This window comes from Aulonocara sp. 'chitande type north' Nkhata Bay, linkage group LG14 (genome assembly GCF_057382095.1).
Source record: "Aulonocara sp. 'chitande type north' Nkhata Bay isolate Kocher_YH1m ecotype deep benthic linkage group LG14, A_spYH_male_GT1.1, whole genome shotgun sequence".
NCBI classification, from domain to species: domain Eukaryota; kingdom Metazoa; phylum Chordata; class Actinopteri; order Cichliformes; family Cichlidae; genus Aulonocara; species Aulonocara sp. 'chitande type north' Nkhata Bay.
Genome location: NC_141357.1, coordinates 39,868,245 through 40,012,423, shown reverse-complemented (window position 1 = coordinate 40,012,423; position 144,179 = coordinate 39,868,245). Strand labels below are relative to the sequence as shown.

The window sequence follows — 144,179 nt, the reverse complement described above, 5'->3', positions numbered from 1 at the left end:
CTTGGCTGTTATTTCTTATGACAGATATCTTGCCATCTGCTGTCCTCTGCGATATCACACATGTATGAGTTCTAGTAAGGTATCCGTGCTCATTGCACTAACATGGTTGTTGACTTTTTTTGCAATAAGTGTTTTAATTTCTCTGAGTGCTCCTCTGCAGCTGTGTGGGAACATCATTAACAAAGTGTACTGTGACAACTACTCCATTGTTAAACTGGCCTGTTCTGACACCACAGCCAATAACATCTATGGAATACTCTACACGTTCACTTTAGTTCTTCTGGTAACTTTAATTTTTTACACCTACATGAGGATCCTTAAAGTCTGTTTTTCTGGATCCAAACAGATGCGACACAAAGCCATCAGCACCTGCACGCCTCACCTCGCCTCACTGCTCAATTTTTCATGTGGTGCTTTTTTTGAAATTATACAAAACAGATTTGATATGAGACAGCTCCCAAATATGTTGCGTATTTTTTTATCATTATATTGGCTGACGTGCCAACCACTCTTCAATCCTGTAATCTATGGGCTAAATCTGACCAAAATCCGAGTCTCATGTAAAAATGTAATTTGTAGAATGAAGGTTTTTACACTTTGTCACAAATCAAACTTTAAAATATAATATCCAGTTAAAACTATGTGTTTGTGCTTTATTCAGCAAATATTTGGCAGTTAAATTTCTCCACAGTTAATTCTGGAGAAGATTAAATATGTCTTCATGTCAGAATCAAGATCCATCCATTTTGTCCTTTTTGTTTTCCTGATCCGTCTCTTTTCTGATTTGAATTCAGCCTCAAGCTGACAGGTTTACAAGGACTGTTGCAGTGCCTTATTATAATGAAATCTTATGAGAAATGATATAATAAACTAAACACAGAATTGTCTGAACTGGTATTGTTTTTGGTCTTAATGTCTGAAATCAGAAGTCGTGCCATCACTTAGTTCATTATTTAATATATTTAGAAGTGTTAAGTTAGCCTAAAGGCTACAAGATCATTTTTGGCAGTCAGGTTGGGGCTAATGGTACCGCTGATTTGGTGCACAGATGAAGTTTCAATGCCAGTTTCTTTGCCTTTTAGATTTAATAAATGTAAGTTAGTAAACAGGTTTTTCTCTTTATCCCGATACAGATGTGATTTCTTCCATTTTATAAATGCCTGCTTGTGCCTGAAATTTCTGCAAACCAACAGATTAAAGAGTCATTGACTTTGTTGCAGTAACCAGTGAAAATGGAAGTGAGAAAACATCCATCTACTCTGTTCTGGTTATCCTTATCAGGGTCGCTGGAACCTGTCACAGCTGCCATGGGGTGTGGGGTGCTACTTTGTTGTCAGACCCAAAAGACACAGCATTTATGCTGGATATGAAAAATATGTATGCGTGTGTGTGTGTGTGTGTGTGTGTGTGCGTGTGTGTGTGTGTGTGTGTGTGTGTGTGTGTGTGTGTGTGTGTGTGTGTGTAACCAAATAATAAGTTCAGTGTAGGGCTTTGAGTTATAATTTTCCTCAGTACTGTTTTTTCATTTTCATTCATTTCATTCATTTATTTGTTCATTTCCAGGAACAACAAATACCTATATTGAACATAAAATGCACAAAACAAAAAACAAAAATTGCCTGAAAAAGGAGTGGGACGAAGAAAACTTATTAAATCCCACCCCTATACTCACTCATCAACAAAAAAAACAAACTTCCCGCAGCTACGCCCATCATTGCATACAGACCCATCAACAGCCCCGGGCACATACAAGCATCTAAACTGCAGCTCGCAAACAACAATTAGAGCCTTCATAACTGAATACAGAATATATAAATTATAAATTGCATTACCACAGGTAACAGGCAGTAATAACTACAAGTAACGAACATACATATATATCTACACACACATGTACATATATGTACATACATACGCACACTCTTTTTTTTTTCTTTTTTTTTTTGAATCCATACCAGCAATGGTAAGAGGACAGACATTACAGAGCACACTAAAAGCATCATTGAGTATACTGTGACCAGACCAACTGTTTGTAGAGAAATTTAAATCTATGAATATTTTTGCATTGTTTCAATTGTAAACTCAGACTGTTCCAGATTTTCACACCACATACAGACACACAAAAGCCTTTACGGGTTGTTCGAGTTCTGGGTAATTTGAATTCTCCAAAGCCTCTCACATTATAAACCTTTTCTCGAATTTCAAATCTAGTTTGTAAATTTGCCGGTAAAAGTTTAGTAAAAGCTTTATACAAAATTATGGATGTATTGTAATTAACCAGATCCTGGAATTTAAGTAACTTTGCCTGAAGAAAGAGTTTGTGAGTATGATCTAGATAACCAGCCTTGTGAATAATACGCAGTGCTCGTTTCTGTACTGTGACTAATGGATTAGTTGTATTTTTATATGTATTTCCCCACACTTCCACACAATATGTAAGATATGGAAGAACCAGAGTACAGTACAGAGTACGAAGTGCATCTTTATCAAGGAATTGTTTCACTTTGTTCAAAACTGCGAGGCTTCTGGAAATTTAGGTTTTTATGTGTCTGACGTGGGGTTTCCATGAAATTTTATTATCAATTACGACTCCCAAAAATTTGTTTTCACTCACGTTATCAATTGGTACACCTTCAATGATAATTGGTAATTCTATATTATATTTTAAATTACCAAAAAACATTGCTTTAGTTTTATTTATATTTAATGATAATTTATTTATGTCCATCCATTTTTTTTATTAATTGTAGCTCCCTGTTTACAGTCATTACAAGATCAGTATAATCATCGCTACTGAAAAATATGTTGGTGTCATCTGCGAACAGTATGAGTTTAAGTACTTGAGAAACATCAAAAATATCATTTATGTATACATTGAAAGGTTTTGGTCCCAACACTGACCCTTGGGGAACACCACATGTAATACCAAGTTTCTCTGAATGGTAATGCCCTATGCTAACATATTGTTCCCGACCCGTTAGGTAACTTTTTAACCAGTTACCAGCTTTCCCTCGAATACCATATCTTTCCAATTTATCCAGTAAAATTGAGTGATTGATTGTGTCGAAGGCCTTTTTGCGATCAACAAAAATACCAACTGCATATTTATTTTTATCCAGTGTATCAGTAATTTCTTCTACTGCCTCAATTATCGTCATTGAAGTGGTTCTTTGCGTTCTGAAACCATACTGACCAACATTTATTATTTGATGTTTTTCAAGGAATTTTTCTAATCTTGAATTAAAAAGTTTTTCTAGAATTTTTGAGAATTGAGGCAGTAGAGAAATAGGCCTATAATTGGTAAAACTGTGTTTGTCATTACTTTTATATAGTGGTATTACTTTCGCAATTTTCATTTTTTTTGGAAAACAACCGGACTGAAATGATAAATTACAGATATATGTTAAGGGACTAGCAATATTCAGAATAACCTGTTTAACTACAGACATATTTATGTCATGATAATCCATTGAAGACTTACTTTTACATTCTAATGTGATATTTATTACTTCTTGCTCATTTGTAGCTGAGAGGAACAGTGAAAAGGGATTTGATTTTATATTACTGATATTTTCATTTTTATGACACGGGATGTCCGCTGCTAGTTCAGGGCCAACATTTATGAAGAATTTATTGAACCCATCGACAATATTACTCATGTTGTGATTTTCACCATTTGCATCAGTAAAATATTCAAACGTTTTTTCTATCCATTCATTAAAAGTGTCAATACTTGAACTGGGTGTCCGATATATACAACTTATTATAACATTTCTCTTTTTTTCATTCATAATCTCAATAGTCAAACATTCCAAAATTCCATCAATAGCCATAGACATAGTTGTTACAACATTATATTTTATAGAGTTATGAACATATATAGCAACCCCGCCGCCCGCCTTATTTAATCTATTCATGTATTTTAAATCATATCCATTCAAACAAAAATCTATTTCTTTATCGACATTGAACCAAGTTTCAGTGATGGCTATAACACTAAAGGGGCGAGAAAATTGTTGCAAATAGTCCTTAATGAAATCAAAATTAGAGTACATACTTCTGCTGTTAAAGTGAATTAATGAGAGCTTCCCGTCTAGGTTAATTTCTTTTTCATATTGTTCCTGAGTGAAATAATTACAATTTTTAACAAAAGAAGAGAGAAAGTTACTTTCAGAATCTATTTCTGGATCTATTATATTATGCTCCTTATATTCACAATCTAGATCAATTACTTTCTGTTGAAGAACTAATTTCAACGTGTCCATGTCATTTCCTGGTGTAATTGATACATTGGTGTCAGTTATACTTGTCCAGATCCTCCATGTTCCTCACTATCAGAACTTTTGCCTCTTCTGGTGTCCCGTTTAGCTTAATGAAAATCTTACAGTTTGTTACCCATGTATGTTGTATTTTACCGTTCTTCTTCAGTTGCCTTGCCTTCCTCGCGATGTCTGCGTTTTTTCGTGTCAGATGCTCATTAATGAAAACGTCCGTGCCTTTCAGTTTGCGTCCTTGTTTCAGCAGTGCGACCTTGTTCTTCCGATTGACAAATCTCATAATGACGGCCGGCGGTCTGTCACTCCTCCTGGGCAGTGAGTGACATGCTTCTATGTGCTCCAGGTCCATCTCTATCCCCTTGCTTTGGAGGAAGGACGCCACCTGTTGCTCCACCGAGCGGGTCTCCTCGTCGCTGGGCTCCCCGACGTTCCCGGCCACCGCGCGCGCGTACGAGCGCGGCTTGATTTTAATACCGCTGATGACCACGTCGTTCGTACGGGTGTACTGCTCCAGCTCATCCACCCGCCGCTCGAGATCCATGATCCGTCTGGCCTTCTCGGCATTTTGGAGGCGTAGCTGTTTTACCTCCTCCAGAAGCCCCAGAAGCAGCTCCTGCTGCGCCCTGACTGCGGCCACGTCTCCGCACAGCGCTCCGAGGGAGGTTTTAATGTCCTCAACCTCCTCTGGTGTTGGGCCTTTCTTGGGTGGCATACTGAAGCGAGAGCACGAGGCGGCCACCACGAGGGACCCGGAAGCGGAATTTCTGATGATGGCGCCTGGCTGTGGCCTGCTGGCTGATGGTGGAGCCTGGCTGTGGCCTGCTGGCTGATGGTGGAGCCTGGCTGTGGCCTGCTGGCTGATGGTGGATCCTGGCTGTGGCCTGCTGGCTGATGGTGGAGCCTGGCTGTGGCCTGCTGGCTGATAGTGGAGCCTGGCTGTGGCCTGCTGGCTGATGGTGGATCCTGGCTGTGGCCTGCTGGCTGATGGTGGATCCTGGCGGTGGCCTGCTGGCTGATGGTGGATCCTGGCGGTGGCCTGCTGGCTGATGGTGGAGCCTGGCTGTGGCCTGCTGGCTGATAGTGGAGCCTGGCTGTGGCCTGCTGGCTGATGGTGGAGCCTGGCTGTGGCCTGCTGGCTGATGGTGGAGCCTGGCTGGGCCTGCTGGCTGATGGTGGAGCCTGGCTGGGCCTGCTGGCTGATGGTGGATCCTGGCTGTGGCCTGCTGGCTGATGGTGGATCCTGGCGGTGGCCTGCTGGCTGATGGTGGAGCCTGGCTGGGCCTGCTGGCTGATGGTGGATCCTGGCTGTGGCCTGCTGGCTGATGGTGGAGCCTGGCTGTGGCCTGCTGGCTGGGCCTGCTGGCTGATGGTGGATCCTGGCTGTGGCCTGCTGGCTGATGGTGGATCCTGGCGGTGGCCTGCTGGCTGATGGTGGATCCTGGCTGTGGCCTGCTGGCTGATGGTGGAGCCTGGCTGGGCCTGCTGGCTGATGGAGGAGCCTGGCTGGGCCTGCTGGCTGATGGAGGAGCCTGGCTGGGCCTGCCGGCTGATGGAGGAGCCTGGCTGTGGCTGTGGCCTGCAGAGCTATGGCTGTTGGATGCCTGTTGCCTGTTATCATCCAGATATGATACAAACCACTGCAGTGCAGTACCTGTAATACCTACAGCATGTTCTAATCGCTCTAATAGGATATTATGGTCGACAGTATCGAACGCTGCACTGTGCTTTTCTCTTCAGTTTCGATCATTGCATGTGAAAAATAAAAAAACATTTTTTAAGTTTCAATTTTAATGTTGTTTATATAGAATTAAATCACAAAGACAGGTGCTTCAAGGCATTTCATATAAAGACCATACAAAAATACATATGCAGAGCATATCCTAGCAGCACATATTGTTAATTTACTGAGGAGGTGTCATAACTAAGGAGAGCTGCAGGACTCAAAATGCAGTCTTGGGAGGTTAAGTTCAGTGTGTTTTGTTTATAGTCAGTGTTCAACAATCATCCAAAGTGCCCTTAATAGAAGTCTGATAATTCATTGGCTCCAGTTCAGGCGAATCCAGAGTCTGTTCCCACAGCTAGGTCTCTCTCTAGGCTTAAATATCATGCACCTAGCTCCTACTTTACCTACCAATTGGATCATCTGTGGTGACAGATGAAGTGCAGGCCTGTGGCTGGCACATGATCAGTTATGCAACTGTTTCTGTTTGGTTTTGATGTTTATCTCATGCAACAGTACATGAGTGGAAACAAATTGAAAGCTGTCTGAAGAAAAAGATTATTATATCTATTTCAGTTCAATTCTATTGTATTTATACAGTGCAAAATCACAGTAACAGTCATTTATTGTAAGGAAGAAGGAAGAAACCTCCGGCAGAACCAGGCTCAGGGAGGGGCGGGGCTATCTGCTGCGACCAGTTGGGATGTGAGAAGGAAAACAAAGACATGATGTGGAAGAGAGACAGAGGTTAATAACAAGCATGATTCAATGCAGAGAGGTCTGTTAACACTGGCCTCATAGGCCAGGTGTTCCGTTCACAGGCTGCATGTGCTGCCTGGGCAATGGGTGGCCACAGTCCACTATATTTGGACTATATTTGGGGTACCACATGGTAAGTGGGCAGGTGCACCTGCAGGTGGATAAAACAATGGCTATCACAGCCTGCCCCCATCTTAAGACTAAAACAGGGGTGTGACAGCTCTTGGCGCTTGCTGGTTTTTATCCATGGTTCGTCCTGAACTTAGTGGAGCTGACCAGCCCCTTAACTTATCTCATCCAAAAGGATGTCCCTGATTGGACCAGATCTGGTCAATTGGACAGAACAGTGCCAGGCAGCTTTTGCACAGGTGAAGAAGGTTTTCTGTGGGGAACCCCTGCACCATTTCTAACTTTTCCCTACCTTTCATCCTGCAGACTGATGCAGACTGACGTATGCCTGGGGGCTGTTTTTTCCTAGCAGTTAAGAAAGGTTGTGTACATCAGCAGGAAACCTTTGGAGTGGGAGTCCAGGTACAGCATCGTGGAGACAGAGTGCTTGGCAATCTGGTGGGTGGTCAACTTCCTCCATTATTACCTCCTGGGCCACCCTTTCACCTTCAGTTTGGATAATGCCCCCCTGCACTGGCTCCACTGCATGAAAGATCCCAATGCACGGATCTCACGGTGGGTTCTTGCTCTTCAGCCTTTTAAGTTCAAAGTGGTCCATAGGCTGGAAGCACAAATGGTCGTGGCTGATTTCCTCTCCCACCCAACTGGCAAAGTGTGGTTTGTGGCTCAGCTGCAGGGCAGTGGTGCACCAGCAGGTTCAGGGTGTCAGGGGAGGCTGGTTGTCACGGCCGGTGAGCATTACCTAATCCACCTTCTCTACTTCAGAAGCCACCGGGGCCAAAGGAGGAGGGCAGTAAGTCCGAGCTGCCAAGAAACACCCGAATCTGTGCAGAGTGTGTGATGTGGAACAATGGAGGTAGCTGGAAAGCTGCTCTGATAAGGGCGAAAGAAAACACTGCAAATAAATATTGCTTGACTCGCAACACTGTATGCTTTGGCTCCTTTTTGTCACACATGACTTTCCTCTGATAGCAGTACCAAGTGCTGCACCATTCAGAGCTCTCTGTGTTCAGCAGAGTATCTTGAAAAATGTCCTTCATTTTTGGCAAGCAGCAACAAATACCTCTCTCTACGTCTCAAGGCACATACTGGTACCCTACTGTTGTCACTCGTAATTACATTAGGAAATTAACAGTAAAAAGTATGTGGAAAATGGGAAACCAGTAACTTTAGAATGTTAAGTGTTTAACTGGGAAAACTGGGACAATCTGGGCAAAAAAAACATTGTGTCCATTACACAAAAGCAACCCATGATAGTGTGTAGCTTTTTCCTTATTACTGACCTTGTTGGTCATGGAATCATAATCTAAAATATCTAAAATACGGACACATACAAAAGCAAACATACAAACACATCCCACAAATAAAAAAAACCCTCTTGCGTCTGTGGATTCTTTATTAAAGTGCAAAATATGATTATAGTTGTTTGTGTAGATAGAACAAACTTCCAACGTTACCAAGAGACACTTCCTGTGGGATGTTGGGTAATAGGGTCAGTCTCTTGCCGTGGGCTGAACTGAACTGAAATAGTTAAAAGGGAATGCAGAGTTTCACTCAGTTAGGAGGGGCTGACTGTGACCAGGTAAGGACAGCAGGTAGACACTGGGATTTACACAGTGGTCTAAAACCAAGCTGATGTTGATTTCACATTGAGTAATTTCATCTGACCACAGACAAACTGACCACAGTTTCAGTCTGTTAAAATCACATCATCCAGTGGGCACTGTCAATAAGCTTTATCAACTGAAGTGGTAATCATGACAAACTCTACACAGTTCTCACATTTCAGACTTGCATTCTTGAATATTGGGATTTTCAAGTATTTATTTTTTATGCTTGTCATGTGTTTCTTTGTTTCAGTAGTTTGCACCAATGTTCTGCTGATTGTGGTTATCTGTGTGAACAGAAGCTTACATGAACCTATGTACATGTTTCTGTGCAGCCTGTTTGTGAATGCACTGTATGGTAGCACATCTCTGTTTCCACTGCTCCTGCTTCACATCATCTGTGATATTAATATCATTTCTGCATCTTTATGTTACTTGTAGATTTATTGTATTCACTGCTATGGGAGTGCTGAATATCTTAATCTGGCTGTTATGTCTTATGACAGATATCTCGCTATCTGTTTTCCATTGCAATACAACACATACATGACACCCAAGAGGATTGCTATACTAATTGCTATAACATGGTTATATGCTATTCTTGCATGTGCTCTCATGATTTCATTGAGCTCCACTTTACCACTTTGTGGGAACATTATTGACAAAGTGTACTGTGACAACTACTCTGTCATAAAGCTGGCTTGTTCTGACACTAAAGCACTTAATATATATGGAATTATTATTGTTTTATGCACAGTATGTTGTCCTCTGATATTCATGCTTTACACTTACATAAAAATCCTTAGAGTTTGTTCTTCTGGTTCCAAACAGATGAGGCAGAAAGCTGTCACTACCTGCAGTCCTCATCTTGCCTGTGTGTTAAACTTTTCATGTGGAGCTTGCTTTGAAATATTACAGAGTAGGTTCAATATGAGCGGTGTACCTATTTTGTTACGTATATTTCTCTCATTATATTGGCTAATAAGCCAACCACTATTAAATCCTTTAGTTTATGGCCTGAACATGACTAAGATCCGCATTTTATGTAAAAATCTGCTGACACTTAGACCTTTAAATTGAAGTAAAGTTTTGCACGATGATCCTAGACATACATTTTCTAAGGAGTTTCTTGGCTTTGGCTACACCTTAAGTCAACCTTAAGAAAAAATAGAAATTAAACCTTATTTCCAGGCAGCCATGGGTCATTTAAATGCCTTAGGATGTTTGAATGTTACTATTTTATTCTCGACTTCGAGATTTTGGGTTAGAGTTACATTTTTTGTATTACTATGTATATTTTTTAATTACTATGTCTGCTTGATGGTTGTGTAATTTCTGCTGACTACACAATAAATTGCCTAAAATAAAGAAATACTTGATCCATGAACAGTGTTGGGAAGGTTACTTTTCAAATCAAATCAAATCACTTTTTTTTTTTTTTTTATTGTCACATCACATGTGCAGGCACACTGGCACAGCACATGCGAGTGAAATTCTTGTGTGCGAGCCCCACAAGCAACAGAGATGTGCAAACACAACACAAACGAGCAAAATACAAGAATGGCCAACCTGAAACTAATAAATATATGTACAATATATAATAGTGTATGCATTTCTGGATGTGTATACTAAATATTTTCCTACGTGTGTGTGTGTGTGTGTGTGTGTGTGTGTGTATACACATTTTTACAAATTAAATAGTAAAAAAATAAAATAAAATAATAATAATAATAATAATAATAATAAAATATATAAAATATACAGAGTTGAATATGTGCAAAACAAGTGGCATTTATATACAGTGTGGAGTGCATAATGTTGAAGTTCCAGTAGTGAAGCTGAGGTGTCTATGACGTGTTCAGCAGTCTGATGGCCTGATGGAAAAAGCTGTCTCTCAGTCTGCTGGTATTTTAAAATGTATTCCATTACAGAATACAGAATACATGCCCCAAAATGTATTCTGTAACGTATTCCGTTACGTTACTCAATGAGAGTAAAGTATTCTGAATACTTTGGATTACTTAATATATTATCATGCTTTTTACAACAACGTGAATGTACTATTGCTGTGTGATTTATTACTATTACTGAAGGTCCGCGACTCCGAACTGTAGTAAAGGGACCTCTGACTAATACGGCGGGGTCCCTGTCGGCTCGTAGCCGAAAACTAGCTTTACTTTGTTGTGTGGGTCAACTTTTCTTGCGAGAGACAGAGAGAGGCGTTGAAAAGCTGCTCCAACGGAACTTATTGTTTTCGGAGGAAAACAGGAACACGGTGTACAGTCGAGTCTTAATAGCTTACTTACAACTGGGCTCGTCAGGCTCTCTTCTTGGCTGCAGTGGTTATTATTATATTTACATGCTTCCAGCTCCCGTTTTTCCTCGATGACAACTCGTACCTTTCCACTCCCCTTTTTCTCCCTCCTCGCGCTCACAGACACATAACGTGTATGGCAGTCCATTCTCCCTGCAGCACGGACTACACTGCCCATGATGCTACATTCTTTAGAGCTATGCTTGTAGCATTCTGCCTGTTAGCTTAGCACAACAACGAAAAGGCGCTCTCTCACCCAGGAAACACGCAGTCGCAGAGAGAGAGAGAGCGTCGCCCTGTAACCATGGCAACCGTAACGCTGCCGCCTGGAACAACAGCACGTAGCTGTCAAACAAAACCCAAACAGTCCTGACCCGCGACAAAATGAAACAGGAAAGTACCGCAGTGTAATCCATTTATTTCAACAAAGTAACTGTATTCTGAATACCACCTTTTTAAACGGTAACTGTAACAGAATACAGTTACTCATATTTTGTATTTTAAATACGTAACGGCGGTACATGTATTCCGTTACTCCCCAACGCTGTCCATCAATGAAGTGAAAAACATCATTACTGAAATGTTCCCGTCACTTTAAAGTGCTGTATTTTAAAAATATTTAGCGTGTTTGCAATCAACCCTCTGCACTCTACATCATTTCAACAATATATCTGGACAGTCACACTGAACAAAGCTTTCGACCTTCAAAAGACGGAGTGCCAATTCATATGAGCACACTTGCAGTGTTTATATGAAAATGATTGAAACCAGCTTTCTTTAGTAGGAAAATAAAATATTTTCAACCCTAACAGTGGATTGCTTGAGGGCGCTCCACCTGGGTCGTCATTCTGGGAGACTTCAACACTCATGTGGGCAACTACAGTGAAACTTGGGGGGAAGGGTCTGATTGACCTAAAACTGAGAAGTGTTCTGTTACTGGACTTCTGTGCAAGAGTAACAACCTAGGCCACATCGATGATCAATCTTATAATCGTATCATTGATCTGGGTTTGGTTAACATATTGGACTTTGCAGACAGCCTATACATACCAGCAGTCCAAGCAGAACGTGACTCGGGTCTGGGAGGACTTCAGAGAGGCATTGGAAAAATATTTTTGGACTGCCTTGAAGTTATTCTCTCGGTGGCATCCGTGCCACTGTCCTGGGAAGAACTGAGGAGAGCCCCAGACGAGGGGTCACCCAGTAGCCACAGAGCAGAAGCCAGAGGGGGCTGCACTGGCGTGCCCCCCGGCTCTGCCGGCGGCCAGCTGTGCCGGAGTGAACCGAGCCGCAGGCCCAGAGGCCGGAGGCTCGAGGGCCCCCTACGCACTGGAAGAGGCCTGACCGAGCAACAGGCGCCAGGCCCTGCCAAGTAGCCACCGGGAGTGAGCTGGTACATAACTGAGCACCCAGCCCCGGACACCAAGAACCACCAACACACCGACCCCTGAGGGCATCAGTTACCGGCAGGGAGTGTGATGAGGGGAGATAGGCCTCCATACTTCGGAGGGCCTGGGAGTTCCCAGAGAGGTGGAGTCAAGATCAAGGTCAAGGTAACTTTATTTATACCCATAGGCAAGGTAAATTTGCTTTACAGAAAAAATGCTGTCATTTTTTCTGTAAAGCAAATTCACAGAAATCTAAGACCCAACATAGACACAGACAAACAGGCACACACAGACACAAACATGCATTCCACCCTCATGCACACATATACAAATACTCAGCACTCACCCAGTGTAAGGATAGACATAAATGGACATGTTCACACAATCACACTCCCCAAACATACTCTATACCACGGGTCCAGGTACCCTCGCCCCCAGAGGGGGAAACGGCAGCTAGACCCAGGAGATGTTACTCTTTCCCCCGGGGTGGAGGCAAGCAGACCGCCCCAGGCTCCGCAGCAGCAGGGAGGCCCCGCATCCCAGATCCCAATCGGACGGCCAACACCTCCTCCAAGCCCCCCCGCCCCGATGGTGCTGCTGCCAGAGAGCAGCAGGTGTTAGCACGGCCCCTCCCAAGAACCCTCAATGTCTACATGGATTTAAAATTGAGAGGTGGGCACCAGCGCCAGAGGTGGGGTTGAATAGGCAAGGCAAGGCAAGGCAAATTTATTTGTATAGCACAATTCAACAACAAGGTGATTCAAAGTGCTTTACAGAGACATTAGAAACAAAAGCAAATAAAAAGCATGATTTAAAATTGATTAAAACAAGCAAACAAACAAACTAACTAAACACACACATTTCACACCTGTTCGCGCGATCTGAACCCTTATCGTAAGGGGAGCTACCAGTCCTTCTGTGGACGAGCTACGAATACACAGACCGTCAAGGCCCTATATGTATGTGTTATGTGATTGTGAGTAATGTGGATGTCTAAGTTGTGGAATAAAATTGAGGCACAGGTGGCCAGAAGGGGGCGGGGGGGGGGGGGATGCCTCCCCTGCACCCTGGTGACACACCTGCACCCCAAGGCCCTTGGGGTGGCAGCCGGTGATGGGCAGGAAAAGTAGGCACCCCTGTCCTTCGGCACCCACCAAGGCAAGGGAGCCCAAGCCCATCCAGACCGGGGCCTACGGCAGCAGCACCACCAAGCCCCACAGGACCCGGGGCAGCCTACCCGACCCCATCGCAGAGGAAACTGTACCCACCCAACATTCAATCATCTCCCAGACTACACAACAGTAGACACCCAGGTTAAGTTTATTCTCCACCTCTCCTATGTCTCTCCCTCTCCTGCAGAGTGGACTCCTGCAAGGATGGAACAACCTCCCTGCCAGTTAAAGAGCCCCCCAGTTAGGCCGATGCACCAGAGGCCCCCTGCGCCAGGGCTGAGCCCCCGTGCACCCACCCGCCCACAACCTCGGCGACACACCAACGAGGACCGAAGCCCCCAAGGCCCAGCCAGAGCCCTAGCACGGAGGCGAAGCACCCCCGAACCCCCACGCCTGCTGGATCCACTCAGGGGCAGCCAGGCTACCAGGTCAGTAACCTACGTCCGCCAGCACAGACCCTCCCCCAGCCCTGCTGCACGTGGAGTAGAGGAGAACACCCTCTAAGAGCAACCAGAGCCACTAACCAGGTTATGACCACAACCCCCGGATTAAGCCCTCCAGGGATAACATCCCTAGGGATTCTCCAGATGCCCTAAGCCCGTCCCAACCTCCGCATCAACCACAATAGCTAAGGCAGGACCAAACCACGCCTCCCCACCCCTGCTAGGTGATGTAGCCGATCAAAGGGGCTCAGAGGGATTGATCTAATGTGGTGGGAGAGGCTGTCTCGAGACTAATGTGATCTGTTAGATGGTTTCTATATTGGTTAGAATTAAGATTATTTTTATTTTTCCAGTTCATGAGGACCGTTTTCTTGGCTATGCATAGGGCAGTAAAAACCATGTGGACTGTATTAGTTTCTGTAGTGACATCATCCAATTTGCCCAACAAACACGCTAAAGGGGAGGTTGGAATTTTACATTTCAGACACTTTGATAAGTCTTCACATATCTCGCGCCAAAACTTCTGCACTGGTGGACAGAACCAAAGAGCGTGGATGTAATTGTCTGGTGTATTGCCTTGACAGTGTGAGCAGTTGTTGGAAGATGTAAAGCCCATCTTGAACATCCGATGACCTGTATAGTGCACTCTATGTAGTATTTTGTATTGTATTAATTGCAGACTGGGATTTTTAATCAATTTAAAGGTTTTTAAGCATACCTGATAAATCTGCTTCCCACTTTGCAATAGGAAGTGATATTGATTCATCTAATTTAGAAAGTGTTCTGTATATTTTAGACAATAATTTGGGGGATTTAAGAGTAAGAAAATGTAGCACACTTGGTGGAGTTTGTAATTCAACTTGACTGAGGTTAAATTTCTTTTTTACTATGGATTTAATTTGTTGATATTCTAAAAAAAAAGTCCTATCGGGCTTGGTTAGCCTGTGGGACTCCGGAGGCAGCCGACAGGTATCGACAGGCCAAGCGGAATGCGGCTCGGGCAGTGGCTGAAGCAAAAACTCGGGTGTGGGAGGAGTTCGGAGAGGCCATGGAAAAAGACTTTCGGGCTGCCTCGAAGAGATTCTGGCAAACCGTCAGACGTCTCAGGAGGGGAAAGCGGTGCTCTACCTGCACTGTGTATAGTGCTGGCGGAGTGCTGCTGACGTCGACTGAGAAAATTGTCGGGCGGTGGAAGGAATACTTCGAGGACCTCCTTAATCCCACTGACACGTCTTCCGAGGAGGAAGCAGAGTCTGGGGATGAGGGGAATGACCCGCCAATTTCCGGGGGCGAGGTCACTGAGGCAGTTAAACAACTCCTTGGTGGCAGAGCCCCTGGTGTTGATGAGGTCCGCCCCGAGTTCCTGAAGGCTCTGGACGTTGTAGGGCTGTCCTGGTTGACACGCCTCTGCAATGTTGCGTGGAGATCAGGGGCAGTACCTGTGGACTGGCAGACCGGGGTGGTGGTCCCCATCTTCAAGAAAGGGGACCGGAGGGTGTGTTCCAACTACAGGGGGATCACACTCCTCAGCCTCCCTGGGAAAGTCTATGCCAGGGTGCTGGAAAGGAGAGTTCGTCCGTTAGTCGAACCTCGGATACAGGAGGAACAATGCGGTTTTCGTCCTGGTCGCGGAACACTGGACCAGCTCTTTATCCTCTCCAGGATACTTGAGGGTGCATGGGAGTTTGCCCAACCAGTCTACATGTGTTTTGTGGACTTGGAGAAGGCATTCGACCGTGTCCCTCGGGGTGTCCTGTGGGGGGTGTTGCGGGAATATGGGGTGTCTGGCCCATTGCTACGGGCCATTCGATCCCTATACAACCGTTGCAAGAGCTTGGTTCGCATTGCCGGCAATAAGTCGGACTCGTTCACGGTGGGTGATGGGCTCCGCCAGGGCTGCCCTTTGTCTCCGGTTCTGTTCATAATTTTTATGGACAGGATTTCTAGGCGCAGCCAAGTGGCGGAGGGCTTTCGCTTAGGTGGCCTCAGAATCTCATCTCTGATTTTTGCAGATGATGTGGTTCTGTTGGCTTCATCAGGTGAGGGCCTCCAGCTCGCACTGGAACGGTTCGCAGCCGAGTGTGAAGCAGCGGGAATGAGGATCAGCACCTCCAAATCTGAGGCCATGGTTCTCAGCCGGAAAAGGGTGGAGTGCCCACTCCGGGTCGGGGATGAGTTCCTGCCCCAAGTGGAGGTGTTCAAGTATCTCGGGGTCTTGTTCGCGAGTGATGGGAGAAGGGAGCCGGAGATCGACAGACGGATTGGGGCTGCAGCTGCAGTAATGCGAACGCTGCACCGGTCCGTCGTGGTGAAGAGGGAGCTGAGTGTAAAAGCGAAGCTCTCAATTTACCGGTCGATCTACGTCCCTACCCTCACCTATGGCCACGAGCTGTGGGTAGTGACCGAAAGAACGAGATCGCGGATACAAGCGGCAGAAATGAGCTTCCTCCGAAGGGTGGCTGGCCTCTCCCTTAGAGATAGGGTGAGAAGTTCGGCCATCCGGGAGGGGCTCAGAGTAGAGCAGCTGCTGCTCCACATCGAAAGGAGCCAGCTGAGGTGGTTCGGGCATCTGACAAGGATGCCCCCTGGGCGCCTCCTGGGTGAGGTGTTCCAGGCATGTCCCACCGGGAGGAGGCCCCGGGGCAGACCCAGGACACGCTGGAGAGATTATATCTCTCGGCTGGCCTGGGAACGCCTTGGTATTCCCCCGGATAAGCTGGAGGAGGTGGCTGGGGAGAGGGAGGTCTGTGCCTCTTTGCTTAGGCTGCTGCCCCCGCGACCCGGCCTCGGATAAAGCGGATGAAAATGGATGGATGGATGGATGGATATTCTAAAAATCTTTTCTTGTTGATCCCATATTGTGTAACTAGTCCGTCAAACGATATAAAGTCTGTTCCTTCCAATATATGTTCTAAGTATTTAATTCCTTTACAACTCCAATCTGGAAAATTAATCTAATCTTAATTAACATACATTTTTAACATACATTGGAGATACTGTATTTTGGAAATTCTGTTCCCCATGTAGGTATTTCTAGATTCAGTCGTGTGATGGATTTGATTATATTCAGTAAATTTACTGTTTCTGATTAAATATTTTGATATAAGCTGAAATAAAGTTTCCACAGTATTTTCTACATTTTTTTAAATCGCTTTCTCATGAATGACAAAAATAAATGTAGTATTTTCTTTTCAATGCAAATTTCTGGATTGTTCCAAATGGCTGTTAGTTGACATGGGATAAATGAAGAGGTGAAGTTCTTTTTAAAAATTTCCACCAGACTGTAAGAGGTGTTTATGTGAAGGCTTTGAAAGCAGTCATGATTCTTAATACTGGAGCTGATGAGTGCGAGATTAGAAATTTTTCTAGGTCCAGCCAAGGGACCTAGAAGGTCCATTTTGAAAGATATGACAATCTATTGCATGAGATAAAATGTAGTAATAAAAAGATCACCATTGTGTTTGGGCTTTTGCAGAGTTTTTATATTTATCCGTAACAGTTTATTTTTCCTTAAAACTTCCAAAAGTTTGAATCTAGTGATGTAAACCAAGCACTACAAGGGTTATTTGTGACCAGTTCAAAACTTGTTTATTTTAGGCAAAATCGTCACTTTATTGGCAACTACTCTTCCCATGAGATATATAGGTAAAAGTTTTCCTATATGTGAGATCATCCTCTAACATTTTCAGTAGGGGAATGTAATTCAAGTCTGAGAGCCTGGTGGAAAATGTATACCTAAATGTCTAATATTACCCAACTGTAGTGGATTGGTGGAGGTGTTCTGAAAATTACAATTCAGAGGCAGAATTTGTAAGAGAAGAAAAGTAATACACCATACACATATAGGCTTAAAAATGGTCAATAACTGTTATTTCAGAGGTGTGTGTTTGTTATCAGACTTTTACAGATGTTGCGGATTTTGGTCATTTTCAGGCCGTACATCACAGGATTGAAGAGCGGCTGGCATGTAAGAAAATATAATGATAAAAATATGCGCAGCATGTTTGGCACATTTTTCATATTAAATCTGCTCTGTAAAATTTCAAAGCTGGCTCCAAAGGAAAAGTTCAATATGGAAGCCAGGTGAGGTGTGCAGGTACTGATAGCCTTCTGTCTCGTCTGATCAGAACCAGAAAAACAAACCAGCAGAATCTTCATGTAGGTGTAAAGAATGAAAAGCAAAGCACCAAAGATTGTGCTAAAAGTAGCAAGGAGGCCATACAAGTTGATCACAGTGGTGTCTGAGCATGCCAACTTCACAACAGAGTGTGTGTCACAGTATACTTTATAAATTGTGTTTCCACAGAACTGCAAAGGTGAAGTTAAAGATAGCAAGACAACCATTGCAAAACAAGGATAGAACCACGTTGCAGCTATAAGTATGGCGATTTTTTTTGATGTCATATGTGTGTTGTATTGCAGAGGACAGCAGATAGCAAGGTACCTGTCGTAAGACATGATGGCTAAATTTAAATATTCTACAGCCCCATATGAATGTACACAGAAAACCTGCAGGAAACAGATACTGGTAGAAACAGTGTGAACATCAGAGAGGATCTGAACCAGGAGGGACGGAAACAGCCCTGTACTACCATACAGCTCATTCACAAACAGGCTGCACAGAAACATGTACATAGGTTCATGTAAGCTTCTGTTCACACAGATAACCACAATCAGCAGGACATTGGAACCTACAATGAAAAAATATAAAGCAAGAATAACAAAGAAGCACAAGTTAGTTACATGTCCTGTGTCAAAATAGCCAGTAAGGGTGAAAAAGGAGACCTGTGTGGTGTTTATCATGATTGTTCTTTGGATTTAGAACAATTGACTGGTTCACATCAATAAATAATTTACCTTTTCTTGAAACTGGACTGCACTGACACCACATGCACCTTACACATTAAGCTCACCTGAGGATGAGTGAGTGTTATAATACTAAAGCAATTCATTGTCAGGGAAAGAACATAACAATGTCAATTAAAGGTTTAGTTTAGAAATAACTAACAAAATGTCCCATAGCCCTGTCCCCACTGAGCTGAAACACTGCTTCAGCTTCTTATAAATCTTCCTAGAGAGAGAGAGAGAGAGAGAGAGAGAGAGAGAGATTAGTTCAGAAGTTTTTTTTACTCTAAATTTGGTAAATATTCAACCTCAAATTAATTGTATTTCCTCTATCCCACAGCAGCACAGTTCAGCACTGCCACGTACCTAGAGGAAGACAGAGGGGAGAGATAAATGTAGGCCTACCGGATTGTTCTTTGCTATTTATTTTACTGAGAGTATTAAATTAACCACAAACTTACAACATCAAGGAAATGTATGTAGAAGTAAAATGCTCTATTCACATCCCAACCTATTGTTTCCTTCAGATTAAAGGGGAGAATACCCAGAACTTCACACAGTGGCACTGAAGGTAGTGTTGCTATTCTCATACTTTTGTGAGCCCGGATTTTCTGCTCTAACAGCTGGTGCTAGGCTGTTCTGGAGGATCTGAGGGATAATGGCCCTGTCCTGCTCATGCAGGGATGACCCACCACTGCCAGTTGCCCGTTGGCTCTGGTCCTTTGGGCCTCTTGACCTTTGGCTATGAAGGCTCCACCGTGTGCCTCCCTCTTCCTTCTTTTGGGGATGACACATAGTTATCCTCAGGGCGTGTGGCCTCTGGTGTTCAGTTCTCTTCAGGGTCAGGGGGTTGTGCATGGCCTCGTCATATTCTAACTGTGGTGTTCTTGTGTGCCCAGTTTGTTTTTCCTGGAACAGTACTCAACTCACCTGCAACTTGCTTCACTGTTCATCTGCAATCACTCATCACCTCATGGGCTTACTAACTACTAACTATCAAATAAGGGAGACTTTGGAGACACTCAATGCACACTCAGCTGTGCTGATGGTGGTCAAGGTCAAGGTCAAGTTTATTTCTATAGCACATTTCAAACAGCTGATGCTGCACAAAGTGGTTAACAATATAAAAATGGCATTAAAAAGCAAAAATGTAATACAATACTAACAGTATAAAACAATAATAGGACAATAAAAGAATTAAAACAATAACTAAAACTATTTCAAATGCTTGGGTCATAGTGTGTTAAAAGCCAGGGCATAAAAATGTGTCTTTAGTAATGATTTAAATTGCTCAAGTGTTTGTGCAGATCTAATATTTAAGGGGAGACTATTCCAAAGTCTGGGACCTGCCACAGAGAAGGATCTATCACCACGGGATTTGAGATTAGTCCGTGGGATGGATAGCATTAGTTTGAGCTGGACCTCATGGTTTTTCCTGGAGCATAGGCAGAGAGGAGCTCAGACAGGTAAGGAGGGGCTCGGGCATTAAGTGACTTAAAAACAATAAGTAAAAGTTTAAATTGGATCCTGTAGGCGACAGGAAGCCAGTGTAAAGAAGCTAAAACTGGGGTTATAAGCTCTCTCCGTTTGGTACCAGTTAGCAGGCGAGCAGCTGCATTTTGAACCATCTGAAGACAATGGATGGTGGCCTGATCTAGACCATAATACAATGAATTGCAGTAGTCTAATCTGCAAGTAAGAAAAAGGTGAATAACACATTCAAAGACGTTAGCCGGGAGGGATGGCTTTACCTTGGCTAGCTGTCTTAACTGAAACAAGCAGGACTGAACTACTGCACTCACCTGCTTATTCAATTTAAAAGAACCATCAATGTAGACACCGGGGTTTTTTACATGTGATTTACAACACGAGTAAAGGGGCCCAGAGTGCTGTCGATATGATTAAAGTTGCCAAAAATGACAACCTCAGTTTTATTTTCATTTAGCTTTAAAAAATTAAATGACCACCACTGTTTGACATCGTCAGCGTAATGAGAGCTGTGGATGGTCTGACCCTGCTTTTAAAGATAGATAAATCTGCAAATCATCAGCAAAACAGTGAAATGAAATGCTGCATCGCGAGAAGATGGAGCCCAATGGAGTGCAAATAGAGTGCGAACAGGGCAGGACCCAAAATAGAGCCTTGACGTACACCGTATTTAAGAGGGGCTATTTTGGAGTTATGGGGGCCCATATTGACATGAAAAGACCTTTCTGACAAGTAGGACCGAAACCACTGTAGGGCAGATCCTTTTAGGCCAGCATGAAATTCTAGCCGTGATAACAGGATGTCATGGTCGACCGTGTCAAAAGCTGCTGACAAGTCCAACAACAAAAGGGCAGCAGGGCTGCCAGAGTCCAGAGTTAAAAGAATATAGTATTCAATTTAATCAGTTCCTCATCTAAAACATTATTAAACAATACAGTAAATGATAACAGAAATTACACGGGCATTTCCTTTTAAAAATAAGCAAAAAAGAAAAAATATATACTGTAATAATATACTGTAAATACAGACTTCACTTACCCAGTTTATTATGCTATGCAGACCAAATGACACCTTATTTTTATTAATCACATATTACTCCTCACATCTGGTGTGCGTCTGATACAATTGCAGTCAAGATTGCTGGTCAGAAACTGACAGTGCAGGTAAACGTCAATATACGGGACATTTAAGGTAGCTGTATGTCCCGGCTAAAACAAGACAGTTGGATACCCTATCCACTCAGGCTACACGCTTCGGCCGTGTCTGCCTCACCTGCATCACCTGCCTGCCCGCCGCTTCACTCTGGATCTCTGGAAATAAAGGATGGGATTAACCATCTGTCTCATCCTGCTGCTCAACTAGACACTATTTTTGCCTGCAAAGTAAGACATTGCTCCTAACTCACTGCCTTTGATTTAGGAATTAATTACACTCTCCCTCTCTTTCAGTAATCCCCACATCAGAGACTCCTGCTACATTTTCCACATTTCCAGTTTTGCACACTGGCAGGGTCTCGCATGGCAAATTGGTCCTGGGTGAGGGACCAGACAAAGAGCGATTCATGGGGGCCAACCAGGCACAGTTCGAATAAGGGGACCTGGGCCCATCCTCTTGTAGATCCAACAGCTGCAGGAGGTGCCATAGCAGTTGGGTGCGATGTGTGTTGGGCGGTGGCCAGGAACAGAGGCCCTGGCGGATGGATCCCTGGCTACCAAGACTAGCAATTGCAAAGAAAAGCGTCTGGACTTCTTTAAGTTGCTTGAAGACGTTTCACCTCTCATGCGAGAAGCTTCTTCAGTTCTAAGGTCAAATGGTGGAGAGTCCCAGATTTAAACCTAGTGGGAGTTTCCCCCCACAGAGGGACAAAGGACCCCCTGGTGATCCTCTAATCACCTGAGCCAAGGTGTGAAACTGGGTGTGGGTCCCAATCAGCCAGGGTTTCGGGTGAGCTCATTGTGAAACCTGGCCCCACCTTATCATGCGAATTCCTGAGGTCAGATGGTCCAGGATGTGAGTGGGCGTTAAGGCGTCTGGGGAGGGAACTCAAAACTGGATTATAGATGGCAGACAGTTGGTGTCGTAAACCCCGCCTCTGTTCAAAGATGGTCGCTCACAGTGGACATAGATGCTTCTTTCACTCCAATTTCGAACCATCTGTCCTCTCTGTCCAACATGTGAACATTGGCATCCTCAAAGAGTGACCTTTGACCTTTAGATGCAGATGGACTGCTGAGTCTTGTCCTGTGGAGGTGGCTCTTCTGTGTTGTGCCATGCACTTGTGAAGTGGCTGTTTGGTCTCTCCGATGTAGAGGTCTGGGCATTCCTCGCTGCACTGTACAGCATACACCACATTGTTAAGTTTGTGTTTTGGAGTTTTGTCTTTCGGGTGAACCAGTTTCTGTCTGAGCGTGTTGCTGGGTCTGAAATGCACCAGGATGTCGTGCTTGGAGAAAACTCTCCTGAGTTTCTCTGATACACCGGCTACATAGGGGATGACAATGTTGTTGCGTCTGTCCTTCTTTTCCTCCCTCGCTGGTGTCTGGTCTTCTTTTCTGTGCATCTTTGCTGACTTTATAAATGGCCAATTAGGATAGCCGCATGTTTTAAGTGCTTCCCTACATGTGTGTGTTCCTTCTTTTTTTCCTTCAGGCTTAGAGGGAACATGTTCTGCCCGGTGGTGTAGGGTCCTGATTACTCCAAGTTTGTGTTCCAGAGGGTGATGGGAGTCAAAGAGGAGGTACTGGTCCGTGTGTGTGGGCTTCCGGTAAACTTTGATGTTGAGGTTGCCGTTCTCTTCAATGTGCACAGCGCAGTCCAGGAAAGGCAAACAGTCGTCCTTTGTGTCTTCCCTGGTGAACTTGATGTTTTTATCCACAGCGTTAATGTGCGCAGTGAAGGATTCCACTTCTTGTGTCTTGATTTTGACCCAGGTGTCGTCCACATATCTGTACCAGTGGCTGGGTACTCTTCCTTTGAAAGAGCCAAGAGCCTTCCTTTCCACTTCCTCCATGTAAAGGTTGGCTACAATAGGTGACACGGGGGAGCCCATGGCACAGCCATGTTTTTGTCTGTAAAAGCCTTCGTTATATTTGAAGTATGTTGTGGTGAGGCAGAGGTCTAACAGTGTGCAGATCTGATCGGGTGTGAAGTTGGTCCTGTCCTCCAAGGAGCTGTCTTCTTGTAGTCGTTTTCTGACAGTCTCCACGGCCTCCGTGGTGGGTATGCAAGTGAAGAGAGAGACTACATCAAAGGACACCATGGTTTCATCTGGATCCAGGGGAAGTTTCTGGACCTTGTCGGTGAAGTCAGTGGAGTTCTTGATGTGGTGTGGGGTGTTCCCCACAAGAGGAGCAAGGATGGTAGCAAGGTGTTTTGAAATGTTATAACATTATAACATTGCAAAACACCTTGCTACCATAGATTTAAATCTGGGACTCCCCACCATTTGACCTTAGAACTGAAGAAGCTTCTCGGATGAGAGGTGAAACGTTTTCAAGCAACTTAAAGAAGACGCTTTTCTTTGCAAGCTCCTTTGACTACGATGACCTGGATGACTGAGAACCTTTACAGACAAGACTAGCAATTGGTACATTGAATGCCAACCCTCTGGTGGGGATGGAGTCTGAGTTAGTGCATGAGGTTTACAGGTCGGGGTCCCGTCAACACATCGCTTGGTGTCAGGAACCAATCTCCTGGAGAGGGGCTGGAAGTCATGATCCTGTGTCTTCTGACCCAACGTTTTGAGTTTATGTTTATGTTTAAGTCCTTTAGGTTTTCTAAGTTCATTTCTGTTTTGCCTAGGTTGCCTTGTTGTAGTTTAATCTTTCAGATCACCTTGGGTCTTCAACCCCAGTGTTTAAGTTTCCTTTGCTTTCATGTGCGTCGTGTTAGTGCATCTTATGTTGTCAAGCTCTTGTTGTCATGTCTGCGTCTCATTAAGTTTCCTGTTTTATTTTGAAGAGGTATTGTGCTTCTGCGATCCATGTGTTTAGTTTTACTCTCCTCCTGTGATGTTATGTTCATTCATATCAGCTGTTTCCCCATGTGTTTCCACTTCCCCATATCACCTCATGTGTGCATTTAGTCTGTTTCCAGTCATTCATCATCAGATCGTCTGCTAAGTTCACGTCATGTTTCCAGGTCTTTCTATGTATCCATGCCAGGTCTCCATGTTTAAGGTTTTTCATGTTTTAATTTTAGTCCACCAAGTTTAGGTTATTGTTCAGTTTCACCAATGCCCTTTGTTTGCATTTATTTTGTCAGGCTTAATGAACAGCTTGTTTTCTGTTAAGATTACGTTTTGTTCTTGCGTGTCTGCACTTGGGTCCTCTTCCTCACTCAACAGTCTGCTTTGTAGCCAGACTGTGACACTGGACTCTGTCTCAGTCTGGAATTGCCCTTGGTGAGAGGGGGCGAGCTGTGGTGGGTATCCTAGTGTCCCTTCGGCTTGCAGGGTTTCTCCCTGTGGATGAGAAGGTTTGTTCTCTGTGGGTTGGGGAATGGGTCCTGACTGTTGTCCTCGCATATGCACCAAACAACAGTTCAGAGTACCCAGCCTTCTTGGGGTCCCTGGGGTGCTTGAGGGCACTCCACCTGGGGACTGTTCTCCTACTGGGAGATTTTCAGGGAGAGTGAGACCTGGAGGGGCTCGATTGGGAGGAACAGCATCCTGGATCTGAACCCAAGGGGTTTTTTGTTACTGGACTGTACAAACCACAGTTTGTCCATAACGAACACCATGTTCGCACATACGGGTGTCCATAAGTGCACAGGGCACTGGGACAGTGATGGGTCTGTCTAGCACAGACCCACCGCTGGAACAAGACAATTCTACTACAACAGCAAAAAGCATGGCACACCAAGCAGAGCTCTTTGATTTCATGCACGAGGGAGAGAACTGTGACAAGCGTGTTCCTGTCGCTCACCCCAGTCGCTCTCGTCTGCTCCCTCGTAACACTGCTCTTTATTGTGGTTACATGAATATGCATAAGTTCATTAACATATGATGTCTTACATAGGCATACATGTAAACAAAGAGTACCTTGTCTGTGTGTACGTATAGGCATGCGTGTGTGTGTGTGTGTGTGTGTGAGAGAGAGAGAGAGGGGGGTCAAAATGTGACCCTGTGAAGACTCCCAAAGCTGGTGCCAGGAGTCCAGCGGTCCACCTAAACAACAGGCACTTGAACTTAAGCAGATACAGAGTAGGTGTCCTCCCATACCATAAATCAGTAAGAGAAGGCACGACCTCTCTCATGACCTTAAGATGTGTGTGCATGCCAGAGTGCTCTGGGAGACACACAGAGTCTTTGCAGACTGCTAAGGATCAGACATCCTATCATTATGCAATCGATTATAAAACTCTAAGCATATATGAGTAAATATTTCTAAGCATAAATGACAATCCACAATGTAAACCTGACACACATCCGCATGTCAATGATTGATTTTGTAATCGTATTACCATAAATTCTGGACACTTGGTTGAAGAGAGGGGCTGAGCTGTCAACTGATCACCACCTGGTGGTGAGTTGAATCAGATGCCGGGGGAGGATGGTGGAGAGACCTGGTGTACTTAAATGTATAGTGAGGGTGCACTGGGAACACCTAGCACAGACCCTGGTTCGTGAGCTCTTTAACACACACCTTCAGCAGAGCTTTACGAGCATTCCCAATGAGACAGGGGACACTGAGTCGGAATGGACCATGTTGAGCATCTCCATTGCTGAAGCTGCTACACTGAGCTCTACACCACAAGGCGGTTGGTCTCTGTCATGGTGGTAACGAATGGTGGACACCAGAGATGAAGGGAGCCACCAGGCTGAAGAAGAAATCCAGCCGGGCTTAGCCTGTGGGACTTTAGATGCAGCTGCAGCATGACAGGCCAAGCTGAACATGGCTTGGGCAGTGGCTGAAGCAAAAACTTGGGTGTAGGAGAAGGTCGGAGAGGCCATGGAAAAAGACTTTTGGACTGCCTTGAAGTGATTCTGGCAAAACATCAGGCGACTCAGGACGGGAAAGCTGTGGTCTACCTGTACTGTGTATAGCGCAGGTGGTGAGCTGCAGACTTGAATGGCCGACTGTGGTGGTGGATGTGTTCCAACTATAGGGGTGTTCACACTCCTCACCTCTCTGGGAAAGTCTATGCCAGGGTGCTGGAAAGGAGAGTTTGTTCGGTAGTCAGACCTCGGATACAGGACGAACAATGGCGAGCGGTGGGCGACCAGGACAGAGAGACTGAGTCCAAAACAAAAAATCCACAAGAAACGCAGGAGCTCAGCAACAGTTCACAGATAGTTCAGGGGGTCGACCCAGAGGCCGACAGCATAGGAGCCAAGGGGAAAAGGGGGGCCGGCCGCACGGATGGCAGCGACGACAGAGTTCAGGCCCAAAACAACAATGATGTCCAGCCAACTGCTTGGAAAGTGGCCGGCAGGGTTGACGTGGCGAACATGGATGAGACGGCTATGCAATACGTGCCGTCCGAACAGGACATGTACCTGATGGTGGCGTGGCAGTCGCAGGACCGGGTGAGGCAGGACCAGATGAGGCAGGGCCAGGTGACGGTGTGGAAACCATAGATGGAGGATGTGGTGGCACTGAAGCAGTTCCTCTGACCCTCCAGCAGAAACTGATGACGGCTGAACGGGCCCCTCGGACCCTCCACCGGGAACAGCAGACGGCTGAATGGGCCCCTCAGACCCTCCAGTGGAGGCAGAAGACCGCTGGCTGGGCTCTCCAGAACCCTTGGCGGACACCAGGACACAGGCTGCACTAATGGTTGAGCTGCACACTGAGCAGGTAACTGAAATGCAGACAATGGAGTATGTACCTGAGCTCCAGGTTGGGCAGCTGACTGGGCTAACAGTAGTAGTGGTGGTGGTAGTGAAAGAGGGGTTGGAGCACTGATAGGCAGAGGAGCAGGCTAAAAAATAAAAAAACAGTCCTTGTGAGTTTAGCTCTCTGTTTAGAGTGAGCAGATGCAGATGAACAGCAGTCTTTAACAATCTTAGAGCCAGAGTGAACAGTCTCAACATCCAAAAAAGTCTCTCTTTTACTCACCACAGCCATCTTTTCTGAAATCCTGGGGTCCGGCTATGGAGAGGGCGTCAGCAGTGTGAGCGCCACTTCCTTCCCAAAGGCTGAACTGACAGGCCGGGCAAAACATCCTCCGTCGTACCGGGCAACGAATCCTCCACCGGGCTGGGAAGGCAAGCGGCTGTGTCTGGGTGGAGATGGAACTCGTTGAGGAGGAAATCCTGTACGAGGGGATGAAGTGAGCTCATGGAAGACCAGAAATAAGTCGCTGTAGCCAGGCCTCCACAGTGCGGTGAAGCTCCTTCCCGGACTGGTTCAGCCACAGGTTTACCAACTTCTCAACGAAGTAAATAATGTCCTCACAAAGCTCCTCCAACGGGACGAATTGCAGTGGGTCTGTACCAGAACACTGGGCTGGTCCATATTGTCACGGCTCCAGCGGCACATGTGTGGGGTTGTGATAGAGCACCCAAAATGCAGGCACATCTTGTGATGTAAGTGCTTTATTTAAGGTGAGCAGGATACAGCAGGAGCAGAGAATGGCATACACAGAAACTAAAGGGGAGCTAAATTGAGAAAACGAACAAAACCGACCTGGAATCTGTAAACATACTGCAGAAACACCAGGAGATTCGGGGAGACAACGCAGATGGACCAGCAACAAGCAGAGGAAAACACAGGGCTTATCAGAATCAGAATACTTTATTAATCCCAAAGGAAATTAGGGAGGTATATACATACAGGAGCAATCAGAGAATGGGAGACAGGAGGGAAACACAGCTGGGAGAAATCAGAGCTGACGAGACAAGGGGAAGCAAAGCCAGACACACTACACACGGGACAGGGACTATCAAAGTAAGACAGGAAATACAACAGGTATGCACAGACACGAGCTGACACACAGACATACACAAAACAGACGAAACACGGAACCAAACCGAATTAAAACGTCTAAACCCAAATACATAGACAGAATACAGTAGAACAGCGGTTCCCAACCTTTTTTGTGCCACGGACTGGTTTATGCCCGACAATATTTTCACGGACCGGCCTTTAAGGTGTCGCGGATAAATACAACAAAATAAAACTAGTACCGGAACCGAAAAAAATAAGTTTTTTTCATAACACATGAAAAGACCCAGGAAAACCGTGTTAACGATAAAAACAATAACAAAATGACGCTGAAAACCAATAAAAACCTTGAAAACCAGACATTTCACACCTGAGCCTCAACTCTCGCGGCCCGGTACCAAACGACTCACGGACCGGTACCGGCCCGGGGGTTGGGGACTGCTGTAGTAGAACACAATATCATAATAATAAACACAAAACACCAGGCCAAATGGCCCAGGACCGTGACAGTTACACATTGTGTTTGTAATTTTTATGGACAGACTTTCTAGGCATAGCCAAGTGGTGAAGGACCTCTACTTGGGTCATCTCAGATAATCCCACATCTCTGCTTTTTCCAGCTTCATCAGGTGATGGCCTCAAGCTGGCACTGGAACTGTTCACAGCGCAGTGTGAAGTGGTGGGAATGAGAATCAGCATTGCAATTCTGAGGCCATGGTCCTCAGCCAGAAAATGGTGGAGTGCCCACTGAGGGTCAGGGACAAGTTCTTGCCCCAAGCGGAAGGGTTTAAGTATCTCTGGGTCTTGTTTACGAGTAACAGGAGAAGGGAGCGGGAGATCGACAGATGGATTGGTGCTGCGGCTGCAGTGATGCGGATATGCTGGGTCTCTGCTAGAGTAGTGCAGGAGTCGGACATGGCAGAAACACTTACCCCAGAAGCCACCCAGGAGGCATCCTTATCAGATGTCCGAACCAGTTTAACCAGATCCTTTCAATGTAGAGAAGTAGGGGTTCTACTCTGAGCCCAGCTCAAATGACTGAACTCCTCATCATTTCGCCAATGGAGAGGCCAGCTGCCCTTCAGAGAAAATTCGTTTTCACTTTTTTTGTATCCATGAGCTCAGTCTTTAGGTAATTACCTGTTCTTCCTGTTCTATGATGCACTCTAATTCTCTCTTTAAATTAACCATTCCTTTTAAAATGATCAGTTAACTATTTGACGAATATTATTTCAAGATTATTTTAATTAAAACAAGTTTAGAAATTTGTCTATAATAAGCTAAAGCAGCTAGATCAAGAAAGGGATTCCTAAGTACCCTGGGTTCTGGAAATGTCATGGTTGTGGGTCATTTTGACCCAGCGTTTTGTGTTTCCTTTTGGTTTCACCTTCTGTTTTGTGTTTATTCTGATTTTGGTATTAGTTCTTAGGATTTGGTTCTTGTGTTTAGTGTTTGAGTGTTGTATCAGCCCTACCTGTGTGTGTCCTCTGTGCTCTGTTCGGGTCCCCGAGTTTTGTGTTGTAAAACAGTCTGTGTGTTTCCTGATTTACTTTGTAGGTTTGTGTTTTGTTATGCCCATTAGTTCCAGCTGTGTCCCCTCCTGTGTGCCATTTCCTGATTGCCTGGTGTGTGTATTTATAGTGTGTGTCTGCCTGTGCTCCTGGTCGCGTCATCTGTGTTTCTCTGCGTTAGTTGGTATCTCTCCGTGTCTCTCTCTGTTCCATCTCGTGTTCCAGGTTTATTAGTTTTTCCCAGTTTAGGTTTGTGTCTTCGTGCAGACCTCGCCACCCTCATTTCTGTGTATGTTTCACCCCTTGTAAATAAAACGCTCACCTGCATATAGCCGTTTCTTGCATCTTGGGTCCTCATTTAACTCCACCACACGACTGCTGCCCCAGCTGTGACAGGAAAGGAGAATAGCATAGAATAGGATCAACATTATTGTCATTGCACATGTCACAAATACAAGGCAATGAAATGCAGTTTGCATCCATCCAGAAGTGCTTTAGCCATTATTCTGCCCTCGCACTTAACTAGGCAGACAGACAACCATCATCCCATGTAGAAAAAACCACACCGTTGTTCCTTTCTGGTGGATTTATTTGATTGGATGCATAGCATGGCTTTGTTGAAATACATGAATGGATGAATGGTAAAACTGTAAACAAACACAAAATATCCCGTGTGAGCTGATTTAAGTAAACATTCTTACAATTAGAAGATGCTATGACCTGTTACTATGCAAAGCAAAGCAGAACGAAACAAGCTAACAAGCTAACGTTAGCGGTTAGCTAGCACTAATTAGCGTCTAGGCTAATGACTAATAAAGCACGTCATTGAGTGAATTTATTTTCTCAAAATATCACAAACAACACACGGCAGTTAGTGCTAAACATTCACTGGTAAAACACAACATTACTGCCAACTTACAGACTGTGCTGGCTTAAGAGGCAGCATAGGCAGGCACAGGAGTAGCAAACTGTCCTTCTCCCATTAGACAGGAAGTAATGAGAAGTAGCACTTCACTTTTACATTCCGGTAGAATGTCAAAATAAAATGAACAGTGTGCCAGAAACGAATAAAGATTGCATGAACTTATATAACACTACATAACGTGAGTGGTGACTCTTCAGAATCAGAATCAGAATCAGAATACTTTATTGATCCCTGGGGGAAATTATTTAGGAGCCAGAACACTCCCCACCTGACATCAGTAAGATGTCACACTTGGACCCAAACTAAACTTGTTGCACAGCAGCTGATACAAGAAGAACAACGTCTGTGACTGGCCTAAAGTAAACTTTGGCTTTACCATCTTTCACCACCTTGACTTCTACCTTCCTGACAAGTCCGTCACTACTAGGATGAACCTTTGCGATCACCCCCATGGGCCACTGATTTCTCTTCACAAGACGATCTTTCAGGAGGATCACATCCCCCTGCTGCAGGTTTGGTCTGGTGGAATGCCACTTGCGGTGGCATTGCAGTGTTGATAAGTACTCCTTACGCCAGCGATGCCGGAAAGAGTTGGCCAGACTCTGAACTCTTTTCCACTGTTGCCTGTAAAGGTCCTTCTCCCCGAAGTCACCTGAGGGTGTTGGAGGTGCACCAACTTTTTGCGTGAGGAGTGTGGCAGGAGTAAGGATGCACGGAACATCGGGATCACTTGACACTGGAACCAGCGGCCGTGCGTTGATGATGGCGGCCACCTCTGCCATGAAGGTGGTCAGGACGTCGTGCGTGAGGGGCCTGGAACCAAGTTGAGCGAGCTGGGAGTCTAATATCTTAAGTGCCACTCCTATCATCCGCTCCCAACTGCCCCCCATGTGAGAAGACTAGGGAGGGTTGAAGACCCAACTACATCCATGATCATTTAGGAAGGATTTACCACGTGGGTCAGAAGGAATCCTTTTGTCAAACCCTAGCTCACTGGAGGCTCCTGTGAAGTTAGTTCCACAATCCGATCTCAATTGCTTTGCAGGTCCTCTGACTGAAAAGAACCTGCGGAGAGCGTTAATGAAGCTAGATGTGTCCATCCCCTCTATGATCTCAAGGTGAACTGCCCTTGTGCTCATGCAGGTGAACATCACTGCCCATCGTTTGCTGCTGGCAAGTCCGCCCCGAGTACGACGAGAGGCAACCGACCATGGCCCAAACACATCTATGCCTACGTAAGAGAATGGAGGCTCAGCACTAAGACGTTCTGCAGGAAGATCTGACATTTTTTGGAACTGTGTTACTCCCCTTAGCTTGCGACAAACTACGCATGAGTAAATGAGGCTGCTGATCTGGCGTTTACCTCCTAAGACCCAGTAACCTGCGGATCTTAAAGCACCCTCTGTAAGATGACGCCCCTGGTGCCTGACACTTTCATGGTAATAGCGGACTAACAGGTTAGTTACATGGTGTTTGTGCGGCATAATCAAGGGGTGTTTTTCTGTGGACTCAAGGTCAGAATGAAGAAGGCGTCCGCCAAGCCTCAGGAGGCCTGATTTGTCAAGGTAGGGAGAAAGCTTTAAGAGAGGGCTTTTCTTTGGGATGTCCTTCCCTGACTCTATTTGTTTGAGCTCCTCTGGGAAGCTTTCTTGTTGGACTGCTTTTATAACCGATGCATCACAGAAGACACAGATTTCTCTGTGCTTCGCACCAAGTAAGGCTTGGTGTAAGGCTTTTCGGTTTGAGAGACTCTGAATGTGAAGATGTCGCCTTCAATGTCCCAACAGACTCCTAAGCTTCTCTGCATTGGAGGAAACTCTGTGTTGAAATCTATGTCCTTGAGCCCCCTTGCCAAGTCTACAGTAGAGAATGCTTTCATGACATTTGGGCTGTTTGAAGCTATTTTGTGGAGCCTCAGGTTGGACGCAGCGAGCAGCTCCTGTGCGTCTTTGAGGAGCTTAATTGCCTCTGACTCAGTAGGGAGGGATTTGAGTCCATCATCGACATAGAAATGTCTTTGAACAAACTGTTTGGCCTCAGAATAGTGCTGTGTGTCGAACAGGTGTGCCGCCTTTCTCAGACCGAAAATTGCCACCGCTGGGAAAGGGCTTGTTAAGGTTCACATAATTGAGGAAGGAGAGTACAAACAACCAGTTCCAGAAGATCTTGGTCAAACAATTGATTTTAATGAATACACGCGTGGGAAGACCATTCTGTATGTAGACAGGAATTAATCTTCGACTTAATCAAAGCATACACAGATTTTTATAGCATCAGGGTTTGAATTAACGACGCCCCTTCATACGTCACAGACAGAATATATACATACGTCAAATCAAAACCACAATGACTTTTAACACAGTTTAAAAGAATGTTGTCTTCTATCTTCATGGCCGGTACTTCCTGTCACTGCTGGATGCTCTCTTGTCATCTTGACACCTCAGCAGCAGTTCTGTGACAAACTGCTCTTTTTGCAACCCCAAGCAAAACATGATTAAACTTCCACCTATAAATGATTCTCTCTAACTGAGTGTGTGTGTGTGTGTCGTCCTCAAATGCTGTCTCATCTCACCCGTTGCACTTCTGACCTTTTACCAGACCAGAGGCTCATCCTTATGTGTAATAACCTAACTGAAACTACATGTACTATGTTGAATAAATGTTTTAATCAAGAACCTCTACTAAGGGCTTAGTAAAAGAATATAAAAGTATAACAGACAATTTGAATAACCTAGTAATTCAAATAGCCTCGTCTAACCTGCTCAGAATAACTTAGACTCTGCTTTCACTTCTGCTTTCCCTTCTGCAAACTCTCTGCAACTTCCTGTCAGCCTGCAACTTATTCTTTCTAAAACACAGAACACATGCACTTTCATTCTGTACTCGAAAACTGGCTCTCTTGGGTCATTGTTGCGGTACCAAAGGAACCGGAGGAAGTTCCTGTGGTCTTCTCGCACCTGAAAGCAGTGGAACATTTGTTGTATGTCCGCTGTGACAGCCACCGTTTCTTCTCTGAAACAGATGAGCACCCCAATCAGACTGTTATTCATATTTGGACCTTTGAGCAGCACATCATTTAAGGACACTCCCTGAAACTTAGCACTCGAGTCAAATACCACCTTGATGTTCCTGGGCTTCTGCGGGTGATAAACGCCAAAGAAGGGCAGATACCAGCATTCTTCTCCTTCTTCGAGAGCTGGTGCTGGTTCGGTGTGATCCCTGTTAAACAACCCCTGCATAAAATCCATAAAATGTCTCTCCATCTCAGGGCGTTTATTTAATGTGCGGCGCAACGACTCTAAGCGGCTGAGTGCTTGATTTCTGTTGTTTGGGAGGCGGGCTCTCAGTGTACAGAAAGGAAGTGGAGCTGTCCAGCTATTTGCATCGTCTTGGTAAAAGTCTCTTTCCATAATTTCCAGAAAGGCTTGGTCCTCAAAGGAAGGGGCTAGCTCTTCGTCCTTTTCACTTTGCTGGAATATGTGTTTCCCTATTTGACATGAATTGTGAGTGTCCCAGGATTTGTTGTGTGACTGCTCTTTGACATGAAAGCTGTTTTGACAGGGTGTTAGGAGACTTGGACGCCCGTTCTCTAGAACACTCGTTCTGTATGTGCCTATGATGGCTGGCTTATGGGCTCCTCCTAGGCATACATCACCTACAATAACCCACCCAAGTGCAAGTCTCTGGGCAAATGGAGCATTGACTGGTCCATTCACTCGTTCATACACTTTGTGCACTTGGCCTAACAGCAACATAATCTCGGCCTCAGGGTCTAGGGGCTGCATATGATCTGCTAGGTGTTTGAGGTGTGGATGGGCTAGAGCAATCTCTTGCGTTGGGATTTCATTCTTGTTGTCTGGGAGTGAGTCACACTCGAGCAAAGAAGGCAGAGGAGAGCTGAACTGGCCATCAACGGATTGTATAAAGAGGTTCTCAGCTAAGCGGCCATTTGTGGTGGAAACCCCTGTACATGTCTCAAGTGTGTATGGCGCTAGGTTGCTCATTGGGATGCCAAAGGTGTCGAAAAGATTTGACTTCGCTAATGACCTATTGCTCTGGTCATCTATGATAGCGTAAACCTTGACCTTTTTGTCTGAATGCCCCTTTGGATAAATGTAGGCTTGACATATTTTGGAGCAGGAATGCCCCCCACCTAAGTCCCCACAAACTTGAGTGCATGCTGAGCTAGTCTTCAAGTCTAGGCTACTCTCTCCGCCATGCTCCTGCCTGTCCTGGTATGGGGCAATGTTTTGAGCTTTTGTGTTTTGTGTCCATGGAGCTGGACCTGCATGCAGCGCTGCAACGTAATAAATGGTAAATGGCCTGCATTTGTATAGCGCTTTACTCAGTCCCTAAGGACCCCAAAGTGCTTTACACTACATTCAGTCATTCACCCATTCACACACACATTCACACACTGGCAATGGCAAGCTACATTGTAGCCACAGCTGCCCTGGGGCGCATTAACAGAGGCAACGTGTTTGTTGCAGTTGCACTCTAAGCAAGTAATCTCTTCCTTACAGTCTTTAGCTTGGTGAGCTGAGGAATCGCAGCACCTAAAACAGATGTTGTGTTCTCTGAGGTATGCCTTACGCTCATCTAGTGTCTTTTCTCTGAAACCTCTACACTTCTTTAACGGGTGTGGTTTATTGTGGATGGGACACAGTTTGTTTGTGAACTCACTCATGCTGCCTAAGCTTGGTTTGTGAGTTTTGTTTACCTCTGTTTTGTGGACGGCAACAGGCGGTCTTGACTTGATAAATCTTGTATAGTGGTTGTCGTGAGTTGTGGGATAGGATGTGGGACTTGATACCATAGACCTAAAACTGGGGTCATTTCTCATTTTCGCTTCATCTTGTATGAAGCGACAGAAGAATGAGAATGGAGGGAAATATACATCATGTCTCTGCTTGTATTTAGTCCCCACTGACATCCACCTGTCTTGAAGATTTGTTGGCAACTTATCAAATATCGGGGCAATGCCCCTTGATGTGTCCAAATACACTAACCCAGGTAAAGAGCCGTCTGATTTGGCTGCATCAATGTGGGGGCGATCGTGGCTCAAGAGTTGGGAGTTTGCCTTGTAATCGTAAGGTTGCCGGTTCGAGCCCCGGCTTGGACAGTCTCGGTCGTTGTGTCCTTGGGCAAGACACTTCACCCGTTGCCTACTGGTGGTGGTCAGAGGGCCCGGTGGCGCCAGTGTCCGGCAGCCTCGCCTCTGTCAGTGCGCCCCAGGGTGGCTGTGGCTACATTGTAGCTTGCCATCACCAGTGTGTGAATGGGTGTGTGACTGGATATGTAAAGCGCTTTGGGGTCCTTAGGGACTAGTAAAGCGCTATATAAATACAGGCCATTTACCATTTACCAATTTCAGAAAGCAGGTCGCCAAGTTCTCTGAGATTCTGGGGGTCTTTGTTTGACACTCTAGGAAAGCGTTCAAGTCTGTCAAGGAGCGACTTCTCAATAGCCTCTGGGGTACCATAACATTCTTGTAGCCGTGTCCAAACTCGACGTAGGCCCTCTGCTGGATTGTTGAGATGGACAGAGCGTATACGTTTGGCATGCTTAGACGACTCTTCTCCAAGCCACCGGGTGAGCAAATCTAACTGTTCGCTAGGCTTTAAGGTTAACCCTTCAATAGCGTTACAGAAAGAAGCTCTCCATGCCCAGTAGTCCTCTGCTCTGTCTGTAAACTTTGTCAGGCCATCTGCCACCAATTCTCTTTTTGCCAGAAACTTAGCGAGATTAGCAAAGTCACTGTTCCCGTTGTTGAATTGAGTTGGCTGGAAAGGTGGAGTGTAAGGGGAAAAGCTCATAGGTTGAGGTGTGGTACTTACATACCTTTGGCCACATTTTTCTTGGGTATCAGCAGCTGGTGTCAGATGGCTGCCAATCTCATATTTGATGTCCTGTTGATTTACCTGTGGGACATATTGAGGTGAAGTGGCTGGATCGGGGATTGGACTGATGTCACACTGTTTTATCGGTGTAAAGTGTTAAGTGTCACGGCTGGCGGGGTGAGCCATGTGGTGTTGGAGGAAAAGGAGGACCCAAAATGCAGGCCGCCGACTGATGGTTCAAGGTTCAAGGTTCTTTATTTGTCACATGCATAGTTATACAAGTATAACACACAGTGAAATGTAGCCTGACACGCTCCTCGACATGTGCAAAAATTGGGGGGGGGGGGGGGGGGGGGGTAGAGGAAGAACATTATATATATATATATATAGTATATACATTGGGTGAATGTGCAGTAGTAGCAGCAAGCAGGTGAATTCTGTACATTAATATGAATAGACATCTGACTATTTTACAGGATAGACAATATAAACATATTTAAAATTAAAGGAATTTGAAATGTACATTGTGCCTTGGTTTAGTGTCTGGAAGAGTCCTGACTCAGTCAGTTATAGATGATGTGAGAGGGCGGGTGTGTGTGTTTAGGGCACGGATGGCTTGGGGATAGAAGCTCCTCTTGAGTCTCTCTGTCCTTGCCCGGAAGATGCGGAACCTTCTACCAGATTGCAGAAGTTGGAACAGTTTGTTGCCAGGATGGGACGGGTCCTTCAGTATCTGCTCTAGTCCGGCATCTCCTGGTGTAGGTGTCCTGAAGCGGGGGGAGAGCAATCCTGCAGCAGCGTTCTGCTGTACGGATCACTCTCTGGAGAGCTTTTTGGTCCTTCACACAGCTGTTCCCAAACCACGATGTCATGCTCTGTGTGAGGATGCTCTCCACAGCGCCTGTATAGAAAATCCTGAAGATCTCTGGAGAGACCCTGAACTTCCTCAGTTGTCGTAGGTGGTACAGGCGCTGCCTAGCCTTTTTGGTCTGGACCTGAATGTGGGCAGCCCATGTCAGGTCTGAGGAGATGTGGACACCGAGATACTTGAAGGACTGCACCCTCTCCACTGGAGCTCCATTGATGATAATGGGCTTGTAGTCTCTGTGCTGACTGCTTCTGAAGTCCACCACCAGCTCCTTGGTCTTGCCGACGTTGAGCTGGAGGTGGTTGTCCTGGCACCACGATGCCAGATTCTTCACTTCATCCATGTAGGCCGCCTCATCGTTGTTGGAGATGGCACCCAGCACCACTGTGATGATATGAGTGAGGGTTTATTTACAGGTGACAGTGGCAGAAACAGACAACGAAGCATGAGAAAACAACTGAAGAAACCTAAACTGGGAGAACTAAATGACAAACCTGAGAGCATACAAAAGGTGTGTGGGGCAGAGAGACGCAGAGACAGGAACGAAACACCATAGAACGCAGACGAGCCGACAACGAACACAGACCGACACCCACTAAATATACACACACAAGGTAATCGGGTAATCACACACAGGAGGGAAGAACAGCTGAACCCAATACACATGATGAGCGGAGGAGACAAGCTGAACACAATGACAGACAGACAGAGACCTTCAGAACAAAACAGGAAATCTAGAACCCGAACTGGACACAAGAGGGGAGGACACAGAATAACTAGAACAGAGGAAAATAATCACAAAACACAAAACGCTGGGTCAACGACCCAAGACCATGACAGTACCCCCCCCTCCAAGGGCTGGCTCCAGACAGCCCAAAACAAAAACAGACGACCAACCCAGGGCGGGTGGCGGGGGGTCCAGGACGGAGGGACCAAAACCAAACAAAAAACAAGCTCCAGTGATCCAAAACAATTGTCCAAAACACAACACACACTGGAGTCCCTGAACAGGGTCCCAAAACATAGTTCAGGAGGCCGGCCCGGAGGCTGACAACTCAGGAGCCTAGAACAGTTCATCTACGGGGGCCGACCATGTGGAAGGCAGTGGCGGCGACGGGGAAACAGTTCAGGCGGCTGACCGTGCAGACGGCAACGGCGGCGACGGGGAAACAGTTCAGGCGGCTGACCGTGCGGACGGCAACGGCGGCGATGGAGAAACAGTTCAGACGGCCGACCGTGCGGACGGCAACGGCGGTGATGGGGAAACAGTTCAGGCGGCCGACCGTGCGGATGGCAACGGCGGCGGTGACACAAGTCCGGAGGCCGGCCGCGCGGAAGGTAGCGGCGCAATTCGGGAGGTCGTCCATAGTGGCGATGATGCCCAACAAGCGGCCTGGCAGATGACCGCCGATGTCGAGGCGGCATTTTGGGACCCAAAGGCTGCGTGGCCCCCGCAGCACCAGGCAAGGCAGAGGCTGAAGCGGAGGCTGGACCAGACGTGGCTAAAGCTGGACCAGGCGAAGGTGAAGCTGACTCGGAGGCTGGACCAGGCGAGGATGAAGCCGGAGCTGGACCCGGCGAGTATGAAGCCGGAGCTGGACCCGGCGATGATGAAGCCGGAGCTGGACCCGGCGACGGCGTGGGTGAAGCTGGACCAGGCGACGGCGTGGGTGAAGCTGGACCAGGCGACGGCGAAGCTGAGGCTGAGGCTGCAGCTGGCGAGGATGAAGAGGCTGCAGCTGGCGGCTGGACGGGCTCCTCAGGCCCTCCAGCTGACGAGGCAGGAAGCTGGCTAGGTTCTCCTGAACCTCCAGCTGACGAGTCTTGGGGCTGGACGGGCTCGTCGGGCCCTCCAGCTGACGAGGCAGGAGGCCGGAGCGGTCCCTCGAACCCTCCAGCGGAGACAGTCACTGAACCAGTGGGCACAGGGGCCCCAGGAACACACAGGACAGAACCAGCAGGTGCGGGGACCTCTGGCAGGCACAGGACAGAACCAGCAGGTGCGGGGACCTCTGGCAGGCGCAGGACAGAACCAGCAGGAACACGGGCCTCTGGCAGGAACAGATCGGAACCAGCAGGCACACGGGCCTCTGGCAGGGACAGATCGGAACCAGCAGGAACACGGGCCTCTGGCAGGAACAGATCGGAACCAGCAGGCACACGGGCCTCTGGCAGGGACAGATCGGAACCAGCAGGCACGGTGGCCTCTGGCAAACACAAAGCAGACTGCAGCTGCACCGAGCATTGACTCAGCTCAGGCAGCGACAGCCGGGTGCAGTCCTCAGCTCGCTTCTTAACCTCCAGGGGTCCAGAGTCTGCTGAGGGCTAAAACCCAGCCTCTGGGGAGGCCCTGGAGTGCATCTCAGTCTCAGAACTGGCCAGCTCTTGAGGAATTTTTACAGGATTGTTATTAGGTTTGTCTCTCTGCTTAGAATAAGAAGTTGTTGAACCGTCCTTTATGGATTGAACTGTCATGGCTTGCTGTACCGGAGGAGTTGGTGAAGATGATGGCTGAATAGGTGGCTGAGCTGATAATAAGGCTGATGAGTCTTCTACCAACTGAGCTATTGACTGGGCTATGGATTGTAACATGGTTTGTAGTAAGTCTGGCTGTGGTAATGACTGAGCTATGGGTCGTGAGGCTGAATGTGGTGGAGGTGGCGACAGGGCTACCGACCGGGCGGCTAACTGAGCTTGAGGCCGGGCGGCTAACTGGGCTTCAGGCCGGGCGGCTAACTGGGCTTCAGGCCGGGCGGCTAACTGGGCTTCAGGCCGGGCGGCTACGGTCTCAGGAAACACATTCTTGTAAATGACAGTTGCAGGCGAGCCAGGGAAAACACCATTATCCTCACTTGCTGCACAGAAAACGGCCCCAGAATAAACAGTCCTTAAATTGGAAAGCTCGTGATTATTGTATCTGTTACTCACCACAGCCGGCAACTCAGACGTCTCGGGGTCCGGCTGTGGCGATGGGCGTCGGCGGCGTGATCGCCGTTTCCCTTTTAATGACAGCTCAGATCGGCCGGGCAATTCCACATCCGGCGGGCCGTGCAAAACCTTCACCGCCGGGTTGGGTTGGGAAGCGGTAGCGGCTGGAGGGTGGAGGTGAAGTTCGTTAAGAATGAAGTCTTGTGCGAGTGGGTGAAGAGAGTCCAGTAGCCAGGGGTGAGCAGAGATTAACTGCTGTAGCCTGGCTTCTACAGCGCGGTGTAATTCCTCTCCCTCACGTTCGAGCCACAGATTGACCAATCGTGAGACAGAGTCGATTAATTCCTCCCGAAACACCTGGGAGGGTGCGGATGCTGCTGGGTCCATGTTTAGTCGGCTCATACTGTCACGGCTGGCGGGGTGAGCCGTGTGGTGTTGGAGGAAAAGGAGGACCCAAAATGCAGGCAGCCGACTGATGATATGAGTGAGGGTTTATTTACAGGTGACAGTGGCAGAAACAGACAACGAAGCATGAGAAAACAACTGAAGAAACCTAAACTGGGAGAACTAAATGACAAACCTGAGAGCATACAAAAGGGGTGCGGGGCAGAGAGACGCAGAGAGAGGAACGAAACACCATAGAACGCAGACGAGCCGACAACGAACACAGACCGACACCCACTAAATATACACACACAAGGTAATCGGGTAATCACACACAGGAGGGAAGAACAGCTGAACCCAATACACATGATGAGCGGAGGAGACAAGCTGAACACAATGACCGACAGACAAAGACCTTCAGAATAAAACAGGAAATCTAAAACCCGAACTGGACACAAGAGGGGAGGACACAGAATAACTAGAACAGAGGAAAATAATCACAAAACACAAAACGCTGGGTCAACGACCCAGGACCATGACATTTAGGGTCCGGCAAGTCTTCTCTGCAATGTTCTGGTGAAGAATATCCAAGATAACTGTGTAGTCTGTATGACTGGGTTGAAGCTGGAAGCTGGAGTAGAGCGTGAGAGTTCAGCGCTGGTTGTGAGTTCTCTTGACCCTGTCGTAATTCCCCATATTGTTTTTCTGACACACGAGATGACCACATTTCCCTGCTTACCTTTTCTGCTATTGCTGCTTCAAATACATTGGCTTCAGCGAGCGCAGCTTCTGCTTCCTTTTCTTCTTTTAGTGCTTCTAATGAAGCACTTAACTCTGCTTGCTTCATTTTCACCTCAATCTCCCGTCATGTAAACTCTGCTCTGGCACGTGCTGCTTCGGCCTTTGCCCGTGCTTCGACTGCTGCTTTGGCGAGTGAACTGCGGGATCTGGATGTTGATCCAGAGCAGGTGGACCTCCAGCTGCTCCTCCTCTGCTGACAGCATAGTCGCGTCTGGGTCAGATGTCTGGGAGACTGCCTCCTGAAGTAGCTGTTTCGCCACTCTTTTTAATATTCTGCCCTCGCACTTAACTAGGCAGACAAACAACCACCATCCCATGTAGAAAAAACCACACCGTTGTTCCTTTCTGGTGGATTTATTTGATTGGATGCATAACATGGCTTTGTTGAAATACATGAATGGATGAATGGTAAAACTGTAAACAAACACAAAATATCCCGTGTGAGCTGATATAAGCAAACATTCTTACAATTAGAAGATGCTATGACCTGTTACTATGCAAAGCAAAGCAGAACGAAACAAGCTAACGTTAGCGGTTAGCTAGCGCTAATTAGCGTCTAGGCTAATGACTAATAAAGCACATCATTGAGTGAATTTATTTTCTCAAAATATCACAAACAACACACGGCAGTTAGTGCTGAACATTCACTGGTAAAACACAACATTACTGCCAACTGCCAACTACTGTTAGCATGTGTTAACATGGGTCAGATGACAGGAGGCAGAGTTCAGGAGTCTGACAGCTGTGGGGAAGAAGCTGTTCCAGTACCTGGTGGTCTTAGTCTGGAGGCTCCTGTAGCGCCTCCCAGACGGCAGGGGGTGAAGAGTCCATGTGATGGGTGACTGGGGTCTTTGATGATTTTCCCAGCCCTTTTCAGACACCGCTTGCTGTAGATGTCATTTGTGGCAGGAAGTGGTGCTCCGGCGATGCGCTGGGCAGTTTTCACGACCCTCTGCAACACCTTCCGGTCCGAGGCAGAGCAGTTCCTGTACCAGACTGTTATACAGTTGGTTAGGATGCTCTCGATGGTGCAACGATAGAAGTTCACCAGGATGTCTGAGGACAGGTGGTTCTTCCTCAGAGTCCTCAAGAAGAAGAGGCGCTGGTGAGCCTTCTTGACCAGCTTGGAGCAGTTGGTCGTCCAGATGAGATCCTCGGAGATGTGGACTCCCAGGAACTTGAAGCTGCTCACACGCTCCACAGCCGTCCCCTTAATGTGGATGGGTGGATGTGGGTGCGCATTCCTCCTGTAGTCCACGATGAGCTCCTTGGTCTTCTCGGTGTTAAGCAGCAGGTTGTTTCTGTCGCACCACTCAGCCAGACGATCCACCTCCTCCCTGTAGACGGCCTCATCGTTGTCACTGATGAGGCCAATCACCGTGGTGTCATCTGCAAACTTAATGATGGTGTTGGAACCATCAGCAGGTCTGCAGTCGTGGGTGAAGAGGGAGTAGAGGAAAGGGCTCATCACACAGCCTTGTGGTACACCGGTGTTCATTGTGATTGTAGATGAGCAGCGGTTATCCAGCCGGACATGTTGGGGGCGGTTGGTCAGGAAGTCCAGTAACCATTTGCACATGAGGGAACTGATGCCCAGGTCTGTCAGTTTCCTGATGAGTTGTGAGGGGTGGATTGTATTGAATGCTGAACTGAAGTCTATAAACAGCATTCTGGTGTAGGTGTTGTTGTTGTCCAGGTGTGAGAGGACAGAGTGCAGTGCGATGGAGACTGCATCCTCTGTGCTCCTGTTCTGACGGTATGCGAATTGGTGGGGGTCCAGAGTGGGGGGGAGAAAGGATTTGAAGTGTGCTAGTCGGGCTGCCACAAACGATTATTTTGATAGTCGACTAGTCACCGATTATTTTTGCGATTAGTCGACTAATCAGATCATCATCCATTGGACGTACAACGTACAGCTTATTGCACCAGCAGCATCTGCTCTTATATAACTATCATTAGCTTACAGCTTTAAGTGTTTAAGGTGCTAACTAAAAATAAAGACAAGATGATAGTTTATTAAAGTTTAATGAAGTTTGCAGACTGTTTCGGTGAAGTTTAATAAACTCCTTGCTATCTAAAATATAACAGGACACCGGAGTAAACTCTGGAGCATCTCACACTTCTGATAATCAGCTGTCTGCTTGTGGTTTATTCAGCTGTGTAAAAACGATAACTTTAATCTCAGCCAAACCGATTTACTCAGGAACAAATAAAATACTAAAAAAAAAAAAACAATAACATTGTTAAGTTATCTAAGTGACTCATATATCATGTTTAACCTGAGTAGCGAAAGACGGCGGTGGGTTTGAAAAAGATTTGCCGGGAGTCCGGTGTTCTCACGGCGCTAGTGAGCCTAACCCCCGGCTAGCTATCGAGCTAGTGGGTAACAGACGTCTCAGAAAACGTTGGAGCGCTTTTGAAAATATGCGGTGTCTTGATAAACTGAGCCGATATTTGAGGTTTACACAGCTACATTCTCGCCTGAAAATATGTTAATCGTTTATTTTGTGACCCAGAAAGAATAATAAGAGTAATATTAAAACTAACTAGCTGCCGCCATTGTTGGAAACTGAGCTGGGCTGCGCTATGAATTCTGGGACACAGCTGCTTCTTCTTCTTCTTCTTCTTCTTCTTCTTCGGGGTTTAACGGCAGCTGGCATCCTTGTACATGCAGTGCTGCCATCTTCTGTTCCAGTCCGTTATTACACTCTTAAATCCTGCTACTTATTCCTGCGTCTTTTGGGATCTTACAAAGCTTCAAACGACGCGTCGACTATTAAATCAGTCGTCGACGATTTTGATAGTCGACGTAATCGTGACTAGTCGACTAATCGTGGCAGCCCTATGTGCTAGGACCAGCTGCTCTAAGCACTTAGTGATGATGGGGGTGAGTGCTACTGGGTGGTAGTTGTTGAGGCTTGATGGGTTGGAGTTTTGGGGTATGGGGACGATGGAGGAGGATTTGAAGCAGGCTGGTACCACAGCGTGGTTGAATATGTCTGTCAGCAGTCCTGCAAGCTCGCCAGAACACGCCCCCCCCCCCCCCCCCCCCCCACACACACACACACACACACCCCTCTCTACAGGCAGCTTCTTATAAAGCTGCCTGTAGAGAGGACAGGAGCCAAAGCACAGCAGGCTAATGATCAAAACCACACATCACAAATCTTTTGTGACTTATTTCTGAACTAACCTTTATTTACTTTTTAACTTGCCTGAAAATGAAACTCTTCAGTGTTATTACACTCACTTATCTTCCTTTGTAGTTGATATTTAGGTTGCATGATGGCCCATTTCACTCCAACTTTAAACATATTTAATTTTTCACTTCTATAACAAAAGATAGTTTAATAAGTTTTTTAGATGAACCAGTCAATTGTTCTAAATCCAAAGAACAATCATGATAAACACCACACAGGTCTCCTTTTTCACCCTTACTGGCTATTTTGACACAGGACATGTAACTAACTTGTGCTTCTTTGTTATTCTTGCTTTATATTTTTTCATTGTAGGTTCCAATGTCCTGCTGATTGTGGTTATCTGTGTGAACAGAAGCTTACATGAACCTATGTACATGTTTCTGTGCAGCCTGTTTGTGAATGAGCTGTATGGTAGTACAGGGCTGTTTCCGTCCCTCCTGGTTCAGATCCTCTCTGATGTTCACACTGTTTCTACCGGTATCTGTTTCCTGCAGGTTTTCTGTGTTCATATATATGGGGCTGTAGAATATTTAAATTTAGCCATCATGTCTTACGACAGGTACCTTGCTATCTGCTGTCCTCTGCAATACAACACACATATGACATCAAAAAAAATCGCCATACTTATAGCTGCAACGTGGTTCTATCCTTGTTTTGCAATGGCTCCCTTATTATATTTGACCTCACGTTTGCAGCTGTGTGGAAACACAATTTATAAAGTATACTGTGACACACACTCTGTTGTGAAGTTGGCATGCTCAGACACCACTGTGATCAACTTGTATGGCCTCCTTGCTACTTTTAGCATGATCTTTGGTGCTTTGCTTTTCATTCTTTACACCTACATGAAGATTCTGCTGGTTTGTTTTTCTGGTTCTGATCAGACGAGACAGAAGGCTATCAGTACCTGCACGCCTCACCTGGCTTCCATATTGAACTTTTCCTTTGGAGCCAGCTTTGAAATTTTACAGAGCAGATTTAATATGAAAAATGTGCCAAACATGCTGCGCATATTTTTATCATTATATTTTCTTACATGCCAGCCGCTCTTCAATCCTGTGATGTACGGCCTGAAAATGACCAAGATCCGCAACATCTGTAAAAGCCTGATAACAAACATAAAATAGTTGTGTGTACTTTGTCATCCCAGTTTACCCATTAATGTACATTTAGTGCCTAATGCATGTTCCATGTCTGTACTTTAGTATACGAGACAGCATTGCAATCAGTATTTTACATGTCCTGATCATTTTTAGCACACTGAATGAAGTTAGATCTTCACGGCAATCTTTGAGAAAATGTATCGTACTATGAAAAATCTGATTTCTGAGTAACTTGGACATAGCATTACTCCACAGGATTTAAATGTGCAAAGGTATCTTTGAAGAGTTTGAACTTTAAGCCACAGTCAGTGGAAATTCAAAAAGAGGAAATTCAAGGCTATCATTATCCTCATAGGAGAGACTTAGCAACAAACTCTAAAATACAAACATAAAGTAAATTGCTGTTTGCTCATCATGTTTTGACTGACAATTAGTAGTAAACATGCGAGGCGTTAGTTGCCTAAGTAACCTTATTATTTGTTTATCAACTTTATCATGGCCTAACCAGCAGTATCCTTTACTCCCACTGGTAGCTACTTTAAACACTCAACTCACAGCTGCATTTAACTCAGTCTGTGGTTACATCATTGCTAGTCTCATCCTGAATGTTCACTCCTTAATCTCTCAACATCCACTAGTGTCACTCTTAACTGTCTGCTTAATAGGGAAAGTTTACAAAAGTAGATGATATTACATTTTCAAATGTGAGAAGATTTTTTTATTGGGGTGTTTAAAAAATGGTAATCAAATTCTCAGAAGGGTTTCCAGTCACCTGGTGGATGTAAAGACGAACCTTGAGTAATTCCTAAGAAGATAAGGCCTCCCTCTTGCCCACTGTTCATAGATCCAGCTTTAAGAGAGATCTGAACAGCACTGGTGTCCATGGCAGTGCTGTATGGAGAAAGCAATGTCTCTGGACAAAGAACACTGTCTGCCCTTTGTCCATCTGCAGTGTGCTAAAGATTATGTGCAGGAGTTATTGTGAGAATGTTTAATAGATGGATGAGCTCACTTACAGATAATAATATATATTATATTATTATTATTCTATCATATAATATCACATCATCTTCCCCAATAAATGTCTAAGTGTGCATGCTGTCATTCAGTTCTGTTTTTGTCTATTTCAAGACTGGTGGAAATGTCAGAACTCACTTATGATAGAAAGAACATAGAAAGAGGTGCTTGTGTGAATAGGTGTTCATGACTGAATGAGGCAAGTTGTGTAAAACCCTTTGTGGGCTTAGTTAGAGTACAAAGGGGCTGTATAAGAGGCAGTACATTTACCATTTGAAAATCAAAGAGTATTTTTGGTCATACATGTAAAAAAAATACAGAAAGTCTTACAGGACTCTTTTTTTTTTAAATTGCAGTTAAGCAACTTGCTTTGATATTGCCTAGAGAAAGAAAACTCCTTTGTAAAGCATGATTTTGTCACACACTGTGGAGGAATAAGCTAATTCTTGTAAAAACTCTTTAAAAAAAACTGTGAGTGCAAAGGATTAATGCACAAGAAGATGACTGTAAGGGAAGAGCACCTGAAAGGCTTAATCTGGGACATGTGGACTGTAGGACGAATTTCAGAGACGCAATCAGTTTGAGACTAAACGCTGTAGGACTAAGCACTGATGTTTCATATGAGCCGGAGGGCTAATTTCCTAGAAAATAGATTTAAAGTGATAACTGTTCTGATATCAAAAGTTTTTAAGGTAGACTGTTTTCTTGGATTTGGTAAATGTTTAAATATGCAATTGTAACTCTCTGGTGCCACCTTAAAACCTGTAGTCTGTAATAGGACATGATGTCGTCGGTAAACAGGAAGTAAGTCTGTGAATTAAGGAGAAGGCATGTGCAGCATGGTGGCCTTAGCCAGATAAATCCAGTGGCATCCACATACATCCTATGCCTTTGGTAGCATTGTGGTTTGTTACAGTTTCACCTTTCCCTGTGTCAATAAACCTGTGAACCGGGAATCGTGTCATCAGAGTCTTGATGTGGGGAAGGAGTTTAGCTGACTACCCAACCATAGCAGAGGCAGTACAATAACCTTTGCAGACATCCAGACCTTCTGACACTGTGTGTACCATTCAATTCAATTTCAATTCAATTTTAATTCAATTTTATTTATATAGCGCCAAATCACAACATAAGTCGCCTCAAGGCGCTTCATAGATACAGAGAAAAACCCAACAATCATATGACCAGTGTTGGGAAGGTTACTTTTAAAATGTATTCCATTACAGATTACAGAATACTGTATTCTGTAACGTATTCCGTTACGTTACTCAATGAGAGTAACGTATTCTGAATACTTTGGATTACTTAATATATTATCATGCTTTTTACAACAACGTGAATGTACTATTGCTGTGTGATTTATTACTATTACTGAAGGTCCGCGACTCCGAACTGTAGTAAAGGGACCTCTGACTAATACGGCGGGGTCCCTGTCGGCTCGTAGCCGAAAAATAGCTTTACTTTGTTGTGTGGGTCAACTTTGAGACAGAGAGAGGCGTTGAAAGGCTGCTCCAACGGAACTTATTGTTTTCGGAGGAAAACACGAACACAGTGTACAGTCGAGTCTTAATAGCTTACTTACAACTGGGCTCGTCAGGCACTCTTCTTGGCTGAAGTGGTTATTATTATATTTACATGCTTCCAGCTCCCGTTTTTCCTCGATGACAACTCGTACCTTTCCACTCCCCTTTTTCCTCCCTCCTCGCGCTCACAGACACATAACGTGTATGGCAGTCCATTCTCCCTGCAGCACGGACTACACTGCCCATGATGCTACATTCTTTAGAGCTATGCTTGTAGCATTCTGCCTGTTAGCTTAGCACAACAACAACAACAACGAAAAGGCCTCTCTCACCCAGGAAACACACAGTCGCAGAGAGAGAGAGAGCGTCGCCCTGTAACCATGGCAACCGTAACGCTGCCGCCTGGAACAACAGAACGTAGCTGTCAAACAAACCCAAACAGTCCTGACCCGCGACAATATGAAACAGGAAAGTACCGCAGTGTAATCCATTTATTTCAACAAAGTAACTGTATTCTGAATACCACCTTTTTAAACGGTAACTGTAACGGAATACAGTTACTCATATTTTGTATTCTAAATACGTAACGGCGGTACATGTATTCCGTTACTCCCCAACACTGCATATGACCCCCTATGAGCAGCACTTTGGCAACAGTGGGAAGGAAAAACTCCCTTTTAACAGGAAGAAACCTCCGGCAGAACCAGGCTCAGGGAGGGGCGGGACCATCTGCTGTGATTGGTTGGGGTGAGAGAAGGAAGACAGGATAAAGACATGCTGTGGAAGAGAGACAGAGATTAATAACAGATATGATTCAATGCAGAGAGGTCTGTTAACACATAGTGAGTGAGAAAGGTGACTGGAAAGGAAAAACTCAATGCATCATGGGAATCCCCCGGCAGCCTACGTCTATTGCAGCATAACTAAGGGAGGATTCAGGGTCACCTCAGGGTGTACCATGAGGCCAGGGTCCCTCCGATCTGGCAGGTAATGGTTCTGCTCAGCCGTGCGTTGCCACAGTACCCTGGTGTAGGGCTGTGCGATATGACCAAAATCTCATATCCCGATATAAGAATTCTATCGTCCGATAACGATATAAATCACAAAAATGTAACATTTCCTGTAAATTCTGTGAATCTCGGGCAGCTCAACTTGTGTGAAGTGTTTCCAGCTGCGCGTCGTGTAGCTGGAGTCGAGTGTTTTAACCGATGCATGAAACGATACATTTTTAGACATAAGTTGTAACGGCGCCGTTTTCTTTGTGAGTATTTATTACACGGCGTGCTGCGGGGAAAAGCTGTTCTAACGTTTGCGTCTAAGGTTTATTTTTTAGCACCTGGCGGCTCTTTTTTACTTCTCATCCGTAAATAATCTGCTCTTTCACGTGATTCAGTTTATTTTGAAAAGTCTCAACAGGATCTTAAGCTTTATTGTGAAAGGTTTACGTGGAAAATAAACAACCGGACACGCGGTGGTGCTACCATCGTTGTTGCTAACCACAACGCATAAAAACAGGGGCTTGTGCGTCCGTAGTGGTTATATAAAATATAAGAGAAAGAGAGAACTTTAAGAAATTAATAATAACTACAGTGACCATCAAAACCATGAACAAATATTGCCGTAAACAGCTTATTTTGCGACACCACGAAACAAACGTTAGCGTGAAATGAAACGATAGACATTTTTATATCATCATCCGATTTAAATCGTTATATCGAGCAGCCCTACCCTGGTGCATTCCCATACTCAGTTAATCTTTTGTAGATGATGGATGGAGGGAAAGCCCAGGTCCTGCTCCACAGCTGGAAACATGAAGTCTGGTACTCGAGGGAGGCTTCAAAAAGACATAGTCTACCCTGGGCACGTGTGTTAGAAGGAGGATTATGGGATAGAGCACAGAGCTCAAACGAACCTTAGCGCCCAGCGTGCTACAGAAAGTCCTCCACACTTGAGACCCCAACTGATGGCAACCCATCAACGAGTGCCCAGTGGAGAGAGTGGACAGCTTCAAATACCTCGGAGTTCACATCACGCAGGACCTGTCATGGTCCTGTCACATCAACACCGTGGTGAAAAAGGCCCGTCAGCGTCTCTACCACCTCAGACGCTTGAGAGACTTCCAACTGCCCTCCAAGGTGCTCAGGAACTTTTACTCCTGCACCATAGAGAGCATCCTGGCGGGAAACATCTTAACCTGGTTCGGGAACAGCACCACGCAGGACAGACGAGCTCTACAGAGGGTTGTGCGGTCAGCTGAGCGCACCATCCGCTCCGAGCTCCCTGACCTGCACTCAATGTACAGCAGGCGGTGCTGGACCAAGGCCAGGAAGATCGTGAAGGACCTCAGCCATCCCAACAACAGACTGTTCTCTCTGCTGAGGTCAGGAAAGCGATTCCGCTCCCTGAAGACCAACACAGAGAGACTGAGGAGGAGCTTCTTCCCGCAGGCGATACGGTCTCTCAATCACACCACCACACAGTACTGACCCACACATATAGTTCTTACACACACACTGGACTTTCTGGACTTTGGTTTTGCACAACACTGGTCACTATATTCTTCATTTCCAGTTAATACTTGTACAGCTGCTGTTATTGTGTATATATTTATTTATATTTAGATTTCTTCATACATTCTTATATAGTTCTATATTGTGTATTTTGTTGTACAGTTATTTTATTTTCAACTTTAATTTATATATTTTATCTTATTCTTCCCAGTTAAATTTACCCTTCATTCTAATTTGTGTTGTACAGTTATTTCATTTTTAACCTTAATTTATATTTTATTCCTTCCTAGTTAAATTTACCCTTTTTAATTTTTCATATTTATTTCCTATCTTATTCATAGCCTTTTCCTTTTTTGTTTTCTTTAGGTCACGAGCAGTTGTCCAAGCATTTCACTACATATCGTACTGTGTATGACTGTGTACGTGACAAATAAAATTTGAATTTGAATTTGAAACTGGGGACCACGATCTGACACCATTTTTAAAGGGAGTTCATGGAGCACCAAAACATGTTCCACCATAAGATTAGCTGTCTTTGTGGGAATCTTTTGTAGGGCTAGGAAATCACCGGCCTTGAAAAACATGTCAACTATATCGAGAATTACTATCTTGCCATTTGAAGGAGGTAAACTGGTCACAAAGTCAAGTGTGACGTGAGACCAGGGCCTGCGTGGGACTGTGAGTGGCTGCGGGAGACCACAAGATGGTAGAGCTTGGCGCTTAATTTGGGCACAAGTGGTGCAGGCTGAAACATATTCTCTCACGCTGTCCTGGTCCGTGGGAGTACATGGAGGGGGTTTCCTTCTGTGGCTGCTGAGCCATCCCTTTCAGTGCTTCAACTGAGCCTCGGCTGCGAGCAATCAGTGGGAGACCTACTTCAGCTGACTCAACCGGCTCCTCCTCGCCAGTTTGTTCTACTCTTCTCGGTGGTAAATGACGTTTCCCTTTGTGGTTTTCCTTGTGTGATTTATCTCTTGGAGTAATTCCTGTCTTCCCTTCATTCAGCGGACTTTCAACCCTGGCTTCACCTTACTGGGACAGTCCCTGTCTCCCAGCCTGTTCGCCCGCCTGCTCTCTAACCTCCACGCTTCAGCTTGAGAGCCTCCAGATGCTTTCCACGGACCTCTCTCCCCTCCCCTCAGTGATACTAACCCAGACTGGCACAGTAAAGCGAACTATTCTCCAGTTTCTAGTTATTAAGCTCTAGTTTTCTCTTCCGATTTTAACTACCTCTCCCTCTGTTACAGAATATTCCCTCGGCTCTCTGACCTCTTCCTCGTTCCTGCAACCAGCCTTTTTGGGCCCCCTCGTCACTTTAGACCACCTTTTTTAAATAAATGTCACTGTAAGCATTCCTCGCCCATGTTTGTCTGCACTTTTGGGTCCACTTTCCTGGGCGAACCTGTTGGTTCATGACACACATCTTTATCCACTGAAGGCCACCAGAAATATTTTATTCAATGTCTTTCCTGTGTGGGCGGGGGGTGGGGGGGTTATGAGCTCATGGCTGAACTAGTTAAACATGATTGTGTAGAAAGAGGTTCATCAGGAATGCTCAATTACTGTGCAAAGCTTATACTACTACTATTAAAACTTCATACTAAACTTTTCCTCATTTTTGAACATGTGGCTCAAATGCAGGGCTCTAGACCAACTTTTTGCCAACTTGTTTTTCAACCGCGTCACTTAAAACCGCAGTTTTACATGTGCACTTTTCTAGCGCAAAAAAGACGTAAACACAAAGTGCGGACCCGCCGACACATCAGAATCAGTGAGCTGTCGGCTTTCAGCCCCGACGGTGTGTCCGTGTACGGTCCGTCAGGTGAGAAAGCCGAGAAAGAGAACGCTGATTCTGAGGCGTCGGTCCGCTCTGTGTTTACGTCTTTGTGTGGAACCCGTTTACCTGCTCTTATTTGCTGTTTGGTGGTTGTTGAAATAGTTTTTGAGCTTTATCGCTTCATTCAAGCTACTCACCTCTCTCTATCCACCTGCACTTTCAACTGGACCACAGCCAATCAGAGAGGTCCCGCCCTTGACTATATCTGATTGGTTTAGACCACGATAGGGGCATAATGTGTGTCTGTGGTTGACCACACGGAGACTTTCAGAGTTGCGGAAACTTTTCCTTTTTTTTTTCTTTACTCAAACAGTTGGTCTCACCGGTGCGAACTAGGATGTTTTTTAGTCGCACCATTGAAAAATTGGTCTCACTCTAGAGCCCTGAAATGTCAAGGTTAGCGGGAAGAAAGGACCCAGGCATCGGTCTCTCATTGACTGGACACAGTACATTTTATTTACAGTGCCCCAAAAACAGTTCTAAATGTGAAAAAGTCCCAATGGTGTTCTCTTCCCCAGATGCCAGTGGTAGTGCAGCTTTACTCATGAAAATCCAACGTGCTTCTTCTCCTCTGACTGTCCACTCCCATTCATTCCCATTCATTTCCTATGGCGATCACTTTTGACTGGGAACACCACAGGTGTAACAAAGTTGATTAAAACACTCAAAATTCACTGAAAGAGGTGCTGATCACTTTTATATGTTCAAGTGCATAGTGTGGAGGATGTCATAAGGCCTTGGGGCAATCAGATGTAAAACACAATATTTATGGGTGTTTTAAGTTGTAAATCGAACACGACAGGAAGGATTAAAGGAGAAAACATACATTTTAATATAGGTTTAAAATATATTTTGATGAACTCAGGAGTCATTTTGTAAAAATATATCTTTTAAAAATGTGTCACCAGGACTGTGAAAAAAATGCTTTTAAATTTTGTTGACCCTATAAACAATTTAAAGTTATACACAGAAGTTTCATACAGCTTCACTTTAGTACAATAAATTCTGAGTTTGTATTAGCAAAACTAAATCAGGTTGGAGTTCAGTATGAGTAAATATACTAATAGCACTTATAATAGTATATTATATACTATAATACACTATAAACTTACACAGTTAGATAAAATGGTCCAATAACATAAAGAAAAATCTCAAAATGTATTAGTTCATACTAACAAATTATATGTGTTATAAGATTTTTACATGTTACACGGATTTTGGAGAGATTCAGTCCATACATTAAAGGGTTGAAGAGCGGTGGGCATGTCAGAAAGTAAAGTGATAGAAATATCCTCAACATATTTGGTGAACTGTTCATGTTAAATCTGCTCTGCAGTATTTCAAAGCAGGCTCCAAAGGAGAAGTTGAGCAGAGAAGCGAGGTGAGGCGTGCAGGTGCTGACGGCTTTCTGTCGAGTCTGTTTGGATCCAGAAAAACAGACTTTCAGGATCCTCATGTAGGTGTACAGGATTACAATTAAAGGCCCAAAGACTGACAAGGCACTAACAGTGAGTCCATAGATGTTATTCAGTGTGGTGTCAGAGCAGGCCAGCTTCACGATGGAATGGTTGTCACAGTACACTTTGTTTATAATGTTTCCACACCGTTTTAAAGGAACGATCAAAGGCAGTGTCAGGAAATTCACAAGAAGTGGTGGTGACCATACCGCTACAATGAGTTTAGTAACTTTGTTAGATGTCATCAGTTTGTTGTATTGCAGAGGACAACAGATAGCAAGATACCTGTCATACGACATGACTGCTAAGTTTAAAAACTCTATACTTCCATAAGAGTAGACAGAGAAAACCTGCAGGAAGCAGAGAGGAGCAGAAACAGTGTGAACATCAGAGAGGATCTGAACCAGGAGGGACGGAAACAGCCCTGTGCTACCATACAGCTCATTCACAAACAGGCTGCACAGAAACATGTACATAGGTTCATGTAAGCTTCTGTTCACACAGATAACCACAATCAGCAGGAGATTAGATCCAAATATAAACACATACAGAGACATGACAATAGTGAAATATAAGTACCTGAAAGTCCCACCGTCAAAGTAGGCACCAAGTATGAAATCTGAAAGCTGTGTGGAATTTTTCATGAGCCTTGTTTTCATTCAGTTACTATTGTTCACACGAAAAAACAGTTCTTTGCATTTTGGTGTTGACTTGACTGGAAGCTGTGAGGCAGCTCTTTCAAACTTGTGTTTGTTTCGCATGACGTAGAACTAAAATTTGAAGCCCAATTTGAAACAACAACCAGTCACAACTTACAACTCAAAGCCTGAAACGTTCAGTGAGTCTGAGTCAGCTTCAGCCTGCTGGAGCCGCTGAAACTCTGCTTAGGCTTCTTTAAAACGTTTAGAAGACGCCCACAGCAGTGTGACCTCATTATGAAAGGTCACACTGGTTAATATTCATGTCTTATTATTGGCAGACAAACAAACAAATAAATGCTGAATGTTGCATGGTCGTCGTCCTACATTTTACTGTGCTTTCTTAAAAATATTTTTAGTGGTTCATAGTAGGACTGCAATTATCAATTATTTTAGTAATTGATTAATTTAAAAAAAAAATACAGGTCTTTCAAAATTAACTGCTCATTTGTCAAAAAGAAACAAAACAACCCATTTGGATTCACGTGTCATTATTAGATTCAATTTTTTAAATAAAACATTTTCTTAAATGCAAAAATATATAAATACTTTCAAGTAGGGTCAAATAAGATAAGATAAATGTGCAGCCTAGACTAAGGCACAACAAATGAATCTTTACTCTGTGTTCTTATATGTGTGCATGCTTGTTTAAATGTGTGCCTGAATAAATGAGTTTGAGTCTGTTCGTGTCCTTTAAAGGAGAATGTGATGGCTGCAATGAAGAAAAGCGAGTGTGTCAGCATTGTGAAGTTTGCCCTGTGCTTTGATGCTGAAAACAAATGTTATGATGGTGTATACCTTCATTAATATTAACAATAATTCTGTTTCCAACCTAAAATCCCTCAGGTCAGTGACTCAGAGTTTTACTGGCCCGTGTACATTTTTAATGGCTTTATTAGATTTTGAAAAAAGCTTTAATTTTTATATTTTTAAATATTACCACAATTTAATTTAGATACTATTTAATAGAATTTCACCTTGAAAGAAATATGGTCTAGTACACCGCATGCCCCCCTTTAGGCTCCCCCTTGATGGCTTCCATGTAAAATTGGACAGCGTCCTTCAGGCTTCATTAGGCTGTGTAATTTAAACATGCATCAGACTAAGTTATCAATTCATTCATGTATTTTAATACTATGGAGCCCCGCAGGGGACTTGGGAGAAAAAAAAATTAAGACGGACTTTTGCGAGATCCCGAGTTTGTTTTCCGAGATCTCGCAAAACAAACTCGGGATCTCACAAAACTTTTCCGAGATCTCGCAAAACAAACTCGGGATCTCGCAAAACAAACTCGGGATCTCGCAAAACAAACTCGGGATCTCGCAAAACTTTTGTGAGATCTCGCAAAACAAACTCGGGATCTCGCAAAACTTTTGTGAGATCTCGCAAAACAAACTCGGGATCTCGCAAAACAAACTCGGGATCTCGCAAAACAAACTCAGGATCTCGCAAAACAAACTCGGGATCTCGCAAAACAAACTCGGGATCTCGCAAAACTTTTCCGAGATCTCGCAAAACAAACTCAGGATCTCGCAAAACAAACTCGGGATCTCGCAAAACAAACTCAGGATCTCGCAAAACAAACTCGGGATCTCGCAAAACAAACTCGGGATCTCGCAAAACTTTTCCGAGATCTCGCAAAACAAACTCAGGATCTCGCAAAACAAACTCGGGATCTCGCAAAACAAACTCAGGATCTCGCAAAACAAACTCGGGATCTCGCAAAACAAACTCGGGATCTCGCAAAACTTTTCCGAGATCTCGCAAAACAAACTCAGGATCTCGCAAAACAAACTCGGGATCTCGCAAAACAAACTCAGGATCTCGCAAAACAAACTCGGGATCTCGCAAAACAAACTCGGGATCTCGCAAAACTTTTCCGAGATCTCGCAAAACAAACTCAGGATCTCGCAAAACAAACTCGGGATCTCGCAAAACAAACTCAGGATCTCGCAAAACAAACTCGGGATCTCGCAAAACAAACTCAGGATCTCGCAAAACAAACTCAGGATCTCGCAAAACAAACTCGGGATCTCGCAAAACAAACTCGGGATCTCGCAAAACTTTTGTGAGATCTCGCAAAACAAACTCGGGATCTCGCAAAACTTTTCCGAGATCTTGCAAAACAAACTCGGGATCTCGCAAAAGTTGAATTCCAACAATGGCGGCAGCTACTTAGTTGTAATATTACTCTTTCTGGGTCACAAAATACACTTTTAAGATATTTTGAGGCGTGAATGTAGCTGTGTAAACGTCAGATACCTGCTCGGTTTACAAGACATCACATATTTGCAAAAGTGCTCCGACGTTTTCGGAGATCTGACACCCACTAGCTCGAAGCTAACGGGAGGTCGAGACCTACTACAGCCAGGAGGAACACCGCTCTCGCGGCACATCGTGCCTTGACCTCCCGGTCGGCTTTGAGCTGGCGGCCTCCGAAGAATGCGGCTAAAACTTTTGCGAGATCTCGCAAAAGTCCGTCTTAATTTTTTTTCTCCCATGTCCCCTGCGGGGCTCCCTATAATACAACTTCTGGAGCTTTGCTGCAGATTATTTGTAAAATGAACAGCGGTGGATGGAGCAGCTACAGAGTTCGCTTTTCTTCATGTCAGAGTTTGTTGATCAGGGGCTTTGTTGATGGACTCACACAAGCTTTTACCAAGTAAAGATTTGAATGGTGATCACAGGGACTGTGACTGTTTTCTTTCACTCAACCAGTAACAGCTCCGCCTCTTTACTCGTGATGGTGCATAAACAGACTCCGCCTCAACGTTAAACTGTGCCAGTGTCACCATCACTGCTGTTGTTGTGTAATCAGTCTTCTTGTTAAAAACTGGGGGGTGGGCTCAATATTGTCAGACTTTCTATTCACACACTGCTCCCGAATAAGTTTGTATTGCAGGTCTGTTTTAGTTGCAAATGTGGGTGAAATGCTGGTGTATGAGTCTCCATTTGAGCTGCTGCGTTTCCCCAGTTAGACATGTCTCCATGTCTCATTTGGTACTCTTGTCTCTGTGATTCATGTTCACTCTGTCTTCCCTGTGTGCTGTGTCTCCTTGTTTAGTTGGTTTCTCTGTGCCTATCTTGTATTTCCTGTTTTACTTTGAAGGTCTTGTGTCCTGGGTTTTCAGTTTTGCTTCCTCCTCACTTTGTTACATCAGATTAGTCCTAGCTGTGTTTCTCTCCTGCTTCCTATTCCCTCACTACTGAGTGGTAGTGGTGTGTATATAAGCCCTGTGTTTTCCTCTGTCCGTTGTAATTTTCCCAGTTTCCTAATTTTAGTTCCATGTTTCTAGTTTGGGTTAGCACTTTTATATTTGGCTCTTGCATGTGCAGCAATAAAGCTCTTTGAGTTTACTTTTCTGTTTATGAGCCTGCATTTGGGTCCTACATCATGCCTGCCACAGCACCAAACATGACAAGAGGACTCTCCATTTACATGAACAAATCGGAGTCTATTAGATAGATATGATGCAAACCACTGCCACTTTTCACCCTGCTGATATTCTCTGGGTCTGTCCAGATCCCCTCAGCAGACACGAAGTGACCCAAATACTGAACCTCCTTTCTCACAGGCTGGCACTTAGAAGGCTTTAACTTCACGCCATGCTCCCGAAGCCGATCGAACACCAGCTGCAGTCTTTCCAGATACTCATCAAAGGTTTTGGAGAATATGATGAGGTCATCAAGATAGATTAGAAGGTGGGTGAAGTTCATATCACCAAAGCAGCAGGTCATGAGTCTCTGAAAGGAGGAGGGAGCATTCTGTAATCCAAAGGGCATACGATTTGCTTCAAACAGCCCCATAGGGGTGCTGGCCACACCAACTTAAAGACAGTCCTCCCCAGATTCCACCAACATGTCTCCTGCCACACCAGAGGAGACAAGACTTTAGACCATGTGTATTCCAACCTGGCTGGAGCCTACAAAGCCACACCCCTCCCCCACATTGGACAATCGGACCATCTCTCCCTGTTCCTCACACCTCGGTATTCACCACTCATCCAACTTGTGAAACCTGCTGTGAGGACAATTAAAGTGTGGCCAGAGGGAACAGACGCAGCGCTCCAGGACAGATTTAAAAACACAGACTGGAATATGTTCACCCACACAGACCTGGACCAGTACGCCTCATCTGTACTGGATTACATCTCCAAAACCACAGACAGTGTCACCACCCAGAAACGGATCACCATGTACCCCAACCAGAAGCCTTGGATGAACCGGGATGTTCGTCTCCTCCTGAAGGCCCACAATACCGCCTTTAGGTCAGGAGATGCACACGCCTACAGTACAGCCAGGGCTAATCTAAAGAAGGGCATCAAAAAAGCCAAACACCATTACAAAAAGAAGGTAGAAGAACACTTCTCCAACTCCAACCCCCGACGCATGTGGCAAGGACTCCAGACCATCACAGACTACAGGACCACCAAACCCTCCCCCGCATCCTCTGATGTCTCCTTCCTCAACGAGCTCAACAACTTTTATGCTCATTTTAAGCGAGGGAACCCCACAACCACAACCAAAGCAGACATGACGCCAGACCACCAACCTCTGACTCTCTCCCCCACCAATGTAGGAGCGGTGCTGAACAGGATCAATGTCCACAAGGCTGCAGGTCCTGATGGCATCCCCGGGCGTGTTCTCAGAGCGTGTTCTGGGGAGCTTGCAGGAGTGCTCACAGACATATTCAATCTGTCCTTGGCCCACGCTGTGGTACCGGCCTGCTTCAAATCCACCTTATATCTCACTTATCTTAACTGCACTACTGTATAGCTCTGTGTAAATAATCATTCTGTACATTCGATAATTTTTAATCCTACAACTGTTTACAACTTGCATAGTTCCCATTTCTGTATAGCTGTATATCCCAGATTCTGTAAAGTTATTTATTTCATATTCTGTATAGTTTTTCATATTTATATCCTGTTCATAGCCTGTACATAGCTTGTACTCACTACAGCCTGTACATACTTATAGTTATAGAATGTTCACAACATACTTCATACCGTGTACATTATAACATACCATAATAGACCCATTTCTGTAATATACTCACATATCTATATTATTGCTAATATATATTGTAATATATCTATATCACTAAAGCACTTCTGGATGGATGCAAACTGCATTTCGTTGCCCTGTACCTGTGCATGTGCAATGACAATAAAGTTGAATTCTATTCTATTCTATTCTAAGTATCATCCTCGGTCAATTCAAAATAAATTTGAATGTCATCCGCGTAGCAATGATAAAAGAGTTTGTACTTTTCAATAATACGACCAAGGGGTAACATATATAGAGAAAACAGCATAGGACCCAGCACAGACCTCTGAGGGACACCACAGATAACGGGGGCAATGGAAGAGGAGTAGGTACCCGCATGGCAGGGAAGGACCTCTGCATTAATTACATTAAATCCCTCCTTAATAATGCGAGATGGGAGAATGTCGTGAACAGAATTTGAGTTTTTTAGATAATCAATAATTCCCTTAAGGGTAGGAAGTGACACTGGTTCAAACTGAGCAAGTGTCATAGAGCAGCGTAAAGCGGGGGCTTGGCACATCCCCGAAGCTTTTAAGGCTCTTAAGGTGGAGATTTTATCAGTGAAGTGATTTAAAAACTGCTCACAAAGAGCCGAAGAAGCCAGCCACAATGCTTCAGGATAAGGGTTAACCAAGGAGTTAAAAAATATTGAATAAAACGCATGGATTATGACTATTATTAGTAACGATGGCTGACAGAAAAGCCGCTTTAGCCATCTTAGCAGCTGGGACAAGGGACACCTGGAGCCTATCCTTTTTCCACCGCCTCTCAGCTTGGTGGCAGGTATGGCGTAGGGCACGTGTAGAGTCATTTAATCAAGGTCGGGAACAGCATATAGGACATTTCAGTTTTGAAGGGGCCACAGAGTCCAGTATGGAGGTGCATATAGCAAGTAGGGAGTTGGCAAAGTCATCAAATAAAGACTGTGTGATGCCATCCGTATCAGGGAGAACAGATTCAGAGAAAGACACATTCAGCCACAGTCCCAGGATCACTGAAACGGCCAAGGCGTCGAGGGCCCCCAGGGTTCAGATCAGTTTCGTATAGATCAGCATGAAAAATGACTGGAAAGTGGTCAGAAATCCCAAAGTTGCTAGTGTCCCTGACACCAATGTCCAATCCATGAGAGAAAACCAAATCAAGTGTGTGACCTTTAGAGTGTTTTGGAGCATTTACCCTCGGAGTAAGATTAAAAGAATCAGCTAAAACCAGAAAGTCTTTGGCAAGCCTGTCGTCTTTACAACAGATATGAATGTTAACCAGCAATAAGAAGACGGTCATAATTTAAGCAAATAGATCCTAAAAAGTCAGCAAAATCATTGATAAAAGTCTTGTTGTATTTCAGAGGACGGTAGACCACAACACAAAGAGCCAGTGGGGGGACCAGCAAGTTCCAATAATTGTGCTTCAAAGCTAGCAAACATTGGCGAGGGCAGCTGCCGTATCCGGAATTTATTCCTAAAGACCACCGCAAGTCCTCCACCCCTACCCGAAAGCCTCGGTGAGCTGAAAAAAGCACCGTCTGGGGGAAGGAGCTCAGAAAAGGGAAAGGACTCACCAGGACGAATCCAGGTTTCTGTCAGGAGCAGTAAATCCAGACCCGTAGTGGTAAAAAAGTCATTCATGATAAAAGTCGAGCCGACGAGCAGGTCACTGGAAGGGCTGGGTATGCTTGACTTTCAGCAGGTTAAATCCATCGATGATTGAGCAGTCTAAAAGTAAACAGCGTGAACCAGATCGAGAATCCATCTATGTTGAGATGGTATCACTGACGCTCCAACACGGTTCCGGCCTGTAGGGGTCCGGCCCATAAGTATGGAGTGGGCGAAGACTTAAAAGAGTCAGCCGGTCATAGGAAATCGAAGCAAAGCCACCAGAATAGCATATGAGCAGAAGGACAAAAAACAACAGAAGACAAGGACGTAGACAGAGACGGCAAACCGAACACACTGGCGCCATCTTGGGTGATAGTGGCAAGTCCTTTCTTTACATCAGCAAGAACTCTGGCAACCGGAATGTCTTGGGTGAGCTGCAGGGAGGGGTGACCTTCATTTAGGTCTGTATAAGTCTTTCTTTGCGGTCCGGCTTTTATTTTGCACATTAAATCCATCTCTTTCCCTGCTGGAATGTGTACCTTACGGCCAGTGTAAACAACGGGGCCCACTGTGTCATCCATATCACACTGTTCAGTGCTCCCAATCTCTAGTAGGGAGGTGTACCACTCCGGATGAGTCTCCTTGACCTTGAGAAGGAACTGCTGGCCGTAGGTTGCCTGGAGGTGGCTTCTGGAGGCACGGAGGACATTAGTTCCCACCAGAGATGGGCAGTAACGCGTTACAAGTAACGCGTTACTGTAATCTGATTACTTTTTTCAAGTAACGAGTAAAGTAAGGGATTACTATTGCAAAAACGGTAATTAGATTACCGTTACTTTCCCGTAGTAACGCTGCATTACTGCGTTACTAAAACCGTGATTTTTTGCGAGCGTGTCTCATGACAGTGACGTAAGCGAGTGCGACGTTCGTGACAACAGCTGTGTGCAGATCAACAATGGATCACATATCGAGTGCAGGAGAGAGTATGAGCGTGCAGCGTTTAAAGCGTGGAAGTACTGACCTTACTTTGAGTTTGATTCCATAAAAAGTGACAAAAACATTAGTGTCCGCTGTGCGTGGGAAGAAAACTTCTTTTTACAGCGAAAAAAACCCTAAACTTCCAACAAGCACCGAGTAGCTACGACGTGATGGGAAACTCACAGAGAAACTCGCGGATTCTTCAACTGACCGCGGCACACCTGCACCAGGGTAAACCTCCGCCTACCCCACTCCTGCTTTACAGGTGAAAATAGAGCAACAGGACCGCTGAGTCTTTGACTTTATTTATTTTCTGCTGTGTTTTACTTGCATCTATTTGAAAGAGTGAGTGTAAACACAAAAAATATTTTATTTTATGAGCTGGAATGTGCAGAAAATAGGTTTAAATATTAAACTAATTTATTCAAGTCAGAGAATGTTGCATATAATTAAATTTTGCTTGATGCATAAAGTTAAAAGATTAAAACTAATAAAACAAGTTTTAAAAAGAGACTTTTCCATTTGATTACATTTTGTATGATGGATTATGTAGAAAAAGTAGAATTGGGCTGAAAGATCTATCACTTTATCACCTCTTCAGGTTGTAAATCGTGTTTTTAAAAAGTAACTAAGTAACTAAGTAATTAATTACTTTTGAAAATAAGTAATCAGTAAAGTAACGGGATTACTTTTTTGGGGAAGTAATCAGTAATTAGTTACTGATTACTTTTTTCAAGTAACTTGACCAACACTGGTTCCCACAAGCAGGGGAACAGAGGAGCGGTACTCTGAGTTAGTGACAACAAAAGCAGGCACACCCTTAAACTCTCTCCCCATCAATTTCAGGTTGATGTGTAGCACACCATGGTAGGTGACACTCTGGCCACTTGCATCTTCCATGGGTACTTTTGAGGGCTGTAGCTTTTGTTTATGGAGGGTGGTGTGGCTACGCCAGTACTGATGTGTAATACTGGTTATCTGGGAGCCAGAGTTGATGAGTGCCCTGCACTTCATTCCATTGACTCCCACCTCCCCCTCATTCCTGGGACCCACTAGGGGAGTGCTCTCTCCTTCATCACTTTTGTTCACCTGCAGTATGGTGACTTGCTGCTCGCCCATGGTTGCCCCGGTGACCATGGGCTTTACCTGTTTAAAGGCTGAGCTGAATGAGTGTAAATCAATCAATCAATCAATCAATCAATCAATCAATCAGAACTTTATTTGTCACATGCAAGTTGCCCTGCAGTGAAATGGGACACCCCCCGACCTTACATACACAACAAAGACATCACATGGGGAGACAGGTCGGAGATCAGTAGTATTACGGAAAAACACTGAAATGTACACTACAATGGGAAAGTCCAAGAGTGAAAAAAAGAGACCTCTACTCATGCTGGGCTCCTGGAAGGACAGCATGAGAACAGAAAACAAAAAAACTCCTCTGCACAAAAAGCACATAAATGTCCACAGCACAACATTATGGAGCACGTGACAAGCAACAGGGGTGGGTAGGGGGTGAGGAGTAATCCGAAGCAAACACAGCAGCCATCCTGCCCTGTGCTATTATTCCAGCGCTGGGCCCAGACCCGCCGTGTTCTCCAGGAGGGAATAAGCATCGAAGGCGTTTGGAAAGGGAGGGGGGATGAGTGAATGTGTATCAGTGTATGTGTATGTGTGTTTCCAGAGTTCAGCTGAGACAGTGTCCTTCGCCCTGCCAGGCTAAGTAAACATTCTTCCAGCCAACCCAGCTTGCATAAAATGGGAAGAACAGTCTAACTACAGTTTGTTATCAGGGTGTTTTTGTTCAGCTCCAGCCTTGAGACCGCAGCTGGGGCTGAAGGGGTAGCCGCATCAAGTGATGGCAGTTTTTACTTTAGTGCAAACAGCTCATGAGAATTTCAAAGCTGTTCTAACAGTCCGACACTGGTCTCTCAATCTCCCGTTGGAGAGCCGTGAGCTTCTCCATGATGTAATCAAACTTACACTCCGTGATGTTGTCATTCTTGTGCTCAAAGAGCCGATTCTGAGAACTCACGACCACAGTGAGCTTCTCCAAGATGTATCCAGTTTGCGCTCAGAGGTGTTATTCTGAGTATTCACAGCAGCCGTAAGCTTCTCCAAGATCTTATCCGTGCTGCACTCAATGAGCCCATTTTGAGAACTCACGCCTCGTCCCATCGTTTCAATCCCACCGGGCAGCCTTGTGGGGGTTTTAACAGCCGGTTCCACTTTCTTAATACTTCGATAAGCCAGGGCCAAGCCAGCTCAGAAGAACCAGCAAGAACTCAGCAAGAACCCTGTTATCATGGTTCCGAATAGGTAGATATCTTCAGCATCTTCGATCGACAGTCCCGCCAGGCACGCGACCCTCCAGTTCTGCCACCCGTCCATCGTGTATCCGGCAGGGAAAGTCCCTCCAGGACACTCAGGCTCACCCGAGCCCAGACTTCTCGTTGAGAAAAGGGTGTCACAATTGCATTCAGGGACCAGTTGATCAAATCCATAATTCCTCTTTTAGGTTTTAGAGAACAGACTGTGAGAGAGTGTTCCAGGGAAAAAGTAATTTAAAAAATCACGAGACAAGACAAGCACATAAGAGGCTAAGCAGGGAAGCTAAGGGAAAGGAGAGGAGAAAAGTGTGACCACCTTCGCCGAGAGGATCGTGTGTCCATGTCTGATCAGGCCCTGGGAGCACTGCTCTGCAAACCCAGGCTATATGTTCTTGCTTCCCACACTGGTAGCATGTGACCACTGACATTGGGGTTGTAGCCCCAGGAGGTGGTCGGACTCTCAGCGGGGTGGCAGAGGATGGAGCAGCAATTCTCAATTCAAGGTGGTTCAGCTCGGCCATCTGCTCCTCCTGGCTCAATGCTAATTTCTTTGACTTGTTTTGAGGCTGGAATCTTTTTGTTTCTTTCGCTAGATTTCGGAGCTCAGCCTGTAGCTCACGGAAACTCAACAGCCGGGGCTTCATGGGTGAGATCCTCGCGTACACATCCTCATCATTAAGTCCCCATATGAACTGCCAGGTGAGTTTACTGTCATGGTCAGGGAAAGGCTTGCCTCCTCTTTGGTTTTCTTCCAGTGTTGCCTCCAGTGCTATCGCATATGAACAGGCAGACTCCCCCGACCTCTGAGCACGCTCGTAGAAGTCAAGCAATAGATCTGAGGAGCTCTGTGTGTCACCGTACTCTGCCCTCAGTTCTTTGAATGCCCTTTCAGGTGTTTGGTCATGGAGACGTAGATTCAGGACCAGGTTTTTATGGCTTCACCAGTTAGGTGACGCACCACGGTGGAAAAGCGGAGGTGAATGGGGGCAGATATTTCAAAATGAAACATGTACACATACTCCTCACACTCTCATCAGACAGTACAAGAACCTCTTAATAAACATAATATATGCTTAGCTTAAATGACAATCCGCTATTTTACACAGTGGAACACTTATTTTTAAACAAAACCAAAGCGGTACGCCACTGAAAGTGCTTACTTTTGCAAATCACAGTAAACACTGAACCAAGATGGCACCCGCACGAACGAGAAACCTGAACTACGGTAACCTACAGAGGACAAATGGTCAAAATTACTTAAATCTACAATGTATATGCAGCTCAACAGAAAAACTGGAACGCGGTGGTAGAAGCTTGCCGATGCGTCTTGGGAATGACGGATATGGAAGGTACCTGCTACAAGGATTTGCTGCTGCTTTTGCCATGATAGATCAGAATCAGAATCAGAAAGGGTTTTATTGCCAAATGTTGAGCAGGTTTACAACATTAGGAAATTGCTGCGGTGCTTCAGTGCAAACATACTGTCATAAAAATATAAAAATAAGAATAAGAATTAAAAGTGCTAAGTGGATAGATATATACATGATATATACATGAGTGCAGGTGGTGATCAGTGCCAAACATGGAATGATGCAGTGAACACAGCGTAGGGTCATGTGTTAGTGGTGGGGACAGTCATATGGTTATTGTTCATGTGTCCAACAGCAGAGGGGAAGAAACTGTTCTTATGGCGAGAGGTTCTGGTGCGAATGGACCGGAGCCTCCTGCCTGAGGGGAGCAGGTCAAACAGACTGTGTCCAGGGTGAGAAGGGTCAGCTGAGATCCGAGCTGCACGCCGCAGTGTCCTGGAGGTGTACAGGTCCTGCAGAGATGGGAGTCTGCAGCCAATCACCTTCTCAGCAGAGCGCACAACACGCTGCAGTCTCTGTTTGTCCCTGATAGTGGCTCCAGCGTACCACACGGTGATGGAGGAGGTGAGGATGGACTCGATGATTGCAGTGTAGAATTGCATCATCGTCCGTGTTGGCAGGTTGAATTTCTTCAGCTGCCTCAGGAAGTACATCCTCTGCTGGGCTTTCTTAATGACGGAAGTGATGGTGGGCTCCCACTTCAGGTCCTGGGTGATGGTGGTACCCAGGAAGCGGAATGAGTCCACAGAGGTGATGGGGGTGTCAGTCAGGATGATGGGGGGGAGTGGGGCTGTGTGCTTCCTGAAGTCCACAATAATCTCCACTGTCTTCTGGGCATTCAGCACCAGGTTGTTGTGGCTGCACCAGGACACCAGACGTTCAACCTCCCTCCTGTAGGCAGACTCATCCCCGTCAGAGATGAGCCCAATGACGGTGGTGTCATCTGCGAACTTGATTAGCTTGACAGACTGGTGGGTGGAGGTGCAGCAGTTGGTGTACAGGGAGAAGAGCAGAGGAGAAAGAACACAGCCCTGAGGGGGAGCCGGTGCTGATGGTCCGGGAATCCGAGACATTCTTCCCCAGCCTCACGTGCTGCTTCCTGTCCGTCAGGAAGTCAGTGATCCACCGGCAGATGGGATCAGGCACATTCATCTGGGAAAGCTTGTCTCGGAGATGGTCTGGAAGGATGGTGTTGAAGGCAGAGCTGAAGTCCACAAACAGGATCCTGGTGTAGGTTCCTGGGGAGTCCAGATGCTGCAGGATGAAGTGTAGGGCCATGTTGATGGCGTCGTCTACAGACCTGTTGGCTCTGTATGCAAACTGCAGGGGGTCCAGGAGGGGGGCCGTGAGGGTCTTGAGATGGGAGAGAACTAGGCGCTCAAAAGACTTCATGACCACAGATGTCAGAGCCACGGGTCTGTAGTCATTTAGTCCAGTGATCCTAGGTTTCTTGGGGACAGGGATTATGGTGGAGGACTTGAAGCAGGCAGGCACATGACATGCCTGCAGTGAGGAGTTGAAGATGCCAGAAAACACTGGGGCCAGCTCGTTTGCACAGTGTCTGAGGGTGGCAGGAGACACGCCGTCTGGGCCGGGAGCTTTCCGAGCATTCAGGTTCTTAAACTGCTTCCTCACATCTGCTTCATGAATATGAAGAGTTGTGGTGGGAGGAGGTGGTGTGAAATCCTCTTTTGTGTGGGGTGAGGAGGGGGGTGTTGCAGGTGAAGTGATTGAAGGTGGTGATGGCTCTATGGAGGGGGGAGAGGTGGGGGAATGAGTGTCCAAAGTGCCTCTATTGTTGGGGCCGTTGGAGGTGTGAAGGCTGCCTGATGGCTCATCTAAACGGCAGTAGAAGTCGTTAAGGGTGTTGGCTAAGAGCAAGTCATCAGTGGAGTGGGGGGTTTTAGGCTTGTAGTTGGTGATATTCCTAAAACCTTTCCACACAGAGGCCGAGTCATTCTCTGAGATCTGCTGCTGCATCTTCTCAGAGTGCTGATGTTTAGCAATGTCCACTTCTTTAGTGAACCTGTACTTGGCCTCTCTGTAGCAGTCCCTGTCTCCGCTTCTGAACGCCTTTCTCTTTTCCAGCCACAGCTTTTTGAGTTTAGGAGTAAACCAGGGTTTGTCATTGTTATAACTCACCCTGGTGCGTGATGGCACAATGCTGTCCTCACAGAAGTGGATATAGGAGGTGACAGTGTCCGTAAACTCGTCCAAGCTGTTAGAAGCAGCCTTCATTGTGTCCCAGTCTGTAGACTCCAAACACGTGCGAAGCTCCTCCACAGCCTCGTTGCTCCACAGTTTTTTGGTCCTCACGACAGGTTTGGAGAGCTTCAGCCTCTGTCTGTACGCGGGGATTAGGTGGATCATGACGTGGTCAGAAAGTCCATGCACAGGAACTGGCAACTCAGTGGTAAAAAGCTTGCTGCTGCATTTTGCAAGTGACGGATATTGCAAGAGCCTGGCACCACAGTGCTAGAAGGGTTTGCTGCTGCTTTTGCACCAATAGATGTGGAGAAACTTTCAACTTGTTGGTAGGAAAACTTGATGCTGTGTTTGCAAATGAGTGATAAATGAGAACCTGGCAATCCAATGCCTATTTTGTTTTAGTCTATGCAGAGAAACTGGGAGCCAAGAGCATGCTGGTTTTTGCTATGGAGGGATGGAGGGGAAAGGAACTGGCAACCCAGTGTTTTTTGGTTTTTTTGCCTCCCCCAGTCTATGCAGAGAAACTGGCAGTTTGATGGTAGGAAGTTTGCTGCTGCATTTGTGAGTGACAGAACCTGGCATCCCCATGCCAACTTGCTTGTGCACTTAGTGAAAGGCGGGATGGAAAACATCAAAACTGGCATCCCATGGCTAGCAGAGATAAACAACGATGGAGGAGCAGTAGAGCATGGAACTAGTGTTAGCTTTCCAGCTTGCATTAATTTAACTGTGATTAATATGTTTTGAAGCTGAACTTTAATCTCAGCCAAACGGATTTACTCAGGAACAAATACAACACTGAAATAAACCAAACATTAACATTTAGAAGTTATCTAAGTGACTTATATATCATGTTTAACCTGAGTAGCGATATCTTTCTATTAATAAAAAATAGTATACCTATATGCCTGAATAAAAACACACAGGTGAGATGTTAAAAGGCTTATATTTTTTATTTTAATATTTTAAAATTACAACAGACAGTCACTGGGGTTTGGAAGAGAACTGAACAAATATTTAAAATATAATCTGATCATTTTTGGAGCAGGATTCTGAAACTCTAGGATTTACCTTGCTGTTTTTGTTCCAGGTGAAAATGTTAAAATATTTTTAAGGTTAGATTTAATTCAGAGTCAGCTAATCTCAGCCAAACCAATTCACTCACGAACAAATAAAACACAAAATAAACCAAACATTAACATTTAAAAGTTATCTAAGAGACTTATAGATCATGTTCAACCTGAGTAGTGAAAGACCGTGGGAGGTTTGAAAAAGATGTGCCGGGAGTTCGCTGTTCTCACCGAGCTCTAGTGTCCCTTGACCTCCCGGTCAACTATCAAGCTGGTGGGTAACAGACGTCTTGGAAAACGTCGGGGCACTTTTGCAGATATGTGATGTCTTGATAAACCGAGAAGATATTTGAAGTTTATGGTTGCTGTCGGATACTCGATGGTCGGTTGTGTCGTGTGTCTGGCGACACTCTCGATGGAGGACATTGAACGACATCTACCAATTCTGAACCACGGTAACAGAGTTCTGGCTGATTGGAGCTGGTTCGGACCTGGCTTATCAAAGAACAAGAAGCGTCTACAGCTGTTCAAAATCCCACAAGGTGGCCGACATGATAGACGATGGGCAGGGCTGTGAGTACTCAGACTGTGTTTATTGAACACAATATGGATAAGATCTTGGAGAAGAACAACGGGAATTGAGAGACCTGGTGACCAGTGACAGACATTAGACCAACTGTAAAATTGGAAGCTGTTTGTTCGCACTAACCAAACCAACTACCATATTCATATCATGCGGCCCTGGCGCCAACTGGATGCTCAAGGCAAAAGCTGACGGGAATAACAAAACTCTCCCTTAGATAATAAGACTGTTGTGACTTTCGTCCTCCTCATTCAAGGCCACCCGCGTCGACCTAAGATTGTTGACTTTTGCCTAACTGAGTGAAGGGACACTTTCTCCCGGCTGAACACGGAACAACCACACACTCACGCTTACACGCGCATGTACACTGACACATACCGACACTAACCGCCCCACCCCATCCAAACGCCTTCAAAGCTTATGTCTTCTATGTTGTGAGATGTGATGATTCATGAGCTCAGTCTGGGGGGAGTTCTTTTTTTTTCCTCGTCTTTCCTCATGTTGTGCATTTTCTATGGTTTTGGTTTGGGTCGCTGCTCGTGTGGTCGACTGGCCAGTCAGTGTGGAAAAACTTTTCTAGCAGTCCTTCACAAACAGGGAACAGTCTGTCTATTCTCTCCATCTGTCAGCTGCTGCTGGCTCTTCCTCCTCCTCTTCCTCACACACTGCTGAGTTTGTCCTGGTGGATCATCAGGGCTGCAAAGCCTCACAGATGATGTGCAGCAGTGGGTCCCTCAGTCTGTCCTCACTCTGGACACTTGCAGTCGTCACACATGGAAATCAAATGTGTGATAAGCTGCAGGATTCAAACACAAGTGTAACTTATAAACACATGTTCATACTTTTATTCCACAATCAGAGAGAAAGAAACAGAGAGAGAGTGCAGGACAGACAGACAGGTGACAGTCTCAGGTGTACACACTGCTACACAACAGCACAGAGAAGCAGGATTTAGTGTTTGTGTTATTACGAGTGTAAACAAGAAGAGTTCCAGATGGTGCAGTGGACACATGTGTGACTGCTGTGATTAAAGCATCTTTCTTTCAGCTTAACGAGTGAACCGTCAGCTCGTTCAAACACACGTTAAAGTGCGTTTGGCTCGACACCACCGAACAGAGGCAGCAATATAACATAGCTAACATTAACAGTGCAGTGAATCCTGCTTGTGCCGTGATGTTCAGGACTGCAAACCGAGCAGCATCACTGACTTTCAGCTTGTTGTGTTTGTGGATATATGACTGACTTTAATTATCCATGAAATCATCAGAGTCTCTGTCAGATTAAGGTCGACTATTGAACGGCGCATATTTTAAAGGCTTTAAAACCAAGTTAGTACAAACATCACCAATGTCACATAACTTTGCCGACATGTGACCAACAGTAATGTTTTAATGTTCTTCATTATTAAACATTTGTACATAAATAAGTGACACAATATTCAGTACTTACTTTTGAAAGTTTACTCTTTGGCTGCCCCGCTTCAGCCATCTGCCGTTTTTTTCAAAAAAATTATCCACACCCACCACGCTATGAATTGTAGGATGGGTAGGCGCAGGAAGGATACACCTCCAATCTTTCAAATTTGGGGAAGCACAGATTTTTGGCCACATTTGGAGCAGGCTTCGAATTGGGGCAGTCTTCGTCACGTCACTGTGATGTAATTGGGCTTTAAATGCAGCCTCCGAAGGATGCAGACCCTAAATTGGGACACAGCTATTGAGACAGGCCCTGTTTGTCTGCCTGCCCCTCTGTGTGTATGTTTCCATTACTTCCTGTTTTACTTTGGTAGTCTCCTGTCTGTGTGTACCATATTTTGCTTTGGTTCTCTTATTTTGAAGGTACCTTCGTTCTCTGTCTCACATGTTATGTTTAGCTTTGCGTCCTCTGTCTCATTGTGTGTAATTTACCCAAGCTGAGTTTCCTGTTCAATTCACTTTTATTTATATAGCGCCAAATCACAACATAAGTCGCCTCAAGGCGCTTCATAGATACAGAGAAAAACCCAACAATCATATGACCCCCTATGAGCAGCACTTTGGCGACAGTGGGAAGGAAAAACTCCCTTTTAACAGGAAGAAACATCCGGCAGAACCAGGCTCAGGGAGGGGCGGGGCCATCTGCTGTGATTGGTTGGGGTGAGAGAAGGAAGACGGGATAAAGACATGCTGTGGAAGAGAGACAGAGGTTAATAACAGATATGATTCAATGCAGAGAGGTCTGTTAATACATAGTGAGTGAGAAAGGTGACTGGAAAGGAAAAACTCAATGCATCATGGGAATCCCCGGCAGCCTACGTCTATTGCAGCATAACTAAGGGAGGATCCAGGGTCACCTGGTCCAGCCCTCTCATGTCTCGTTATAGAAATGTTTCATGCCATTCATTTCTTATATTTCTTCTCTGGCAGGTATTTGCTGTTAAGCAGACAAGAAGTTATCTCACTGCATTGGCTGAGTTCATGTCTGCTTAAGGTTTGTCTCTCTTCGAGCTCAGCTCTCTTTTCACTATGATGTTGACAATATTTCATGTTAAGAATTTTCTTGAAAATGTTTTGAATGTTTTGAATGCTGCTGTTTTCAGGTTGTTTTCAAGTAAAACCACGGGGCGATCGTGGCTCAAGAGTTAGGAGTTCGCCTTGTAATCGGAAGGTTGCCGGTTCGAGCCCCGGCTCGGACAGTCTCGGTCGTTGTGTCCTTGGGCAAGACACTTCACCCGTTGCCTACTGGTGGTGGTCAGAGGGCCCGGTGGCGCCAGTGTCCGGCAGCCTCGCCTCTGTCAGTGCGCCCCAGGGTGGCTGTGGCTACAATGTAGCTTGCCATCACCAGTGTGTGAATGTGTGTGTGACTGGATATGTAAAGCGCTTTGGGGTCCTTAGGGACTAGTAAAGCGCTATATAAATACAGGCCATTTACCATTTAAAAGTGAAGTAGGCCTCCGTGCTTCCCCTCGAATATTTCTGTTTTCCCTGTCAGTGGACAAAGCTCAGCAAGAGGAAATGATTCACTGCTACCATGTCTTACACAATGCATGTTACAGAGCAGACAACTGGACCTGGACATCACTTAGCACATGGAGCAACACAACATAACTAATGATTCATCTTAACAGCTTGAAGAGTTTCATACAGGATGTGTGTTGTAGTGTGGAGTATTAATAGATCATCATTGACATCATTTAATATCTCAGTGATGCTGTTTGCTCTTTAATGTTGTCTAAATACACTCAGTTCAGTTTTATTTGTATATCACCAAATGGAGGTTTAATTAAAGGTTAAAGGTTTCTTTCTCTTTGTTTTCAGGCTGGTTGAACGGAAAACCTTTTAGGAAAGAGGGAGCATGGAGAACGTCTCTTTGCACACACATTTTATCCTGGATGGCTTTAGTGAACTCGGAGAGCTGAGGCCGTTCCTCTTCATCCCGTTCTCCTTCATGTTTGTTGTGTCACTGTTTGCTAACTCCCTGCTGGTGTACGTGATCGTTTCACAGAGAAGCCTCCACTCGCCGATGTACATCCTCATTGCCAGCATGGCGTGCATTGACCTCAGCCTCCCTGTATTCTTTGTTCCCCACATGCTGCTGAGCTTCCTGTTTGACTGGAGGGGGATCTCTCTCATCGGCTGCCTTGTTCAGATGCACTTCATCCACTTTTTTGGAACTTTTCAGTCCACTCTGCTGGTATGGATGGCTCTGGATCGCTACTTTGCCATCTGCACACCCCTTTACTACCACAATCACATGATCTTATCGAGATTCATTGCATTTTTAATACCACTTGTTGTCAGAAATGTTCTCATGATCACACTCCTTGTATGTCTGGCTGGAAAATTGCCATTCTGTTTGAGAAATGTGATAAACCACTGTTTCTGTGAGCACATGGCCTTGGTGGAGCTGGCCTGTGGAAGCACCACCATCAATAACCTCGTGGGTTTGATGGCCGTGTTTCTCATTCCTGTTCTTGACTTTGTCTTCATCGCTGCCTCCTATGTGGTGATATTCAGCTCTGTGCTGAAGTCCAGCAGGTCAGGTGTAAAAGCACTTCACACCTGCATCACTCACATCATGGTCATCACAGTCAGCCTCATTCCAATAGTGTAAGTGCCTTTGTCTTAGTGGCATTTTAAGATGGCGGCGCGCACAGACGCAGCGGCCCGGAGCTCCTACACTTTTGCACTTTTGGTGGTACTGTGTATTATTTCACACAGTCTGGGGTTACTTCAATACAACAGAGATGATCTACTACAACTAAGCCGTGGAGATCTTCAACTAACATCCGAGTATCTCATCCCCCCGGAGATCGTTAAGCAACCCCCGGGCTACCCGCAACAGCAAGCCGCAGGAGGAGACGTTGCAAGCGGAGGCAGAAGAGAGGCAAGCGGGGAGGCCTGTGGGCACGGCTAAAGACTAGTCCGTTTAAACCACCACTCCCGATCATATTCCTCTCCAACGCCCGTTCAATCCGTTACAAACTGGATGAAATACGACTGCAGATCGCCACTCGACGGACTTTTAATAACTGTTCGTGCATGATTTTCACTGAAACCTGGCTGGACAGCGCCATTCCCGATGCGGCTATCGATCTAGCAGGCCGCACCGCCTATCGAGCCGACAGGTCTGCGGACTCGGGTAAGAAGACTGGCGGGGGGCTGTACATCTATATTAACAACCTTTGGTGCACGAACGTCACGGTAACAGAAAGACTGTGCAGTACAGAGGTAGAACTGTTGGTGTTAAAGTGCCGTCCATTCTATCTCCCTCGGGAATTTTCTGCCGTTTACATCTGCGCTGTTTACATTCCACCAGATGCTAATGCTAAGCTAGCGTTAGCACAATTGAGCAGCAGCATCAATAACAGCCTGGTAGCACACCCGGACAGTGTCTTTATTGCGGCTGGGGATTTTAACCACGCGGACCTGAAATCTGTACTTCACAATTTCCACCGTAATGTGAAGTGTGCTACCAGAGGAGATAGAACGTTGGACCAGGTGTACACCAACATGGCGAATGCGTACAGAGCCCAGGCTTATCCCCACCTGGGTCTGTCAGACCATCTCTCCCTTCTGCTACACCCAATATACACACAAAAGATCAAGAGCACTGGGATTACAACCAAAACCGTGAGAACATGGCCGCAGGATGCTATTCCGATGCTTCAGGACTGTTTCCACTGCACAGACTGGGATGTATTCAAGGTGCAGGACACTGACAATCGTGTCGCATTGGACAGTTACACCTCCACTGTCTTGGACTACATCTGTTTCTGTGTGGACAATGTAACAACTTGGAAACGATTCCGTGTGTTCCCTAATAATCCACCCTGGATGACACACGGAGTTCAACAACTTATTCGAACAAGGAACAACGCTTTCAAATCCGGGGACCAGGAGGCATACAGTGCTGCCAGGGCCAACCTGAGAAGAGGCATCAAGACTGCCAAGCAGCAGCACAGGAGGCGTATCGAGGCCAGGTTTGAGAACAACACAAACCCAAGGCAGGTCTGGGAGGGCATCAGGGCTATCACGGACTACAAAAGAAGAACACCATCACCCTCAGCCGACAGTTCTACTCTGGCTGAGGATCTAAATCTCTTTTATGCCCGTTTTGATAGGGAGAACACCGACCTTGTCCTGTCCCCTCTCCCCTCAACCGACCCTGCTCCGGTCCTGAGCACTCATGAGCTGAGGCATGTGTTCCGGAGCATTAACACCAGGAAGGCGGCCGGGCCGGATGGAGTGCTGGGCCGGGTGCTAAAAGACTGTGCTGCGGACCTGGCGGACGTCTTCACCTCTATATATAACACCTCGTTGTCCTGTTCACTGGTACCATCCTGTTTCAAAGCAGCAACCATCGTTCCCATCCCAAAACAGTCAAATGTCACATGTCTGAACGATTTCAGACCTGTGGCACTCACCCCCATTCCCGCCAAATGCCTGGAGAGACTGGTCATTAAACACATCAGAGCTGCTTTTCCACCATCCCTGGACTCGCACCAGTTTGCATACAGGGAGAACCGGTCAACCGAGGATGCGATCGCCACAGTGCTGCACACATTACTGAAGCACTTGGAACACAGGAACACCTATGCACGGCTCCTCTTTGTAGACTACAGCTCGGCTTTTAATACCATCCGGCCATACAAACTCCGTCCCAAACTCCACCAACTGGGACTTAACTCCTCTCTGTGCAACTGGATTGTGGACTTCCTCACTAACCGTAGACAGAGTGTCAGAGTGGGTAAGAACACCTCTTCCACCCTTGTGGTCAACACCGGTGCCCCTCAGGGGTGTGTTCTGAGCCCTCTGCTATACACTCTCTTCACCCATGACTGTATTTCCTCCTGCGCGTCCAATCTCATTGTTAAGTTTGCAGATGACACTACAGTGCTCGGACTTATATCCAACAATGATGAGACAAACTATAGGACAGAGGTGCAACAACTAGAGTCATGGTGCCACGACAATAACTTGGTCTTAAACACCAAAAAGACCAAGGAGATCATTGTAGATTTCCGGAGGAAGGGTCATAACAACCATCTGCCTCTCTTCATTGGCAGTGAGGCGGTGGAGAGGGTGTTCCAGGAGTGACCCCCCACAGAGGGACAAAAGGACCCCCTGATGATCCTCTAATCACCTGAGCCAAGGTGTGAAACTGGGCGTGGGTCCCAATCAGCCAGAGTTTCAGGTGTGTTCATTGTGAAACCTGGCCCCACCCTATCATGTGATTTCCTGAGGTCAGATGGTCCAGGATGTGAGTGGGCGTTAAGGCGTCTGGGAAGGATCTCAAAACTGGATTATAGATGGCAGAGAGTTGGTGTCGTAAACCCCCGCCTCTGTTCAAAGATGGTCGCTCACAGTGGACATAGATGCTTCTTTCACTCCTCTTTCAAACCATCTGTCCTCTCTGTCCAACATGTGAACATTGGCATCCTTGAAAGAGTGTCCTTTATCCTTAAGATGCAGATGGATGCTGAGTCTTGTCCTGTGGAGGTGGCTCTTCTGTGTTGTGCCATGCGCTTGTGAAGTGGCTGTTTGGTCTCTCCAATGTAGAGGTCTGGGCATTCCTCGCTGCACTGTACAGCATACACCACGTTGTTAAGTCCTCTTTCGAGGATGCCAATGTGTGATTGGGCTCATCTCTGATGGAGATGAGCCCAATCACACATTGGCATTGGCAAACAGAATGTGCCCGCTCCGACCGACCACAAAGGGTTAAGGCCTCCACCATCATCGCCATCCCCCAAAAGACTGGAATAGACACCCTCAATGGCTACAGACCTATAACCCTCACATGTGTAGTCATGAGGTGTTTTAAGTGGATAGTTTCAGCACATCAGAGACTGTCTACTTTCCTCTCTCGACCCCTATCAGGTTGGTTACAAAGCAAATTGATCCATGAGGATACCATCACCCGTCACAGAGTGCTGAGCCATCTGGAGAACAGGAAGCACCTGGTGATGATGCTCTTTGTGGACTACAGCTCAGCATTCAACACCATAATCCCCAACATCCTCAGGACTAAACTGGACCACCTTCAGACCCCTCCTGGATCAAAGAATTCCTCACCAACGGAAGCTTCACAGGGCTGCGTTCTCAGCCCCCTACTGCACACTCTGTACACCTATGACTGTACACCAAACCACCCAATCACAGTGGTGTCATCATCATGTATGCCAATAACACCACTGTGATTGGGCTCATCTCTGATGGAGATGAGATAGGACACAGGACAGAGGTAGAGAACTTGTCCTGCTGGTGCTCAGAGAATAACCTGAAGCTGAACATCCTAAAACCAAAGAACTCATCATGGACCTCAGGAGACACAGACGGGTCCACTCCCCTCTCATTATAAATGGAGAACAGGTGGAATCTGTCTCCACCTTCAGGGTTCTGGGCATCCACATCTCAGCTGATCTCACCTGGACCCACAACAGCATCGCCCTGGAAAAGAAGACCCAGCGGCAGCTGTACCTCCTCTGTGTCCTGGGCCAGAAGCTGCTCCTGGCCTTCTACTGCTCCTCAGTGGAGAGTGCTCTCCTCAGGGGCCACGACTGAGAGCAGGAAGGCTGCACAGAGGGTCATTAACACTGCCAGAAACATCATTGGCTGCCCTCTGACACCCCTGGAGGTCATCACCTGATCCTCCTGTCTCAGGTAAACCAGGGCCATCACAGGTGACCACGCCCACCACCTGCTGCCCTCTGGTTGGTGCCTCAGGTCAAGCAGATCCCACACGTCCTGTTTTCTATATATTATTTTTGTTGTATATAAACTCCCCTTGTCTTTTATTCATTCCTGCTTTCTACTTTTTATATTTTTATTGCTGCACAGTTGGTGCTGAACACACAAAATTTCACTGTACATGTACAGTGACAATAAAAAGCTATTCTATTGTGTTGCTGGGGGATTGTTGCCGGATGTATGTATGTCTGTACCATGTTCAAACACAGGGATGTGCATAAGCGCACATGGCACCAGGACACCCTAGGTAACAGATCGATGATCAATTTTGTGATCATCAAATCATCAGATCTGTAGTCATGTGTTCTGGACACCCGGGTGAAAGGAATAGAGCTGATCACCAGCTGGTGGTAAGTTGGATCAGGTAGAGGGGGAGGATGCTGGGTACAATTAGAATATCTAAACATAAAGTGAGGGTGTGCTGGGAGGATCTGGCAGAGGGTCCAGTCCACAAGATCTTTAATTCCTGGATCTTGCAAAGCTTCAACAGCATTTTGAGGGAAGCTGAGTGGACCACACCTTCATTGTTGAAGCTGTGTACGGAGCTGTGGCCACATGGCTGAATATAAAGAAATGAAGATCTTTTGCATATCAATGTATTTTGATTCCATAGGATTAGGATAATCATTGATTATAATGAGTTTAACCTGGGAACATACAGTACCGCCTATTTCTGTTTCAGCAGTGCAATATGTAAGAAAACCTTCTCATAACTTACGATATTGTGTCTGTTTTGTCAGCTTTCCTTGTTTTTTGTAACCTACTGGTCACAACAAAGTTGAAACAATGACAAGCTGTTTCATGACCAGCTGTGGCCTATTGCTGAGTCCAGGCATGGAAGTCAGGGTTGCTGACTGTGAACTTTCATTATGCAGCCCAAAGAGGTCACAGTGATGTGAAGGAGGCCATTATAAAAAGCAGAACACTGCTGTCACGCCAGGAACTGCAGGAGTGGACAATGTTTGGATCGTTGGTAACACTTTTATGAACTTTTATACCTATTTACACCGGTGTGGAATATGCATAATAAAACTGCACGTGTGACTCTAAAGTTTTCTGTAATGTGTTTATATTATTCTGTTTCTTAGCATGTGGCTAAAGTGCAACACTAAGTGGATCAGCAGTGAGCTGGTGGATGTTCAGAGTTGGTGTCCACATAAATATGGACAACACATTCTACAACATCAGGAAAAAGCTGGAGCAGTGTTTCAGAAAGTCTGTATGAAGTTTGCAGGGTGTGTCTTCATGGGTGGGTCCTCTGAGGGGGGTCATTACCGTCCTCAGCCCTCTGAGACCAGAGCTGAGGTCCGCTCCGGCTGATTGGTCTCTCTGGTCAAAAGCACTCACAGATAGTTGCATCAGAGGGAGTTGGAGGAAACTGTGGCTAATGAGGAGACACCTCAGGGACAGAAATGTTTACATGCACAGGTGACCTTTAATCTACCTGTTACAGTGATGATGTAACTCTTACAGCATCAGCAGGTTTACTTCAACAGAAAAGTTCTCTCACTTTGTTCAAAGTCTTAAATTCATCTTTTGTGGAAATAACTAAAAGTCAACTCTCGGTCCAAGACGGCACTGATCCCAGCGCCACGTTAGCTTCCTAACACACAGCAGGCCTGAGGGCCACTGAGGGTTTAGAGTCAGGCTGTCACATGATTAACTGCACGCTGAGACAAGAAGAAAACGGCCATAAACTCGTCGCTCGCACTAAAAACAAAACCCTTTAAATATGCATTTTTATTAAAGGCTGCATTTGTGTGGTAGAAACTTCACTCGCTTCAGAGAACACTGGACCGTCATCGCTGCCAAACATGAACCCATGTCTGAACCCGGCCTTCAGTGAACCCTGACCTAAACCTCAAGTGGGTCACTAAAAGTCAGCGAGTGCCTCTTAACTGCTCCCCTGACAAATCAACTGATTTAAGCATTTCTAATGAAGTGCTGCAAAATTCAAAAAGAGAAAGTTGAATCAGAAGGTTTTCCCAGAATGCACTTTGTGAACTTTCCTGCAGTGAATGATCAAAAACAGATCTGCCACCAAGTTCCTGCTGCTCCACATCACAGACATGAAACTGAGGCAGGTTGAGACTGATAGACCATCCCACGGATCTGGAATGATCCACGTGCAGAATGACCCCATGGTCAGCTGATCCTGTTAAGCAGAAATGTTTAAGGTGGCAAAAATGATGCAAACTTATGAATGTATTGTCTTCTACTTTTGAAAAAAAAAATTGTCAGAAGGTTCAATTAAAAACTGCAGTTTCCAAAAAGTTTAATTTTCTGGCAATTATTTCATAGTTCAGACTTTACAGGTTAACAACCTGCAGAACAGCAAGATCCTGTTGGGTGTTAGGTCAGTTTAACTTTTAAGGACTTGAACAGAAAGCATCTGGACTTCTGGACATAAACGACCTCACTCAGAACTGACAGAAGTCATCTATGTTCACTACGAATGACCATCTTTGAACAAAGGGGGGCTTACAACTCCGATTTATTCTGGGATCCTTCCCAGATGCCTTGATGTCCACTCACATCTTGTCAGTCTCACAATGGTTTCAGCCCAAATCTCTGCTGGTAATGACCCACAACCTTTTTCACAATGGACGGAGGGATTGGAGAGCAACTTCGGGTTACTACCTTGCCCAGGGATATTGGCATACATGCTAGGGGGATTGAACCACCAACCTTGCGATTAGTAGGTGACCTGCTCTACCTCCTGAGCTACAGCCAGTCACCTGTACAGCACCCCATGTGACTCAGAGCGGCCAGCCCGGGACAGCCCTTTGCCACATGGCTTCGCCTCTCTCTCTGTCTTCACTGCACTGTCTAACAAAGGCCCAAAATAAACTTTGAAAAGTCCAGTCGCTTTTCTTTCCAAGCTCCTCAGACAACCAGCACCTGGATGGCCTACAGAGAGATGTCAAATGAACCTTTAACCCTTTTTACTGAATTTTTCCACGTTGGTCCGGCTGTATGGAAAGTGCAGCTGTGATGCATGTATGAGCTAAAATCTTCTGTTTGTGGTTTCTGAAAATGTGCTGTGTGCTGGAGGAGGTAAAGACTCAGCTGCTGGTGTGTCATTTCACTCAGAATCTCTCAACAAAGCGACGGCAGACTGTGCCTCTGCCGGAAGAACTGTAATAACTGTGTAAGAAACCTATTGTGATTCATGCTGCAAACACAGTATTTGAGTCTGAATCATGAGCAACCAGAGGAGTAAGATGGCTTTCAGAGGCTGCTGGTTTGAATCTGCACAGAAGAGTTTACACGAGTCAGAGGCAGCCATGTATTTACATGGAATAATATGCAATAATAATAATAATATACAATATTCACCTCAGTGTTCAGAGCAGACATGATGATGATTTTGCTTCTGCAGTTATCTCCTTTTGTGAGCAAACAGACGTTTGCGGATGTTGGACATGTTCAGTCCGTACAGTACGGGGTTAAAGAGCGGCTGGCAGGTTAGAAAGTACAGCGATAAAACAATGTGCACCATGCTGTGCACACTGCTCAGACTGAACCTGCTCTGGATCACTTCAAAGCAAACACCAAAAGAGAAGTTTAGCAGAGAGGACAGGTGAGGCGTGCAGGTGCTGACAGCTTTCTGTCGGGTTTGTTTGGATCCAGAAAAACAGACTTTGAGGATCCTCACATACGAGCAAAGGATTAAGATAACTGGAACAAAGACTGTGAGAGCTGTGATAAAAAGACCATAAATGTTATTTGCTGTGGTTTCAGAGCAGGCCAGTTTCACAATGGAGTAGTTCAAACAGTAAACCTTGTTAATGACGTTCCCACAGAGCTCCAGAGGAGCGATCAGTAAGATCAAAGCAAGAATGGTAAGAAAAGAGTATAACCAGGAAAGTGCAATCAGCAAGACAACCGTTGCAGGCGTCATACGTGTGTGATACTGCAGAGGACAGCAGATGGCGAGGTATCTGTCATAAGACATGACGGCTAAGATGCAAAACTCAACACAGACATACGAGTACAGACAGAAGATCTGCAGGAAGCAGAGAGGAGCAGAAACAGTGTGAACATCAGAGAGGATCTGAAGCAGGAGGGACGGAAACAGCCCTGCACTACCATACAGCTCATTCACAAACAGGCTGCACAGAAACATGTACATAGGTTCATGTAAGCTTCTGTTCACACAGATAACCACAATCAGCAGGACATTGGCGCAAAGAATCAATAAGTATAAAGACATAACAACCGTGAAACAGAAATATTTCAAAGTACTGGTGTCGAAGTAAGCAGCAAGTGTGAAGTATGAAACCTTTGAGGAGTTTATGATGAGCTGTATTTTGTTCCCCTGCGTTGTGTCTTCACTGTGATCCTGCAAACACACAATTTCACATTTTAGGCGTTTCTCATCATAAGCCATCATCACATGATCAGAGCAGGAAAAACACGTTTCTCTCTTTATGTTAATGAACACAGATGTGCTACACACATCTGTCAAAGTATCTACTTAAAAGTATTCTCTACACAAACGTACCATTGTGTGTTTGTGAAGCTTCGCCTTACTGCTGCCACGCTCACTGAAACTTTCCCTGATCGCAGAGGCAGCCGTCACTAAAGCTGGAGCTGACTGATGCAACAAATCAGCAGAAAAAACCTGACAAAGACCGCCTACCTGTTCAGGGAAATGATGTCAGTCTTTGGCCTTATGAACAGCACCGTCTGCAGAGACCATGAAATACAAACCTTCCTGATCCTGGACACTAAACTGAACTGGTGCCAGCTGAACTACCTCCAGATCAACGCCAGTAAAACCAAGGAACTGGTGGTAGACTTCCGCAGGCACAAGCATTCTCCACTGCAACCACTGAACATCCAAGGTATGGACATTGAGGCTGTGGACAGCTACAGGTACCTTGGTGTTCATCTGAACAACAGACTGGACTGGACTCATAACTCAGACGCCCTCTACAGGAAAGGGCAGAGCAGGCTGTACCTGCTGCGGAGACTCAGGTCGTTTGGGGTGGAGGGCCCACTCCTGAAGACCTTCTATGACTCTGTGGTGGCTTCTGCTATCTTTTATGGCGTGGTCTGCTGGGGCGGCAGCATCTCTGCTGGGGACAGGAAGAGACTGAACAGGGTGATCCGAAGGGCCAGCTCTGTTCTAGGATGCCCTCTGGATCCAGTGGAGGTGGTGAGTGACAGGAGAACGGCGGCTAAGCTGTCATCCCTGTTGGACAACATCTCCCACCCCATGCAGCAGACTGTGACAGCACTGAGCAGCTCCTTCAGTGGGAGACTGCGGCACCCACGGTGTGGGACGGAGAGATTTCGCAGGTCTTTCCTCCCCACTGCTGTCAGACTCCATAATAAAGACTTTAACTGAACAAACACACACATCCATACATATGCAATAATACTAAGTGCAATAATCTTTTCTGGCATCGTTGTATTTTTACTCAGTTGTATATAGTATTTGTATTTGTATTCTATTTTTATCTTATTGTATATTTTTATTCTATTTTATTCTACTGTATATAGTATATTATTTTATTCTATTCTGTACAGCTGTGTACTGTATTTATTCTTATTGTATTCTAATTTTTGCCTCATAACTTTTGCACTGTCCACTTCCTGCTGTGACAAAACTAATTTCCCACGTGTGGGACTAATAAAGGTTATCTTATCTTATCTTATCTTATCTTATCTTATCTTAAACCACCAGAACAACCTCCTCTGCAGCACCCTGGTCTCATCACTAACTGTTCTCAGGGAAGTTTGAAGGTTTCATGGGTTTAAGAAGTTGTTAGTGGACACGGGTAGCTGCATTCTGACCACAGTTGTTGAATGAATCAGTGAGAGTATGGAAGGACTCAGCAAATTCCTGATCAGGGTGGATGTGAGGGAGTGAACAAAAAAAAGGGGAAACCTTTTAAGGACAAATATACTTGCCATTGTAAAATGTGTGCATGGGTGGAGGAGGGTGGAGTAGGTGGGGAGGCAGATTGACCTGTTGGGGGGAGAGGTGGGGGCCGAGTCTGACTGAGGCCATGTCCACACTAATACGTTTTCGTTTGAAAACGCATCATTTTCTCTCCATCCAAACTGAGACGGCGTCTTCAGTCAAGGAAAACGGAGCTTTTTGAAAACGCTCTCCAAAGTGGAGACATTTGAAATGCCGTTTTCGTGTCGCCTTGTGGACTGTGTTGGCAAATCAGTTTTACCCCGGTTCTTTTTATTCCTCGAGCATCCAGAGATGGCACCGGACTTAGTAGTCAGGTGCCACAAAATCTTTATTCATCTTCATTTATCTTTAAGTAAGTAAGTAAGTAAAATTTATTTATATAGCACATTTCACAGATAAAAATCACAAAGTGCTTTACTGTAAGATCCGACATACAAGTTAAAATTAATTAAATTAATTAAAAGCCCGTTTGTATAAAAATGTCTTCAGCTGCTTTTTAAAGGAGTCAGTAGAGTCTAGACAGCGTAAAGACAACGGCAGAGAGTTCCACAGCCTCGGTGCCTGAAAAGCCCGATCCCCACGTGTTTTAAATCTAGTACGTGGGACCACCAGTAGCCTCTGACCTGAAGACCTAAGTGCTCGGGATGAAACATGAGGTTTCAACAGGTCAGAGATATACTGGGGAGCTTCACCGTGCAGAGCTCTAAAAGTTACAACTAAAATTTTAAAATTTACTCTTCTTCATTTAAGCATGCACTTCTAGAAGGGAAGACGAGGCCAATGTCCCTCTCCAAAATCTTCACCCCTTTGTTAGTTACAGCCAGCTTTATAGAAACGTCCCCATCATAAACCCCCTACGGTGTGCTGCAAACTCTGTCTGTGTCTATGTGCACGAGCACATGAATGCCTACATGTGCACGTTCCCTAGTGTCTATGTGAGTGCTCATGAGTGAGTGTGCGTGTGGATGTGTGTGCGTGACCGTTAAAACACTGTGGGTGTAGGTAACTCCCTAGAGGTCATAAAACCCCTCTCACTTCCAGACCACAGGTATCCAGTTACAATGTTGAGACCCCCACCCTAAAACTTCCTCTGGGGAATTTCCACTCAGCATAAACTCTTCTCTGTTTTACTTTCACAGCTCAAGTGGGGGAGGGGTACACTACTCCTAAGTCCACGACAGAGTGGGGCCTTTATTACTTTAAGGGCAGTGTCTCTACAACAGTTCTACATTCTATGATAACACATTTCTAAACTCTAAATCAGCTAAACATTCTACAACTGCAAAAAACCGAAGGTTTTCAAAAACGATAATGCATTTTAATCATGTGATGCAGTCATGTGACCTTTACAGCTAAGATGGCAGATGGCATTGTCACGAAGTGGGATGGACTCAAGCGCAGACGAGGAAGCTAGAATACAGTTACGTTTACTATACAACACCAGGTGCAAATATATACAAGTGAGAGGGCGGGGGAATCCAGGGCACAGGGAAATCCGGGAAAGGAGCTCTTCACACACAAGGGACTTCACAAAAACACAGCACACCAGCAGCCCGCACACCAAGGGTTCCAGGGAAGCTGTCACGGTTTGGCGTGGCAAACCGTGGGGGATGTGGGGAGGGAGGACCCAGGTGCGGTACTCTGTGTATAAACAGTGCGTTTATTTACAGTGATGGAAACAATAACAGTAAATCCCCGTGCTCTCCCGTGACTCCCGTGTCGTGTCTTCCCAAAAAGTCCGTGCTCCGTGTTCTCCACTCTCGTGTGTCCACACACACCCCGTGCCTGCTGCCCTCCGGTGTTCCACGCTCCTCCTGAGGGGAAAATGACAGAGGCAGCCGTCAAGACACGTAATTCCAGTAGGCATACACTCACAGACTAAACTGAACAGAAGACTAACGTGGAGTCTCGTGCAATGATCCCGCGTCGGTGGGCGCTCCAAGACTCTCTTAAGTAGCTCCCCCGACGAGGCCTGATCAGCAGCAGGTGTGTGGCTTCGGGTGTGGCCAGTCCCCTAGCAGGGCCACACCCCCCAGGCCTGACGGCGCCTATAAACAAGCGCTCAGACACACAGCCACCCACACACACACATATGTACAAGCACGGAGAAGGGGAAGCAACACCAAAAATACATAATAGTATCACAGGTCCATGACTGCCCAGGGGTCCTGGGTCGCCCAGTCCCAGGACCCTGACAGAAACGGAATTCCTGTTTACAGACAACAAGTGATTAATCCAAAGGGTCAGCGATACGAAAAGGCAACAAGAGACTAGTACTCCGGAGCTTACTGCCGAGGTTACTCAATAGTCCGCGACGAGATGCTTCCAGCCACTGCCTTAACCCTTTAAGACCTACCATAGAACCAAGTCTGCCAGAACTTACTTTATATTTTTTGCCATTTTTGGGAGCATTTCAAGTTGCTACACATCAATACAACTGTTATAGCCCATATTCTAATAATATGTCTGCATTAAGTCCATAGTAACTACATCAATTGCAAACAAGTGCAATAAAGTACAAAAAAATTGAAAATCGTTTTTGTTTTGTTTTTTACATATATTTCTACTTGGAGAAATTTAAGAGACTTATCCCTCAAATCTTTAAATACAAAAAAATTGCAAAAAATAGTTTACAACAACAGGAAATTTATTTTGAGTGTCTTCATAGTTTTATTTTGGAGATACAGCAATTTTTATATATGTCACGGGGTAGAAAGGGAGAAGTTATTTAGGGTTTTTTACTATGCATGTTTTGCTGTGTTTTACCTTTTTAATATTGTACAATGGGTTATTTTTATGAGTTTTACTGCATGTTTTTATAGTATTTATTTGGTGACTTGTCCTGGAAAGACTCCGCCCCTGTTAGGTGACGGCTGTGTGCGGACAGGGATAGGACCCAAGATGCAGACTCCAGAGAGAAACTTAAACCAAAACAGCTTTAATGCTGAACTCAAACATAACATAACTGGAAAAAGGTCAAAAATAAACTAACACCGGCGGATTGACAAAGCACACAGCTAAATAAACGGTAGATCACGACATGGACACAGAGAAACACAGGGCTTAAATACACAGAGGGAGCAATCAGGGAATGAGTAACAGGAGGGAAACACAGCTGGGGCAAATCAGGCCTAACGAGACAAGGGGAAGCAAAACCAGACACATTAACATCAGACATGGACTTTCAAAGTAAAACAGGAAACCCATAACACAGACTGAACAAAAGACACAGACTCACATGCAGGCACTACAACAGAGGGAACAGAGACGTGGGACCAGGGCAGACACAGACACTGACTGGACACGGGGATATAGCAACTAAGGATACACAGAGACGCGAACTAGACAAGGGGAGACAGCTGACAGGGGAGACAGAGCAGCTAGAGAAGACAGAGACATAAACTATAAGACAGAACCAAGAAACCAAAGACTGAAAATAATAAATAATAAAATAAACTCAAAAACCCTGGGTCAACGACCCAGACATCCTAACAGTACCCCCCCTAAAGGGCTGGCTCCCAGACAGCCCAAACCGAAACACCAAAACAAAAAACAACCCAACCAGGGAGGGCGGTGGGGGAAACAGGACGGAGGGCTCGAAACAAACCAAACAAGGAGCCAGAAACAAAAAAAAGTGCAAACAACGGAGCCCAGAAAGCAACATAACAAAACACAGGCTCACGACAGGCGCAGGCGGCCAGGAAAAACAGTTCACACAAAGTTCAGGGGGCCGGCCCGGAGGCTGACGGCCCAAGAGCCCAGAAAACAGTTCAGGGGGTCGGGCAGGCAGGAGACACCGGCGGCGACGGAGTAGGTCAGGAGGCCGGCCGGGCGGGAGGCACCGGCTGCAGAGCAGGTCAGAAGGCCGGCCGGGCAGGAGGCACTGGCGGCGGCGTAGTTCAGGGGGCCGTCCATGACGGCGGCGTAGTTCAGAGGGCTGTCCATGACGGCAACGACGTCCAGTCATCGGCCGGACAGGACGTGCAGGACGTGCAGGCCGGGCGGGACGTGCAGGCCGGGCGGGACGTGCAGGACGGACAAGATGTGCAGGCCGGACAGGACGTGCAGGAACAGACAGCAGGGAGATCTCAGGAGCAGACGAAGCTGAACACTCGGAGGCCGGACCAGGCGGAGCTGCAGACTCGGAGGCCGGACCAGACGGAGCTGCAGACTCGGAGGCCGGACCAGGCGGAGCTGCAGACTCGGAGGCCGGACCAGGCGGAGCTGCAGACTCGGAGGCTGGACCAGGCGGTGGAGCCGGTGGTGGCTGAACGGCCTCGCCAGAACCATCAGCAGACACTGGGACGTGCTGGCTGGGTCCTCCAGCTGACGAGGCAAGAGGCTGAACGGGCCCCTCGGACCCTCCAGCGGAGACAGGTGGCTGAACGGGCCCCTCGGACCCTCCAGCGGAGACGGGTGGCTGAACGGGCCCCTCGGACCCTCCAGCGGAGACGGGTGGCTGAACGGGCCCCTCGGACCCTCCAGCAGGAAGAGACGGCTGAAGCGGTTCCTCGGACCCTCCAGCGGAGACAGGTGGCTGAACGGGCCCCTCGGACCCTCCAGCAGGAAGAGACGGCTGAAGCGGTTCTCCAGAACCCCCAGCGGGAACAGACGGTGGAGTGAATGACTGAGGTGAGAACTGAGCAGGTGACTGAGCTGACAGGTGAGCTAATGTTTGAGCTATGGAGAGAAGTTTAAGTTGTATTGACTGTTGTAACAATGGTAGTAATGGTGGGTGAGGTGGTGGATGCGCACTAAGCTGAGCTATGTCTTCCGAGCCTACGGAAAACTGCTGGACGGGCTCACCTGAGCCTCCAGCGAGGACAGAAACCGGTGCAGGGGCCTGCTGGGCAGTAGCCGCTCCCATCCGCGGAATAGGCACGGGCGCAGAGACTAGCGGAGCCTCAGCCGGCCTGGAAACTGGAGCAGGGACAAACTGGGCCCTAGCCCCCCTCACCCGAGGAACTGATATAGGTGCAGGAGACGGCTGGACCGCAGCTGCCCTGGGCGGAGGAGCACCGGAAGGCAAAGGAGCAGGCTCACTGAAAACTGGTTCATCAAAAATAGGTGATGACCCTTTCCCACCATGTTTAACAGTCCATACAGTCTTAGGTTTAGCAGTGTTCACAGTCTCAGAAAAAACAGACTCGGCAAACTTGGGTTTTAGCTTGTTCCCACTCCAACAAGCAGACCTCGAACTAAAAATCTCAGACGAATGCTTATTGTGATGAACTAGCGCGGGAGGATTCAAACCAAAACTGGCCTCCCAATCCAAATCCTCGTCGAGAAAAGAAATCCCGAAAGTGTCTGAGGTAAGTTCATAGTCTTTACTGTTTAACAGCTCAGGTGGAGTTTGGAAGGTGTAGTCCTTTTGACTCACCACCGGAGGTTGCTCAGACGTGTCCATATGACGGCGACGTGAGCGCCGTTTCCTTTGGGCAGAGGTAGCTGGCGGCGTTAGCAACTGAGCCTCCGGTGCACAGAATGGTGACGCTGAGGCCGGAGCGTGAGCGCCTGAAGCCACGCGGAGGACTTCCAACTGAAGCGGCCGCATCTTGAGTGCCAGCGGAGCAACAGGTGGAGACTTCTGACAGCTCCGGGGACCACCGAGAGCCAGCCGAGTGCCATGGAAAATGCGCACGACGTCAGGGGTGAGCCATGGCTTCCAGCGGAGTTCCTCCTCCAGCTGGGCAAAGGCTGCTCGGCGTCGCTCCTGAAGTTCAATGTCTGCTGGGTCCATAGTATGGTCGTGATCTTCTGTTAGGTGACGGCTGTGTGCGGACAGGGATAGGACCCAAGATGCAGACTCCAGAGAGAAACTTAAACCAAAACAGCTTTAATGCTGAACTCAAACATAACATAACTGGAAAAAAGGTCAAAAATAAACTAACACCGGCGGATTGACAAAACACACAGCTAAATAAACGGTAGATCGCGACACGGACACAGAGAAACACAGGGCTTAAATACACAGAGGGAGCAATCAGGGAATGAGTAACAGGAGGGAAACACAGCTGGGGCAAATCAGGCCTAACGAGACAAGGGGAAGCAAAACCAGATACATTAACATCAGACATGGACTTTCAAAGTAAAACAGGAAACCCATAACAAAGACTGAACAAAAGACACAGACTCACATGCAGGCACTACAACAGAGGGAACAGAGACGTGGGACCAGGGCAGACACAGACACTGACTGGACACGGGGATATAGCAACTAAGGATACACAGAGACGCGAACTAGACAAGGGGAGACAGCTGACAGGGGAGACAGAGCAGCTAGAGAAGACAGAGACATAAACTATAAGACAGAACCAAGAAACCAAAGACTGAAAATAATAAATAATAAAATAAACTCAAAAACCCTGGGTCAACGACCCAGACATCCTAACAGTACCCCCCCTAAAGGGCTGGCTCCCAGACAGCCCAAACCGAAACACCAAAACAAAAAACAACCCAACCAGGGAGGGCGGTGGGGGAAACAGGACGGAGGGCTCGAAACAAACCAAACAAGGAGCCAGAAACAAAAAAAAGTGCAAACAACGGAGCCCAGAAAGCAACATAACAAAACACAGGCTCACGACAGGCGCAGGCGGCCAGGAAAAACAGTTCACACAAAGTTCAGGGGGCCGGCCCGGAGGCTGACGGCCCAAGAGCCCAGAAAACAGTTCAGGGGGTCGGGCAGGCAGGAGACACCGGCGGCGACGGAGTAGGTCAGGAGGCCGGCCGGGCGGGAGGCACCGGCTGCAGAGCAGGTCAGAAGGCCGGCCGGGCAGGAGGCACTGGCGGCGGCGTAGTTCAGGGGGCCGTCCATGACGGCGGCGTAGTTCAGAGGGCTGTCCATGACGGCAACGACGTCCAGTCATCGGCCGGACAGGACGTGCAGGACGTGCAGGCCGGGCGGGACGTGCAGGCCGGGCGGGACGTGCAGGACGGACAAGATGTGCAGGCCGGACAGGACGTGCAGGAACAGACAGCAGGGAGATCTCAGGAGCAGACGAAGCTGAACACTCGGAGGCCGGACCAGGCGGAGCTGCAGACTCGGAGGCCGGACCAGGCGGAGCTGCAGACTCGGAGGCTGGACCAGGCGGTGGAGCCGGTGGTGGCTGAACGGCCTCGCCAGAACCATCAGCAGACACTGGGACGTGCTGGCTGGGTCCTCCAGCTGACGAGGCAAGAGGCTGAACGGGCCCCTCGGACCCTCCAGCGGAGACAGGTGGCTGAACGGGCCCCTCGGACCCTCCAGCGGAGACGGGTGGCTGAACGGGCCCCTCGGACCCTCCAGCGGAGACGGGTGGCTGAACGGGCCCCTCGGACCCTCCAGCAGGAAGAGACGGCTGAAGCGGTTCCTCGGACCCTCCAGCGGAGACAGGTGGCTGAACGGGCCCCTCGGACCCTCCAGCAGGAAGAGACGGCTGAAGCGGTTCTCCAGAACCCCCAGCGGGAACAGACGGTGGAGTGAATGACTGAGGTGAGAACTGAGCAGGTGACTGAGCTGACAGGTGAGCTAATGTTTGAGCTATGGAGAGAAGTTTAAGTTGTATTGACTGTTGTAACAATGGTAGTAATGGTGGGTGAGGTGGTGGATGCGCACTAAGCTGAGCTATGTCTTCCGAGCCTACGGAAAACTGCTGGACGGGCTCACCTGAGCCTCCAGCGAGGACAGAAACCGGTGCAGGGGCCTGCTGGGCAGTAGCCGCTCCCATCCGCGGAATAGGCACGGGCGCAGAGACTAGCGGAGCCTCAGCCGGCCTGGAAACTGGAGCAGGGACAAACTGGGCCCTAGCCCCCCTCACCCGAGGAACTGATATAGGTGCAGGAGACGGCTGGACCGCAGCTGCCCTGGGCGGAGGAGCACCGGAAGGCAAAGGAGCAGGCTCACTGAAAACTGGTTCATCAAAAATAGGTGATGACCCTTTCCCACCATGTTTAACAGTCCATACAGTCTTAGGTTTAGCAGTGTTCACAGTCTCAGAAAAAACAGACTCGGCAAACTTGGGTTTTAGCTTGTTCCCACTCCAACAAGCAGACCTCGAACTAAAAATCTCAGACGAATGCTTATTGTGATGAACTAGCGCGGGAGGATTCAAACCAAAACTGGCCTCCCAATCCAAATCCTCGTCGAGAAAAGAAATCCCGAAAGTGTCTGAGGTAAGTTCATAGTCTTTACTGTTTAACAGCTCAGGTGGAGTTTGGAAGGTGTAGTCCTTTTGACTCACCACCGGAGGTTGCTCAGACGTGTCCATATGACGGCGACGTGAGCGCCGTTTCCTTTGGGCAGAGGTAGCTGGCGGCGTTAGCAACTGAGCCTCCGGTGCACAGAATGGTGACGCTGAGGCCGGAGCGTGAGCGCCTGAAGCCACGCGGAGGACTTCCAACTGAAGCGGCCGCATCTTGAGTGCCAGCGGAGCAACAGGTGGAGACTTCTGACAGCTCCGGGGACCACCGAGAGCCAGCCGAGTGCCATGGAAAATGCGCACGACGTCAGGGGTGAGCCATGGCTTCCAGCGGAGTTCCTCCTCCAGCTGGGCAAAGGCTGCTCGGCGTCGCTCCTGAAGTTCAATGTCTGCTGGGTCCATAGTATGGTCGTGATCTTCTGTTAGGTGACGGCTGTGTGCGGACAGGGATAGGACCCAAGATGCAGACTCCAGAGAGAAACTTAAACCAAAACAGCTTTAATGCTGAACTCAAACATAACATAACTGGAAAAAAGGTCAAAAATAAACTAACACCGGCGGATTGACAAAACACACAGCTAAATAAACGGTAGATCGCGACACGGACACAGAGAAACACAGGGCTTAAATACACAGAGGGAGCAATCAGGGAATGAGTAACAGGAGGGAAACACAGCTGGGGCAAATCAGGCCTAACGAGACAAGGGGAAGCAAAACCAGATACATTAACATCAGACATGGACTTTCAAAGTAAAACAGGAAACCCATAACAAAGACTGAACAAAAGACACAGACTCACATGCAGGCACTACAACAGAGGGAACAGAGACGTGGGACCAGGGCAGACACAGACACTGACTGGACACGGGGATATAGCAACTAAGGATACACAGAGACGCGAACTAGACAAGGGGAGACAGCTGACAGGGGAGACAGAGCAGCTAGAGAAGACAGAGACATAAACTATAAGACAGAACCAAGAAACCAAAGACTGAAAATAATAAATAATAAAATAAACTCAAAAACCCTGGGTCAACGACCCAGACATCCTAACAGTACCCCCCCTAAAGGGCTGGCTCCCAGACAGCCCAAACCGAAACACCAAAACAAAAAACAACCCAACCAGGGAGGGCGGTGGGGGAAACAGGACGGAGGGCTCGAAACAAACCAAACAAGGAGCCAGAAACAAAAAAAAGTGCAAACAACGGAGCCCAGAAAGCAACATAACAAAACACAGGCTCACGACAGGCGCAGGCGGCCAGGAAAAACAGTTCACACAAAGTTCAGGGGGCCGGCCCGGAGGCTGACGGCCCAAGAGCCCAGAAAACAGTTCAGGGGGTCGGGCAGGCAGGAGACACCGGCGGCGACGGAGTAGGTCAGGAGGCCGGCCGGGCGGGAGGCACCGGCTGCAGAGCAGGTCAGAAGGCCGGCCGGGCAGGAGGCACTGGCGGCGGCGTAGTTCAGGGGGCCGTCCATGACGGCGGCGTAGTTCAGAGGGCTGTCCATGACGGCAACGACGTCCAGTCATCGGCCGGACAGGACGTGCAGGACGTGCAGGCCGGGCGGGACGTGCAGGCCGGGCGGGACGTGCAGGACGGACAAGATGTGCAGGCCGGACAGGACGTGCAGGAACAGACAGCAGGGAGATCTCAGGAGCAGACGAAGCTGAACACTCGGAGGCCGGACCAGGCGGAGCTGCAGACTCGGAGGCCGGACCAGGCGGAGCTGCAGACTCGGAGGCCGGACCAGGCGGAGCTGCAGACTCGGAGGCTGGACCAGGCGGTGGAGCCGGTGGTGGCTGAACGGCCTCGCCAGAACCATCAGCAGACACTGGGACGTGCTGGCTGGGTCCTCCAGCTGACGAGGCAAGAGGCTGAACGGGCCCCTCGGACCCTCCAGCGGAGACAGGTGGCTGAACGGGCCCCTCGGACCCTCCAGCGGAGACGGGTGGCTGAACGGGCCCCTCGGACCCTCCAGCGGAGACGGGTGGCTGAACGGGCCCCTCGGACCCTCCAGCAGGAAGAGACGGCTGAAGCGGTTCCTCGGACCCTCCAGCGGAGACAGGTGGCTGAACGGGCCCCTCGGACCCTCCAGCAGGAAGAGACGGCTGAAGCGGTTCTCCAGAACCCCCAGCGGGAACAGACGGTGGAGTGAATGACTGAGGTGAGAACTGAGCAGGTGACTGAGCTGACAGGTGAGCTAATGTTTGAGCTATGGAGAGAAGTTTAAGTTGTATTGACTGTTGTAACAATGGTAGTAATGGTGGGTGAGGTGGTGGATGCGCACTAAGCTGAGCTATGTCTTCCGAGCCTACGGAAAACTGCTGGACGGGCTCACCTGAGCCTCCAGCGAGGACAGAAACCGGTGCAGGGGCCTGCTGGGCAGTAGCCGCTCCCATCCGCGGAATAGGCACGGGCGCAGAGACTAGCGGAGCCTCAGCCGGCCTGGAAACTGGAGCAGGGACAAACTGGGCCCTAGCCCCCCTCACCCGAGGAACTGATATAGGTGCAGGAGACGGCTGGACCGCAGCTGCCCTGGGCGGAGGAGCACCGGAAGGCAAAGGAGCAGGCTCACTGAAAACTGGTTCATCAAAAATAGGTGATGACCCTTTCCCACCATGTTTAACAGTCCATACAGTCTTAGGTTTAGCAGTGTTCACAGTCTCAGAAAAAACAGACTCGGCAAACTTGGGTTTTAGCTTGTTCCCACTCCAACAAGCAGACCTCGAACTAAAAATCTCAGACGAATGCTTATTGTGATGAACTAGCGCGGGAGGATTCAAACCAAAACTGGCCTCCCAATCCAAATCCTCGTCGAGAAAAGAAATCCCGAAAGTGTCTGAGGTAAGTTCATAGTCTTTACTGTTTAACAGCTCAGGTGGAGTTTGGAAGGTGTAGTCCTTTTGACTCACCACCGGAGGTTGCTCAGACGTGTCCATATGACGGCGACGTGAGCGCCGTTTCCTTTGGGCAGAGGTAGCTGGCGGCGTTAGCAACTGAGCCTCCGGTGCACAGAATGGTGACGCTGAGGCCGGAGCGTGAGCGCCTGAAGCCACGCGGAGGACTTCCAACTGAAGCGGCCGCATCTTGAGTGCCAGCGGAGCAACAGGTGGAGACTTCTGACAGCTCCGGGGACCACCGAGAGCCAGCCGAGTGCCATGGAAAATGCGCACGACGTCAGGGGTGAGCCATGGCTTCCAGCGGAGTTCCTCCTCCAGCTGGGCAAAGGCTGCTCGGCGTCGCTCCTGAAGTTCAATGTCTGCTGGGTCCATAGTATGGTCGTGATCTTCTGTTAGGTGACGGCTGTGTGCGGACAGGGATAGGACCCAAGATGCAGACTCCAGAGAGAAACTTAAACCAAAACAGCTTTAATGCTGAACTCAAACATAACATAACTGGAAAAAAGGTCAAAAATAAACTAACACCGGCGGATTGACAAAACACACAGCTAAATAAACGGTAGATCGCGACACGGACACAGAGAAACACAGGGCTTAAATACACAGAGGGAGCAATCAGGGAATGAGTAACAGGAGGGAAACACAGCTGGGGCAAATCAGGCCTAACGAGACAAGGGGAAGCAAAACCAGATACATTAACATCAGACATGGACTTTCAAAGTAAAACAGGAAACCCATAACAAAGACTGAACAAAAGACACAGACTCACATGCAGGCACTACAACAGAGGGAACAGAGACGTGGGACCAGGGCAGACACTGACTGGACACGGGGATATAGCAACTAAGGATACACAGAGACGCGAACTAGACAAGGGGATACAGCTGACAGGGGAGACAGAGCAGCTAGAGAAGACAGAGACATAAACTATAAGACAGAACCAAGAAACCAAAGACTGAAAATAATAAATAATAAAATAAACTCAAAAACCCTGGGTCAACGACCCAGGCATCCTAACAGCCCCTACCCGATTATAAACCTGATCACACCTGGGAGGTCCCAGAGGCCAATAAGAGGGCCTGGAAGACCACAGAGAGGAGAGGCTTGAGGGGAGGCTTGAGCGACGGGCAGGAGTGAGCGGTGTCAGGCGGCGCCGGCGCCTGCAAGCCGAAGGGCTGGCGAAGCTTGGTGTCAGCAGTGCGGGAGGACGATACAGCACCAGCGACTAGGGACGCAGAGCGAACAGTCGGACGGCAGTAGCAACAAGAGCCCAGCTTGTGCACTGCGGGAGAGCAGAGGCGGCGAGACAGCTGGTGCCGATTTGCAGTTTTAAAGAAGCGGCGAGCGGAATTGAGAGCTCTGCCCACCCGGGGTAAGTCTTCGACTTATCCCCTTTTTATGAATGAAAACTGCTTGAAAAGAATAGTGACTGCCGCTCCCTCCCTTCCTTCAGCGTACTGGGACGCGGAATGCAGGGAGGAAGGCGAGGACTCCGCTGGGTTTCCCTTTTACACCACTTCGCTGGATTTTTTAGTTCTTTGTGACTTTTATATCGTGGCGGATGCCACTGGACTTTTAATGTTGTGTTTTATTGATTTTTATTGTGTTACCCCTTGGCCAGGGTTGTTTTAATTGCTTTTGCATTTTTAATTGTTTGTATAATAAATTATATTTTAATTATACAGTTTTTAATTCAGTGCATTCCCTCGGCGGCTCCACTGCTCCGTCCGTTTTTGAGGAGGGTTTCCCTTCTAGAATAACACCTGTGTTAAATCACAAATACATCCGTTACATATACTGCAGGAAAAAGGAAAAAACAATCCTATGATGCAAATTTGCAAAGAAAACATCAGGTGCATCAAAATAAACTATTTCCAGCTGTGCAATTCGAGTTCTAAGCATCCCAGCAACTATTCAGAAAAGCATAAAGTCAAACATGACCTATAAAAACACCAGTATAGGCTTTTAAGGCCTACAAGTAAAAAACTATATTTCCACGAAAATGACGTCACTTCCGGTTTCGGGCAGGAAATGCGGACATGCCATCGTTCGCGCTGACGTCTGTTTCAATGTGGGAAGTGCTATGAACAGCTGATCGGATCGGCAAAGCGTGTTTCTGGAATATCATGTTTTTGTTCCTGCAAGCGCTTTTTATGCAGTTTTTGCAAAGCTTTATGTGGAAGGAAACCGTGACCGAGGACAAGCTGATGGCGTAAGATGTAAGTACAACTCCTCCGGTTTCATATGCAAAAAAAATTATTGCGCTAGCTTACAGGGTTCAGGTTTTACAGGGATTTAAAAATAGTTACGCAAAACGGAGCATGCTGCTCCGACCGGCTTTAAAGGGTTAAGTAGTGGATGAGTTTAGGCAATGAAACACGTGTGTGATTAACTTCAGGTGAGAGGGCCAGGGGCGGGAGCCCGCAATGAGCTCCGCCCCAGCAAGACACGGCAAGCGTGAGAGAGGTAGATGTAAACAAGAAACATGTAGCCAACCTGAGTCAGCCAGGCAGACACGGGGACCATGACAGGCATTGTACGGCAGTTGTTTTGTTGGCTCTCAATTTTGACAGCCCTATTAAAGATTAATATCAGTTTGTACATGCTCCAGAAGACGGAGTGTTTACTCAGAGCTGTTGTTCAGCAACTTTGTGCCCTTGTGTTACTCGCAACAAACTATAGGACAGGGGTGCAACAACTAGAGTCATGGTGCCACGACAATAACTTGGTCTTAAACACCAAAAAGACCAAGGAGATCATTGTAGATTTCCGGAGGAAGGGTCATAACAACCATCTGCCTCTCTTCATTGGCAGTGAGGCGGTGGAGAGGGTGAGCAGTTTTAAATTCTTGGGGGTAACTGTGACCGAGGACCTGTCCTGGGGCAACCATATCACCTCAGTTGCACGGAAGGCCCAACAGCGCCTCTACTACCTGAGGAGACTGCGGAGCGCACACATTCCCAGATCTCTGATGTTGAACTTCTACAACTGTGCCATCAGCAGCGTTCTGACGTATGGATTTCTAGTGTGGTTCCCCAGCTGCACCAAGGCCGATCAGCAAGCACTCCAGCGGGTGGTGAAAGAAGCTGGCAGAATTATTGGAACAAGTCTGCCAGAGATCAGTAATATCTTCCCCACTCGCTGTCTGAGGAGGGTGCACAGTATCCTGCGGGACCAACATCACCCTGCGCGCCACCTTTTCCATCTGCTGCCCTCAGGGAGAAGGTACAGGTCTATACAGGCCAGAACATCCAGACTGGCCAACAGCCTGTATCCACAGGCTGTGAGGCTCCTGAACTCTCTGCCCCCCTCTCACGGACAATAACCATATCCAACTTCTTAATAGCAATGAACTGGTCTGCATTGGTGCATCATATCTTTATTCTCTTCCCCCTCCTGCCCCCCCCCCCCCCTCTTTCTTAAATAGATAACTATCATATCTGATATCATATCTCACAGTACAATAATATTGAATGGGTTGCATTGTTGTATTTTGTCATGTTTCTCAGGTCTTTGTCTGAATTTCTACGAACATTATTGCTAAGGATTGTCTTATTGCATTGGAGTCACACTGGGTTAAATATGTACACTTGGGTTTTAAGGGGTATTTATTATTTTCTTCTTTTTTTGGGTTGTATGGAAGCCCCAAACGCAATTTCATTGTTCTTGACAATGACAATAAATAAATAAATACTAAATACTAAATTCTGGCTCTGACTGCTTTCCTGTCATATCGGATCAGAAACGGCCTCCCTGCAGCCAGTCGAGTTTTCTTCAGCACCATGTACCTGCTTTTTCCAAGCTGTTTCAACCCAGTTGTCTACGGCATTAGGACCAATGAGATCCGACAGCACATCCTCAAGAGACTGACTTGCTGTCACATTTGCCAGATGAGCCCAGTTACTAACAAATGATTATCAAAAGGCCAACTCCCCAGCTGTCTCATGAAAACTTCAGTTTTTTATACGTCCTCATCAAGCAGGGCACTATTCGAGATGCTCTATTCTTAACCCTAAAATGAAAGGTGAAAGGTGTACTCCACTCCTATGACTAGGGATTTTCACAAGATGCTAGTACATGTTGAATTTGATGTGTTCATTTGTATTAGAGCGTGCAAAAACTAAAACAGTGAAAGAGCTGTCTCCTTCTTCAAATCCATCTTGAAGAAGGCACATAGATCATGGTTGAAAAGCAAAGAAAGGAACACTAAAGAATCTGTTTCCTTGAAAAGTGTTTATTCATTCATTAGATCCAACAAGGAAGAGTTAGACTGAATGAATGCCCCTTTAGGTCAGCGGCATTCAATTAAAATTTAAGGAGGTCCAGATAACGAAAATTTCCACATGCATTATAATAATGTACCAGTGTCTGAATATACTCAACAACTGATGGTCAATTAAAATAAATAAAATACAATTCAGAATTATTTAATTTGTGTTTATTATTTAATTTCATAACCAGGAAGATAATATAATGAAAAATAATAATCAAATGTTCTGTTACGTTTCAAGTAAAACTATAAAAAGTTGCATTTCCTGCGAAAATGCAGCGTGACTGCCGTGTAAATGGTAAATGGCCTGTATTTATATAGCGCTTTTCTAGTCCCTAAGGACCCCAAAGCGCTTTACACAACCTGTCATCCACCCATTCACACACTGGTGATGGCAGCTACATTGTAGCCACAGCCACCCTGGGGCGCACTGACAGAGGCGAGGCTGCCGGACACTGGCGCCACCGGGCCCTCTGACCACCACCAGTAGGCAACGGGTGAAGTGTCTTGCCCAAGGACACAACGACCGAGACTGTCCAAGCCGGGGCTCGAACCGGCAACCTTCCGATTACAAGGCGAACTCCCAACTCTTGAGCCACGCTCGTGGATCCCATATAGCCCTGGCTTAATTAAGAGTCCGAAATAACTTACACGAGCCATGCTTTTTGAACGCAGGGTTCCTCTGTATACGCATGGGTATGATAGGCTGTGTTGTGTTTATATCTTTCAACTCTAATTAAATCTCTTACCAAACCCCTCCGCTGTGTTACTTCCTTTCTTAATAAATTAGGCTTTGAAATGTCTGGAACAATTAAGGCACCCTTTCGTGGTTGCTTCAGGGCCTTGTCAAGAACTTTGGTTTTTGTAGTCTTGTAGATACTCTGGGGTTATCCTCTCTTGTTGGGGTCTTCTTCCTTCCTCCTCATCATGATCTGATGGCGGAGCTTCTAAATCAATTTTCCAGCATTCACCATCTTAGCATTTCCATTTCCGTAAGTTTAATAAAGAGCTCTGGTGTAACTGGTGTTATGTAGACTTCTGAGCATGTCCAACAAATTGACAGGATACATGTGGTGTAGGGAAGTTGGGAAAGCATTTGGGACTTGTGATTTTTAACATACACTGACTGGTTAAATTGGCAGTTTTGCTTTTATGCTCAGCTCTCTTTTCACCACAACATACTAGTACAGCTTCTGCATTACTGCAGATGCTGCACTGATCTGTCTGTTAATCTCTCTCCTTATGAATAACACCTAGAGATACTTAAACTCCTCCACTTGGGACACCAACTCTTCCCTGACCTGAAGTGTTCACCCAAACCAAGGCAGCTCTCTGGGTGCTCAGCACCCCCAAAGCGCTGATCCTAGAATCGCCCCTGCACTCTGCCATGACACCAGTCAGTCAGAAGTGCCAGCTTGATGCCAGATCCGGGCCAGACCCGTTTTCTATGAGCCTGGGCCAGATGGACCAAACCATAATCGGTCCAGATATGGCATGCCATCACATAAACAGTGCCATCTATGCCAGGCCTGGCCCACATCTGGATGACATACGACAGAGAGGAGATTGCTCGAGAAGGAATCACGTACACAGATTCAATCTGGGACAGCTTGCACATTGAACTGTCACTGAACTCTTCTCACTTTAAATAAAACGCACTGTCTATTCCTTCTAAATCTCCACTCCTGGGTCCTGGGTCGGCATGTTATGAAGGGACATTTCTCAGATAAGTTTCCCACACCAGTAAAAGAGTCCGACCGCCAGTGAGTGTGGGGAGTCTGACGGGCGCCATTGCTTTTTTTTTTTTTTTTTTTTTTTTTTTTTGTCCCGTTTGGATCTTTAGCATCAGAATTGTTGTCTTAAGGCCAAGAAAGATGCCAAGCGGATTTATTTTACCAAGTGGATCATCATGGCCTTGCCGTATTGGTCCATTTGATTGGCCTTTATTATAATTATGAATTTATTTTATTTTCAGTTGCTACAAACGGGACAGACATGACTGGGGGATAGGACAGGGAGAAAGAATGAAAGAAAGAGAGGGAGAGAAAGAAAACCAGAGGGGAGAAGAGACGGTGAGAAGGGGGGAAGAAAGAAAAAAAAAAAAACAAACAACAAAAAAAACAAAACTCCTGGGTCACCTGTATGGAGAAAAAAAACAGAAGAGAAAGCAAACAACAAAGAGCAACATAATAAAAAAAACAGCACCATCACAATAAACTAGCTAGCAGTAGATATCAGTAGATACTAAATAATAAACGATATTGTGCAGCACGCAAGATAGACAGCGCACAGTGTGCTTTGAGGCAGCAGCCAAGAAAGCTGTAGTCCGCGTCTGTGAATACTCGTGTGTACACCTGTGTGCATACCTGTGTGGATCAGCATGCTTGCATTCCAAAGGTTTCTCCATGTAACGATCTGCTAGGGAGTGTGGGGGGGCCACAGCCCCGTCCTCCAGGGTATGAAGCAGGTATGGAGGAGATCAAAACTCCAGACATCCAGAGGACGGGCGCCATTGCTAACTTTGTTTCCCACCCAAGTTGTTCTGCTAAACTAATCTTTCGTTCTCTAACTCACCCATGCAGTGCTTTGATTGACTCAGGTGCAGAACAAAGTTTTCTGGACGAGCCACTAGCCTGTGAGTTAGGCTTCCCGGTGATGCCTCTACCAGAGACACTCCAAGTAGCAACGATCAACGGTAGCCCGCTGGCAGTAGTCACACACTGCACCGAGGACATCACTCTTTTCCTCTCCAGTAATCACACTGAACATATCATTCTTTTTCTTTTCAATGCTCCCCACACCGGATTGGTGTTGGGCTAGCCTTGGTTTAAACATCATAACCCTCAGATTGTTTGAGAGAGGGGTAGAATTACGGTTGGAGTTCTTTGTGCCCTGAACAGTTTTTGCGTTCTGCTACACCGAACAAAATGCCCGCTGCTCTACCTTACAATATAAAGCGCCTTGAAGCGACTGTTGTTGTGATTTGGCGCTATATGAATTGAATTGAATTGAATTGAATTGAATTGTCCTACTGAACCAGCCTCTTCCCCAGACCTGTCAGCAGTTCTGGAAGAGTATCATTATTTAGCTCCAGTTTTTTGTAAAGAAAAAGGTTGCTGAGAGATGGTGGTCTAGGGCAATGAAACAGAGGGAGAGGAGAGTCAGGATGGTTCAGAGAATTGAATGAATAACAGTCCAGTAACAGTCTGTATGTCTTACTTTGTCAGAAGGCAAAGTGATGCCAGACTGTGAGGTAGCAGCCTGGGTGAGTCCAGTCCAATAATCAACCTGTTGGAGTAGCGTTCAGGTAGCTGCTCTGTGGGTGGATTATATTCTTAAACTTAGTTACAGAATTCCAGAAAGACATCTACTGTGATGAAGTCTACTCTCCACTGCTGTGTAATCAATTATTGTAAATGTAAATGTTATCAGGAAATGATCAGACAGGAGAGGGTTTTCAGGAAACACTGTTACATGTTCAGTTTCTATGCCATATGTTAAAACAAGATCTAGAGTGTGATTAAAGTGGTGGGTGGGTTCTTTTACATTTTGAGAGAAGCCAATTGAGTCTAATAACACATTAGACTGTGTCACCCCATATGGAAAAGAAATAGAAAAACTTATAAAAGACTTGCATCAGCTTTAGCTTGCTTCATATGGTCAATCATATAAGGCTCATATGATTTACTCATGAACCCACATAGCAAGCAGGTCTGGCCCGGATCTGGTATCAAGCCGGCACTGCTGGCTGACTTCTGGCATGATAAGACGTATGTCATCCAGATATGGGCCAGGCCTGGCATAGGTGGCACTGTCTATGTGATGGCATGCCACATCTGGCTCATTTGTGGTTTGGTTTATGTGGCCCAGGCTTATAGAAAACAGGCCTGGCCCAGATCTGGCATCAAGCTGGCACTTCTGACTGACTGGTGTCATGGCAGAGTGTATGTCAACCAGATGTGCGCCAGGTCTGGCAATGACGCCACTGTTTATGCGATGGCATGCCATATCTGGCCCACATACCTCTAAAATGATGGCCCTTTGGTTGCCCAGACCAGGTTTTCCAGAGGTAATCCACACATGGGCCAGCAAAGGACCACCAGTGTGTCTGCAACTGGCCTTGTGCTGGCCAATGTGTGGGCCACCTTTGGCAAACCAGATCTGGGCCACCAAAGGGCCGTCATTCTTTGCGGTATGTGAACCTGTGAAGACTCCCCAGACCTGCTGGTACCAGGAGTCCAGCAGTCCACCTAAACAAAGGGCTTTTATAGCAGATACAGAGTAGGTGTCCTCCCATAGTATAAATCAGTAAGAGAAGGTATGACCTCTCTCATGACCTTAAGATGTGTGTTTATGCCACAGTGCTCTGGGAGGCACACAGAGTCTTTGCAGCCTGCTAAGGATCAAACATACTATCACTACACAATCGATTATACACCTCTAAGAATATATGGTTATATATTATATAAGCGCCTTGAGGCGACTTTTGTTGTGATTTGGCGCTATATAAATAAAATTTAATTGAATTGAATATTTCTAAGCATAAATAACAATCCAACAACATAAACCTAACAGGGACAGCTTGGAATAAAACTGTTAAGTGCACGTCACGGCAGTGTGCCATGCAGGACACATCTCCCTTCTAGAAGTGAATAAAAGTGTTAAATGATCTACTGAGCAGTGTGTTGTCTTCCATCAGATGCCTATGAGGAATCAAAAAACTTGGTGAAGTGTTGAGACGCAACACCTGCCTGTGGGATTTGTTTTGGTTGTTTTTTTCCTTCTCCCGTTTTTCTCCCTCTCCATTCCTGGTGTTGTTTAAGGAAGTTGCACTTCTGGAAGTCAGGCGCTGAAGGACATCCGACCTGGAAGCACCTCTACGTGGGAGCTGAGTTGATTCAGCATCCCAGCTGTTGACAGACGGTGACAGTCAGCGCTGGAATATTTCACCAAGCCTGGTATTAACTCTGGTGTCTAAACTGAGTGAAGTGAGAGAAGAGACTGTTTGCTGTGTTTGCCTGCTCAAGGATTTCCAACAGGGAGGAAGGAGTTGAGGAATCATGAGCACAGGTCATTGCTGGGAAAGTGACAGAAGGTGGTACCACGCACCACAGGAGAAATGGGGAAGGCTCACTGATGATTGTTTGCACACTTGCATTGCCTATTGGACTAATTTATCACTGTAAATAAATTCACTGTCTGCTCTCCAAGAGTTCACATCTGGGTCCTCCCTTCCACCCACCCTGAAAAAATGCTATGTTGAGGACTTCTTTAAGTTGCTTGAAGACGTTTCACCTCTCATCTTCAGTTCTAAGGTCAAATGGTGGGGTGCAAGCTCCTTTGACTACGATGACCTGGATGACTGAGAACCTTCACAGACATATGTTGAGGCTGTCATTTTTAGCTTCTACATGGATGTTAAAATCACCCACAATAATTATTTTATCTGAGCTGATCACTAAATCAGGTAAAAAGTCTGAGAAATCAGACAGAAACTCTGTGTAAGGCCCAGGTGGATGATAGATGATCAAACATTTGGGTATTCCAACTGAGGTAGACAAGGCTAAGCTCTTTGGTCCAGTTGTGGCTACTGTAATATTCTTTCTTTGTGATTTGTTTATGTTTAAGTAATTTTCATTTGTTTTTTGTTTGTTCCTGGTGTAAACTGGTTGCTGAAATACAGAATAAATCATTATTTTGACTAATTATCAAACCATTCACTAACAGGTCTGTGTAGGTTCTCAGTCATCCAACTCGTGGTAGTCTGTGGAGCTTGGAAAGAAAGCAGCTGGACTTCTTTAACTTTCATGAAGATGTTTCACCTTCCATCCAAGAAGTTTCTTTAAAGCCATCCAGGATAAAATGTGTGTGCATGCTCCCTCCTTCCTAATAGCTTTTCAGTTCAATCAGCCTGAAAAGAAAGAGAAAGAAACATTTAACCTTCACCGGAAATCAAACTACATTTCTCTCATTTAAGTTTTAAAAACCGTCATACAGCCATACCAAATCAAAAATCAAACTAGGGTGAATGCCAGGGCCTACTATGATGCAAGCCACCAATCTCAGTTTGATTTCTGCAGCATAATTTCATAAATGATTCAATCAGCTGTGACATCCTCTCACACACTGAGTTCGGCTAAACATGACACGCATGTTGTTACAGAGGAAACACATGAACCCGAACTGCAGTCCAAAGAACTTTATTGCAGTTCTGTAATACTGAGGAGTAAAGCTAAATGATTTATTTTAAGCTTATTTTATGGATATAAAACATTGAAAATTGCAGTGTGCTGTTAGGGTCAGAGTGAGGGCACAGTGGGGACTCTTTCATCATGTATACTGTGTGTTTGCACGTTAATGAGTCCCAGACGAGCTCCTCATTCTTTCATCCTCCTCAGCAACTGTGATGCAACACAAGGCTCGGCCTCGGAGGCCTGTGGCCAGTCAGAAAAAATGGAACTACACTGACACACCTCAAAAATGCAACAACTGATTAATATGCAGTATTGTCCACATTATTTTCCTTTTTATGGAGGAATGTAACAAACTTTGTGTTTGTGTGGTTGTTGCAGGAAACAAAACAGCTTTCTTGTGGTCACCTCACAGGAGCATAAACACCAAAGCAGAGTCCCAAAGCCGCTCTGAAGAGTCCCCTTCCATTATTCCCCGTGCTGTACTGTGTGTTAATTGGCCTGTAGCTGGTTCAATCCTCCAGAGTGTCCGAGTGGCTACAGGCCTCTGAGGTCGGGTCTTGTTTTGCATCACAGTTGCTGTTGATGAAACAATGAGAAGCTCGTCTGAGACTCATTAATGTGCAAAGACACAGTATACATGATGGAAGAGTCCCCACTGTGCCCTCACTCTGACCCTAACATCACACTGCATTTTTCAATGTGCTATATGCAAAAATAATAATCCTAAAATACAGAACAAGGTGCTTTGAATTTTTACTTTTGGACATTGTTTTTTTGTTTTTTGTATTGAATATTTTGTAGTTGGTATTTTACTAGGCTATAACATTACTGCTGATTGAACTACTGATGCCTGTCTTAGCCACAACACTTTTGCTAAAGAGATTTTTATTTTCAAGATTCATATTTTCCTCGTTAAACAAAAATTAAATAAAAATTGTGTCCATCCTTCCATCTTCTTCAGCTTATGCGGGGCCGGGTCACGGGGGCAGCAGCCTAAGCAGAGAAGCCCTCCAGCTTGTCTGGGGGAACAACAAGGTGTTCCTAGGCCAGCCAAGAAATATGATCTCTCCGGCATGTCCTGGGTCTGCTGCGAACATTCTAGTGCGAGCTGGAGGGCATCACCCGATGAAGCCAACAGAACCCCATCATCCACAAAAAGCAGGGCTGAGATTCTGAGGCCACCTAAGTAAAAGCCCTCCGCCACTTGGCTGTGCCTTGAAATTCTGTCTATAAAGATTATGAACAGAATCGGTGACAACTGGCAGCTGTGGCGCAGCCCATCACCCACCAGGAACGAGTCCAACTTATTGCCAGCTTTGCAGACAGAGCTCTTGCAACGGTTGTATAAGGACTGAATGGCCCGTAGCAATTGTCCAGACACCCCATACTCCCGGAGCACCCCCCACAAGACCCCCCGAGGGACCTGTGGTTTAGACTGAGAAGACTAATGCCTTCTCCAAGTCCACAAAACACATGTAGACTGGTTGGGCAAACTCCCATGCGCCCTTGAGTATCCTTGAGAGGATAAAGAGCTGGTCCAGTGTTCCGCAACCAGGACGAAAACCACTTTGTTCCTCCTGTATCCGAGGTTCGACTAATGGACGCACTCTCCTTTCCAGCACCCTGGCATAGACTTTCCAAGGAGGCTGCGGAATGTGATTCCCGTGTAGTTGGAACACACCCTCCGGTCCGCTTTATCAAAGATGGGAAGCACCACCCCGGTCTGCCTGTCCAGGGGTACTGCCCCTGATCTCCATGCAACATTGTAGAGGTGTGTCAACCAGGATCGCCCTACAACTTCCAGAGCCTTCCGGAACTCGGGGCGGACCTCATCCACCCCAGGGGCTCTGCCACCAAGAAGTTGTTTAGCTGCCTCAGTGACCTCGCCCCCAGAGATTGGCGGGTCATGCCCTTTGTCCATAAAAACAGTGAACATAGTCGGTGACAAACAGCAGGCAGTTTTGTAAAGAAGCTGGAGTCATTACAAGCTTCTCACATAAGACACAAGATGTAAGAGATCTAACAGGCCGCACAGCACAACTGCCAACAACACAGCTGAACGCATGTCATCGTTCCACCTACAGGGTTACTGGAACAAGCATTGTTGGTGCCTGGAAGTAAACAGGAAGTAAAACTGAAAGTAAAGATCAAAACACAAGTCTAAAAACAGGACACAAACTGCAGTGTGCTGTTTGAATTTAGCATCAGGGCTTTAGCATTAGTTCATCAACACAGTGATGTTCATACACACTGCATTCTTTACATTTTCCCACAGTGTGTCTGTTATTTTGACCATGTGTTCTGTGATATTCAGCTGGTCACACCAACAGGGTTGCAAAGTGGTCGCGTCAGACGGAGAGTATTAAAGTGCTCAGTCAGATCAGCAGGGACAGGTGGATGGAGGAATGGATGGAGGTGGATCAGGGTTTGACACCATCCGCCTGCAATCGAGGCACACAGTCAGCAAGTCAAGCCTGCTCATTTATTTCCATTCAGGAACAATTAGGTAACCTCTGACTCTTTATGAATAATCTTTCATAAAAGTCTTCATTCTTCTTTATATGCAGCAGAGAGTTCCCGTACTCTAATATTTCTGAGGAACTGACTGATTTTTCACTGAACCGATTGTTCTGAGTGTGCTTTCAGTGTTGTCTTCAATGTGAACCCTGTGAACTCTGAGAGGACACATGAGCTGCCTCGGCTGTGAGTGAGGTTTGTTTGCTGTGATCATTTGTGCTGCTCGTGTGTTTTTCACTAACAGCTGATGTTGAGCCAGTTCAAACTTTCCATGCGGTGGAAAGCACACCACACCGTCTGAGTCTCCTGTTTTTATCAGATTTTTATCACTTCTTAACTGTTGTTACTTGAATATTAAACATACTAAAGTTGACCTTTGAGTCAAAGGCAAGGTAGAAAAAAACATACAAGAATGGTGAGAAGTGAAGAGGGGAGGGAGGGCTCCACTGACATGAAATAGCTGAGAGTCTGAACCGCAAGTAGAATTAAAATGTGACTACAAAGTAAAGAAAGAGTGAGGTGGAAATCATACAACTGTGTAATGAAGATTTCTCCTGCTTGATTTCATAAATCCTCTAACATTTGTAGGTTCAGCTTCCAATATTTATGTCATGGATAAAGCTTATGTAGTTCTGAATAAGAAAAGAGTCCATGTGAAAACTGTGAAGGAGCTCCTTGATTCAATCAGCATCTGACAAACAGAAACAGCTCTAACTGTTGAATGTTTATTGTAGATCGTCCTTGAGCCACATTCATGGATTTCAGAATTCTGTGGACACACATAAAACATGGCGCACCATCTCTGTTTAGAAGATATCAATGTGTGTAAAGACGACTGTTGTATGTATCACACTTTCATGCAAGAGGCCTAAACAGTGACACTGGTGTTGCAGCAGTTTGTCGTTCATGGCAGGGTTGGGACTTTGTGGTTCCTCGGTTGTTTCTAAAGATCTTAACTCATTTCCTCTTATCTGTGAGTGAGAGTTTGGACTTTCCCATTGCTTTGAGTATTGGTCAGTCTACTGAGTGCTGTTAAACAAATTATTTTTATGCTGCAAAGAGAAACTACAAGCTGTATTCTATAAAAAGGGGTTAACCGTCTGTTAGCCAACGCTGGAAGGTTGAAGTGTCAACAGAACACAGAGTCTGTGTCTTTGGCTCCAGCTTTCTTTATCAGTTCTTTCAATTTGTATTAAACCACTGTGGATTATTCTGATTTTTTGTCTCATTTCAGCCTGATCCAGCTAAAAACTAGGAGGGTTGGGGAGGCGACAGAGATGGAGGCAGTGAAGGAGAACATCTCCTCACACAAATATTTCTTCCTGGATGGCTTTAGTGAACTCGGAGAGCTGAGGCCGTTCCTCTTCATCCCGTTCTCCTTCATGTTTGTTGTGTCACTGTTTGCTAACTCCCTGCTGGTGTACGTGATCGTTTCACAGAGAAGCCTCCACTCGCCGATGTACATCCTCATTGCCAGCATGGCGTGCATTGACCTCAGCCTCCCTGTATTCTTTGTTCCCCACATGCTGCTGAGCTTCCTGTTCGACTGGAGGGGGATCTCTCTCATCGGCTGCCTTGTTCAGATGTATTTCATTCACTTGTTAGGAGCCTTTCAGTCCACTCTGCTGCTGTGGATGGCTCTAGATCGTTACTTTGCCATCTGCACCCCGCTCCACTATCAAGAACAAATGGCTTTAGCAAGATTTCTTAAATTTGTAATCCCTTTTTCCATCAGAAATATGTTTGCTGTCTTGGTGGTGGTCAGTCTGGCTGGAAAATTGCCATTCTGTCTGAGAAATGTGATAAACCACTGCTTCTGTGAGCACATGGCCTTGGTGGAGCTGGCCTGTGGAAGCACCACCATTAACAGCCTGGTGGGGTTGATCTCAGTCTTCTCTGTCCCTGTGACTGACTTCTTCCTCATCACTGCCTCTTACACAGTCATATTCAGCTCTGTGTTGAGCTCAGGAAAGTCAAGTGCCAAAGCTCTTCACACCTGTGTAACGCACATCGTGGTCATGACTGTTAGTCTGACCATCATACTCACAGCTTTCCTCTCATATCGAATAAGAAACGGTCTCCCTGCAGCCATTAGGATTTTCTTCAGCATACTGTACCTGTTCTTTCCAAGCTGTTTCAACCCGATCATCTACGGCATCAGAACTAAGGAGATCCGACAGCACATCCTCAATACACTGAGAGTCTGACCCATATTTTTTTCAGAGCAAATATAAATATTTCAATAACTTGGAATTTTCTTTATATTTATTAAACATATAGTTGGAATCATGTAATAACATATGATGCCTTACATATGTGCAATTCATTTTATTTTGTATGGTATGTATTTGACAATCAGATGCTGAGAAGAACATTACCATATAGAAATTAACTATGACTATAACATAGCAGTTGAATAAATCAGGGGGGAAAAACGGTTTAAACATCTGCATCTTCATGTCTTTAGAGACACTGGCACTCAGAATGGTGTAGTACAGCAATATAGTCACCAGGTGTCAGTGTGCTGCTATCACACCTGCTATGTATGCTACACCACTCAGATAAAACATTACACTCAAGCAGTGTATCTACTCTGGTCCAAAGAAATCCCACTTTGTACGGATGTCCACAATTTTTCCCTTTTTATCTCCTCTCACATTCATGAAGCACCGTGAAAACTAGAAAAAAAATACTTTTAATAGTACATATGGCATCCATCTCAGCCACTTATTTCTTTTAAGAAAGTGCACAGATGCTCAACAAAATTAACCAGCATAATTTAACTGTGCACACCCTGTAGAGCAGCAGTAGAAAAGTTGTGTTATCGTTCTGTCTTGACTCTCTTCTGCTTCCTGTGACTCATGGAGGAGGAGACTACTCTACAATGATCATCATTCCATTCTAAGAAAAAAATGTATGTCACTGGACTCGTAAATTATCTTTTTCCACTAGAAGTGTACACAAACTGAACCCAAATCAAAGGAAAAAGTCTGAAATCAATGTGACGATCTCACATGCTGGCTTCATTTCATTTTTCCACCTTTCTCAGAGCTATTTAGAAGATCAGCACATCCAACAGGTCTCAGAAGTCAGGTCTCAGGTCTCAGAAAAAAGCCTTCAGGTCTAAGGGCTCAGAATTTTTTTTTTCAGGCTTCAGGTTCCAGACAAAAACCCATCAGGTCCGAGGTCTCAGAAGTAAGGTGTCAGGTCTCAGAACACAAGCTATCAGACTGAGAGTAGCTTCCTGCAGGTGGCACTGTTGTCAGGTCGCAGCCTAATAGATTTCCAATTACATCATCAACGTGTGACAGTGAAGGAACGAAGAATTCTACCACAGGATTTGAATGTTTTTTGTTGGGTTTTTGTCTTTCTTGTTTTGTTTTTTTGTCATTTCAGTCCACACTCCAAACCAGTTTGTGGCGGTAATCCACCATTTTGCTGTTTACCAACCGCCAATAAACAATATGAAGATGAAGAATTCTACCACAGCTCAGACCAATGACTGTAGAAAACATGGACGACGCGAAGGCTCCCCAAAAATGAAGCCAAAACGTCTCTATCACCCCCTGGTGTCTGGCTGCAGCATAGGGCATAGGTCATAAACCCCGCCTCCTCCGTGTTAGTGGATGGGACTGGGGTCAGACTAAAATAAATTTATTCTCCTCAGATAAGATTCTTTCTTTTGTTATCAATAGTTCTCATCACGCTGATTTATGTTCAAGGGGTCTCCTCTCCCATAAGTCTGATTCTAATTCCTACCGCGGTGATGTTAAATTGGGGTGAAACGTCATCATAGCAGCTTTGACTGACAGCTGCAGTCACGGAGAAACTTGCGTATCGTACGCATAGCGTACGCTCTGAGAGGAGGGCCAGCGTTTACGCTATGAAAACACGACCGAGTGTTTTAACCTGACAGCCCGAGGTGTTCTTCAGTAAACTGGACTACCCGACAGAAGGACCCGAGGCCCCGCTGCACTTTTTCGGTAAGTTAAACGTGTTGATGCACTCAGCTGCATGAAGAGCACATGAGATTTTCTCTGACACAATTAAATAAAACCTGATGAAGGTCAAAGGTCGTCACTTGTATATTGAACTACAAACTTGTCATCTGGAATTCTTTCAGTTTTTTGCAGATGGTGTGTTATTTACCATAAAGTGATTCAGAGTTATTCATACCAGAGTAACCAGAGAGGATCATATATTTTTAAATGTATAACTTTCTACAGGACTGAATATAATATCTTTATGTAAAAGTCCGAAGCCTCTGGGGAGTATCTGAGTATTTATAACATTACACAAAGCAAAGGTCTCCATCACAGTGTTCATGAAATGCTGGGTTTATCCATCTCCTGGGGCGGGCCTACGGAGGAGTGCTGAAGATTTCCCTGTGAGGGAGCTGCTGGTGAAGATCATGAGTCCTGCTTGATCAATGCGATGAGCTTCAGTCTTCCTGGTGTTTCTTAAATGATGCCTCTTTCAGCGGGTCAACAGAACATCTGGCACAGGACAGCTGTGATGAAAGAAAGGGAAGAAGTTTCTCCAAACCTCTGGACCCAGAAACCCAGCTTGGTCCTGATGGTCTCCCTCACTAGTTTCTCTCCAGGGTGAATGTAGCTGTTGATATAATATGGACCCTATTATTAAATGAAAAGAACAAATTAGACTACACTACTGAAACCTTCTGCTGCTGTTTTAAAGTCTCCATGTTACCAGGATGTAGAGGGCTCTGAAGATTTAAACAGTTTTAGATGCATTACACTCACAGTCTTATGTTAAAATCTCAATGGACAGCGTTACATTTTTGATATTAACAGTAACTCTGGGCCTCTGTAGAGTGTGCAGCTGATCTCACCGCTGTCTAAAAATGTATAACAAAACCTAAGGAGTCCTGAATCCTTCAATAACACAGACTATTAGAGTAACAGGTGTGTAGCATCGCTAACTATCTAGCAAAAAGCCTCCAACACATTGGATGTGATAGCGGCTAATCTAACTAACGAATTAACAACAGAGCGATTTTAGATGTTGTAGAACTATAAGATGTTAAGCTGTGTGTCTTTTTCATAACAGTGAACTGGTTGTATTTACCTTAATTTAACGAGTCGTCAGTCGCGGTAAACCCATCAGCAAAAAACTGGAGCAGCCGGGCTACGTAAAAAGTGTAGGGGGGCGTGTTTGCAGTCATGTCCAGTGGCATGGCGTGACGCAGTCGCTCCACCTCAAGTCACTACTGCGCAGACTCTGGCTACAAAAATGCAAGATGGCAGCCTCCACAAGCGTTCACTGCCACAGCCGTGGTGCTACTGCCTGAAAGGCCCAATCACCACGAGTTTTAAAACGAGTGTGCGGCACCACCAGCAGTCTCTGATCTAATGACTTTAAAGCTCGAGAAGATGAATGTGGTTTCTGCAGGTCAGATAGAATTTTGGGGAGCTTGACCATGCAGGGCCTTAAAGGTTAGAACTAAAATTTTAAAATGAAGCCTGAAACTTACAGGCTACCAGTGAAGGGATGCCCAAACTGGAATGATATGAGATCTTCTCTTGGTGCCTGTCAAGAGACGTGCTGCAGCATTCTGCACAGTCTGAAGACGATTTAAGGCTGATTTGTTAAAACAAGTAAAAAGACCGTTACAGTAGTCTAAAAAGGAGCAAATAAAAACATGAATAATCATTTCAAGTTCAGGCTTTGGCACCAGTAGTCTGAGTTTTGAAATATTGTGTAAATGATAAAAACAGTTTCTCAGAATGCTGCTCGAGCGACAGCGAGCTGTCAAATATGACACCGAGGTTTCTGAGGCTCGATTTTACAGAAGGGTCTAAGAAGCTGATATGCTGCCGTTTCAGTGGAATGCAATTTACGAAAACCAGACTGGAAAGTGTCCATAACAGCATTTTTATCCAGGAAATAGTTAAGTTATTCTACTACTACTTTTTCTAAAATCTTCGATATAAAAGGCAATTTGGATATTGGCCTATAACTGTTAGGAAGACATGGATCCAGCTGAGGTTTCTTTAATACTGGCTCAACAACAGCTTGTTTAAAGAAGCTGGGGACTGAGCCAGTATGAAGAGAAATATTTATCATTTCCATAATACAGAGGCCAATGGAATCAAACACACTAGTGAAAAGTGAAGATGGAAGGACATCGAGGGGGCTTGAAGTCTGTTTTATATGACGAAGCAGGCCTCTGATGTCCTGAAACGTAACAGGAGTAAAAGAGGACCAAGTATCAGAGCTGAGCAAATTGTAAGTTTGATATTGAGAAGATGATGGAGAGATATTAGACCTGATGGCAGTGACCTTGTTTGTGAAATAAACTAATTGTATTCAGACGTTGAGTGAACTGGTGCACAAGGACCATCAGGAGAAACAATACTCTTAATTGTTTTAAACAAGAATTTAGGGTCTTTCTTTTTTGAAGCTATGAGGTGTGACAAATACTCAGTTCTGGCATTTTCTACATGTCATTTAGTAAGAGGAAAGATTATTTAAGGTGTAACCTATAGACCTCAAGCTTGGAAGTCTTCCACAAACGTTCTAACTTGCGACAATATCTCCTGAAATTACAAATGTTTTCATTTATCCAAGGATGAGATTTCAAACAATTAAAAAACAATAAAAGGTTTGCAAAGAGCTGACCTTAATCATTTGCAGCTCAAATGAAGTGAAGGAATCCGAATTCATCAGTCTGCATGTGAATCTGTCCTGGTGCACAATAGCAATGCTAATGAACGTTTTCAGTTGTAGTGGGTTTTCTATATAGCTTGTTGAGTTGCGGGATCTAGGATCGCACCCCTCCCAGGCACCTGTCAGACCAGGGGGGCCAACATCAACATTGTGGGGGCTCGTCTGGAATTAGTGCCTCCTCTTGGCGGCAACTAATCATTAAGTAATAAACTAAGACTAACGTCCTGGACCAACGTGCTACGCCTGCTCCATCTGAGGTACCAGAATGGCGGCTTTGCAAGAGCTGCAACGAGGAATACAGAGAAAACTTCATGAGCTTATTAACACTGCTAAGACAGAGGTGCTGTACTAGCTTGTAGACACCATCAAGGATGAGGTGGAAGATGACCTACCAGGACATGATGCAACAGAGGTGGAACTCTATGACTTCATTGTGGACTTTTTGAAAAGTGACCGCCTGGCAAGTCAGGAGGACCAAGGCATGTCTCACCTGCTAGTATTCAACGACTTCATCACTGACCTGCAACGACCTCCGGTGGCTGGGTGCAGAAACAGACTCTGTTATAACACCATCAGTAGTTAGTGTGAAGGCAGATAGTACGGTGGCTGGGAAGAGCAAATCGCAACAAATTAAAAAACCGCAACAAATTACAAAAACCCACAACAAATTACAAAAACCCGCAACAAATTAAAAAAAAACCCACAACAAATTACAAAAACCAACAACAAATAAAAAAAACCCCACAACAAATTACAAAAACCCACAACAAATAAAAAAAAACCCACAACAAATTACAAAAACCCACAACAAATAAAAAAAAACCCACAACAAATTACAAAAACCCACAACAAATAAAAAAAAAACCACAACAAATTTAAAAAAACCACAACAAATTAAAAAAAACCACAACAAATTACAAAAACCAACAACAAATAAAAAAAACCCCACAACAAATTACAAAAACCCACAACAAATAAAAAAAAAACCACAACAAATTTAAAAAAACCACAACAAATTAAAAAAAACCACAACAAAGTACAAAAACCCACAACAAATAAAAAAAAACCCCGCAACAAATTACAAAAACCCACAACAAATTAAAACAAAACCCGCAACAAATTACAAAAACCCACAACAAATTACAAAACCCCACAACAAATTACAAAAACCCACAACAAAGTACAAAAACCCACAACAAATTTAAAAAAACCCACAACAAATTACAAAAACCCACAACACATCTTACTTGGCTCTCGGCGAAGGCGGTCGCACTTTTCTCCTCTCCTCCTTCCCCTTATCTTCCCTGCTTAGCCTCTTGTGTCCTGTCTTGTCTCGTGTGCACTACTTTTCCCTGGAACAGTCTCTCACTGTCGTTCTCTAAAACCTAATAGAGAATTATGGATTTGATCAACTGGTCTCTGAACGCTATTGACACCCTCTTCTCAACGAGAAGTCTGGGCTCGGGAGAGCCCGAGTGCCCTGGAGGGACTTTCCCTGCCGGATACACGATGGATGGGTGGCAAACCTGGAGGATCTTGTGCCTGGCGGGACTGTCTATCGAGGACGCTGAGGATATTTACCTATTCGGAACCATGATAACGGGGTTCTTGCTGATCGGAGCTGGCTTGGCCCTGACTTATCGGAGAAATAAGAGAGCGGAACCGGCTGTTCAAACTCCCCCTAAGCTGACCGCTGGAATTGAAGCGATGGGGCGAGGCGCGGCCTCCCACACCGAACGCAGCATGGTTAACACCTTGGAGACGCTTACAGCTGCCGTGAAGACTCAAACTAACACCATTGAGCGTATGATGGGATACATCAGAGAGGGGCCTGCTCACAATAACACCCTTGAGCGAAAGTTGGATAACATCGCAGAACGGCTCACTGCAGCTGTGGGGTCTCAGAACCAAAAGAATGACAACACCACGGAACAGAAGCTTGATACCATCATGGGGAGGCTCGCAGCGCTCCAACGGGAAATCGAGGCCCCAGTGTCAGAGTGCTAAATTCGCTGCTCGCATAAAGGAGAAATCAACAATATTCTACATTTGGACACCACGGCGCCAGCTGCTAGGCCCAAGGCTGGAGCCCACCAAAACAACTCCCTGATAACGACTGTGTGATGACTATTCTTCCCATCCCATGAAGGACACCTGGATCGGCTGGAGGACTGTTTACTTAGCCTGATACGGCGAAGGACACTGTCTCAGCTGAACTATGGACACGCACACACATACACTTACACTGATAAGCATGCACTCATCCCCCTCCCTTCCAAACGCCTTCGATGCTTGTTCCTGCGGGGGAAGGCAGCGGGTCTGCGTGCCGCGCTGAAATGATAGCATGGTGCAGGACGACTGCTGTGTTCCTTCGAATCACCCCCCACCCCCTATCCATCCCCTGTGGCTTGTCATGTGCTCTGATGTTGTGATGTGGACATTAATGTGCTCTCTGTGCAGAGGAGTTTTTTTGTTTCCTGTTCTCATGCTGTCCTCCCATAGGTTGCCCAGCGTGTGAAGAGGTCTCTTTTTTTTTCCTCTTGTACTTTTCCCAATGTTGTGTAATTTTTTTCAGTGTTATTCTCTCAACGCTGCCGGTCTCTGACTGTATTCCCATGTGATGTCTTGTTGTTGTGTGTGTAAGTCGGGGGGGGTCCTATTCCTCTGTGGGGCAACCTGCATATGGCCAATAAAGCATTCATTCAATTCAATTCAATTCAATTCAATTCAATTCAATTCAATTCAATTCAATTCAACAAAGTACAAAACCCCACAACAAATTACAAAAACCCACAACAAATTTAAAAAACCCACAACAAATTACAAAAACCCACAACAAATAAAAAAAACCCCACAACAAATTACAAAAACCCACAACAAATAAAAAAAAACCCACAACAAATTACAAAAACCCACAACAAATAAAAAAAAACCCACAACAAATTACAAAAACCAACAACAAATAAAAAAAACCCCACAACAAATTACAAAAACCCACAACAAATAAAAAAAAACCCACAACAAATTAAAAAAAACCACAACAAATTAAAAAAAACCACAACAAAGTACAAAAACCCACAACAAATAAAAAAAAACCCCGCAACAAATTACAAAAACCCACAACAAATTAAAACAAAACCCGCAACAAATTACAAAAACCCACAACAAATTACAAAACCCCACAACAAATTACAAAAACCCACAACAAAGTACAAAAACCCACAACAAATTTAAAAAAACCCACAACAAATTACAAAAACCCACAACAAAGTACAAAACCCCACAACAAATTACAAAAACCCACAACAAATTTAAAAAACCCACAACAAAGTACAAAAACCCACAACAAATTTAAAAAAAACCCACAACAAATTACAAAAACCCACAACAAATTAAAAAAAACCCACAACAAAGTACAAAACCCCACAACAAATTACAAAAACCCACAACAAATTTAAAAAACCCACAACAAAGTACAAAAACCCACAACAAATTACAAAAACCCCACAACAAATTACAAAAACCCACAACAAATTACAAAACCCCACAACAAATTAAAAAAATCCCACAACAAATTACAAAAACCCACAACAAATTACAAAAACCCACAACAAATTAAAAAAATCCCACAACAAAGTACAAAAACCCGCAACAAATTACAAAAACCCACAACAAATTACAAAAACCCACAACAAAGTACAAAAACCCACAACAAATTCCAAAAACCGCAACAAATTAAAAAAAACCCGCAACAAATTACAATAACCCGCAACAAATTAAAAAAAACCCGCAACAAATTACAAAACCCCACAACAAATTACAAAACCCCACAACAAATTACAAAACCCCACAACAAATTAAAAAAAAACCACAACAAATTACAAAAACCCACAACAAATTAAAAAAAACCCACAACAAATTACAATAACCCACAACAAATTACAAAACCCCACAACAAATTACAAAAACCCACAACAAATTACAAAAACCCACAACAAAGTACAAAAACCCACAACAAAGTACAAAAACCCACAACAAATTACAATAACCCACAACAAATTACAAAACCCCACAAAAAATTACAAAAACCCACAACAAATTACAAAAACCCACAACAAAGTACAAAAACCCACAACAAAGTACAAAAACCCGCAACAAATTACAAAAACCCACAACAAATTACAAAAACCCACAACAAAGTACAAAAACCCACAACAAAGTACAAAACCCCACAACAAATTACAAAAACCCACAACAAATTACAAAAACCCACAACAAAGTACAAAAACCCACAACAAATTACAAAACCCCGCAACAAATTACAAAAACCCACAACAAATTTAAAAAACCCACAACAAATTACAAAAACCCACAACAAAGTACAAAAACCCACAACAAATTACAAAACCCCGCAACAAATTACAAAAACCCACAACAAATTTAAAAAACCCACAACAAAGTACAAAAACCCACAACAAAGTACAAAAACCCACAACAAATTACAATAACCCACAACAAATTACAAAACCCCACAAAAAATTACAAAAACCCACAACAAATTACAAAAACCCACAACAAAGTACAAAAACCCACAACAAAGTACAAAAACCCGCAACAAATTACAAAAACCCACAACAAATTACAAAAACCCACAACAAAGTACAAAAACCCACAACAAAGTACAAAAACCCACAACAAATTACAAAACCCCACAACAAATTACAAAAACCCACAACAAATTTAAAAAACCCACAACAAAGTACAAAAACCCACAACAAATTACAAAACCCCACAACAAATTACAAAACCCCACAACAAATTAAAAAAAAACCCGCAACAAATTAAAAAAAACCCGCAACAAATTACAATAACCCGCAACAAATTAAAAAAAACCCGCAACAAATTACAAAAACCCACAACAAATTACAAAACCCCACAACAAATTACAAAAACCCACAACAAATTAAAAAACCCCACAACAAATTACAAAACCCCACAACAAATTACAAAACCCCACAACAAATTAAAAAAAAACCCACAACAAATTAAAAAAACCCACAACAAATTACAAAACCCCACAACAAATTAAAAAAAACCCACAACAAATTAAAAAAAACCCACAACAAATTACAATAACCCACAACAAATTACAAAAACCCACAACAAATTACAAAAACCCACAACAAATTACAAAAACCCACAACAAAGTACAAAAACCCACAACAAATTACAAAACCCCACAACAAATTACAAAAACCCACAACAAATTACAAAAACCCACAACAAAGTACAAAAACCCACAACAAAGTACAAAAACCCGCAACAAATTACAAAAACCCACAACAAATTACAAAAACCCACAACAAAGTACAAAAACCCACAACAAAGTACAAAACCCCACAACAAATTACAAAAACCCACAACAAATTAAAAAAAAACCACAAAAAATTACAAAAACCCACAACAAATTACAAAAACCCACAACAAATTAAAAAAAACCCACAAAAAATTACAAAAACCCACAACAAAGTACAAAACCCCACAAAAAATTACAAAAACCCACAACAAATTACAAAAACCCACAACAAAGAACAAAAAACCCGCAACAAATAAAAAAAAACCCGCAACAAATTACAAAAACCCACAACAAATTACAAAAACCCCACAACAAAGTACAAAAACCCACAACAAATTAAAACAAAACCCACAACAAATTACAAAAACCCACAACAAATTACAAAAACCCACAACAAATTACAAAACCCCACAACAAAGTACAAAAACCCACAACAAATTAAAAAAAACCCACAACAAATTACAAAAACCCACAACAAATTTAAAAAACCCACAACAAATTAAAAATCCTTGACGGAAAGGGATTGTCTGAAATACCGGAAGTGACACAACGATTAGCCTAATAGGGCTTTTGGAGCGTGATGTCACGAGAAGGGGCGTGGCCAGGATTTTTGGTTGAGGCGCCATGTTTCTGGGCCAAACAAAGCGCTAGCAAAGAGGAGCGAAAGTACACGGATAACACCAGCTATGGTTCGTACTTGCTGTGCGGTCGGTTGTAAAGTTAGATCGCAAGACCAGCAAGAGAATAAGGTTGAAAATGGTTTATCTTTTCATTCTTTCCCCAACTGGAAGCAACATGAGGCAGCTTATGTATCGGATGTTGCCAAAAGAAGGCATCTAGTCTGGATAGCAGCTGTGAGACCAGCTGATATCCAGTTCTCTTCCATCTCCAAATATCTGTTGGTGTGCTCCAGACATTTTCATTCAGGTAAGTTATAGATATGTTCATATAACTCTTTATCCGGTCTTTAAGTCTGACATCACTAGCTGTGTCTGGGCTCAAACTCCGCTGCAGGTCCATAAATCACACCATCACTATGGCATTACTGAGAGTTGAAAAACTATCTAAAGTCTTTCATCTGTAATAAAATGATCAGCGTTCTGCTCTACCATGTATAACAATTGAGTTTATCATCCAGGCATCCATGAAAACGAAACGGAATTCATGACATTTAACAGAGTTAGAAATTAGCAGGAAGTTAGCTCGCTAGCTTCTATCTAAATGTCTAAATGTCTCGTATTCAGAGAAAATATTACGCATTTCGTATTGAACTGAAAAGGAACACAGTTTGTCCCGTACGTCAGCTAGAATGGAAAAAGACACAAAGCTGGAGTCAATCTGTGTCTTTACGCTGCACGGCAGCTTCTTCTTCTCTCATTCTCTCCCCCTCCCTCTCCTGTTGCTACTTCAATCATGAAACTGATCAATGATCAGCTGATCGGCTTTTCTCTCGTTTGTTTATCTCCCACTTTCCACCAGAAAGAGGAAACCAGCAGATGTCGCGCTAAAAACTGGCTGAGTTAATGCCAGTTAATGCGACATCGAAATGCAGCTGATTGAAGTGAAAAGCTCGACTCTGTGGGGGTCAAAGTTCGCAGAACTATGAATGCAGCTGGAATCCACAGCTGTGCGTGTTCATGGAGCTGCATGCTCACCTGCTGGACATCACTACCTGACAGGTTTAACTGTCTTCAGAACATTGCAGAGGCCTTATTGACAGTGTTTGGCTCTACATGTCTGTGTGAGCAGATTTTCTCTCACATGAGTCCTCAGGCAGCCTCTGAATGCTGGAGACCTGTGTCTCTGAGTGGGAGACCAGAGATCACATTAACATGTGTATCCCTGTATTAACAAACATGCTATATTGGCTTAGTTTATTTTTCTTATCATTGTTGTGAGGAGACCATAAATAGCATTTGCATTTTCTGTTGTACAGTTCATTTGCTGTTATGGATAAAAAGTGTCTTTTTTTTGTTTCAAAATAGCTGATAACTATTCGCTGATAGCTGCAAACATCTGTAAACAAATATAATCTTATAAAGTTGTTCTATATAGTGTGTAACTGTTAATATAGAGCGTTGTTAAATTTATTGCTAATGCAGTCAATGGAAATTTTAGATGTCACTCATCATCAGAAAGGTTGCCGACCCCTGATGTCGACAGATTGATGAAGGGCTATCTGAGAATTTGACAGAAGCAGAGATAATCCACACTGTCCTAAAGATAATTAAACCAGGTACATTTTAAGGATATGTTAATGACCAAACCTGGATTAACAGTGGCTAAGCTCAAACGGTTCCTTTGAGCACACCTGAGAGACAAGAGCAGTACAGAGCTATTTCAGGAGCTTAACAATGCTAAACAACAGGACAGATAAAGTCCACATCAGTACATGTACCGGCTAATGGGGCTAACACAGCGCGTGATGTTTGGTTCTCAGCAGAGTAGCTCAGAGTTCCAATATACCAGGAGTATACAAGGAGTATTTCTTCATTCATTGTATCAAGGAATGAGTAGAAATACACTCATGTCCGAAGAGACCAAGTCAGTTAGTGAAGAGGTAGAGAGACAGACTCGCCTAGGTCAGACACATAAAGCAAAAGCAGTCACAGTTAGTGCCATGCAGCAGGGTGAAAGACAACTTGCAGCTCAGCCTCCAGCCGAGGTCCAAGCCACCGTCCTGAAAACCCGAGCTGAAGTCCAGGCACAACGAGCAGCCCTGCATGAACTAACAGCACAGGTGTCTGCTTTGGCCAAGACTATTGAGAAGGCTCTCACTTCAGAGGGAAGCCCTTCTGAGTCCACACAGGTCAGCTCACTCAGTACTGCCCCACCATCCAAGTCCTCCGTGAAAGGAAAATGCAGGCCCTGTATAACCCAAGGGATTGCCAGTTGTAACCACTGTTTCCAGTGTGGCCAGGAGGGACACCGGGCCGTGGGCTGTCTGTCCAAGTACAAATCAGGAAACACCAAAGGGTCACTGGGGAGGGACCACCAGTGATCAGACAAGAGCCAGAGTCCCAAAACATTGTAACGAACCATGAGAGAAGGACTCCAACTGATAATCAGCCACTCTTAAGAAAGAGACCAGGGAAAGGAAACCATGTAGTCCGACTGATAGGCAAAAGGTGTATGCTTACCTGTTACCTTAATGGTGTACCAACTGAGGTGCTACTGGACAGTGGGGTTCAGGTCACAATAATGGCAAAGTCGTGGATAGAGAAGCACCTACCAGCCACCGAAGTCAGGTCGCTTAAAGAGCTTTTACCAAATGATCCACTTAGAATAACAGCAGCTAATGGGACGGATGTCCCCTTTGAGGGTTGGGCTGAGGTACTAGTGGAAATCAGAAGTGAAAAACATGGCCAGGTAGCCATACATGTACCCATGTTAGTGAGTCAGAGCTGTGTGAATGGTCTGTTATTAGGTTTCAATGTGATAGACGAACTCGTCCTAGAATGTCTGGAAAAATCAGGGAGCGTCAGTTTAAGTGATTTGCTAGCAGAGGCATTAAAACTCCATCGAGATACAGCTGAAACAATTGTTTCTGTTGTCAGCAAAACCCCAACGTGCCAACAAACTAGGAATGAGATGATCAGATTAGTAAAGAGACGTCTCACAGTTCCTATTGGCCAAATATGTCAAGTGAAATGCCACATCAGGGATTGGCCTGAGGAAGGGACAATGTTATTTGAACCAGCCTTAAAAAGAGATGTCCCAGATGGACTGGATTTATTTCCTGCTTTAGTTATCGTGCCTCCCGGTGCATTTAAAACTGTAAAAATCCCAGTCTGCAATTCAGCCAAACATGATATCTTCTTGCCACCAAGGACGGCCTTGGGCTGCATAGAAGGAATCATAGACAGTAGGCCAACAGACTTTGGTCCCCCTTATCAGCAGCCAGGGCAGTCAAGTACTGATACATATATATGTACCACGCAGGGTAGCCAAGCCAGTCACAGCAGTGCCAGAGCAAACAGTATCCCAGAAACTTATACATCCAAAAAGTGGCATCCTCCTGTTAACTTGGAGCATCTTGACCAGCAGCAGCAAGAAGTTGTGCGTTAGATGCTCTTTGAGGAATCTGATGTGTTTGCTAGAGGGGAGGGAGACATAGGTTGCATACCCAACTTGCAGCTAAAGATTAATGTAACAGACAACAATCCAGTTCAAAAGTGCTATAAGTCTATCCCTAAGCCTTTGTACCAGGAGGTTAAAGACTATGTGAAGAATCTCCTAGACAGAGGTTGGATCCGCAAATCTGTGTCCTCATACTCCTCTCCAGTTGTCTGTGCCTGTAAGAAGGACCATAGTTTGCGGCTATGTGTGGACTTTATGGGACTGAACAAAAAAAACACTTGCAGATCGTCATCCCTTGCCACGCATACAGGACTTACTTGGCAACGTGGGTGGCAACACATGGTTCTCAATATTAGATCAAGGAAGCGCATATCACCAAGGGTTTGTAAGTGAGGAATCCAGACAGCTCACAGCTTTAAATAAACCGTGGGGGCTTTATGAATGGATTCGAATCCCATTTGGTTTGACAAATGCACCTGCAGTATTCCAAAGGTGTATGGAGGGAGTGCTCTATGGAATTAGAGATGAGTGCTGTGCTCCATATCTTGATGATGTGTTGTGTTATTCTACATCCTTTGAGGCACATGTCAACCACCTCAGACAAGTTCTGGGCCGCATGAGAGAACATAGGCTCAAACTGAGATGCGTGAGTTGTTCAAAAGAGAGGTTCGTCATCTTGGACGTTTAGTATCAGGAGATGGAGATTGATCCACAGGACTTGGAGGCAATCTTGGCTCTGAAAGATAAAGTGCCTCACACTGTTAGAGATGTTAAGTCCTTGCTGGGATTCCTGGGGTACAATTGCTCCTTCATTCAAGACTTTTCTCGGTTGGCTAAGCCGCTGTTTGAACTTCTCCAGAAACCTAGCAGTGCTGACAAAGGTAAAAACAACAATCAACATGAGACAAATGGCCAGCAAAAACACCAATCATTTGGACAGCAGAGCACCAGGGTGTTTTGGCTAAACTTGTGGATGTGCTGACGACTCCACCCACCCTAGCATACCCAGACTTCAACCTTCCATTCATTCTACACACGGACGCATCCAGTGAAGGGTTAGGTGTACTTTGTACTTCCCCAAAGAGCTCCAATGGAACATATAACCACCAGCAGTCTTCTCGAGTTCCTTTGTATTGACTACCTACACCTAGAGCAAAGTCAGGGCTATGAGTACATTCTTGTTCTTGTCGACCACTTTACACGCTTTGTCCAGGCGTATCCAACAAGGAATAAATCTGGGAAAACCGCAGCTGACAAAATATTCCACGACTTTATCCCTCGCTTTGGATTCCCAGAGAAACTTGTTAAGGTTCAAAATATTGGGGATGGAGACAAGAGAAAAAACCACAATAACAACACTGGTCCGGCCGGGTTGAGTCAAACGATGATTTAATGATCACACACGTGGGAGATGGACACTGATGCAGACAGCCTCAAAATCTCAAAATGGTGGAGCATTGCTCAAACTTTTATAACCTCTGGTGCCTCCACCTTATCATAAAAAGCCTAAACATTCACATGCTCTCTCTCACACAGCGCCTAAGCTACGACCTTGGCTCCCTGTTTATCTGCTCCTGCTGAAATGGGGCAGAAAACTCCAGCACACTCTGTTCTCTTCTACTCAGACAAATTAGACAATAACCTTCTGCGAACAGTATTTCTTATAACTCAGCAATATAATGCATCATAAAACAATATCATTCATTCACAACAAGTCAGCAATTTAATGTAATGCAAATCAGTTTAACTAATGCAATAGTTATCAGCTTCTTCTAATTCAGGAGAATAATGCAAACTAAAACTACATAATAATTCACAATCTTTAATTAGGGGTATAACATGGCATAAAATAATATCATAATTTTACAATTCCCCCTGATGAGGTCATTAGAATAATGACCTCACAAACACCCTGTAGCCCAGTGTGGCCGGGTTCATCTCTTCTCACTCCTGAGGTCCTTTGTCCCCCTGAGGGGCAAACCACATGTAAGATGACCTCTGTGTTTGCGCAAGTCAGGTGCAAGACAAACTATTACTACAAGGATAGCAGGTCCAGATGACACTCCCCTGTTCTCCCACAGCTTTATTTGGTGTTCCCTGATACCATTCAGACGTAGACTAGAACCTCTGTCCGAAGAGCTCTTAACCTTTATTTTATTGCTGCAGCTACCAGTGTCGTCCAGTTGGGTGATCCTCTGCTCTTAATTCCTCAACCTTAGGGGTTAGACAACCCTTCAGTCGTAACACAGATCAGGGGATTATTCTGCTCCGATTTCAAACAACGATCTGTGTATTCTCCAGAAAAAGGAACAGGAAGGTGCCCCCTTTTTGCCCAAAAGCCTCTCGAACTTCGTTGGTCTGGTGTTCCCGGATTTCCGCCAACCCCTTCATGGTTATTGCTGTGTTTATGGGATCCATCCTTTTGTGGTGACTAGCTGGAGCCCAAACGCCATGACCCTTGGACCCAGTTGATGTCTCGGCAGTCACTGTGTCTGACTCTGCTACGGAGGATCCTTGCATCTCTGTGACCTCGTCTGGTGTCTGTTCCTTTCTCTGTAAGAGACAGAAAACCAAAACACCTCTCTTCCTAACCCTAATAATCTAATGTTCTTATCTACTGACCTTCTAGTGATTCAGAATTGGTCTAAAACATTCAGAATGTCCCAGGGACTTATTCTAATCATATCTTATGTGTGTGTAAGCATGTTTGCATTTAGCCCTCCGCACTCAAGGCATTTCTTACACTTTATCAGTCCGGACAGTCACGCCGAACGAAGCTTCTGACCTTCAAAAGGCCGAGTGCCAACTCGTTATAAGCACATTTGCAAGGTGTGTCTGAAGATTATTGAAACCCCTCTTTTTAACAAAAGACAAAAAATTAACAAATCTTCTAAACGCTATTCAGTTCATTTCAATGAGTAATGATTAAACATGAAAGTGATAGTTTATGCTTTTTCACTGATTCTCTAAAAGGTCCGTCTTCTCGGACCGCTATTAGCTTAAGCTTTACCATTCCTAAGGTATTAAAGACACAAATGAAGTTATAAAATGTTCAAATAATCCTGGTTTGATGTTAAAGCTCAACTTTCCCCCCTTTTTTGACACATTCCAATGTGTCAAATCAACGGAGCTAGAACATTCAAAAAAAAAGTTAGGCAGCTACAAAGTTTCCCAGACTCTTAAGGTGATCCGCGTGTAACGTTCTGACTCAGGTATTTAATATTTTAATGAATCTCGTTTAATTAACTGCCACTATTTAAACTAACCTTAAAGACATAATTTAAGAAAAGATCACAAAGAATAACATGATATCAGTGTTTTGTAAGCGCGTGCGGCCCTCCATGCTCGAAGCCTTTCCCCTCAATAGATCAGTCAGACATTCGCGCTGACTGTAGCTTTTAACCCTTATTAACTTGAGCACAACTCTACAATGAGCAACAAGTTGCAATATGTATAAAAATGATCATGGTTACACTTGCAATGAAAAATTATATCATTATCCTAACACCTGTAAATAGAAGATTCATCAGAGGTTATAACAATCACAGGAACACAGATGTTAGTATAAGGTCAAAAGCTTCAATAAATGATCATCGATGCAATGCTTGTTGCATGATTCTCATACAATAATAATGCTGACATTGAAAATAACAGTATAACACCCCCTTTTGTCCCGTTTCACTTGACACCTAAACGTTTATAAATGCCTCTTTAATTCTTGATTTTATTTCCCCCTGTTCTCCCCTTACTGACCACAGCAGGGGAATCTTAGTTTTGAATCAGCCATGAATCCAGCTCACCTGATTCATCAGTGAGCTCCACCATCACTGGCGTCTGACAGGGTGGCGCTGCATACTCTTCCTTTAATATCACTATTTTCTACCTGTTAATGAGAGTGTTTTAACCTGAAGTCGACTACGTCCACAACAAGTCAATACAGCTGTAAATGTGGCCAATTATCAATCTATTACCAATCAATAACAACAGATAACTTCTATTTTATGCATGCTTTTAATCAACCACTCACCCAGAGGATCTCCAATCCCAGCAAGTTCCTTCTCCTCCTTTAATGAGTCTGTCCTCCTTCCATGCCCTGGTAACTGGTCCATCCAGAGCCATATGATCTCAAATATACATACAACAAGCCAAACCACACCTTGGTCACACCAACCCCCTCCCACCCCCAAGATGTCCAATGCCATCCTAGTATGGACTGTCAAAAGTGGCTTTAACGCTGACTGTCCTGACAATCCATCTCATACTTTTCCTGGTCAGATTTGCCAATCTCTGCACCAGGGTTTTAAACGTTTCGCCATTTTCATTAGGTTTTATTTTTTATTTAGTTTCGACTCCAGATTTTCAATTTTTTGCCAGTTGTAATTAGTTTTTACCAATTCTTTGCTAGTTTAGTCTAGTTTTTATTTTCTGAAAATCCTTAGTTTCAATTTAGTTTTATTTGTGTTTTGCAAAAGTTAAGTGTAACAAAATCCCAGTTCCATCATATCAGTCATGCTCTTCTGGTTATCCTTGGGTGTTGAGACTAATAACTATTAACTCTTGCCGCACCGAGTGGTCCTAATTTTGATTAAAGTTAATTGATAACCTTTTGAAGGCGATTGTTTCACACCTTTATTTAGATGTCCCAGTCCTGTTATCTCGGGATACATCACGCTGCCTTATCTGGGGTTAGCTGTTTTCTTGGGATGCGAGTTAAGTGGGTGAGCTCTTCAAAGAGGGGGAGTGTGCTCCCCCTGATGAGGTCTTCTAGGTAAGCTAGGTTAACCTTCTTGTGTGAGCTTTTCAAGTGCACTTTTAAAGTTTGTGGGATTTTTTGTTTTATAAATGTCCCTCAAGACCCCCTGATGACCCAGTAATTCATTTTTGCGCACTGTAGTACACATTTAGTTTTTTGCTTGTAGCTCTCATACTCTACTTGCCACTCCTCTAAGTCCTGATGTTTCTTAGAGAGGACAACAGAACCTTTAAAATTATATCACATGTGTGGGGGTGTGGCCTTGCCAATTGTTTTTCCCACCTTTTCAAAATGGCTGGCGTGCCCACAAGCACATTTTATGGAAGAAAGAAAGGTAAGCTTGATATTTACAATTAAAATGTTTTGTTAAACTCAGATTTTTATTTTATTCAAAAAATAAACATCTGGTAAATAATTTCAGGGGTCTTTAAGAATTAGGCTCATTTACTTTCACAGGGAACATGACTAATTTATTAATGTGTGCTCTACACATTGGGACTTTATATTTATATTTATTTCACTTTTTCCTAATACCCAACTTTTGACAAAAGCGGAGAGAATTCTTAACACAATTATTAAGGGAGATTCAAACATAGATTTTTCAAAATATGAGAGGGTCAGGACCCACTAAAAGCCACACAAAGATTATCGAGATGCAGTGGCAGATGTAATAGAGAAAGACACAGGGCCACCTGAAATCTGTCGTCCTATCTGGTGCAAAACCAACATGTAGTAGAATCTGGAATTTTGATTTTGAGTTAAAAATAAAATATGGGTAAAATGCAGAAATCTTTTCCAGTAAAGTAAAAAAAATAAGTGTCGCAATTATAGTTGAATCCATAACACCTAATTGTTAGAGATGTTAAGTCCTTGCTGGGATTCCTGGGGTACAATTGCTCCTTCATTCAAGACTTTTCTCGGTTGGCTAAGCCGCTGTTTGAACTTCTCCAGAAACCTAGCAGTGCTGACAAAGGTAAAAACAACAATCAACATGAGACAAATGGCCAGCAAAAACACCAATCATTTGGACAGCAGAGCACCAGGGTGTTTTGGCTAAATTTGTGGATGTGCTGACGACTCCACCCACCCTAGCATACCCAGACTTCAACCTTCCATTCATTCTACACACGGACGCATCCAGTGAAGGGTTAGGTGTACTTTGTACTTCCCCAAAGAGCTCCAATGGAACATATAACCACCAGCAGTCTTCTCGAGTTCCTTTGTATTGACTACCTACACCTAGAGCAAAGTCAGGGCTATGAGTACATTCTTGTTCTTGTCGACCACTTTACACGCTTTGTCCAGGCGTATCCAACAAGGAATAAATCTGGGAAAACCGCAGCTGACAAAATATTCCACGACTTTATCCCTCGCTTTGGATTCCCAGAGAAACTCCACCACAATCAGGGGAAGGAGTTTGAGAACTGAACTTGTTCAGCAGGTTACAACGGCTGACTGGTATTGGTCATTCACGAACAACGCCATATCACCCGCAAAGCAATCCAGTAGAGAGACTTAACCGGACCCTCCTTCAAATGTTGCATACTCTGGAGGAGGAGAAAAAGAGTCAGTGGAAAGATCATCTGGCTCATGTTATACATGCCTATAATTGTACAAGGCATGAGGCCACCGGTTTCTCCCCATTTTTCCTCCTATATGGCCGATCTCCACGTTTGCCTGTGGACTTGCTGTTTTTGCCCAAAAGAAATCCTGAAACATTAGATCGACAGTCATATGCACAGAAATAGGAAAAGAAGATGCGTTTCGCATATGAAATGGCAGCACAAAACAATGAGAAATCCTCTGCTAAGGGCAAGAGACAATATGACCGTGCAGTGAGAGGTGTTGTTCTCTGTCCAGGTGCCCGAGTGCTCCTGAGAAACCTGTCAGAACGAGGCGGACCTGGCAAGCTGCGGGCGTACTGGGAGCAGGTAGTGCACCGTGTGGTGGAAAGAGTCAACAGTGGACCGGTTTACCGAGTACAGCCTGAAAAGGGTCCGAAAACAGTGTGAGTACTCCACAGGAACCTACTGCTTCCAGTAAATGAACTGCTCCTGAAGGAAACTCCTCTTTCACAACCTGAAAGGAGACCATACAAGGTAACAAAACAGAAAACGGCAGTTGTTGACACACATGACCAAAACACAGACAGTTCTGATGAAGAATACTCTTACCAAAAGATTCCATGTTAAAGGCTGAGATTTTGAAAGGAAGAACAACCACAGACAGTGCACCATCCTCAGGCTGAGCAAAGACTAAGAGCCCCAGCTCATGAATTCCACCCTTCTGTCATGGAGGAAACTAACATCCCAGATCAGGATGAGAATGTACCGCAGGCACACTACAGAGCTTTTGAGGACATTGCACTGGAAGACAAACATCACACTGAGCCAGACCTGCGTAGCAAGCCACCACCTAACCCAACAGCTGATGGGAATAAACAACAAGAAGAAATAGAAATTGCGAGGAGATCGCAGCGCACTGCCAGGCGAAGAGAGATGTTCACCTATAACACCCTGGGACAACCATCATACCAGCAATGGAACGCAGGGGTGAACTCTCTCCTGCCCACATACCCTCTCCAGGGTATTCCCAGTACTCTTCCACTCCCATACTTCACATACCCACATCCATACATGGACAACTGTTACACTCAACCACAGTAACTAGAGACATACATCCCTCAACATGAAAAGTGTCAGGAGACAAAAATAAAAATAGGGGAGAGTGTAAAAGGTTAACATGTGTGTTTAAGTTTAAATATGTGGTTAATAAATCTGGATTAAACTAATAGTTTAAAAAAAGTTAAGAGATAAAAAGACTTATGGGGATTTTAGTTCAGTTCATGTCTTCATAGAGGGAAAAAAAAGAGAACACCCCAGTTGTGTTTTTCTGTGTTTGTTATGTCTCATTGCTGATTCAGTATTTTCCCACTACACTTTACATCTTCCCTGGCATTACTTACAAATACCACTAGGTGGCGCATAGTGCTCAGGAGGATCGTGAACCCCCCTTCAGGCAAATCTGCAGAATAAATCCTGCAGTTGAACTGTAAACAAGTTCATGATCTGTGCCTCTTTATTTCAATACACAGGTGGGTTACTAGTCCTCAAAATGACTAAAAGGTAACACAGTAGAAGCAATAAGACTGTTGTGAACTTGTCAATGAAAGTATAACGTTGTAAGTTAAGTAATGCTGAAGTACTGTGCTTAGAATGAGATCGTGATGTGAACGTGGTTGTGCTAGGCCAGGGGTCAGCAACCTTTAAGACCCAAAGAGCCATTTGGACACAGTTTCCACGCAAAAGAAAACACTGGGATCTAAAATGAAGATAACACTGTATATATTGTTTTTTTTACCTTAATGCTTTGTGTGAACAACTAAGGTGTGTTGCTTATGAAATCCATGAAGTGCTACAGAGAAAATTACATTTTATTTATGTAATGAACACATTTTGAACTCTTAAAGAAATATAACAAAAAGCAAAGACACCCAGCTGAACTAAATGATCCATGTAGCAAAGAAAAACTGTTGTGAGCCGCCAGCCTTATATCGCCTTTGGGCTTTTGGAGCACAGCAGAGCCTTGACCTGAATTTTAAAAAATAATTGGAAAAAAGCACTATGCTACTAAAAAAATGAAAAATAAATATTTGCAAAATTCTGCATAAATATTTTTTATTTACTTATATGTATTTTACATGGTAAATGTGTGTGGTGGGGCTTGGTCTGCGGTACCGCTGCAGGGGAGGCGGACGCACCTGAGCTGCACCCACAATCACGCCTCGCCACCTTAAAGTCTGTGCTATCTATGCTGTTGTGTTAGTGTGTGTCGGGCTGTGAGCTGCAAAGCTACAGCCGGCTGTGTGCGTACAGCAACCGTGTGTGAAAAGTGGTCAATAAAGAGAAGCTGTAAAGCGTGTTCATGCAAACATCGTCGGGTCTGCCGTGATATGTTTACAACGGGACTGTAACTGTAAGCTGTCGTCTGTGAGGCGTGAGCGTGTTTGTTTTTAACATAGTTCACGGCTGCTGACATAATGTGGATCCCAAGATCCATAATTGGCCTACCTGGGGTTGAAAGTCTCGATAAATGCAGGTGTTTCGGCGGGTATACCGACTTCAGCGAGTGTGACGCTTATTTTGAGCGACGAAAAATAATAAAATATAATTTTCATTTTATATTTCAATATCAAAATAATCTTTCAATTTAGAACTACAAGTTTAAAAAGAACTAATACAAAAAAAATACACTTCAGCTAAATACTTCTAATTTATTTTCCCAAACCACGCGGAGCCGCAGTATAAGGACTAAAGAGCCGCAGGTTGTCGACCCTTGTGCTAAGCTAATGGACTGGCTAGCGGGAGAAGTGAGTTTCAAGTACCGTAGCAATGCTAATCAACGTTTTCAGTTGTAGTGGGTTTTCTATATATGTTGTTGAGCTGCGGGATCTAGGATCGCACCCCTCCCAGGTACCTGTCAGACCAGGGGGGGCAACACTTGCGACACTTAATAAATGTACTACTACAAAAGCAAGAGGATTGAGTGAATCATATAAATTCTAAAGAAATATATTTTCTTATTAAGCAAAGCTTATTAAGCAAAACTATCATGTTGAAGTGATCTTAATTGTCTCTGTATCTTTGAGCTATGGTACTAAGATGTAAAAAATATAACTGTTTGATGTTCAGTAATGACTCTGGATTCGTGATTACTAGCAAGCTTTGTTTTACTGTGTAACTGAGCAGACATTACATGTAAGCAACTTCACTCTCACCTTCGCGCTGTCTCATTGCGTGCGTGCACAGCGTACTACTCGGAACAGGTATATGAAAGCAGCATTAACGAACAATATTAGTCAGATGTTCTACATCCCCTTTCTTTAGCTTAGGACTGTATAAACGACTAACAACATCTTTAGCAATAATACATTAGCAACATATCCTAATCCATAGCATTCTAGCCTGGACATTAACGAATTACTTCACACCTGGAACTGTGTCATTGGTAAGAACATAGTGAGCATTTAACCTTGTTAACATCACGTCACATGTAGTGTCCATTGAGGGTTTTTTTCATGTTACAGTCCATCTCTTATGTCTTAGTGTTCATACTTGGGGTTTGGCTTGCAGACTCTCCCAAACTGTAATGTAATGTAACCTAATGTAAGCATTACTTGCCAGGCGACAGGGGGACTGGACAGGGGCTTGTGTGAAGTTTTGTGTGCGGCTATGTGTTTGTTCTTCAGTGTGTTGCACAGGTCTTTGGATGTGCTGTGGGGAACTTGTGGTTGGTGGTTGGGCCGCGGTGTAATCATCACGGGAATCTCCGTGTTGTGGTGGCGGTTCAGGGACTGGGAGGACATGCCTTCGGTTCCGCCTGTACTCTCCGCCTCCTGACTGGACGATGTATGAGCTGGGTTCCGTGCAGGCTTCCTTGATAGTCCCTAAGGAGTCATGTCCATGACGCATTTGCATCCGCACAACCTCACCTGGCATGGGGGGACGGAGGGGTCTGCTGGACTTGTCATAGTATTTCTTTTGTGCATGGCACTTGTGAACTAAGTTTGTTTTAACAGCTCTGTTGCTTTTGGGGCTGGGAATGAGCAGACGTTTACACACAGGTAGGGTAGTGCGCGTCTGTCTTGACATCAGCCTTTCAGCTGGAGAACCTAGTGTGTGATCTCGTGGCACATTGCGGAGATTGAGTAGGTTGAGGAAGACATCTGTTCCATCTCTCTTTGACCTTTCCATCAGCTGCTTTGCACTGCGAACTGCACGTTCAGCCAGTCCATTGGCCTGCGGATAGTGTGGGCTACTTGTCACATGAACAAAGTCCCAGTCCGAAGCAAAGTCTGCAAAGCGTTGGCTAGTGAACTGGGTGCCATTGTCTGATATTACTATGTGCGGGCAGCCATGGACGGAAAAGTGTCTTTTGAGCTTCGTAATGACAGTGCTGGCAGTTAGGTCACGAAGCAAGTCTACCTCGAACCAACCTGAGTAAGAGTCGACTACAACCAGGTGATGTCGACCATTCCACTCAAAGATGTCAGTGGCGATGGTTGACCAGGGTAAGTCCGGCACTGGATGTAGCTTGAGTGGCTCTTTCTGTTGATGTGGTCTGGTGCTGTTGCACACCGGACACGCAGTTGTTTCTTGCTCTATATCTTCAGTCATTGTGTTTAGTAGCTTCAGTCATTGTGTTTTGTGCATTTAGTAGCTTCTGTGCCTGGGTACCCTCTGTGGAGGATGGCAATATAATCCTTTTGCAAAGACTTTGGGATCACTGTCTTCAGGCCTTTTATGACAATGCCATCTTCTAGGGTGAGTTCATCCAGATATGGGTGGTATTGACGAAGTTCTGTGGGCAGCTGAGTTTGTCTGCAAGGCCAGCCTCTCATTATGACAGTGCTCAGTTTCTGTAGCTCTGGATCAGAGGCAGTGTGTTCCTTCAGCTGGGTCAGCCTAGAAGAAGAGATTTGTTGGATCGACATGATCTCGTAGTCTGCTGTTTCATCACTGTGCTGATCTGTCGAGCTTGTGGGAGCACGGGACAAAGTGTCGGCGAGGTACATCTGCGAGCCTTTTTTGTACACCATCTGAAAGTTGTACTTCTGCAGTCTGAGCATCATGCGCTGCAGTCTGGCTGGAGCTGAGGATAGTGACTAACGGCTGGTGATCGGTTTCGATTTGGATTTGCTTTCCATAGATGTAATCATTGAACTTGGAACATGCGAATACAACTGCAAGAAGTTCCTTCTCGATCTGTGCATAGCGCATTTCGGTCTGCGTCAGAGTATGAGAGGAGTAGGCGATCGGGGCGCCTTCCTGGAGGCATGCAGCCCCGAGTCCATACTGCGAGGCATCACACATTAGCGTGACGGGTTTCTGGACGTCGTAGTAGCTGAGAGTGGGTGGACTTGTTAGGCTCTGTTTTAAGGCATTGAATGCATCTTGATGCTGCTTCAGCCAGTACCACTGAATGTCTTTGCACGTTAGCTCCCGAAGTGGGGCTGAGAGCTCACTGAAATTAGGAATGAACTTTCCTAGGTAATTAATCATCCCTAAGAAGCGTTGGAGAGCTATGACGTTTTCAGGTGTGGGCATCTCCTTAATTGCTTTAGTCTTTGCTGGGTCAGGCTTTAAGCCCTTGCTTGTGAAAACGTGACCAACATAGCAGACTTCTATGAGACAGAATTTGCACTTTAGAGGATTGAGTCTCAGCTTGACTTCCCTTGCACGGTCGAGTACCTTTCTGAGATTCTGTTCATGCTCTTTCATATCTCTTCCGCTGATGATTATGTCGTCGACGATCCAGCAAAGATCTGCTCCATTGCACACTGGAACACCTCGCTGGCTGAGTTTATTCCATACGGCATTCTGAGAAAGCGGAATCTGCCAAACGGAGAGCTGAAAGTCGTGAGCATGGATGAATTTTGGTCGAGCGTTATCTGCCAAAAGGAGCATTTCGCATCCACGACAGAAAAAACTTTGGAGTTAGGCATTTGGGTGGCTACCTCCTCTATAGTATCCATAGGGTGATGCGGGCGTTTCAGCGCTTTGTTTAGATCTCTTGGATCGATGCAGAGTCTGATGTCATCTGAATTTTTCTTGTGGGTCGCCACCATAGACAACACCCATTCTGTTGGCTCGGTGACAGGGGTGATCACACCCAACTCGACCATGCAGGTTAATTCTGCTTTAACCTTGTCTTGCATTGGAACTGGTATTTTGCGTGCAAGCTTTACTACTTTACTACTTTCATGGAATAGGTAACCGGAAGCTTACCAAGTTTATCTTTGAAGAGGTCTGAATACTCTAAGAAGATTTTTGAAAAGGTGTTTTCCACATCCTTGGATACATGGTGGACTTCTTTGTTCAATGTGATTAATTGTAAGCGGAGTGAGTCTGGTAAGCCAAGTAGGGGTTATACGTCTCGTTTCACTACGAAGAACTGCAGAGGGTATTCCTTTCCTGCAGAGTGGCATGAGAGTGTCGCGGTGCAAGTTGTTTGAATTTCCTCTCCTCCATATGCCACCAGTTTAGTTTTCTGTGATGGCAGGAGTTTTTCATCTTGTCTCTGTTGTTCAAAAAGGTCAGCCGGCATGACATTACATGTCCACCTTGAGCTCTATGGGTTTTCCATTAATATGCACCATGGTGAAAATGTCATTCTTGTATGGAAAGCAGGGGTTTATAGTGTCTATATTAATTCCATTCACATAGAACATTTCCTCATCACTGCTAGGCGCTTGCATCTCAATGTGGTTAACGGGTCTCTTTTTGAATTGCCGTGTTTGTGATGACTTGCAGCATTTCTGGAAGTGATTCCATTTTTGGCACTTATGGCATTGCTGGCCATATGCTGGGCATTTGTCTCTTTTTGCCTCGTGGCAGTTGTTGCAGTTTGTTATTGCGTGAGCGGGCCTATGTTCTGGTTGTGTTGCACGCTCATTGCCTGTCTTCGTCTTGACTTTGTGTAGATGTTTTTCTTTATAATGTGATGCAAGGTATCCACCTTTGCGGCCATTTGTGTCATGGTCCTGTGGCCATGGCTCAGTGACTTTGTGTTTATGTTCTTTATTGTTATTACTTTCATTATTATTCGTGGCTGTTTTGGGATGGTTTGTGTTTGGGATTTTAGACACTGGGTTCTGGGTTTGTGCTCCCTCTATTGGTCCCTGGTGTTAGTGTTCCCCTGTCTCGTCAGGTTAATCAGGTCCAGCTGTTTCCCCCACCTGTGTGTGATTTCCCAGTGTCTCTCTGTGGTACTTATAGTGTGTGTTTTCCTCTGCTCCTCGTCGCGTCGTCTGTGTTTATACCCTGTGAAATCCCCTGCGTCCTCTCCCTGCTGTTCTCCCTTCATGTTCAGGTTTGCCACTCCTTTGTGTAGTTTCGCCCAGTTTAGTTCATCCTTAGTTCTGTTTTGCCATCTCCACTTTATGTTTGGTATTGTCAATAAATCGCCTTCATATCTGAGTAAGTGCTGCATTTGAGTCCTCCTTCCACTCTTCACACGGCCGCTGACCCGGACCGTGACAGTACGACGCGACCACGAGATGGACCCAGCAGCGCTTAATCCGTCCAAGGAGCTACGGGAGAATCTAATCGATGCCACACAGGAGCTTATCGACCTGTGGCTGGAAAACCCGGGTGGCACGTCCCAGCACGCTATAGAGAGGCGGCTACAGCGTCTGGTGACCGGTCTCCCATGGCTTCTAGGCTCGCTTTGTTCGTGGGAGCGGGAGTTTCTCCTTTTGGATCTTGGACTTCACCCCCCGTCTGCATTCCCTTTCGAGCAGCCCGATGCGGTGAGTGAGCGGGACGCTTTGGCTTCCCCAGATTCCGGGACTTTGTTTTCTGGGGCTATTCAGAGCGGGATGAGAGACAGTATGGATCGCTTACCTACCTTCGTGGTAACGGATCCTTCCCAAGTGGGCGTCTACAAACCCTCTGCAAAACTGACAGACTGTGTCTCTGCCGCCCCTTCTGAGCCAGGACTTTTTCGCCATTCTCCGGCTCAGTTCTGTGTCCAGCCACAAGCTTCCCGGTCTGTAGCTCAACCGTTAGCCTCCCTAAGGCCACAATTACCTGTTCTGCCGCCGCTCCAGTTAGCCACTCAGCCACCACCACCGCTAGCATCGCTACAACCCATAGTTCAGTTAATGGCTGAGTCACAATATTCACACTGTTTTTCCACCGCTGTTTCTAAGCAGGGAGATGAACTGTTTTACAACGGACCTGTTCCTCAAAAGCTGGCAACATTAGAGACTGTTGCTCACTCCGGGGCTTCCTCAGAGGCTGGGTTACTGCCCTCAGCTTACTCTGGACCCCTGGAGGCCAAGATGCCAGCTGTGAACTGCACCGGGCTGTCACTGCCTGAGCAGGGTCAGTGATCTGCGCAGCTGCAGCCCTCCGTATGTGTGCCGGAGGCCCATGTGCCTACTGGTTTTGTTTCATGTGTGCCGGAGGCCCACGTGCCTACTGGTTTTGTTTCATGTGTGCCGGAGGCCCACGTGCCTACTGGTTTTGTTTTGTGTGTGCCGGAGGCCCCGGTGCCCGCTGGTTCTGCGGCTGTTTTCGCTGGGGGCCCCGAGGAGCCCGTCCAGCCTCCTGTTTCGCCCGCTGGGGGGCCCGAGGAGCCCGTCCAGCCTCCTGCTTCGCCTGCTGGGGGGCCCGAGGAGCCCGTCCAGCCTCCTGCTTCGCCTGCTGGGGGGCCCGAGGAGCCCGTCCAGCCTCATGCCACACCGACTGCCACGTCGGCTGGGGGGCCCGAGGAGCCCGTCCGGCCTCATGCCACACCGGCTGCCACGTCGGCTGGGGGGCCCGAGGAGCCCGTCCGGCCTCCTGTGGCTGCTTCTCCACCTGTGGCTGCTTCTCCACCTGTGGCTGCAGCACCGCCTCCTGCAGTACCACCACCGGCAGTGCTACCGCCTGCTACGGCCACACCTCAGCCTGAGGACCCATCCTCACCTGGCCCGGCTTCATCCTCACCTGGCCCAGCTTCATCCTCGCCTGGCCCAGCTTCAGCTTCAGCCTCGCCTGGCCCAGCTTCAGCTTCAGCCTCACCTGGTCCAGCTTCATCCTCGCCTGGTCCAGCTTCAGCTTCAGCCTCACCTGGTCCAGCTTCATCCTCGCCTGGTCCAGCTTCAGCTTCAGCCTCACCTGGTCCAGCTTCATCCTCAGCTTCAGCCTCGCCTGGTCCAGCTTCAGCTCCAGCGTCAGCTTCGCCTGGTCCAGTTTCAGCGTCAGCTTCATCCTCGCCTGGCCCGGCTTCAGCTACAGCTTCGTCCTCGCCCGGCCCAGCTTCACCCTCGTCTGGTCCAGCCTTCGTGTCTGCATCCTCGTCTGGTCCAGCCTTCGTGTCTGCATCCTCGTCTGGTCCAGCCTTCGTGTCCGCATCATCGCCTGCAGCAGCGTCTTCATCATCTTCGCCTGCGGCGGCTTCATCATCTTCGCCTGCTGCGGCCCCGGCTTCCGTGCCTTCAGCCTCGCCTGGCCCGGCCTCGTTTGGGTCTGGAGCTAAACGGCCGTTTTCTAGACCACTGGCTAGGCTACTGGCCGGGCGCCGTCGCCTGACTGGCCGCCGTTGCCTTCCGCACGGCCGGCCCCCGGACCGCCATTGCCTGAGCGGCCGCTGTTGCCTTCCGCACGGCCGGCCCCCGGACCCTCTTCGCCTGAGTGGCCGCCGTTGCCTTCCGCACGGCCGGCCCCCGGACCGCCGTTGCCTTCTGCACGGCCGGCCTCCTGGACCTTTTGCGCGCCACCACGGCCTTCTTCGTGGCCGGCCTCCTGAACTGTCCCATCCTGGCCTCCTGTGTTATCGGGCCCCGGGCCGGCCACCTGAACTGTGTTTCGGACTCTGCTCCCCTGTGAGTTTTGTGTGCCTTTTTTTGGGACTCTGGGGCCTCCATCTTTGGTCATGGCCCGATCCCTCCGTCCTGGGCCCCCTGCCGCCCGCCCGGATCTGGTGGTGTGTTTCTGTGGCTGTCGGGGGCCAGCCCTTGAGGGGGGGGGGGGGTACTGTCATGGTCCTGTGGCCATGGCTCAGTGACTTTGTGTTTATGTTCTTTATTGTTATTACTTTCATTATTATTCGTGGCTGTTTTAGGATGGTTTGTGTTTGGGATTTTAGATACTGGGTTCTGGGTTTGTGCTCCCTCTATTGGTCCCTGGTGTTAGTGTTCCCCTGTCTCGTCAGGTTAATCAGGTCCAGCTGTTTCCCCCACCTGTGTGTGATTTCCCAGTGTCTCTCTGTGTACTTATAGTGTGTGTTTTCCTCTGCTCCTCATCGCATCGTCTGTGTTTATACCCTGTGAAATCCCCTGCGTGCTCTCCCTGCTGTTCTCCCTTCATGTTCAGGTTTGCCACTCCTTTGTGTAGTTTCGCCCAGTTTAGTTCATCCTTAGTTCTGTTTTGCCATCTCCACTTTATGTTTGGTATTGTCAATAAATCGCCTTCATATCTGAGTAAGTGCTGCATTTCAAGGTTCAAGGTTCAAGGTTCTAGGTTCTTTATTATTTGTCACATGCATAGTTATACAAGTATAACACACAGTGAAATGTAGCCTGACACACTCCTCGACATGTGCAAAAATTGGGGGGGGGGGGGGGGGGGGTGTAGAGGAAGAACATTATATATATATATATATATATATATATATATATATATATATATATATATATATATATACACATATAGTATATACACTGGGTGAATGTGCAGTAGTAGCAGCAAGCAGGTGAATTCTGTACATTAATATGAATAGATATCTGACTATTTTACAGGATAGACAATATAAACATATTTAAAATTAAAGGAATTGGAATGTACATTGTGCCTTGGTTTAGTGTCTGGAAGAGTCCTGACTCAGTCAATTATAGATGATTTGAGAGGGCGGGTGTGTGTGTTTAGGGCACGGATGGCTTGGGGATAGAAGCTCCTCTTGAGTCTCTCTGTCCTTGCCCGGAAGATGCGGAACCTTCTACCAGATTGCAGAAGTTGGAACAGTTTGTTGCCAGGATGGGACGGGTCCTTCAGTATCTGCGCTGCTCTAGTCCGGCATCTCCTGGTGTAGGTGTCCTGAAGCGGGGGGAGAGCAATCCTGCAGCAGCGTTCTGCTGTACGGATCACTCTCTGGAGAGCTTTTTGGTCCTTCACACAGCTGTTCCCGAACCACGATGTCATGTTCTGTGTGAGGATGCTCTCCACAGCGCCTGTATAGAAAATCCTGAGGATCTTTGGAGAGACCCTGAACTTCCTCAGTTGTCGTAGGTGATACAGGCGCTGCCTAGCCTTTTTGGTCTGGACCTGAATGTGGGCAGGCCTTGTCAGGTCTGAGGAGATGTGGACACCAAGATACTTGAAGGACTGCACCCTCTCCACTGGAGCTCCATTGATGATGATGGGCTTGTAGTCTCTGTGCTGACCCCTTCTGAAGTCCACCACCAGCTCCTTGGTCTTGCTGACGTTCAGCTGGAGGTGGTTGTCCTGGCACCACGATGCCAGATTCTTCACTTCATCCATGTAGGCCATCTCATCGTTGTTGGAGATGGCACCCAACACCACTGTGTCGTCAGCAAACTTCACAATGGTGTTGGAGCCATGGGTGGCCACACAGTCTGAAGTGTAGAGGGAGTAGAGCAGTGGCGAGAGGACACATCCCTGAGATGCTCCTGTGTTGATGGTGATGCTGTTGGAGAAGCACCTGCCCACCCTCACCACCTGAGTTCTGCCAGTGAGGAAGTCCAACACCCATGCACACAGACGGCTGTTAAGTCCCAGATCCCTCAGCTTTGTGAACAGTCTGCAGGGCACTATTGTGTTAAACGCTGAACTGTAATCAACAAACAGCATTCGCACATAGTTACCCTGTTTCTTGTCCACGTGGCTGAGAGTGGTGTGTAGGACGTGGGCGATGGCATCCTCTGTGGATCTGTTGGATCTGTAGGCGAACTGCAGCGGATCATTGGTGTCTGGGATGGAGGAGGAGATGATGTTCTTCAGCAGCCTCTCAAACACCTTCATTACTACCGAGGTCAGTGCAACTGGCTGGTAATCGTTCAGGGATGAGGGTTTGCTGTTCTTGGGCACAGGGATGATGGTGGATCTTTTGAAGCATGTGGGGACCACAGACTTCGCCAGGGACTCGTTGAAGATGTAAGTGAACACACCTGCTAGCTGGTCAGCACAGCAGCGCAGCAGACGGCCGGTGATGCCGTCTGGCCCCGCCGCTTTCCTTGTGTTCACTCTCCTCAGTGCCGCTCGGACGTCATGCTCCGCGATGCTGGTCACCGGTCTCTCGCTGATGACGTCACTGTCCTCGGTAGTCAGGCGGTAGATAGCATTAGCCGCCTGGCTAACCTCGAAATGGGCGTAGAACCGATTCAGCTCGTTGGTGAATGCAGAGTCGGCATTGATCGGCGCAGTGTCCCTGGCTTTGTAGTCCGTAATGGTGCGTAGTCCGTGCCACATACTCCGTGTGTCGCCCTGGTGGAAGCGGGACTCCACACGTTCCCGGTACCGGCGTTTGGCATCTCTCACCGCGCGCCGCGCGCCGTATGAGGCCGCTTTGTAGGCGCTCATATCGCCAGTGGCGAGACCTGCGTTGTAGGAGGCGGTCCTGGCGTTTACTGCAGTGCGGATCGATCTGTCCATCCACGGTTTCTGGTTTGGGAATGTGGTGACTCTCGCAGTGGGGATAATCTCCTCCGCTAGCATATTGACGAAGCATACTGCTACTTCCGTAAACTCGTTGATGTCGACTGCGCATGCTCTGAACATGTCCCAGTCTACGTCGTTGAGTGCGTCCTGTAGCGTAGCTTCTGATTGGGCAGTCCACCGTTTTACTTCCTTCGTGGTCACGTCTTCCCTCCGTATGCTTTGTTTATACTGGGGAATGAGGAAGATGGCGTTGTGGTCAGACTTCCCAAAAGCCGGGTGTGAGACAGCTTTGTAGCCCTGCTTGTATGGCGTGTAGCAGTGATCCAAAATCCGATCCCCTCTCGTTGGACACGAGACATGCTGGTAAAAGTTTGGCATGACTTGTCTGAGGTTCGCTTTGTTAAAGTCTCCTGCTACAATGAGGGCTGCGCCCGGGTCCTTGTTTTGAAGCGAGCTCAGCACATCATGTAATTCGGACAAAGCCATACCTGTGTCCGCTTGGGGTGGGATGTAGACCGCCGTGGCGATGACTGAGGTGAACTCACGGGGCAGATAGAAAGGGCGGCACTTAATGCTCAGGAACTCCAGATGTGGCGAGCAGCCGCTGGAGAGAGTAGAAATGCTCCTGGCATCACACCACTTTCTGTTTATCATGAAACACACTCCTCCACCTTTGGTTTTGTTCGACTCTGCCGTTCTGTCCGCGCGGAGCACAAAGAATGAATCCGACGGAGTTACGGCCTGGTCCGGCACGGTGGGGGACAGCCATGTCTCCGTGAAGCACAGAATGTTGCAGTCCCTCATGTCACGTTGGAAGGTGACCCTTGCTCTTAGGTCATCGAGCTTGTTCTCCATGGATTGTACATTGGCCAGTAGGATACTGGGCAGTGGTGCGCGATGCGCCTGCTGTCTCAGTCTGTTCCTAATACCAGCGCGTTTTCCCCGGCGCTTCTTTGTTCTGCGCCTCGGATGAGCGGCCCGTCCTTTGTTGTTCTCCGCGCCGCGTAGAATCTCTGGCGGCCAGGAAGGGTCAGGTTTAAAAGTGTCCATGAGTAGATGTGCAACCTTGGCACCGATGTTTACAAGTGATCCGCTGTCG

At 45.8% G+C, this 144,179-nt stretch overlaps 7 protein-coding genes and 5 pseudogenes across 7 annotated transcripts; 7 read left to right on the top strand and 5 right to left on the bottom strand.

The window, feature by feature from the left end:
- Positions 1-524, top strand: part of LOC147315285 (olfactory receptor 11A1-like) — an 862-nt pseudogene extending 338 nt beyond the window's left edge.
- A 3,188-nt stretch (positions 525-3,712) lies between these two features.
- On the bottom strand, positions 3,713-5,049 carry LOC147315284 (uncharacterized). Its single transcript, XM_086262567.1, has one exon. The coding sequence runs from the start codon at positions 4,987-4,989 to the stop codon at positions 4,297-4,299; it is 693 nt and encodes a 230-aa protein (XP_086118693.1). The 5' UTR covers positions 4,990-5,049; the 3' UTR covers positions 3,713-4,296.
- Positions 5,050-8,642: 3,593 nt separating this feature from the next.
- On the top strand, positions 8,643-9,572 carry LOC147315283 (olfactory receptor 11A1-like; annotated as a pseudogene).
- Positions 9,573-17,750: 8,178 nt separating this feature from the next.
- On the bottom strand, positions 17,751-18,785 carry LOC147315282 (olfactory receptor 4B13-like; annotated as a pseudogene).
- Positions 18,786-22,027: 3,242 nt separating this feature from the next.
- On the bottom strand, positions 22,028-23,485 carry LOC147315281 (uncharacterized; annotated as a pseudogene).
- Positions 23,486-44,688: 21,203 nt separating this feature from the next.
- Positions 44,689-45,615, top strand: LOC147315280 (olfactory receptor 4B13-like). Its single transcript, XM_086260444.1, has one exon. It carries the CDS (start codon positions 44,689-44,691, stop codon positions 45,613-45,615), a length of 927 nt encoding a protein of 308 aa, XP_086116570.1.
- An 8,034-nt stretch (positions 45,616-53,649) lies between these two features.
- LOC147315279 (olfactory receptor 11A1-like) lies at positions 53,650-59,774 on the bottom strand. Its single transcript, XM_086260354.1, has 2 exons — positions 59,764-59,774; positions 53,650-54,583 (listed from the first exon to the last, which is right to left on the bottom strand). The coding sequence occupies exons 1-2, from the start codon at positions 59,766-59,768 to the stop codon at positions 53,650-53,652; spliced, it is 939 nt and encodes a 312-aa protein (XP_086116480.1). The 5' UTR covers positions 59,769-59,774.
- Positions 59,775-73,149: 13,375 nt separating this feature from the next.
- Positions 73,150-98,972, top strand: LOC147315277 (olfactory receptor 52K1-like). The gene is made up of 2 exons (XM_086262565.1): positions 73,150-73,892; positions 98,762-98,972. The coding sequence occupies exons 1-2, from the start codon at positions 73,150-73,152 to the stop codon at positions 98,970-98,972; spliced, it is 954 nt and encodes a 317-aa protein (XP_086118691.1).
- Positions 81,430-82,182, bottom strand: LOC147315278 (olfactory receptor 51G1-like). Its single transcript, XM_086262566.1, has one exon. It carries the CDS (start codon positions 82,180-82,182, stop codon positions 81,430-81,432), a length of 753 nt encoding a protein of 250 aa, XP_086118692.1.
- A 10,344-nt stretch (positions 98,973-109,316) lies between the features above and the next one.
- Positions 109,317-110,246, top strand: LOC147315276 (olfactory receptor 52K1-like). Its single transcript, XM_086260353.1, has one exon. It carries the CDS (start codon positions 109,317-109,319, stop codon positions 110,244-110,246), a length of 930 nt encoding a protein of 309 aa, XP_086116479.1.
- Positions 110,247-115,967: 5,721 nt separating this feature from the next.
- LOC147315275 (uncharacterized) lies at positions 115,968-116,993 on the top strand. Its single transcript, XM_086260352.1, has one exon. It carries the CDS (start codon positions 116,128-116,130, stop codon positions 116,734-116,736), a length of 609 nt encoding a protein of 202 aa, XP_086116478.1. The 5' UTR covers positions 115,968-116,127; the 3' UTR covers positions 116,737-116,993.
- A 20,983-nt stretch (positions 116,994-137,976) lies between these two features.
- On the top strand, positions 137,977-139,996 carry LOC147315274 (uncharacterized; annotated as a pseudogene).
- The last annotated feature ends 4,183 nt before the right edge of the window (positions 139,997-144,179 follow it).

What these genes read in the sequence shown, in the direction of transcription:
- LOC147315275 (XM_086260352.1), top strand. Translation starts at nt 116,128, where the DNA reads ATGGATTTGATCAACTGGTCTCTGAACGCTATTGACACCCTCTTCTCA.
- LOC147315277 (XM_086262565.1), top strand. Translation starts at nt 73,150, where the DNA reads ATGGAGAACGTCTCTTTGCACACACATTTTATCCTGGATGGCTTTAGT. An exon ending in ATGGTCATCACAGTCAGCCT is followed by an intron (nt 73,893 to 98,761) that starts CATTCCAATAGT and finishes TACTAAATACTA; the next exon opens with AATTCTGGCTCTGACTGCTT.
- LOC147315278 (XM_086262566.1), bottom strand. Translation starts at nt 82,182, where the DNA reads ATGTACATGTTTCTGTGCAGCCTGTTTGTGAATGAGCTGTATGGTAGT.
- LOC147315280 (XM_086260444.1), top strand. Translation starts at nt 44,689, where the DNA reads ATGATAAACACCACACAGGTCTCCTTTTTCACCCTTACTGGCTATTTT.
- LOC147315276 (XM_086260353.1), top strand. Translation starts at nt 109,317, where the DNA reads ATGGAGGCAGTGAAGGAGAACATCTCCTCACACAAATATTTCTTCCTG.
- LOC147315284 (XM_086262567.1), bottom strand. Translation starts at nt 4,989, where the DNA reads ATGCCACCCAAGAAAGGCCCAACACCAGAGGAGGTTGAGGACATTAAA.